The sequence below is a fragment of the Monodelphis domestica genome, chromosome 1 (assembly GCF_027887165.1).
Source record: "Monodelphis domestica isolate mMonDom1 chromosome 1, mMonDom1.pri, whole genome shotgun sequence".
In the NCBI taxonomy this organism is placed as follows: Eukaryota; Metazoa; Chordata; class Mammalia; order Didelphimorphia; family Didelphidae; genus Monodelphis; species Monodelphis domestica.
Genome location: NC_077227.1, coordinates 404,652,273 through 404,776,074, shown reverse-complemented (window position 1 = coordinate 404,776,074; position 123,802 = coordinate 404,652,273). Strand labels below are relative to the sequence as shown.

The window sequence follows — 123,802 nt, the reverse complement described above, 5'->3', positions numbered from 1 at the left end:
TGCAGGGTAAAAGGACTCCAGCTTCTCCGTGTAGTTAGATATCATTGCCTCATCTGTCCCAACTGGTAGGCTTCTCCCTTCTGGGATTCTCATTTTTCTCCACGGTAGCTAAATAAAACCCAACCAAACAAGCCCAACAACTATATTTTTATTCATATGTACAAAAAATATAGCAACTTTCTGTCCAGATTTCTTAAAATTTTATTTTTATTGTCATGCAAAATATATTTCTTTATTGGCCATTGATGTAAGAGCAAAGTCATTGCTAACCCAAACCCCCAAATAAAACCAAAGAGACACTGATGTGAAAGACGACTCCAATAGTTCTCTCTCTGGAGGTGGAGACTGTTCCCCAACAGAAGTCCTTCAGGACTGTCCCAGATCAGTGCACTGCAGAGAGTAGCCAAATTCTTACAGGATAATCATCGGATAATATTGCTGTTCCTGTGTTCAGTGTTCTCCCCGTCTGCTTATTTCACTCTGCATCAGTTCATGCAGCTCTTTCCAGCTTTTCTGACATAGCAGCTCTTTTTGTAATAGCAGAACTGGACACCAAAGGGGTGGCATCACTTGGGAAGTGGCTGATCGAATGGTGTCATAGAAATGGAATGAAAAATGATTGTGCCAGAAGAAACCATAAAAGAGACAGTTTCCAGAAGCCTGGGAAGGCTTTTATGAAGTGAAGAGAAAAAGTGAGTGGAACTGGGAAAACTAAAATTTATAGAGTCATAAAGCTGTGAGGAGAAACAGCCTGGATGAGGTAAGAATTCTGTTCAATCTAGTGCCGGACCTGGATTCCCAAAGCTATCTGCCCACCTGGTGAGGTCCACACTCAAGGTATAGACTGGGACATCCATTTTCAGAAACGTTTTTCCTTGACCGTGTGTACTGGTTAAAACATTTTGTTTTTATGTTTGGTGTTTTTTATATCTTTGGGATGGGGAGGAGAGAGAGGAGAATAACAAACAGGATTCTACTCCCCCCTCAAAAAAAAGTTACTGAGCATTTAAAAAATGTACACTAGGGGGCAGCTGGGTGGCTCAGTGGACGGAAAGCCAGGCCCAGAGATGGGAAGTCCTGGGTTCAAATGCCAGACACTGCCCAGCTGTGTGACCCTGGACAAGTCACTTAACCCCCACTGCCCAGCCCTTACAGCTCTTCTGCCTTGGAACCAATACACAGTACTGGTTCTAAGGTGGAAGGTGAGGGTTAAAAAAAAAAGGAAACTTCTAAATATTTGTCACTGAATTTATTTAAAAAATTAAAAATATTTAAATTTTATTAATTTTATTATATTATACATTTATTATTTACTTTATTATATAAAGCATTTTTATTTAAAATGTATTCTTGGTATTCAAAATGCTAAGTTTTTAAATGACTTCCTAATTGTGATGGCTGCCTGTCCTTGGTTAAGTGAAGTTCATTGGTAAATAATAATGGATACAAATCCATATTTCAGATAATCTTGTGAAGTCTGAATCTTTTTTGTCAGATGTCATTAGGCCATCATCACTGTTCCCAAATAAGCAGGCTGATGAAGAGCTCTCACTGGGAAGAGGAAAACTATCAACTCTGCCATTTCCTTACTGTTACCTTGCCATCACAATTTTAGTATTCCTATCCAGAGCTTCTTTGCAAGAATGTATATTTTTTTAAGCCCTCGCCTTCTGTCAATACTGTGTATTGGCTTCAAGGCAGAAGAGTGGTAAGGGCTAGGCAATAGGGGTTAAGTGACTTGCTCAGGGTCACACAACTGGGAAGTGTCTGAGGCCAAATTTGAACCCAGGACCTCCTGTCTCTGGACCTGGCTCTCTATCCATTGAGCCACCCCAGTGCCCCCCCCCCCCAGCTATGCCTTTTTGAAAATATTTAGTACTAATCCAAGGCAGAAGGCAAGGGATACAAAAAAGGCACATCATTTATCTCTTTAAGACAAAGGAAACATTTTAAAAAATTAATGAGAAAGTCACCTTTTTTAAAAGAAAGTTGTGGTATAGAGAGAACATTTAAAAATTTTGTTGCTATTGTTGTTTAGTCAGGTCCAACTCTTCATGATCCCATGGACCAGGGGATTTTCTTGGCAAAAATACAAAAGTGGCAATTTCTTTGTTCATTGGCAAAGAGAGGTTAAGTGACTTGCTCAAGGTCTCACAACCAGGATGTTTTTGAGACTGAATATTTATTCAAATCTTCCTTACTCCAAGTCCAAAGCACCTACCTGCCCATTTTGAAAATAAATATTTGGAAATGCTTTTCTCTTTATATGATTTTATTACCAAAAATAACACCTTCAAAAACTCTTCATTGCATATATAAAAAACTTGGGAATAGGGGCATCTAGGTGGCTCAGTGGATTGAGAGCCAGGCCCAGAGACTGGAGATGTGGTCTGACCTGTGCTTTAGGAAGATTACTTTGAGAACATTTTGGGACAGAAAATGGATAATTTTGATAATATTAAATTAAAAGGCATTTGTATATACAAACCAAAGCAGCCAAGATTGTAAGGAAAGTAGAAAATTGGGGGAATTTTTTTTTTTTACAGCAAGTTTCTCTGATAAAGGCCTCATTTCTTAAACATATTAAGTCAAATTGATAAGAATACAAGACATTCCCCAATTGATAAAAGGCTATGAACAGATAGTTTTCAGAAGAAGAAATCAAAAGTCGCCTGAAAAAAATTCTCTAAATCACTTTTGATTAGAGATATTCAAGTTAAAACAACTCTGAGGTACCATCTCACATCTATCAGATTGGCTAATATGACAAAAGGAAGATGACAAATGTTGGGGGGATGTGGCAAAATTGGGACACTAATACATTGTTGGTGGATCTAACTCTTTTGGAGGGTAACTTGGAACTCTGCCTAAAGGGCTACAAAACCAGACATAACCTTTGGTCTAGTAATACCACTATGGGGTCTGTAATCCAGAGATAGAAAAAATGGGGAAAATACACAAAAATATTTATAGCAGCTCTTTTTGTGGTGACAAAGAATTGGAAATTGAGGAGATGCTCATCAATTGGAGAATGCCTGAACAAATCATGGTATATGATTGTAATGGAAAACTTGTGCTATAAGAAATGACAAAGTTCTTTCAGAGAGTCCTAGAAATATTTTATATAAACTGATGCAAAGTGAAGTGAGCAGAACCAGAAACACATTATACACAAATAACAGCAATATTGCATGATGATTAACTGTGCGATTGACTTAGTTATTCTTCGCAATACGATGATCCAAGACAATTCCAAAGGATTCGTGATGAAAAATGCCGTCTACCTCCGGAGAAAGAACTACTGGAGATCAAAGCATGCTTTTTAAAAACTTTGTTTTTCTTGGTTTGTTTTGGTCTGCTTTCTTTCACACTATGACTAATATGGTAATAAGTTTTGCATGACTGTACTGGTATAACATCAAATTGCTTGTGTTCTCAATGAGGAGGGAGTCGAAGGAGAGAAGAGAAGAATGGAATGAGAGAATTTGAAACTCAAAATTTAAGAGTGGATGTGGAATATTTTTACATATCATTGGGAAAAGATCAAATAATTTTTAAAAATTCAAAAAGGAAGATTACTTTGGAAGTTGTGTTGAGGAAGGACTGGCAAACTGAAGAGTTGGAGTAGGGAGATCCATTTGAGATTATTCCAAGAGTCCAAGTGGGAGGTTTGGAGGGATCAAACTAGGGAGGTTACTGTGTCTGGATGGAGAGGCAGAGACGGACCCAAGAAACATCCTGGAAGGAGATGCAGTTGTGTTTTGAGTGGAGGTAATGGGGGAAGTGAGGCCAATTGTCCCTTTAATAGTCCATTTCTGGTCATCTGCTCACACTTTCACTGGAATTTGTTGGGTGTTGAATCCACTCTCCCAACATCCCTGGACTCAAAATTGCTCTCAAGAGTACAGAAGGATCATCGCTCACTGAGGCCGGACAGGATTAGGAGCCGTGTGGGGCATTTGCTATTTTATTTCAATGTAAGGAAAAATCAAGAGCTGCCTCTGAATGTCCAGGATTGCTCTGTGAGGCAGCAGGCTCTACGTTATTGGATGTTTTCCAGGAGAGGTTGATTGCTTTTTGCTTTTTTTCTCCACCAGGGATCACTAGCAGAGCATGGGCTGACTTGGCTTCTCCTTTCAATTCAGACCCATCAGAGACAGAATGGACAAAGCCCAGAGAAAGCTGGGGGCTTGAGGGGACAAGCGTGGTAGGTGCCAGGCAACGGGCTGAGCACGTTACAGCTATCTCATGGAATCCCCACAACTGTGAGAGGGAGCTGCTATTGCTAGCCCCATTTTGTGGTTGAGCAAACTGAGGCAGGAAGAAGTTGAGAGGCTGACTGTGACACAGGCCCATCCCTCCCCAGGACTCGCCTTTCTGCTTGTGTAAAACGTCTGTGCCCCTCACAGTTTGGCAACTTGATTCTCAGGCTTACAAGGAATATCTTTCAATCAGATCTGTAAAGCGGGCTAGTAGTACTTGTAGGACCTGTTGGGTTGTATCACCTTATAGTGTCACGAGATCTGGGCCTGCCAGGCCTGGTTTTTATCCTTCCTTTCCATGCATAACAACGAAACTTGCATTCTTTGACCCAGAACCTCTGCCCTGCTGGCTTGGGGTGGGGGTGCCTCACAGGGATGTCATGGGGAAGGTGGCTCCTGCCCCTGCCTTGTTGTAGGACTCCCTTTAAAGCCTCCTCATCTTCCAGGGTTCAGCTTTGCCCTCCACTGAGAAACCTTTTCTAAAAGCTAGATTGTCAGCTCCCCCTTGGCTCAGGGACTGTCTCTTATTCTTCTTTGCATCTATCATTTTCTTAAACCCTTATCTTGTCTTAGTATCAGCTCTGTGACAAGGACTAGGCAACTGGGGTTGTGACTTGCCCAGGGTCACACAGCTAGGAAGTGGCCACATTGGAACCCAGGTCTCTCCAACTCAGACCTGGAGCTCTATCCACTGTGCTACCAAGCGACCCTTCCACATATTGTTCAAGGTCTTCCTCATTGTAGAAATTCAGTAAATACGTTTCTGGACCCCCAAGTTGCCCTCCATTGATTGAGTATATGGAATTGGAAACTTGTCAATGATCAATTAATAAACATTAAATTTTGCCAGGCAATGTGCTGAGTGCTAGGGACACACGGCCAGCCGCATCCTCAAGGAGGAAAGGAAACAGAGACAAAGCAAGCCGTCTACAGGCTAACTAGCAGATAAAAAACAGAGGGAAGACACTGGAATTAAGAAGTCTGGGGAAGCCTTCCAGAAAAAGAAGGGAGCTTTGTTGAGACTTGATTGAAACCAGGGAGGTCAGGAGGAGGAGCGGGCGGAGAGAATGCCAGGAGCTAGAAGATGGGGCATCTTGTTTGTGAAACTGCCTGAAGTCGAGCATCACCGGACTGAAGAGCACGTGGTGGGAACTAGGGTGTAAGAAGACTGGAAAGGTAGGAGGGGGATTAGGAGGGCTTTGAATGCCAAACAGCATTCTGTATTCCATGCTGGAGGGGACAGGCAGTCGGTGGAGTTTATCTGGTGGGGGTGGGATGTGACAGCCTTACACTTTTGAGAATATCACTTTAGTGACTCAGAACTGCTCTCTCCCTCTACCCAGACCTAAAATCAGTCCAACAGGCAATTTCCTATCCTAGAACTTAAATATAATCCAACCCAGTCCATCTAAACAAGTGGTTCTCACCTTTTTAGGACAAGACACTCAATGGTAGGTTGAATGATTATGTGACATGAATCCCTAAAATGCTATGGGGTTCATATTTTAAAAAATAAAGGTGAAATAAGGGGGAGGTGGCTCAGTGGATTGAGAGCCGGGCCTTGAGACAGGAGATCCTGGGTTCAATCTGGCCTCATTGATTCTAAAACAGAAGGCAATGGTTTTTTTTAAAAAAAGGTAAATTAAAGGTGAATTGTTTTGAGAACTCCATGATACTCTACTACGGATAGCACAAAATCCTGGCTGTGGAATTCCAGTTCTCCAAGGGGGTTGCCCACAAATCCCGCTCAAAGTGAACAAAAATGAGCTCAAAACACTTCTGTGCACACAGGGTCCAAGCAAGGAATGGAAAGAGTTCAGCGGGAAGGATCGAGCCTCTAACCAAAAGCACACAGGGCATTAGATAAGAATCTCCTTAAAATTTAATGGACTAAATGTGTTACATTCAATATTCCATGTGTTTCTTCTGGACAAAGAATCGGCATAAATACAAACAAGCTTCTGTGCCTTCTCTAACAAAGAGATAAAATACTAGAGAGGAGGGAACAGAGTTCACATCTTCATATTTACATGTTGTCTTTACTTTACAACTTAGTGCCAGAAATATTTACAGAAAATACAATAACAACAAAAAGATCATGTCTTGGCAACATACAGAAGTTCATACAAATTGTATTGTGATTTCAAGCAAATAATGGCTACTGCTCACTGCCAGCCACAACTACAAAGCCTGAGAAAGATGCCCTCCATTCACGTCTAGAGACAAGTCTTGAGATGTGGAATTTCAAACGACACCCTTTGTTAAAAACCATTTAATAAAGAAAATTAGTTTAGGGACACAATGTAAGAGAGCGAGTATTGTTGGTGAAGCAGATGTATCTGCTGAGAAACTCAGTTTGACTCATTGTTCTACAAATAGTATTTCCCAAGATTTGTCTTTGCAGCGACTCTCTAAAGACAGAAAGCACTTGAGATGGTTTAAATGCATAAGACAATACTTTCAGGAAGATATAATCCAGTGCTTAAATGGGACTGAAAATGGTTTTTTTTAATTTAAATGGAAAAATTTAATCACCAAATAAGTATGTAGTGTGAAAAATCACAAAATTATATATTCTGCCAGCCAGCTCAGCTGTACTCGCCATTCTGAGCAAAATGCAACTTTCCAATAATATTAAGTTCTACAGATGCTTTTGGGTAGTTGAAAAGCAGCAAAAACTTCCCAACAAGTGCGGAAGAGGTAACAGTTTGTGAAGGCCTCATAACCTGGCCAATCTATAGCCAACATTCATTATTTTCCATTACTAACCACCGTGCATTTCTTGAAAGGGGATTGGTGGAGGAGAGGGATGGAAACAACTCCTCAGAATTGAAAATACTAAAAGGGGAGAAGAAAAACATTGCATAATTATACTGTCTACATAGGAGAAACTGTAGGATAATGGAGTGAATGGTTAATGAAGGAAAGAGCAAATAAATACGAGGATAAGTAGTCAAGAGAGGCATTAACACATGAGAACACTGACCATCACTCATCCTTGTTCATTTTCAGAACTGCTACTAACAATGGAAGAAACATGGCAGTTTATTCCAGAAGACATCATAGCAGTAATTTACCTTCAGAAATATGTGTGTGTGCGTGTGTATGTATGATGTATGTTACAGAGGCTGCCTTAAGAACTGAATTCTGCAACTCTACCCTTTGTTCATGTAACACATTCATCCTCCAGTGTAAGCCAAACAGCCCATTAGTTACCTATAGCAAAGTCACTTATGGTGACTAAATATATTTTTGAGACAAATCTATTATAGATGAAGTAAACTAAAGTAGCTTTTGATGTTCAAAAGTGATTACTGAGCATATGCAGTTGTATGGAATAGTAAAGACTTCTTATGTGGCAGGTGATAACATGCACTGGCCATGCCATTTAATCAGTGGACTAAATATTCTGGTCACAGGCCAAATTAACCAAAATGGTCTTTATATAGTAGAGATGGTGGGCAAGAGCAGTGATCATGCACTCAACCCGACACTGTGCAAACATCTAGGAATTCAGATCGACACTTCCTCTGTGGCTGTGAGCAGTTACTTTGACCCCACCTCTAGGTCATGTAATGTGATCCAACATGGAGAGCCCCTGGGGACTAAGGCAGAATTTACTTCCATTTTTGCTTAAGACATAGATTTGGGGTTTTTGATTTTCAGGGTTTAAAGGTCACTGAGCCCCACTGTTTTTCTTCCACTAACAACATACAAAACTCCTGTTTCACAAACATGGCGCCCTTCATGGCTTATTTGTTAGAGAGGAAACATTACACAGAAATGCCAGAAATGTTAGCAAAAGGGAAGTCAGGTCAGGAACATTTTCTTTTTTTTTTATAAATACAGATTTTCCTGACAGCAACACTTTTGCTAAAATTAAGTTTTATTTGAAGAATACTGGATAAGCATGACATCGGGCAATGACTTTAAAATGTTAGGATTTCAAAAGATGTCAGTCCTACAGTCTTCTTGACTGATTAAACTAAAAGGTAAGATCAGTTTTTCCTTGCAGTGTGCAAACCCTGATGCCCTATATGGTTTCACAGAAACAGTCACTTTATTTTCATGATGGAACAAACGGATCATCTGTTTCCCCCATTACATTAGTAATTTGAAAATGTCTAATTCTGATTCAGCTTGAAAGGAAAGAAACAGTCATTAGAATTTTATTGTATTAGTGGGGGGAAACAAGGTGAGTAGGAAGAAATGACCTGGATGTTAAAGACAAAAAAAAAAAGGTCCTGCAGGGCAAACTTAGAACAAAAGCTGTCTACTTCACATCTCTGCCTGCAGAGGGCAAATCACATACCTTATTGAATAAGATGATCTGGACCTGAGCAGAGGAAGGTAGGTGGGGAAAGCTAAACTAAACATAAAACCAAACAGAACACAATATCTAATGACAGTGTTTTGTGTAAAGGTGAAAAATATCAGTGGAAAGAAGTATGATCAATATTCTCTGACTCTAAATTGGTCACTTAAATACCCGAAAATAAAATAATCTTCAATAATGATAAGGGGAAGAAAAGAGAAAGAATACTGTCTTCCAGTGCTATGGGAATCACAACAAGAATACTTTAGATCTTCCAAAAAACCCTTCATTGTGGGAAGAAAAGTAGAAGTCCAGCAGAGGGGGAATGCCTAAAATCATAGTAGGTATTTTAATTTGTAGCAAATCTTTAGATTAGCAAAGCCTAGAACACAGAACGAATGACAAACAGAAATACTTTTTTTAGGAACCCAGAAATGTGGTTACTAATGCCGGTACATTCCTGGGTCACAGGCAATCACTTTTTGCACTATAGTTGCATCACTGCGATTTAGTTCAAACTCTCAAAATTTCTAATCACATGTTCTCAGTATACATTTTTCTGTTGGGTCCTGATATAAAGATAGATCTGAAGCCAAATCATTTTCAACAGTAGTTGTGAGCTGAAATTTATTGAAACCAACAAGTAATTTTGTAACATTTCAATTCTCCTTTCCCAGTGTTTTTATAAACACCTTTCTTCTTTCTGCTACACTGAACTGGGCACAGGTTGAGTGACTACTTCATTGATTTTATGTAAATTTTCACTTGGTGTTTTTCTACACTGCCAGGAATGTAGAAAGTAGGACCCTACTCTGGATATGCTACTGACGGCTTCCTTCTGTGGTAACCAGTGGTTGTTCTTAGACAGATGTTCTGTAAAAACGAGTAGAATGATGGTGACATGGACATATTTGTTGTCTTTTTGATACATAAAGATGAATATTTGAAAGTCGGACTTAAAAAAAAATCTGCACGAGAGATATGTATGGATTTTTCTTTCTGTAAAGCTGATGGTAAGTAGAATAAGAGGTCAGAATTCTTCTTGCTTTTCTCCCCAGCACAAGAAACTCTGGATTTGGGGAATCAGTCTTTGGAGATTCTAGGAGAGGAACCAATTTTGTACTGAACCTCCTGGAAAAGTGAGCTGTGTGAAACTATCTCCAAACACTAGTTTATAACCCATGTTATGCTATTCCCGTCTCTCGATGAACACGTTTTATCAGAGCCGTTTACAGTTTCTCCCAAAATGTACTATTTAAGTAAAACTGTCACTTTAAAAAAAGAAAGTCATATTGGATAAAATTTATACCACCCTGCTGCGGGGTTTATGATTGTGTTTGGGAGACCTCCTCTCACCAGAAAGCAGAAAATCTTCTTAAGTAAAGTTGTACTTATAATGGTGTCTCTTCTGTTTCGGTGATTGAAAGATAAGCTTTTCTTCTTCTTTTTTTTGGTGGTGATATTTTTTCTTCCAGTCAATACTAGTAACATTTCCATGGTTCCCTCTGGTAGCCACCAAACTCTGATCTAATCATTGTCTTTGGAGGACTGGTTTAAGAATTACAGTTCTTGAGTCCAACCTCCTGGAAAAGTGAAGTATAAAATTCTGGCTCCAGCTGCTTATTTCTGTATTTATTCACAATGTCTGCAATTTTCTGTTTTCGTCGCACATGGGGAGGATTGTAGGAATCACTTTCTAGCCTCTTTCTTCTACAAATGTTTATTACCGTCTGCCTCACTAAGAAACCTTAAAAACAAAAAGAATTTTTAAACAAATGTTAAGTCAGTCATCTGTGTGTGCAATCGGTATTGAGTGAAAACATTACTTTTATTTTGTAAGCACCTTTGCAGGATTTAATTTTGTCTGTGCCATTTTCACCCCTCTTAAGGTCAAACAAAGCACTTGAGACAAAACTCACTGAACAGAGAAACTAAAAGGGCTGTAAGGAAATCAATATATCTCCTCATTTTCTGGATGAAGATCAAGGTGTGGGGTATAGCTACTCATCAAAGAGTTATATTTCTGGAGTTAAATTTTACTTTACTTTCACTCAGTTTAAAAGTAAAGTTTAAACCTTCTCTTTCACTTTACCTTTTCATTATCAATGGTAAAAAAATAATTACAGCTGTCAGCCCAGCATGCTCACTTTCTACTTTACAGTCTATCAAAAGGCAGCGAAAAGAACAATGAATGGGGGGGGCGGGGGATGTCAGAAGATCTAAGACCATGTTCTGGCTTTAACTTTACCAAGCAACTAACTTTTGGAACCCTGAACAAGTCCCTTTCAAACTTCACAGCATCTTGGCTTGTTTTTTTCTTTGTAAGATATGGAGGGAAATGGGGAGGCTAGGAATAGTCTGAATTGGTATTTCTGAGGCCCATAAGAACTTTAAAATGCTTTGGGATCCTATGGTAAAACAACTCATCATTTCTTATCAAAGGCCTTACCAAGTGCTCTCCTGCTGACAATCATCCCATCTACCAGTGGGATGACCATGTTAAACTTTCCAGTAGCTCCTTGAATTTTTATTCTGAATAATCCAGTTTTTAGAGGGTGGATGAAAATGACAGGAACTTCTTTTTCAATGGTGGTTGTTCTTAAAAAGGGAGAGAGGGAAAACAAACAAACAGACTTCTTAAACTGGAGAAAACATAGGGTGTTACTGGTAAGCTTAAAGAAAGGAGTTGATACCTTTCCATAATTATGGTAGCTGCTTACAGGCAGTGATTGGGAGGGGATCAGAAGGCCCTGGCCTGCTGGAAACAACCTTCCATGACTTGCTGCCATTTCCAGTTTTTCCAGCTGGTCAAAAAAGAACTGAGAGAATTGGGGGTGGGGGTTCACATGGAATAAAGGAGGTTAGTTTTAAGGTTCTTCTATTAACACCATAAGGCAAAGGAATGAAGCAAATGGATAATTAAGTTTCAATAAACAACTATAGGTTTAACTCCCCAACTGCTCAAGGGGGAAGTGAAGCACCCAATATTGGGGAAACACAAAAGAAGCAAAATGGCAGGGAAGGTGCTCTCACTCTCAAGTGATCAAGTATCTTGAGGGAAAACTAGAAGGTGCTAAACACAAACTTCATGACATTCTTTGGGGAGCATCTCCATATATTAGATTCCCCAAGAAAGAGTTTTGACTGTCAAAGTGGTCAGATATGTGCCTAATTATCAAGGGGAAAATGACATCTCAATCAAGGGGCACTTTTCTTGGAACAAAACCTGAAAAAATGTGAACTCTAAAGAGAAACGAGGGACAGTTATTTGTGGGACAAAGGGGATCACTTTGTAGGGTTTCTGTAAACTCCTCTAAGTTTAAAATAATGTGATTCACATTTAATTTATAGCAACATTTTCAAGATCATACCTATTAAATGTGATGATGTTACCAATATTAGGTTCAAGATTTTTCTTGGCAGGACAGTTTAATTTTCTTCTCTCAACAGGATGAGTCAAAATGATATGAAGTGAAGGGATTTGGACAAAACATACTTCCAAAGTAAAACCCCACCCCCCAAAAAGGATGACCTTTTACCCACATGAAATCCAGACTTTGCCATCAACACAATCAGTACTCTCCCCTGAAAAGCAGTGCAATACTGGAGTGTTGGGAGGCACAAGAAAGGAATGGTGCTCTGGGAAGAAGCAGGACCTACCTCAGAGAAGTGCTACTGTTTAAGGTCGTTTCTACACCAGTGCTGATCTCTGACATCAGGTCAGAAAGGGGAAAGTTTTCTAGGAAAAAATCACCATTTGAGTACAATTATAATTTTGCTACATCTGTTTGCTTACTTGAAAGTGAATAAAAATCAGCATGTTTTACTTAGTTTCCTAAACAACAGACAGTAACAAAATGTGTACCAGCAAGAAAAACCTCAAACCAAATAATAAACCCTCTTATGATTCTCCGAAAGCAAAGTCAAGATAGGCTTTGGTTAATTAATTCATGGCTCCAAATGGGTTATTCAAGGCAGGAATATTGATGGGATAGTCTAATCTTTTGGGATCTCAAAGAGCAAGGAGCAAGAGCAGCAAGGTCTAGGCAATCACAATTAAGTGACTTGGCCAGGGTCACACAATTAGGAAGTATTTGGGATCAATTGAACCCAGATTCTCTTGACTCTGAGCCTACTGCTCTATCCACTGTGCTACTACCTAGCTGCCCCTTCAAAGAACACCTTTTAAAATATTCCTTGGTGCCACGGTCTGAAAAAGAGCACTGAGTTCAAGGGACCCTCTGACCCAACATACATCTATTTAAATTCTTATGTGGTTTATATAAATGTAAAGAGAAAATCATCTACAGCTACAAATGAAAAAGGAAAAAATTCCCTAAACTCTTAAACTCTACCATGACTACTTGTTACAGTAAAATTGTGGCTTGTCTCCTAGCCATTATAAGGAGAAAGATTCATAAAAAGAGATTCCAGGAAAGGCATATATATATATACATATATATGCAGATACAGAGTGAGGTAAGTAGAACCAAGAGAACGATGTACACACTGAGGACGATGTAAATGGAAAGAACACAACGAAACCAAACACTGTGTAATTATAATTACCAAGCTTGGCCCCAGAGAAGAGTTGAGAAAGTGAACCTGCCTCCCTTCACTGAAGAAGCTGGAGGGGCAGGGGAACAAAAAGGGTGTAGTCAGTCTTCCATACATTGTCGGATGGGGTGGCTGCTGCTTGGTTCTGCTGAATATCTTTTTTCTTTTTTAATCTTTATTTCAAGGGAAAGTTCACTGGGGAGGGGAGGGAACAAAAGGGATATATCTGAAAATGAAGGTGATGTAAAAACAAAAGACATCAGTTATTTTTTAAAAGGTTCCAGGAAATAAAGGTGGAAAAATTTTCCCCTTCTTTCTCTTTTATAGGGGTATGAAGAACCAAGGAAGTTAGAGCAGCAGTTTTAGCTAAAGCATCATTTGTGGCAAGATGATCTTTAAAAAATGAAAAAGTTTGGTTCTCACATCACCTTAACTTCCCAATATAACCTCCTCCTATCCAGAGGGTCATCCCTTACAATGAAGAAAAAAAGAGAAAAAAGAAGTTCAATAAAACTTACCAACACATTAACCAAACATGTCAGAGTAAGTAACTTAAGACACCCTAAAACTTTTCACCTATACAAAGAAAGGGAAAAGGATATTTTCTCATCTCTACCTGAGGGGCAAGCTTGATTGTTATCAATTACAAAGTATTCAGTTTTGATCTTTTCCTCCCCTTTCATTTTACATGAATATACTACATAAAATATATTGTTTTCCTGGTTCTGCTTACTTCACTTTGATCAGTTCAAATAAAATAATCTTCCCAAGCTTCTTTGAATTCTTCATATACATATATTTTTTTATGGCAGCATAATAATACTATTACGTTCAGATTAATAGCTAACAGTATAACGAGCACTTTAAGTTTGGTCAGGTATCTTGTATGTATTCACTATTTGAACTCACAACTCCTGTGCAGCAGGTATTATTATCCTCATTTAACAGATGAGGAATAGAGTCACAGAGGTCAAATAACTTGTCTGAGAGAGGGGTTGAAGTCAGGTCTTCTTGACTAAGACCAACACTCTAGCCTCTACACTACCTAGTTGGCACTAGTGATGAATCATAATTTGTTCCGTCATCCCCTACTCAATTGGTTCATTTGAGTTCTTTGTTGCTATATGAGGTGTTTCTACAAGTACTTTGATGTCTATGAGATTTTTCTTTCTAATGTTGACTTCCTTGGAAGGAATGTCTCAGAGGGGCATCTCTGAGTGAAAGGGTGTGCGTGGACACTTTAGGGACTTTATTAGCATAATTCTGAATTACTTTCCAGAAAGATTAGATCATTTGACAAGCTCCACCAACAATGTATTGGTTTACTTGTCTTTCCTATAATCACTCTAACATGATTTTCTGTCATTTTTTTTTTAAACCCTTACCTTCCCTCTTGGAATCAATACTGCGTATTGGTTCCAAGGCAGAAGGTAAAGGCTAGGCAATGGGGGTCAAGTGACTTGCCCAGAGTCACACAGCTAGGAAGTGTTTGAGGCCAGACTTGAACCCAGGGCCTTCATCTCTAGGCCTGGTTCTCAATTCACTGAGCTACCCAGCTGCCCCCGATTTTCTATCTTTTGATATTTTTATGGCATATGCCTTTAAATCTTCTGACTTTAAGGAAAAATCTATATTGGCTCTCCACCACACACACCCCTGTGCAGTTTTAGTAGACAATTTGGTATACTGCTCCAAATCCGTTGACATCAACTATTGGAGGACTGGCCCACCCTGCTCTGAGCCTCTCCTAGCTGGCACATCATCAGGAAGCAGTGGAGGAGTGCTTTAACTGAAGCTTTTGAAGCATATAACCAAAAAAACTCCCTAAGTCATTATTACTGACATTATGTTGTCACATTTAGAAGTACAAAGAAAAATCTCACACGTACCTATATCATCATAACGTTCAACCCAGACAACAGAGACCTTGGTCTCTGGTCCCAGTGGTGGAAGAGTCCGGCCCTGAGGCAACTTCTTTAGGCGGGAAGTGGGGCTTAACTTTAAGTGGAAGAGAAAAGAAAATGAATTACAAAGGAATTTACCTTTGATTAAATGGTAAAGTATAATCACACAGTTATCCGTTTATTAACAAGACCTATTCATGTCAATATTCATTCTTTATGCAGAAGACTGTGTTGAATGCTTAGGATTTAGATAAGATGTAGTCCCTACTGTTATGAAACCTATAGTCTATTAAGGAGAGGTGACATAAATACAGATATCAACTCTATAATGAAGTAATACATAAATATATTAGAGATTTAAATATGAAGGCTCCCACTCAAGGCATAATTAGGAGAGGGCCGAATGTACTGATAAGCAAATATATGATTACTCTTATGCATAAAATACTTATAGAGGGCAGCTGGGTGGCTCAGTGGATTGAGACTCAGGACTAGTGAGGGGAGGTCCTGGGTTCAAATCTGGCCTCAGACACTTCCCAGCTGTGTGACCCTGGACAAGTCACTTGATCCCCATTCCCTAGCCCTTACTGCTCTTCTGCCTTGGAACCAATACAGAGCATTGACTCCAAGATGGAAGGTAAGGGTTTAAAAACAAAACACTTATAATGCTGTAAACCATGAAGGAAAATGTATGCTATAGAATGAAGAGAGGGAAAGTATGAGGGATGATAAAAAGGATAGTGCCACCACATTAATTATAATTCCACAACTGCCTATGCTCCCCTAAAAGTATTTGAAAATATATTATTACATTACTTTACCTTCTGTGAGGAATTAAGATTGTCTGTATGATTAGGGAAAAGTTCAAGTGTAAGTGCTGGCTGTTTGAGTATTCCAGGTAGAAGGTCCATATTTGAATCACTTTCTGGGTCTGAGATGTTGCTCTCCAGGGAATCAGCTGTGAAATATAACAATAACAATAATAATGATAAATCTGCTCATTTCTTGAAAGAAAAGTTAAAAATTACCTTTACCAATAACTGCATGAACTTAACCTTCCCCAAGACAATATTTTTTAAAATGCCCATTTATTCATTATTTTTGGAAAATATTTCCAATGGGTCTGTAGAAGAAGTAGTTCAGAATTTCAATAAAAAGCAAGCCTCTCAAAAGCTGGGACTGCTTAGTTTTTACGTCCTTTTCTCCTCAGTGCGTAGCACAGTTTCCTGCACATTACTAGCAGGCATTTAGTCAAGTATTGAAAAGAAAACCCAAAATCTTATTTCAGATTTTACTGTTTAAATGTTGACTATAAAATAGCAGATGTATTCAGAAATGCTAGCTAAAATATTGATTATCCATATAATTCTACAATATGTGAATACGAATTCAATAAATTCACATTTAATGTGGAGCTCCATTATGCTAGGTAACTGTGCTAGGAGAGGAACACAAAAGAATATGACCCAGAATTAGTAGTTGGAAGGACTCATTGTCATTTTGTCTTCAAGGAATAATCTGATGGGACAATGAGGCTAACATAGGAAATGATCAGGTAACTGTAAGACAAAAATCTAACAATTATAATAATGGTTACATAATGGTTTAACTTTATAAAATCCTTTATACATCATCTCATTTAAGTCTCACAACAACTCTGTGACGTAGGCCAGGAAGACACTTCCATTTTAAGGGGAGAAAACTAAGGCACACAGGGCAGATGACTTGCCCAAGGGCACCTTGTTTAGTAAGTGGCAGAGGGTAGATTTTGAATCCCAGGCTTCTGACCCCAAATCCAGTGTTCTTTTCTCCCTCTACACTCTCACTTGATGATTTCATCAGTTCCTATGTAGTCAATTTTCAATGCTGATATAGTTCTGACCATGTCACCTTTTTCCTCCCTTAAATTCTAGTGCTGCCTTATTATCTCTAGGATCAAATATAAAATCTTCTGGCATCTAAAACCCTTCAAAATGCAGCGTCTACTATTTTTATACCTCATAAAACCCTTCTCCCACATTCTCTTCAATCCAGTGACATAGGCTTGCTTCTTTGTGGTTCTCCTAACAAGGTCCATCATCTTCCAACATGGGACATTTTTTCTGTCTGCCTCCCATGCCTGGAACGCTTTCCCTCTTCATCTCTATCTCCCAGCTCCCTGGATTGTTTTAGGTCTCAACTAAAATTCCACCTTCCACAAGAGGCCTTTTCTAATTTCCCTTAATCTTAGTGCCTTCTTCCAGTTGACTATTTCCAATCCATCCTATATATAGGTTTTTTTAATACATGATTATTTACATGCCCCCAGTTCAACTGTGAACTCCCTGAAGGAAGGGGCTGTGCCTTTTGCTTTTTTTATATCCTCAGTGCTTGGCACACTGTAGAAACCTACTATCAATCCAAAAGCATTTATTAAACATCTACTTAAGACAAAAAAATTAAAGTGCCCGCACTCAAGCAACCTAGTTAGATGAAACCAATATGTTATAAATATAGAACTACATATAAAATACCAGACACTGAGAGGTGGGGGAGACATTACTATATGCTAGAAGGATCAGAAAGGCAATACTTGGGCTGAACTTTGAAGGAAATCAGAGATCCTAAGGGATAGAGGCAAGGATGGAATGTGCTCCAGGCATGGAGTTCAGTCAGTATAAGGGCCAATATACTAGCTTGGAGAAGAAACAGCTTGGGGGTGATTTATAAAGTTGACCAGTCAAAGCACTCATTAAGCACTTGCTATGTGCTAGCTGCTAATAGTCCCTGCCCTCAAGGGGCTCACATTCTAAAAAAGGGAGACAAAATGGAAATATATGCAGAACAGAGGGAAGTTAAATTTACTGGGGGAAGGGAAAGGCTTCCAGCAGAAGGCAGGGTTTGAGGTAGTTCCTGAAGAAAGCCCAGAAGGCACAGGGGCTGAGGAGAGGTGAAAGAAGTATTGAGGAGATAGGAGAGAATATGGTCTGTGAAAAACAGGGAGTCAGCTGTGTAGTGGGACAGCAGAGGCCAGGCTGGAAAAAGATCTAATGAAGAAAAGGCAAAGAATTCAGCATCTCTTCTAAGGAAAAACCTGAGAAATAAACATGATCATATGAAGATGGGGATGGTAGCTAAATCCACCAAGCAGAGAATGGGGAATTTCTATTCCTAGAAATCATTAAAGACATTGTAGAAAACACCTTTCCTAAAGGCATAGGTTTTTCCAAGCAAAACAAGGGATTAGAACAAAAAACTTCTTGAGTTCTCTATTAACTTGAAGAAGAATGTATGTGGAAAATGTGTAATGGGCCCATCTTGAATCAAGTAAAATAATTAAAAAATTTAAAAACCAGTTATATAAGCAGTTATATAAAGATATTTAGTCTGAGATAGACAAGTGAAGGGTAAAAAACTTCTTTTTAGAAACACAGTAATTATAATGATGGTTAATAAAAAACAATTTGGTTAAGAAGAAATTAACAGGAAACACAACTCCTTTAGATGCTATACTTATAGCAATGTACAGAAGCCAGAGAATATAGAAAAAGTTCTTACTTAAAGATTCCACAGATGAAGGAACAACAAAAGCCACTTCTGTAAGGGCATCAGCATAATACAAAACCTTCCTCTGTCCATTGAAAATACTTGCTCCAGTATCTTCACATTGAACTATTTCCTCTAGGAACAAAAAACCAAGTGTAACTGTTATAAGGCATATACAAGTTCAGCAGAATGCCAATGATCTAGGGTCACAACATCTGATTTAGTTACTAAAACTAAATAAATAAGCATTATTGTGTAGTGGAGAACTTTTGTGTCAGAACACATTAGAAATACCATAGAAAAGGGTTTCTTTTGATCGTTTCAATTATAAAACCTAACTTATTACCTTCTATAACAACTTTCCCATTTGGTAACTAATCCCTAGTTAGTAGAGCCAACAGCAGGAGGGAGGTGAGGAGACAGAAGTATTAACTAAAAGATTTACCCATTGTCTTACTGTGGAGGAAGGAAGGAGAGAAAGGGAGGAAAAAGGGGGAAAGGACAGAAGGAGATAGCTTGGAAAGAAGGAAAGGAAAGGAGGAAGGAAGGAAAGAAAAGAAAGAGGGAAGAAGGAAAGGACCAGTCCTAGGGGCCAGGGTTACTATTTTGAAACATTGTGTGTACATGCTATATATTCTCTTGCTATTATCGTTTTCAATAGATAAGCAACTTTTCTCAGTTTCATTCCCCACCCCAACCCCAACCCCTCGCCACATATCTTGAAAATTTAGCAAAGTAAATGAAAATGATAATGCAATTCTTATTATAGAACTTAGGTAGAATACATGAAATATAAGATATTACTACTAAGTTTTAATTTAAAAAGGCAATTTGCCTCAAAATTTTAATATTTTTTAGTCAAACCATATGAAGTTTTTACCTTGTTCAGTTACATCTGTATCACTGTAACTATTAATAGGCCAACTTGTTGAAATATGTCCAGTCCAACCAGGGTGTTTGCCTATATCCACCGACCAGCCAAGAGACAATAAAAATTCTAAGAAATGTGGCTGAACATTTTTGGAAGACTCAGCATTCTTCAGAATCTGAAACACACACCAGGTACAGAAATAATAATGAAAGAAAGCAATTAAATAAGTCTAAATTTAAAAAAAATTGATGAATTTTAAAAAGTGTTCAGTAACTTACTAAACTTCTTACTAAATTCCCTTTCTTATTTTGAGGAGAACAATTGTGAAGTAGTAACGTGTGAAAAGCCTTTTCCATAATATTTATACTATGCAAATCAGAGGCAACCTTAAGTTTTTTCCCTCCCATTGTCTTTAGTTGCCCAATAAACCAAGGAGGTTAGATCTGATGATAAGACGGGTTAGTAAACTATCCTTGTGACTCACTTCAGGAATTCTGGTTGGTTTTACAAGAACCAGGGAATTTACTAATTCAGAACAAAAGGTAGGAAGAAAATATTCTGCATGAGTTGTGAGTTCATATTTATTAAAACAAAGACTTTTTACTTCTTAAGTATCCCACAGAATTTTTAAAATTCAAAAAAGCCTTGCTATACAATTTAAATTCCATAAGATGTGAGTCATTAGGGCCACATATATTAGTAAAAATGAGCAAATTAACTTTTAAAAAAATCTTTCATTTTATAATATGGAACTATGTTTTGCACAATAATACATGTACAACCTGGATTGAATTGCCTGCCAGCTCTGGGAGGGGGAAGGGAAGAAGGGAAGAAAGGAGGGAGACAATTTGGATCATATAACTTCGGAAAACTTATATGGAAATTTTGTTATTAAAATTTTTTAAATCTTTCATCTTGTTTATTTTCTATCAACAACTTAATTTCTGTGAATCCTATCCCTGTACTATTTATTCTCAGCAAAATTTTAACTTTTATGCTATTTTCCTCTTTAGGACACAATCTCTTCTTTCATCTATCTCTAAATTCTAACATCTAAAAAATGCTTCTATGTTCTCTTTGAGTTCTTTCTTCCAAACTTCATTGCATGTTTTGACCTCTATCACCTCTATTTCCTGAATCTGATCCCTCCAAACCTTCAATATCGCTTTATACTCCAGCTTGGTAATCTGGTTTATTTCCTGCCTTAAAAATAAATGACCAACTTAACCACCATCAACGTGACCTCCAAAAACAAATAAATATAAAACAAAGGATAAAATTTCATTCCCAATTCTTAGTCTCTCAACAAGGCAGAATAAACAAACTGAAACATTAACTAGCACAAGCCAAGCTAACCTTATTTCTTTTTTTTGAAAACAGGGTTACATAGTCTCCAGTAGCCAATGAATTTCTAGGTACTAGAGAAGGGGAAGTTCAGTTTCATCTTAAGTGTCTAAAGCCTTACTTCACTGTAAAGTTCCAGGGGTCCCCAAACTATGGTCCGTGGGCCACATGTGGCCCCCTGAGGCCATTTATCTGGCCCCCACTGTACTTCCAGAAGGGGCACCTCTTTCATTGGTGGTCAGTGAGAGGAGCACTGTATGTGACAGTGTCGCAAAGTGCAGCATCGTTCATGCACAGTACGACTTCCAATGATATAATCCTTTGTATGGTGCCTTGTTCTGAGAGTAACTGAATGAGAACGAGGTGCCATGCAAAGGATTATGTGGCTGCACAATGGAAGACGTCAGCCTGCTGAGCAGAGATCTGGGGGAGGGGATTCTGCATTGTGTATACTGCTGCCCAGTATAGTGGTGGCAGTGATGGGCCTGTGCAAGGTGTGACAGGCCCATTACAGCCAGTACTGCAGCCTCTGCTATCCCAGACAGCGTATACAGATTTGTTCATAGTTTTTTTTTATAGTCTGGCCTTCCAGTGGTCTGAGAGACAGTGAACTGGTCCCCTGTGTAAAAAGTTTGGGGACCCCTGCTGTAAACAAACTGACTTATTTGGAAATTCATCTCTTTATCCAAGCAACTTGGGCAGAAAAAATTAAATCTCCAAATATAAGAAATATATTCAAATCTTGATATTAAATAAATACATACACTCCAAGTTTGTTTGACTGGTAGTTCAGAGGAGGTCTGCAGATTCTATTTACCTAGATTTTAGCTAAGCATTTGACTAAAACTCTCATCTATTCTTCTGGACAAGTTGCAAGGATTGTGGGCTAGAAAATGATGCAGCTAGACAATGGTACAGTTCAAAAGATTCAGAATTGGTTTAGGATCTGCTAGTGGAGGACACCAAATGCCTGTCTTTTGGCCAAACTATTTAGCATTTTTATGACTAATAAGAATGCAGGCATTGAGAGCAGGCTTATTAAATTTGCAGATAAATCAAAGCTGGGAAACACAGGTAATGTGCCTAATGAAAAGACCCAAAAAGATCTTGGCAGGTGAGACACACTGAGTTGTATCTAAGAAGATTACATTTTAATTTAATTTAATAATTATATATGTATAGATACATACATATATAATGTACATGTATATATGGGTACATGTATATGTGTATATGCACATATATATATAAAAGACAGCATTATATAATGGAGAAAGTGCTGACACTTGCTGTGCCACCTTAAATCACTTAACCTCTACACAACTCAAGCAACTCTGGTTTATGTATTAAATTGTAAACAGGTTCGATTCTGTATAAGGAGGAAGAAAGGGAAGAGAGGAGTTTCTTAAGCTGACTAAATCAGAGATCCTTTGCAAATATGTAAAGTTTTATGTTTTAGTTCCAAAAAAATCAACTTCACAAGTATAAAACGAGAGAGACAAGGTCACATCATTGACATGTGAAAAAGATCTGAGAGGTTTTATGGACTATATGTGATAAGTACCCTAGTACCCTCTTGGGTTGCATTGGGAGGCAATGTTCAGAGCAAAGATGATGACAGTCCCTATGATATTTTGCTCTCAACAGACTGCATTTGAAGTACTTTGTTCGAGTTTGGTCATCATGTCTTAGGAAGGACAATGTAAGATGGAGAGTGCCCAGAGGAAGGGAAGACCAGGATGGTGAAGTGCTTCACCATCATGCCATTATGAATACTGGTTGAAGCCTGATGAGAAGGCAGTATGGACATGAAGGTTACTTTCATACCTGAATAACTGCCAATAGGGAAGTTGTTTTGACAGAGCTCAGAGAGCAAAGTAAGGATGGTGGGTAGAAATTTCAAAATGGGAAATAAGGGCTCACATTAAGCAAAATTCTTCTAATAAAAAATCAAATAGACTGCCTAAGGAGGTAGTAATTTAAAGCTCACTGAAAATTTTTAAGCAAAGTGAATGTTCACTTGTTGGGTAATTTGGAGAGGGAACTCATGCTCAGATGTGGGTTGGACTAGACGGATCCTTGAGGTCCTTTACAATTTAGATCTGATAATTCTTTAAGAAACTTATATCCCCATCCAAAACTGTCCAAAGTATTACCACTTTTGGCTTTTTCCACCTTCCTTTTGTTGGTCTGTTTGTTTCTCAAATTAGTGGTTAGCAGTGGAATTGCTTATCAGCTTTGGACTGGGGGAGAGGGAAGAGAAAGAATATGAATCATGTAATCATGGGGGAAATTTTTTAAAAAGTAAAAAAAACAAAAACAAATTAGTTGGTTAGGAAATGATTTAAGGAGACCACAGATGCCTACCAACTTTTTTGACTCAAAGTGCAAAATGAGATATATTTAGATGTGACCAATGTGAGGAATTTGTTTTGCTTGACTTTGCATATTTATTACAAAGGATTTACTTTTCTTCATGGGGAAGGGGAAGATGAGAAGGAGAGAAAATAAATGCTTGGTAACTGAAAAAAATTTATTTTAATGATCTACAAAAAATATAATTGGTCAATGTGTATATAGTTCTAATTTTGCTGATTTCACTCCATTTCCCCTCCTACAAATCTTTCCCTATTTCTTCATATGGTGCAAATCAATTTTTAAAAGCCCAATATTATTCCATTACAATTATATATCATTATTTATTTGATCATTTCCCAATTATTATATATGTAGTTGGCTTCTCACTTTTTGCTATTGAAAATAGGGAAGTCAGATCCTTTATGAAAGATAGATCCTTTTTTCCATTTCAAGATTTCTTGGGATAAAGTCATAACAATGGACTCAGGAGGCAAAAACTTTGATCAGTTTTGTGAGTCATGGCATATTGTTCTCCAAATGTTTGCATCAGAATTCAAAATCTCACCAACAACATATCTACCACAGTTTGACCAACACAGGATTTTTATTATTAAAAATTTTTTTTAACAATTTTTGTCATCCTAGTCAATTTATATTGCAATTGTATGGATTTTCATTTCTCTGATGATTAGGGAGTTTGAGGATTTTGTTAACAGTTTCTATTTCTTCTGTCATAAACTGTTTATACCCCTTGATTTCTAGTTTAATGGCTTCTTTTCCGATATTTGCATCTGGATTTCTTTGCTTCAAATATGCAGGAAGAAATGCTGCAGAATTTTAGTGCTAGAAAGGGTATTTCTGATTATTTAGTAGAACCCCCTCATTTTTAGAGATTAAGAAGAGATGAAACACTAAAATGTTAAAGGACTTAAAAGAAAGTCACATAACAAATGGTAAAATCAGGCCACTTACTCCATCATTTTCTCCCCCCATCTCCATCAACCTTTCTTCTGCTTTAAAAAACAAAAAAAAACATTTACTGTCTGTCTTAGAATTGATACTAGGTATTACTTCCAAGGCAAAAGAGTAGCAAAGGTTAGGCATTTGGGTTTAAGTGACTTGCTCAGAGTTGCACAGCAAAGAAGTTCCTGAGGAGAGATTCAACCCTTTTTTCTTATAGCATATTTGGCTATGCTAAGTGTGTAAGGAAGGCTATTTTTCAAGGAATCAGTTTTTTACTCAGGTATGAAGACTGGCTCCATTTTTTTAAGCCTTTAAAGAATATTAATGAGGGAAGAAATGACAAAGGTTTATTCGATTTTCACTTGTGAGTAATTATGAAGTCAGTCTTATGCATCACTTAATTTTTGTCAAATATATAGTATTTTAAGACTACAAAATGGTGAATGAACTGACTGAACTGCTCCATTTAATACAAAATGTATAAATCTGATGATAAATATACTATAATTTCAGAAATATTTTATCTTCATATATGATTGACTTTTAATTGACACTGGACTTTGAGTGCTTACTCTATACACAACATTGATCTATGTGCTAGGAAAGAAACAAAGTTTAGATAACAATGTCCCAGTCCTAATGGACTTTAAAGTATTTCTGTCTTGTCTATGTCAATTGTTGTTGTTCAGCTGTACCCGACTCTTTGTGAGCCCATTTTGGGGTTTTCTTGGCAAAGATACTGGAGTGACTTGCCATTTGCCCCCAGCTTATTTTACAGAAGAAGAAAGTGAGTGATGTGAGTTACCCATATTAAGTGTCTGACTCTGGGCCTAGCACTCTATCTACTGCCTCACCCAGTTGCCCCTCTCTATGAGTTAATAATCTATAAACATACATTGATAGTTTTAGAAGAGCTGCTATTTAAAAGAAATATTCATGAACCATTTCTAATTTGAATAACCTCCCAATTTACCTGCAAGGTCAAGTTTTCATTACAACATTTCATTTGTATCCAGTACTTCTAGGAGCCAGACTCATGACAAAGAAGATCATAAGCAATGTCTCCCCAACTTAGAATACATTTTTCTCCTCACCTCTTCCTCTTGAAATCGTTAGCTTCCAAGCCCAGGTGTTTTGCTTGATCCCTCCAGTTGTTTCTTTTATATTTACTTAAGTCACAGTGCTTAGCCCAAAGTAAGAGCTTAATGTCTGCTGAATTGAATGTCAAAACTTAGAATGTGTAAAGATATTCTGTCTCACTACTGGAGTCTTGTAGATGAACTGTTCCTATTGATGTCATTAGCACTATCCTACAGAGCAATAACAAAATACCCAAGAAGGACAGGCAATCAATTTATTTGGTTCCATGAAGGCTATTTTAATTGTAAATTTAATTTTAACTGAGTGGAAAAAAATGGAAGAAAAAAGCCCAAACCTAGCTTAAAAAAAAAAATCAAAACCATCTCATTAAAATGAATGGAGGTGAAATGTGCCTAACATTTATTAAGTACCTACCATGTGGAAAGCACTTTATTTTCTCAATTAAAAAAAAAAATCAAACATCTACTTTAAGACTATTTCATTTTATTTGCATTCCTAGCATCTAGTACAGTGACTAGTACATAGTGGTTGATTAAAAAATGCTTGTTGATTTATAAAATGGATAAAAGGAGCTTATGCATATTAATTGTAAATAATCCTCCTTTAACTATCATGTACAAATCTCATATGATAAAAAAATAAATACAGATGACTTTCTGTATTCCATTAAAAAAACAAGGTCAGCATTTCCCAATAGGATTTCATAAGCATTTCTTATGGGATCATACCATGTGGCAGGGAACATGTTGCAATATATTCAGAATTCTTACCTCTTGACTTGTTTTCTGGAATGCTTTCATGTAGAAAATAAAAACTGTATCAAAGGGGCGACATGGCAAGAGATCCAAGTAGCCAAGATCATCAAAAAATCCAGATATGGTTGAGTCAAGTGCAATAAGATGAGGAGGTAGACGACTATTTGCAGGTTCCTTTCCATGCAAACAGAACAAAACACAACTATTTTAAATTTCTATTAGTAGTTAAAGAATTAGTATGAATAATGAAATCTAACATATATTTTAAAATAAACCTCCTTTTTGTTATCTGGGCAGAATAAATGAAAAAGGAGTTCCATTAAAAGATAATAATACCTAGTATTTATATAGCACTTCAAGATTTGCAAAGTGCTTTAAGAATATCTCATTTTATCCACACAACTCTGGGATGTAAGCACTATTATTTTATTATTGTTGTATATTATGCTATTCCTCATCTGTACAGATTAGGAAACTGAGGCAAAGCTTGTGACTTTGCCCACAGTCAAATAAATACTAAGTTTCTGACGTAGGATCTGAATTCATATTCTCCTGACTCCAGGTCTGACACTCCATCCACTGTAACATCTAATTGCCTTAAAAATGATATGCCTATCTTTAAATGATATACTTATTTATGTTGTGGCACTAGATCAATAAAGGTCACCTAATAGTCAGAGTAAAGAAGGAAGGCATAGTTGGTGCACTCATGCAAATACACTTCCATTAAGGCTTTTACTCTACAGGAACTTTTGCTTTAAGGCTGTGAATCTGAACTCTTGCCTGATGCTAAAATGTTCTGTATTTTATATAGCCTACACATCACAACAGGGACCAAGTATAACAGTCATGAGCTAATGGTTCTGGCTCAAGTAAATTAGCATTTGAAATTATAAGGCCAATGATACACATTCATGTACCGCTTAGGTTTTTAAGGCACTGTTTTCTCTCATTCAATGCTCTGAGGTAAACAGTGTGTGATTCCCACTTAATAGATGAAGGCCTCACAGAAGCTTAGGGAGTGTAAGCATATTTGTCTGTGGTCACATAGGCAAACCTGGTCTCCAGCTTACAAGCCAGGCCTATGTCCTTTATACCACTTGACTTTCTAGGCTGAGGAGAAACAGTATTGTATTTTGCTGTATATATAGCTGGAATTCAGTCTTTGGAAAAAACAAAACATCAAACTTACTTGGGGTATTTTTTGTTTTGATATTATTTTTATTTCCAAATACATCCCTCTCTGGTCTCTTACCTATTAAACTATCCCTTGTAACAAAGATTTTGAAAAACAGAAAAAGAGGAATTCAGAAAAATCATCCAAAATATATCCAACCATGTCTGACAGCATTTACTATATGTAATTCAATCTTTAGTTTTGAAAAAATGATATATTCTCGTGGTAAGGTATAATCTCTCTCTTGCCATTTCAGAATATCAATGGAACTACTGAAACTGATCTATCAGAAGAGCTTGTTTATCAATTTTTAAACTGAGGAAAATAAAGGGCAAAGGAGGAAGATAAAAGGGGGATAATAATGCTACAACATAATTCTTCCCCTTTATCTAACTCTCAAAGCCATTTCAGGATAGATGGAAAGGAAGGGGATGGTTTCCAATAAACCAATGTTTTGACCCAGATCTGCACCCTCTGACCCATAATCTTCAAAGTAGGTACAAAATATCACCTATTTCTGGATATTTCAACAGAGTAGCAATCTCCAAAGCATAGCAAAACATCCATGGTTTGTGAATGAATAAATGAGATAATCTTGTGAAGTGCTTAGCACAGTGCTTGGGCACATTGTGGGTACTTAATAAATGCCTATTCCTTTCCCTTCCCCTATTATCATGGAATATAAATGACACAGAATGCATAAAAAGGATTCCCTGTGGATGGTCATGTTCACATATGACAACATACTAATTATACTGATCCCTGCTATTCAGTCATTCCAGTCATGCCTGATTCTTCATGGCTCTATTTGGGGGATTCTTGGTAAAGATACTAGAGTGGTTTGCCCTTTCCTTCTCCGGCTAATTTTAAAGATGAGGAACGGAGGCAAACAGGGTTAAATGACTTGCTCAGTTACACAGCTAGAAAGTATCTGAGATTGAATTTGAATTCAATCAAGATGACTCTTCCTGACAACAGGACCAGCACTTTATTTACTGTACCACCTTACTGCCCATTTGATCACTGGAATATTATAAATCTTCCTCTATGAAATTCAAAGAAACATAAAAAAGAGTATATATACTGTCCAAACTATGACTTACAATGAGCTCATTAACTGGGCCCAGGACTAGAGAAGGCAGAGGAGATTTGGATAGATTAAATTTGAAAACTGTGTACTGTTTTCAAAGCTATGGTTTTTCCACTAGCAATATATGGCTGTACAAGTTGGAATATAAGGAAAGCTGAGAACTTCAGAATGGATGCTTTAAAATTGTGGTGCTGAAGACTTTTGAGAGTCCACTAAATATCAAGGTGATCAAATCAGTCAAAACTGTAATGGATAATTTTAGCATTGTGACCTAAACTATATTAATTATTTGATCACCATGGATATCCCAAATTTAAAAAAATACCCAAGTCAGCTGGAAATTTATGGTGATTTAATTAATATAGTGGAAAGAAATTAAGAAGGGAGAAGGAAAGGGTATAGGATTTCTCCTGCCTGGCTTGTGCCAGGGGGAAGATTAGAGACTCTAGGAAGGTAAGGCTTTGGAGAGCAAAGGAGGAAGGAATCATCCTGAACTCTAAGAGGGCTCAGCCAAAATGACTAAACCTGAATCAGCTCAAGGGCAAACTTAACACCAAAACCCAGACAAATAGCTGCCACCACGCCAAAATGCCGGAACACTTAGCACACTGCCAGCCAGAGCCACCTCTCCGGGGAAAGAGGGTGAAGAGAGGAAGTGAAGTGCCCTATATAGACAGTTTTATTACATCACTTTCCTGCATCTCATCTGTACCAATGATAGCTCAGCTTGACTTAGGACAGCCCCAGGGGTCTGTCAGCTGTTTCTGCACATGTCTGTTGAAGGCCATCTTCTTAGATACTTAATCCTTGAGTATGGGTACAGACATTCCTGACCTTGTTAAACTAAGTAGGGTGGAACAATTCAGAGTTCCCAAGACCTGATTCTATTAGAACAAGTATCTCCATTGTTACAAATCAGGAAATAGCTAAATCAAATCTTCTAAAGTGCAGTCTGAGTAAGGTGGAATAGTTTTAAAATTCACAATACTTAGAGAAACTGACTCAGACTATTGACTGGAAGGTTAAATACTGAAGCTTAAATTCTTTAGCAACATGAGAAGATAAGACTCACTGGAAAAGATCCCAATGTGGGAAGAATGAAGGCAAAATAACTAGGAAACAGCAGAAGATGAGATGAATAGTGTGGTGGAAGCAATGACCATGAGTTTGGATAGACTTTGAGAGATAGCAGAAGGACAAAAGAGCCTGGCATGCTAAGGTCCATGGGGTCACAAAGAGTCAGACATGACTGAACAATATAATTTGCCTTTGTTCTGTTGTGTCAAATGGTAAACATAAAGGTAATATATGTAGATATATTTTTGGTAATGTCTACAATAGATGTGTCACTTGGACCCCAAGTGGTGCACAACACTCGTAAGGGTGGTCTGAAGCAAATTAAAATGCGATTGGAAAATATTTAGTAATATAAATGAAAATACAAGAAAACATGGATAATGTCACATTTTAAAAATTAAGTCAATATGTGGCCTGCAGGGATCTTTACAATGGATTAGTGGCTCCTGTTTCTATTTAAGTTTAATGCCATCAAATTGTACATCTTAACACTATATTAAAAATATATATATATTTTAAACCTTTACCTTCTGTCTTGGAGTCAATACTATGTATTGGCTCCAAGGCAGAAGAGTGGTAAGGGCTAGGCAATGGGGGTCAAGTGACTTGCCCAGGGTCACACACCTGGGAAGTGTCTGAGTTCAGATTTGAACCTAGGACCTCTCGTCTCTAGGCCTGACTCTCAATCCACCAAGCTACCTAGCTGCCCCCTTATTTTTTAATTAAAAAAAGAAAACTCTTACCTTCTATCAGGCAGAAGGGTGGCAAGGGGCAGGCAATCAGGGTTAAGTGACTTGCCCAGGGTTGCACAGCTAGTAAGGATTTGAGGCTAGATTTGAACCCAGGTCCTCCTCTTTCCAGGCCTGATGCTCTATCCTAGCTGCCCTACCTAAGACCATCTTGTATGGTTTATTTGTAATAGTTGCAGATACTTAATAAAAAGAGATTTTGTGCGGGCAGAAACTAGACTACTTAAAAAAAATTCTGGATTTCAATTATTCCAGTGGTATCTATCATTCATTCTTAGGCATACTTGAGGGCTGAAGGTATTGGAGTACCTAAGGAAATATATTAGAATATATGCAAAAAAATCATGCATGAACATATGCAGGAAAGCACCTAGAGAATAAGTCACTTCAGGGTTTCCACGTATGGAATAAATCTTATGTAGAGATAAGAAAAACTCCAATAGCATGCAAATTTTCCCATTTTACACTAGACCATTTGAATGGAATCCTATGACTATGAAGAAAAAAATTGTTTTATCATGCCATTTGTAAACAATGAAGTGCATTTGTGTGTTGAACTACTTAACATTTCTTATGTCTAACATAATTGTACAAGATTACTTCACATAAAATGTATCAAGATTACCTTTAATGCCTCTAATGACAAAAACCCGAAGTGTGAAAGAAAAAGGCGTGCTGTTTGGAATTCCTGGGCAGGAGATGGGGGTTTACAGTCAGTAATAGGGTCAGGGAAGCTTTTCTTTCGCCACTCCTCTTCACTTTGCTGCTCAATGGATATTTCATAAGAGATCTGCTGGGCCATGCCATTCCTCAATTTTTCATGTGTCTCTTCTAACTGAAATGCATCAAAGGCATTATATTTGTATGACATGTCTTGAAAAGTAATGTGAAGTCAGTGTCCAATATGAAATTTAAAATATTTATTAATTCTGTAATTAAAATTAGGTAAAAAAAATTCAAGCACTAAGTGAAATTCAATATGAAGCATAAAACTGTATAAGTATTCTAGGACACTGATATACAAAAGAAATAAACAATGGTTAGGAAATAGTGTCTTACTTCCTCATTTACAATTTCATGTAAGTCAGGAATGCTCAGATCTGCTTTGACAAAAGGAATTTTGTCCACTTCTTCAGGAAATGGTCGATGCTTCACTGTGTATTTAATTCCAACATCATTTTTAGGAAGAGGACGAGATTCTGGCACAAAAAGCTGTTCAAATGAAGCAAAGCAATTTATATGGTCCAAGTAATCAGTTATAATGCAATATAGAAGCTAAGGTCTTACCTTCTACGAGAAGACTTTCCTGATCCCCCTTAATTCTACCTTCCCTCTAATAATGATTCCCAATTTATCCTGCATATAGTTTGTTTATTCATAATTATTTGCATGCTTATTCTTCCTTTAGACTATGAGTTTCTTGAGAGCAGGGAGTGCTTATCCTTTTCAGCCTTGCCCATCATCAAACTCTTGTAGAAAGAATTACAGAATGACGATAAGACATTAGGGAAAAGGAGGCAAAGTAAAGAAGGCCTTTTATCCCTTAATTCCTTTCTCCTTTCTATAAGAGGTGAAGTATTTTTGTTTCTCCTACCATTGTTTTGCTTGGGTGGTTTAAAAAAATAGCTAAGGTTTACATTATCTTATTTGAGCCTCAGAGCAACACTTTGAAATAGGTAGTACAAGTATTACTATTCTAATTTTACATATGAGCAAATGAAGCATCAGAAATTAATAAATATATGATAAATATATATACCCCTATTTTCTAGATGAAACCTAGGTTTGAATTATTGAGGGTAATTGGCCAAAACATATTAATAAGTCAAAAAGACTTTGATTTTATATACCTTTTGTTTTGCTAGAAAATTCTGAAAAGCAGGATTAACATTAGGGACAACTTCAGTGTTGAGCTGTTAAAAGTTTTTAATAAATAAAATTTGGCCCTAAAGCAACAATGACTGACAATGGTATAAAGTGTTCTACCCTGGAGGTATACATGTATTTTTTTTATTTTATTTAGTCAATTTAGAACATTATTCCTTGGTTACAAGAATTATATTCTATCCCTCCCTCCCCTCTCCTTCCCCTCCCGTAGCCCAACTGCAATTCCACTGGGTTTTACATGTGTCCTCAATCAAAACCTATTTCCATGTTGTTGATGTTTGCACTAGGATGTTCATTTAGAGTCTACATTCCCAACCATATCCCCCTCAACCCATATACATGTATTTCAATAGAGGACAAAACTTAAAACCAAAATATGAAAATTTTGGCAACAGGTTAGAGGGATTTCTTACTATCCTTTGAGGCACACTAAACAGGCAGTTTTCTGTGGGTAAATCTGGCCTTTTGGAGAAGTTTTTAGGATATAAAAGGTAGCTGGAATGATGTAATATGTAAAATAACAATGGATGTGTTAACAATACAGAACCTGCTTTTCTGATGGTATAATCAATACCTGAAATATCAGAGGCATTTTTAGAAGGCGCATTAACAACAACAAAAAAAGATATAATTTAGTGGCTTGCTTCTTCAGTATTAAATTGTGATTTAGAAACACAAAAAAATGTTGCTACAAGAAAAAAATATGATGAGATTGTGGGTGGAATGTAAGGCCACCAAAGGAATAGAAGTAATGTATCCCATGTGATGGAAAACAAATTTGTTATTGAAAAAGAATGCAAAGTTCAAAGTGTTAAACTTTTTATATAAATACTACTTTTATAGTTTCCTTTCAATTTTAATGATGTCATAAATAAGCTCACAAGATATAGGCATTATCAACTCCAACCCTTCATTTGAGACAGCTGGTGATGCAGTATATTTAGTGCCATGTCTGGAGCCAAGAAGACCCGAGTTCCAATCTGGACTCTGATACTTCCTCGCTGTATGACATGGGCAAGTAACTTAAGTCTTGTTTTCCTCAACTCTAAAATGAAGATAATGATAGCACCTACACTTCATATGATTGCTGTGAGGACCAAATGAAATAATGTTTGTAAAGCACATAGTATATCCTGGTATATAATAAATGCTTGTTTCCCTTAATGAAAAATTTAAACTTAGATAGGAGAAATGATTTGCCCAAGGCCATATGGCTGATAAATAGCAAAAGTAGAATTTGAATGCAGGTCCATTGACTCCAAATTTCAAATTCTTTCCACTGGACCACACTCTTTCAACAATGCATTGCATATTACATCATATTACACAATGCTTATCCATTTTAAAAAGATAAAGTAACTTCATACTATAAGAGCACAAATTCTGTTATTTTTTTTGTATACTTAGAGCATATTCAATAAAACTTAAAAAAAGAAAAGAAAACAGGCTCTAAACATTTTTTTTGTAGTAGTTATTTTAGTCTATTAAAAAAAAAAAGCAACAACTCCTTCCCTATTATTTCCCTCTGAGTTTTGACAGCTACCTTCTGATTCGCTTTTGCCCCTCTTGGTAAAAGGGAAAGCTGTTGGATCCAAGCAAGCCTTCCAGACATTCCACGGACCAAAACAGTGACTGATGGGAAAGAATCATCTGTAAGGAGAAGGTTAGAAAAGACAAGTTAGAACTTAAACAAAATGGTTAACTCTTTAGAAGCTATCTTCCTGCAATTTATGATTCTCATAATTAGTCATGCCAAAGTAAATATTTACCAACTATCACTACTGTTCAATTTTTCTATCACTTCCAGAAAAAAATATTAATTCACCACTGGTCCATGGCCAAGTTGTTTTATTTCCATTCACTGCACACTTAATCTTTTCTAGCATGGCTATCCAGAGTTTTGGGATTCCAGTATATTTTTGTCTTTTTGCCATCTAAACCTTTTCTTAGCAAAGGAAAAGTTGGGTTTTTAACAATAAATTAACATGAAATAATTTATAATTTTTTGGTTAATTTAATTCATAGTGACTGATAATGACTAAATATGCCCTCCTATGCTCCTTTACCCTATGCTCAATGGCATCACTGATCTAACCTTTCCTCACCGATCTTCTAATATCCCATAAGGCTCTAGTCATCAATACAAAATAAGGAAGATACAGGTTTTCAGATATATATATGAAGAGAAGAGACTAAACAAATTTTTGAGGGAGCTGGCTCAAAACTAAATAAAATAGAGGAATTGCATGTTGGCTATTTATGAAATTTTAATTTTACTTAAAGATCAAGCTTTCATTTCCCAGGGGAAAATCATGAGAGTACAGTTTTAAAGGAAAAAGAGAACATGATCCAGCAGATTCATTGTATATCCTTTATTTCCTTTCAATATTATTCAGTATTCAGTTTCTGGAGGGGTTGCCAGCATGTCCTACAAAGATTCAAAGGAATCAAAAATGAATAGTCTACTTGCTAGTGGAATGATGCCTCTATCCACTATCTTCTCTTCATTGAACCATAAGTTTAGTTTTTTCTGCTATACCATATGCTATATAGCCCCAACCACTCTTTTAGTAAGTTGCTAGTGGCATCTGTTAAAAAACATGTCCAAAGTCCACACTTTATTGACTAACCCCTTTCTATTATATCAGGAGTCTTCTATAATATTTTAAAAAAAGAATTTTTTAAAGCCCTTTCCCTCTATAGAATCAATACCAAGTATTGTTTCCAAGGCAGAAGAGGAGTAATGTGTAGGCAATTGGGGTTAAGTGACTAGCCTAGGGTCACACAGCTAGGAAGTATCTGAGGTCAAATTGAATCCAGGACTTCCCATCTCTATTCCTAGTTCCTTGTTCACTGAACCACTTAATGGTCCCTCTTCTGTGATATCTTGAGGACCTATGCTCACATTTCCTAAATAATCCTTCCAAAGGCAGAATACTTTAAAAATCCCCATTAAGAAAGATTTATAAATTCAGAATGAAAGTCACTTACTCTGATCATTTCCTAGGGGTTGCTCCAGCATTGCAAGGATGACACTATTATCCAAGACAAAGTACCGGAAACTGTGTCTGTTTAGAGTAGGCAGCCTGGAGCAGTTGATCAAGGTAGTTTCATTCACCAGGCTACAGGGAGAGGCAGGACCACTGGGTGAAGGGAATGCACCAAGTAGCTGCATGATGCTGGAGGGTACAGAAGAGTTCAGTTAACAATTTCCAAAAGGATACAGTTTTCACTTACTTTAGTCATCAATGTTACCAGCTCCATGTCGATATTCTAAGATTCTACTTTAATTAGCTCCTCTTTGCTGTTTAACTTGAACTTCCAAAGTATTTGTTAGCACTTTCCATGATACTGCACCCTGAATTACAGTTATTTGTATATACATGCATCGTATTCTTTACTAGGTTGCAAACAACTTCAGGGAAGGAATCATGTTTTATTTTGTATTTCTTATAGCTTCTAGCAGTCATCTGTGCATACTATGGTTTCAGTAACTATGTTCAAATACAATTATCTATACCAAATAATTTGGCACTTGATTATTATATAGTTTTCCATTATTCTGTGTTTATTTTGTATAAGCCTTATTTCCCCAGACACTATAATCAGTTTTTGTTACCTCACTCAGTGCACAGTGCTAGCAGCATTAAGTTATAAAAAAACAAAATTTAGTAACTGATTTAAATTCCCAAGGTCATATCTAAGAGACTCATTAGGTAGGAAGAACAATGGACTAGAGAGACAGCAGGAGACCTGTTGTTTTTTTTTTAAACCCTTACCTTTGGTATTGGTTCTAAGGCAGAAGAATGGTAAGGGTTTGGCAATGGGGGTCAAGTGACTTGCCCAGGGTCACACAGCTAGGAAGTGTCTGAGGTCAAATTTGAACCCAGGATCTCTCGTCTCTGAGCCTGACTCTCAATTCACTGAGCCACCCAGCTACTCCCAGACCTGAGCTTTTGTCTCCATTCTACCACCAATTTAGCAAATTACTGTATTTCTCTTGGCCTTAGTTTTCTCATCTGTAAAATAAAAGGTTGGACTAAGTGGTCTCTAAGTCATCTAAAAAATCCATGATTCTAATAAACTTTCTTTTGTTAATAGGTTCCCAATAATTAATTCAATTACAACATTTATTCAGTTTGAAGATGTATTTTTGCTAAGCTTTCACCCAAGTTTATCTTTTATCCATTATAAAAGTCAATTTTAAGGAGTTTGATCTTATGTTACCCAGCAAAGAAATACAAAAGCAATGTAACTGTCACTCTTAATTTTTTATTTCTTAGCTTAGTGGCACATGGCATATACCATGCAGAAGGCAGAAATATACTATAAATTTTTCTCATTTTTAAATTGGGAGAGTAAAAAACATGCTATATCATATAGTATTTCACAATTAGTGAGAGGATCAGAGAACTTACTACTATTAAACTATTGGGTCATAATCCCTAACTAACAGCTTCCATACCATGTAAGAGTAGCGTCAGCTGCATCCTTTACCCTCATCGATGCAGGGTTTGGCTCCTTATCCCCTTTGTATTTGACCTCTTGTTCACTATTCCTGGACTTGCTTCCTGAGATACCCAATTCCACAATCTCTAGTACCTCTTTTAAGCAATCCTAAAGGTGAAGAAAAGATTTGTTAAATTCTTCATGGGGAAACAAATGTGAATGTTCATTTTTCTTAGATAGTCAGAGAATGGATGATGACTGAAAAGAAATTCAATTAAATTACGATGTTTGTGACTGTAAAGTTTAGGGTGAAGGTAGAGGATAAGCAAAGCCAGAAAATATTTTCCATAGATATATTTATAGCAATGCTATTATTGTCATAGAGACCCATTCTAACATTTCCTAACCAGGAAGCTGTGAAGAGAATACCAAAAATTCTGCTAGTCATGGTATAGTTAGGACTATGATAAGGTATTGAAAGAGAAGCTTAAATGATTACTTATATGTAGAAGTCATTTCTTGCATCTTTGCTTTGGAGAATGCATGGAAGATGGAAACATTTTCTATCATGTCACTTCTATCTATAAAATGCTTTGAAAATCTTTAATCAGAAAGAGTTCTAGAAGTTCTACTATTAAGCCAACATCTTTCCCCTTTTACACTATGACTGTATTAATAATAGGGTCATTGTTCTCTGCAAGGCTTTAGATTAGTTCTTCTTCCCTTAAAAAAAAAAAAGAGAATCATATCACCATACCAAAATGTTCAGCTGCTAGCTTAATACTTCTCTATTCATCTGTCATAATGTAGATGGTAATTTACCTACTGAGTTAAGTAGTTTGTCATTGATATAGACAGTTGGATAATATAAAATTGAGATTTCTATCTTTTTGAAAATGAACTTTAGAGCTTTTCATAAACCGAGTGCTAAGTTAACCAAGGTCTCATATAGGAATATAATAACATAGTATCATTAAATAATATATTTCTTTATCCTAACTAATTATAGACTACACTGTATTTGACAAGATATATTCAGCAGAATTAGAGTAACACTTCTAGCCAATAAATACATACTCAAGTACAGCAATTTTTAATATAAAGAAAATCATGTTTAAATTAAGGAATTTTTCCTGCCAAACATGTACCCAAACCAGATACTCTCTCTCACCTTTTCATCAAGCATGTCAGGATGCTCTGTCAGCCAGACACAAAGACACTGAAAAGCTGCAACAATCATGGAGTGAAGATCTCTGGAGTGAAATGGGGCTGGCCGACTACACTGGTACACAATGTAACTGCATATTGAACTAATGGCTCTTTTTTGGTCTGCTGAGTCGACTATCACCTTTACCTAAGGATATTTGTGAGGAAGGTAATAATTAGTTGATATCAATTTCATATCCATGACAAGTAGCTTGTAGTCAGCATTAATTAGTTATGTGAGGTGCTAGAGAATACCTTGCTTTTCTATATACATAAGATGGAGAAAATACTAAATATTACTAGAAAACATATACTAGAAGTGGTGGGAATACATTTCATGAATGTAAGGCTATAAGAGATCTTTCAGAACTGCTTTTCATGTTCCTAAATGTTATCCATTTCTTTATTTTAAGATTCTCTCTTGTGGACTCCTGAAGTCTGTGGACACTGTTAAAACTGCTCTGGTGTGAATGCATTTATGTGCCAAGTCTCACTGCATAGCCATTCTATTGCATAAAGCAGAAATATCAAACTGGCGCTACTAATTAAATTAAAATACAAAATAAAAAATGCAATATAGCATAGATATGTGGTTTTCTAAGTCAACATATAGAGATCTGTTTCTATTTGAGTTTCACACCACTTTTGTAGAGAATAAAATTTCTTAGCCTGGAATTCAAAGTTCTGTGCAATTTGGCATAAGCAAACTTTTCCAGACTTCTTTCATTGTTCTTCTTCACATGCAATATGCTCCAATCAAACTAGTTTAGAATGTCCTTTTCCTTCTCTGTGTACTGAACTCTTTCTCTTCTTTCAAGGTCCTCCCAGAAGTGATCCCTCTTCCTTATAATTCCAATTCTACTGACCTTTCATATCTATGCAAATCATATTTTAATTTGCAATAAAAGTTGTCTTCTGATGCATTGTGGTGTGGAGGTGACTCTATACTCTCAAATGCTATACCAGCAAGGAGTAAACTGGAAGGACTACAATTTAGAAAGGTTAAGTGTGAGGGACAATTGCCAGAGCCCATATTTGTTGTCCTAGGGACCACCTAGCTAAACTTAGAGAGTTATATCATCCAATTTACTGATGGAAGACAATTTAATAATTTGTAGAGGGATTATCCTTTGTGATGGTTAGAATATCCACACTGATAAAATTATAGTCTTGAAGATTTTCAATGTCAGTTATTCAATGTCAGTTTTGTATAGTTCACACTTCCCACTGGATTATCAGCTCCTTAAAAACTTGGACCATTTTTCATCTTGCTATTCTCATATTCAACCATAGTATCTTATATACAACCAGACATATAAAAGGCATTGGTTGAATTAAATTTGCTTAGTGTTCTCCATATGTGTGTATGTGTATATATACATATACATATATATGTATGTGTGTGTGTTTATATAAATAATCAAATATATGCATGTATGTCATCTTATTGTTTTCACTGGTCCTAACATAAGAAATATATGATTATAGGTTTCCTTTTACATAGTTTTATCTTTAGGTTTGTTTTTATTTACTTTTAGTCATATTTATGCAAAAATAGTCAGCTCTCGATTATCCATATAAATGAGAGTAACATATATAAATGGTTCAAATGCTAATGGTTCCTATATACAGTCTTTCCTCACCTTTGCCAGTCCAGAAAGAAGTTCTAATGCAGCCAATGATATGCTCATGTCCTGACGCCACTGAGAATTGAGTCTTTGGGTTACAAGGTGAATGCTGCGAATCAGGAGTCCAGCAGCTGTATCTGTATTAAGAGCTAGGATATAACCCCAATGCCACATACCACAGGGAGGGAAAACAACTATGCATTAGTAACAATAAGCAAAGCATTCCCTTAGGCACAAACCAAAGCAGCAACAATAAGCACCTGTACAATGAATTTAGTGATTTACATGTAGGCTGATTAATCAGCACACCACACTAACATGTTATTTATTTGAATCTGAGCAGTTTCTAATGTCAAAGCAGAATGCTATCAAACTGATCTAACTGGAATTTTGATATTTAAGTAAATGTCCCTCAGAAAGACTTTGAATCTTAAAATATTATTTGCTAACAGGTCTTAGTTTCATTTTTAAAAAGCATAACAAAAACTGTTATAGACTTCTCAAGCAAATTGTGTGTGTGTTTGATATACTGAATTACGGAGTCTAGTTTTTCAGTGCATCCACATATGGTAGAAATATTTTTTGGCAGCTATTACCCATTGTCCTTAAGATTTAACCATTACAGAAAATATTACATGCAATACTCTTAGCTAATTAAAAAAATTTGACTATCCAGAACTCTATTCCTGAATGCAAGAAAATAAACATTCCCAACCTGCCATGTTTTATTTGACTGCCAATTCTAAAAGTAAAAGAAAACACTATTTTGGTAATGCAAAATCAGGAAAATATGAAACTGAATTCATAAATGAACTTTTGGGACATTATACCTGTCAATCCTATTGGGAAGAGGGCAGTGACAACAGAAAAAGGAATAGTCATTAAAGAGAGACATATATGCAGCGCACTAACACAGATTTGGATTTCTTAGCAAAACTTTTTGCAACATTACAAGCAGAACTTACTAACAGTTCATCAAAATGTTGAAACAGACTAGTCACTTCACACATGCCTATTGGGACACACATAGTAAAAGAAAAAACTGCTTCAATATCAAAATCATGTTTATATTCTCTTAAATATTACCTTATTGATCAGTAGGGTACCCAGAATCATGCATACATAATGAATAATGTTAAGACTTACTTTAAACAACACATATTAGTGAATTCAATGATTAATCAAATGCACATTTGAATAACACATAATAGAGGTTTTATGCATGACATACCCAAGGTTATTTTGCTGAGAACTTAATTTTATGAGTTTAGGTCAGAAATGCATTTAGTTTAATTCAATATAGATGCTAAACTCATAAATAAGTAATTCAACTTTGGATTAATGTTCATTTTGCAATTATGTCTCTCTACATAAAATATTTAAAAGCACTCCAAGTTACAAAACTCATCAAAAATAGTACACTTAAGTCAAGATATTCTATAAAATACTTTCCTGAGCAGGTGAGTGACAAGTGTCACATTTTACATTCATGAATAAAAAACTTCCCAACCTTATGCTGAAGTACATAGCAATTTTAAACATAAGGTGTTTTCAGAATGGTGCAGTAATTGTAAGATATATAAATGAATATAAAATATAGTAGAACTGAATTCAAAATACTTTGTCTTTTTTCACAGATTTAACATCTAGAGGACTAGTAATGTTCTTCCAATTATGTTCAAATATGTAAAAATTAGTAAAAAAAATTATTAAGTAAAATTTCTAAAATGAATGTAAATTTCAAAAAATTTTTTTGACTTACCATAATCCCTTAGAAGAGCCTGGGCAGGTCTTTCACTGTCTGGGGTTGTAGGTTCTGTGCTTCCTCCACTTGCTGAACTAATGCCGCTATTAGTACGACTATGACTTTTCAGGTTTTCTTCACCATTCTAGCCAAATTGAAGATGATTTAGGTATAGAAATGCCACAACCATTGATATTTGGGGGCAATAAAATAATAAATGTAATATGGGAATTAGCAGGTCAACTCATTAACAGATAAACATAATCTACATAGACAGACGCTTTACTGCCTAATTATTTATCTTATTTATAGTTCATATATTGGGCCCAAAGAATAGAGGGAGGAGAAAGCAGAGCAGGGTTGGTTCCTGGTAAAAGAATACAGTTCAAGTCCTTTCCTCTTTTCACTGAGGTGTGCCAAGAAAATTAAATCTGCTGCAGAGCTACAAAGATCCAGGGTTTCAAATTTGTTATTTATTAGCTGGTATGAAGTAAGTTGAGTCAGTTTCTCTGCACCTATTTTCCCCAACAGAATAATGATAGGACTGAACTCGAGGCCTTTGAGGTCCAGCTCTAAAAAAAAAAGATCTAGTTCAAGGCAAGTGTTTTTTACTAACACTACTAGTATTCCCAATAAAGCCCCCAAATAACAAATGAAGAGATGAATCACCAGTGATAAACAACAGAACACCAGTGTCTTCATGATCAATATAGCAACTCCTGGGCTGGAGATAGTGAAGGGATATTTTATGATTGCTATTTCATTTATAAAGCATTTACATGAGAAGAACCAGGAGAACATTGCACACAGTAACCGCAGTATTGTATGATGAATAATTATGAATGACTTAGCTATTCTCAGCAATACAGTGATCCAAGACAATTCCAAAGGAGTCATGATGAAAAATGCCACTGCCTTAAGAGAAAGAACTGATGGATTCTGAATGCAGACTGAAACATACTATATTTCATTTTCTTGGTGCTTTTTTTAAAATTCTCTTCTATAAAATAACTAGTATAGAAAAATATTTTACATGATTACACATGTAAAATCTGTATCAGAGTGCTTACTATCTTAGGGAGATGAGAGATGAAGGAGGAAAAGAAAGATAGAACATGGAACTCAAAAAAAATTTTTAGTGTTTAAAAAAAGCATTTATATACCCCCCAAATTTCCCAGAATGCTATGCCCACATTTTGATAGAATATAAGTTTGTTAAGAGCAAGCATTATTTATTTTTTTGACTTTATATCCGCAGCATCTGGCCCAGGGCCTGGCACATAGCAAGTGCTTAATAAATGCTTGTTGATTAATTTAAAAAACTTTTTTACAGTAATTAGCTCAGCAAAACAATGTTACTGTGAGCCATTAATTAGATCATAAAAATAACTTCCTTCTCAGATTTTATAATGTTCTATTTTAAAACCAAACAAACAAACAAGCAAACAAAAAAACAACCAAGTCTCTATTTAACCAATGAAAAGGAAATTCTGGAACGTTTTAAAATGAAATGTCTTAAAAATTACAACAGACTATATTTTATGAAGTAACTTATCACTTGACCCCCATTGCCCAGCCCTTACCACTCTTCTGCCTTGGAGCCAATACACAGTATTGACTCCAAGATGGAAGGTATGGGTTTAAAAAAAAGGGGGGGGGGGGGGGGCAGCTGGGTAGCTCAGTGGATTGAGAGCCAGGCCTAGAGACGGGAGGTTCTAGGTTCAAATCTGACCTCAGACACTTCCCAGGTGTGTGACCCTGGGCAAGTCACTTGACCCCCATTGCCTAGCCCTTACCACTCTTCTGCCTTGGAGCCAATACATAGTATTGACTCCAAGACGGAAGGTAAGGGCTCTTTGATAAAATACCAAGCACAAAGGTATTAATGCTTCTTACCATTTCCATCTGACAGCCAATGGCTTCCAAAAGTGCTGAATCTTGAACAATATTTAACATCGCACCTATAAGAAAGAAAGTATTTTATGTAGGATATATGGAAAGAGTTTTTTGATATTAAAATGGATAAAGCATCATTTAGGGCAAATGAACAGGCCTATTACAGACACATGAATTTTGTTTTTTGCAAAGGATTTCAAAGACAATTTCTTAAAAACTAAGAATTTAATTGATTGTTATTAGGGAGGGAAAAACATGTATCTAAAGAGCAAGAATAATATATGTATTTTGTAAGTTACTTAAAATAAATGAAATTTCATAGTTCTAACTTTCTTTTATATTAAGAAAATTAATAAAAATAAATATCAGATTCAGGAATATTAGGGTATTGTGTGATTTTTAGGATCAAATGCAATGAAGTTATTTTATTTATTTTTAAACCCTTACCTTCCATCTTAGAATCAATACTGTGTATTGGTTCTAAGGCAGAAAAGCTATAAGGGTTAAGCATGGGGTTAAGTGACTTGCCCAGTGTCACACAGCTAGGAAGTGTTTGAGGTCACATTTGAACCTAGGATCTCTTGTCTCTGGGCCTGGCTTTCAATCCACTGAGCCACCTAGCTGTCCCCCAAAGAAGTTATTTTCTAAAGAGAACTTGGCATTACTTTTAAATATTTCAACAGAGCAGCAAAAACTGGGAACAAAATACCATTAAAGACTCAATACTTTAAGAAATGATAAGTCACTGTATCTTATTTCTTCAGGGTTTGAAGCAAAGGTCTTCTTCAATCTTAGTATGGACTCCAAATCCAGCACCCTTTCTACCATACTACACTATCTCATAATATCTGAAGTGCTGTTAAAGAGAAAAGAGATTAGATTTATTGTCTATGGCTTAAGATAGCAAGCCTAGGACCAATGGGAAGAGATTACAGAAAGGTTGAATTTAGCCTAAAAGATCATTAGCTGATAAGTGGCCTCATAAAGTAGTGAATTCCTCATCAATGAAGGTATTCAAGGTAAGGCTGAGTAACTTTATCAAGGATAATGTAAGTGAAGGATGTGGGGGAGAAATGTTTCAACTAATTAATCTCTAAGGTTCCAATTCTAACAGTCCTATGTTTCCAAAAATTCCTAAATAACAGTGACAGCAAGACTAAAAGTAGCTTCTAAAGCTGAGATGAGGAGAAGAGTGGTGGTGGGGATGTGAAAGGAATTGAAACTCTAATCTCACTTTTCAAAACTCTATAGGAGAGGCCAGAAAGAAAACATCTCTTGATCAACTTTAAAACAGCTTCTGGAGACACATGTGCCCATCTCTATATAAGCAAAGGCCTAATGGTACACAAGTCTGAGAGTGAGTTGAATCCAGTTGAGATGAGGTACCCATCAATTTCAGCCCTAGGGCTAACTATTGGACTGTAGCAAGAGCAGTGAAGAAATGCTGTTAGATATAAGGGGGTAGAAACAACATTCTGATGCAATCTTTATATTAAAAAGGGTAAAAATAGCACAGAGGGAGAAAAAAAAAAGTTGACTGAGAAAATATTCCAAAGCATGCCAGAATGGATAGGAGTGTAGGGTCATATGAAGAGAAGTTTCCTCTACATCTTCTACATATCATTCCCTTTAAACCCCCTTATATATTTCTGTCAATGGCACCATCTAATTCTCCAATACTCTGAATCTTGGCACTCTCTGACTCTTACATTTATTCCCACCATATCCCCAAAGTCTCATCAATTGAACCTTGTTAGTATCTCTAAATTCTGTCTTCTTTTCTCTAGCTCCAATGCTACATTGTGCTAAAATCCTTTATTATTACCCACCTGGACTATTACCATAACCTCTTTATAGATCTTTCTATTTCCATTCACTCTCAAACTAATCCATCCCACGTATCACTGCCAGAATAATCTTTTTCTCATGACTCAATCTAGACATGTTACACTTTAGTTTAAAACCTTATTATCTACCAAGTAGAATTTTCAATTCCACAGCCTTGTACTTAAGGCTCTCTGCAATTTGCTATCATTCAATCCTTCCAGTCTTGTTCTCCAACCACACTTTTCTCCCCAGTTGCACTCTATGTTCCAGCCAGATTACAAAATTTGTCTCCTTGAATTTTCTGAACTGTGCCTTCATGCTTTATTCTCTCTGCCAGAATATCCTTCCCTTTCCTTCTTTGCCTATTGCTTTTAGAGTACAGATCAAATGTTACTTTCTCTATAAAATCTTCTTAATGACCTCTTTCCCACCATAAATGGGCTTCTCATCTTGGATCTAAACACTATTTGCCCCTCTCTACATTAAAAAAAAATATGGTAAGACAGTAAGTGTATATGCATATTTCCTCTACTAGACTGTAAGCTGTGGAGAGGGCAGACACATCTGTCTTTCCTAAAGTTTTTCTTTCTTCTGACACAGTACACTGAACATTTTTTTGGTAGTGCAGTACTATGACTTCAGTGTACAGTAGACCCAGTGTAGAAATTTGTTCTACCAATGCAGATTAGCAATTTCTCTTAAATTTACAGTCTTAAAAGAAGATATCCAGCAAGGTTAAGTGGCTTGCCTCCTGTCTCACAACTGATATTTGTCACAGGTTGGATTTAAAGTTAGTCTAACTCCAAGACCAACTCTCTAGACATGATGCAACCCTACCCTCACCCTTTGAATATAGTTAATGTTTAATACATTTTTGTAGAAATTAATATAAAAGTAAAAGTCTCCCAGTTTCCATCTTCACCTAATCCAAGTACAATGTCAGTGTAACTACTGCTGTTATTCAGTTTATATCACATCAGTCAGCCTTGCCTTGCCTTGATGACACACCCACAGTCAGTACTGCCTAAGATTTTAACTTATACAAGAAGTATGAACACAAACCTAATATCATCTGAGTGTTGTTGGGGTCCGTTTCAGTTTGCAAGGCACCTATTAGTATATTCACAAGCCTCAATTTCAGTGACAGAAAAGTTATTGGTTTATCATATGAAGAGCTGTCGTCATTACTAAACTTTCCTTCCAGAACCACCTAGGGAAAAAATAAATAACATTGAACATTAACTATCCTGAATAACGAACTCAAGCAAAAGAACTGCTCTAGAAAGAGAAGAAAGTATCTGCCTGCAACCATGGCTTCCAATCTTGTCACTTCTAGCTACTTTGCCCTCTGCTGGGCCATAAAAACATAAGTTATCTATATCTCATCTCAAGAACAAATGTTCAGTAAGCTATGATGGCAGACTGAGAAAAGGGAATAGCACCATTAAGCAAGACCTCAAATCATTAAGTCAATCACTCACACTTGGAATACAGAAAAAAAAAATTCTATTCTCATTTTTGAAAACTACTTCGACCTGAATTAGCACACAAGAATGGGGACTTAAGGAATTCTAAATAAAATATTACCTCTGATTTGACATTGCCAAAATGATGAGGGAGTGGCAACAAGGAAAGTAGGATATTAATAGAGGCTCTTCTCAGCTCTGTTGGGTTTACATAGGTTTTGAATTTTGAGAGTTCCCTGCAAATGGATAAAATAATAAACAGCTTAGAAAAGAACAGAGGGAAAATTCAGAAAGTGACATAAAGGAGCAAGTAGGATAGTATTGAAACTACCATGTTAAATGCAAAATACAGTTAAAAAAACAATGCATAGTATTGCAAATAGTAAAGATTTGTGACTTTATATAGTCTTCTTTTTCTGTTGTTTGTATAGGGAGATAGTCAAGTTAGTTGATATTTGTCAAATGATTAATAGTTTTAAAAAATTAAAAGAAAACAAACAAATGGCTCATAGTAATATTGAAATGAATAGTATCTACTAGGGGTATTATGAGGATTAAATGAAATAATATTTGTAAAGCACTTAGCACAATGCATATAATAGGTATCTATTAAATGCTGTTCCTTTCCTTTGCTTCACAAATATATTTTCTACCTTATAAATGATTACTTTTATCAAGAATGGTAGTATTATGTTTTGTGAATTCCTATGCTAAAGAGATAAAGCCTTTTCCCAAGTATGGCTTATCAAAACCCCAAGATTGAGAGTAAGAGTTGGAAGACACCTTAAAGATCCTCTATTCTAACTCCCAACATTTGTATAAATGAGAAAAATTGAGACTATAAGGCTCAATGTCATACCCACTATGATAAGACACAGAAGTCCTGGGACTTAAACTTAGGCCCCTTTGACTCCAAATTCAGTTTATTATCACACTGTTCTATCATTTGCAGTTCTGACCTAATCTTCTTGACCAATTTCAGGACAGGCCCAAGCTGACTTAAAAGGGTTGACTCATGACAGAGAATATGGATGTGTGGAATGGGTCACCATATACTGCCATTCTGCTGACATGCTGGTTTTGCGGAATATCCTTTTAAAATGTATTATAATTCATTATAGAGGATGACTTGCCAAGGAGAGAAAGAGGGGGAGGGAACACATTTAGAAATGAAAGTGATGTAAGAACAAAAAGGATACTAAAGAAACTAGCATAAAGAGACTTCAAGCACAGAATAGATCTAGGCACCTGACAACCTTCAGGTGGAGCTGAAGTCTTCAGTTACTGAGTGCTTTGGTAGGTGAGTCAGAACAGACGAAGAAGGACATGCAGTGGCAAAATCTAACTGAAAGCAAACCTCCTAGCTAAAACAATGTAAAAAAAAAGTATAACTTACCTATCAGGCAATATGGTTTCAAGAGCTGAAATAAAGTAAGGAACCACAACATCAATCCCTTTCAGGTCACAGCAGAACAAAGGAGGTGAGTTTAGAATAATGCTGGCCAAGACAGGGTGGCATACATAATCAGTTATCTGCAAACCTTGAATTAAAAGCATGTAAAATCTAGGAAAGTAAGAGAAAGATTTTAAATATATGGAGCTACAATGTTCTATTAATCATTATCAGATAATATTAATTTTTGGCAGTCAACTGGAAGTACATTCCTACCTTTTATTATATCTACCTTTAATAGATATTTATACTATAGCAAAAGCTGCCATTTAAAGGCACAAAGTGGCAAGCCAGTTAGTTATCTATTTTTAATGAATCTAAAATATTGGCTGACCCCTTCCGACAGGGCTTTTCTAAAGTTTTTTTTTTTTTAACTCTTACCTTCTGTCTTGGAGTCATTACTGTGTATTGGCTCCAAGGCAGAAGAGTGGTAAGGGCTAGGCAATGGGGGTTAAGTAACTTGCCCAGGGTCACACAGCTGGGAAGTGTCTGGGGCCAGATTTGAACCTAGGACCTCCCATCTCTAGGTCTGACTCTCAATCCACTGAGCCACCCAACTGCTTCCTAAAGTTAAGTTTTGCCAAAGTCCAAAGAATTAAAATTAATTCCAGTGCTTATAAAAAAATATAACCTATTTTTGACATATTGCAAAATTTTCAGCATTTTATAAGCATGTATCTTAGCATTATTTTAATAAAATATTTGCTTTTAAAAATTCATATTTAAAGGAAAATGGGAAAACATTTTCATTCAATCTTAGATCTCTGTGTCAAGGGGAAAAGGAAAAGTTAGGAGATATTATAGATGAGGATTTCTTAACCTGTAGGATCCACTGACCCCACAGGGGTCCATGAACATACCTCAAGATCTATGAATTTGGATGGGAAAAAAAATTGCATCTTTATTTTCACTATCCTACAATAGAAATTCAGCATTTCCTTTAATTATTTTAAAATATTCTGAGGGTCCACAAGGCTTCACCAAATTTTCAAAGGGGTGCATGACACAAAAATGGTTAAGAACCCTTCTTAGGGAGGAAACAAAGATGAAGTAGACTATTTAAACAGCTTCTTATTTGCATGTGAAACCTGCTACCAGACATGTGAGACTGTGCTGATCCCTAAGGGATGCTCATCTCATCAGTACCAGGGTTTCTTAGATTGTGCCTAAATGTAACTTCTCCTTTTACTTACCAAGCATTCCTTCTTCAATCTTTCAAATGCTAGTAATTAAAATTATATTTCCTCCATGAAAACATCTTTGGATGACTCAAAGGATTTCTTCCTTGCCTCACCATACTTTAGGAAAATTCACGTGACTTTACAATGAACATTTCACTTATGTCAATATTTCAAGATCTGTAACCTATCAGTGTCTACATTCCCTATACTAATTTATGATTCCATTAGCATCAGAAAATGGCCATGGAAGCATACGATCTCAGAGTCATATGGGACTTAAGGAATGATTTAGTTTAACTGTTACCTGAACCTGAATGCCTTCTGCCATAAAAACTGGCAAATAGTCCTTCAGACTTTGCTACTTTCTAAGCTAGTCCCATGTCCTTTGTAGAGAGCCTTAATTTTACAAAGGGCCAAAATTATGCTTTGTTGAAATGTCTATGCATTGCTCCCAATTCACCCCAAGCATTCCTCTTCTGTGACATCCCTTAAAATATTTAAAAGACAGCTATAGTACTCCCACCTACTACAAAATCTTTTCCAAGCAAAACAAATCTCTACTACTTTTGGCCAGACTAAAAATTCTAGTTCTTTTCATATGGTATAATCTCATAGTCTTTCATCATTCTAATGGCTACTCTCCTCTGGATGTTATTGTTTATCAATATCCTCTTAAAATGTGTCACCCAGAATTGAATATAATACTCTAGATGTAGTCAAAACAGGACAGAGTAATAGGACTATCACTTCTCTTGTTCTGGAGATCATACTTCTAGATTCAGCCCAAGATTACATTAGTTTTTGTTTTGTTTGTTTTTTTTCCCTGCCTACTATGTCACATTGACTTATACTTAGCTATGAGAGTTGCTGGGTAGGAAAATTAAAATCTCTCTAGTCTTTCCCATTAATCTAGGCTAGTCCTTAGATGACAGAGATACAATCCATCACTATACCCGTACATGAAATTTCTCAAGGTTGTAGTCTGTTAGTATGGCCTTTGAAAACCTAGGGTCAACTTTCATGCCAAAATCAGGCAATGGAAGACTTTAATAGATAAACTTTATCCTCTGCTATTATGGGATGAAAATGCAATGTATTTGTATAGTAACTTTCCTTATCTATCTCAGTTTATCTTATAAATTTTCCCTAGGCCATATTAGGCCATAAAATACTGACATTTAGTCCCTTTTTGGGGGGCCAAGGGGGAATTGAGGCAGGTTAGAATCCAGGAAACTATTAAGACTATAGGCTACCTGGGTACAAGAACTACATCTGATTTCTTTTTATATGTCCTCCACAACTTAGCAGAGTGAAAGACAGTGAGCTCTTAAATGTTGAAAGAATGAATAAGGGCTTTAGAAAATGTCATAAGTTTAGTTGGAAAGAGGACACAGTGGGTGGAGATAAAACATGCAGTGAGACCTGCTGGTAACAAGGAAAGGAAGATGGATCAAATGAAGGGCAAATAATAAGGGAATTATGCTGATCTAAGTCAAAATGGGGGAATGATGAGACCAGTTCAAAGCTTAAAAAAAAAAAAAAGCACAAATAGGGGGCAACTAAGTGGCTCTGTGGAATGGGAGCCAGGCCTAGAAATGGGAGGTCCTGGGTTCAAATCAGATATCAGACACTTCCTAGCTGTGTGATACTGGGCAAGTCACTTGACCTCCATTGCCTACCCCTTGCCACTCTTCTGCTTTGGAACCAATATACAGATATTGAATTCTAAGAAGGAAGGTAAGGGTTTAAAATTTTTTAATTAAAAAATTTTAAAGCACAATCACATAGCATATACTTAAAGTTAATTATAGTGTAAAGAAAAGATATGGAGACACTGGGGCTAGTGGTGTATATACATATTAGCTTCTGTAATACAGTATTAATATTTAGAAGACCATTTATTCAAGGACTTCTTGTAAAGTACAAAATAGTAGGTGCTCAAAAGGGAAATGGGTTTCTGTTCACCATCTCTAAAAAGGAGAATAATTTCCTCAAAGGCCCAGGTACCTCAATCTGGAAGGAACCATATATACTCTGTTGGATAGGTTCTTCTAAGGAATTCTGATGGGAAGAATAATTGTTGCCACCAAGGCTCAAGAAAGGAAATATCCCAATTATTTAGAAGCCTTTATAGATATTTCTTTTCTTTTTTTAAAAAACCCTTACCTTCTAGGAAGTGTCTAAGCTAAGATTTGAACCTAGGACCTCTCATCTCTAGGCCTGGCTCTCCATCTACTGAGCCACCCAGCTGCCCCCCTTTACAAGTATTTCAAATCACTGTCTACTTGTTTGTTCAATCTACTGAGCCATAACACATTTCTATTTTTTTATAACTCATACTATAATAATGGAAAAACTAGAATAAAGTCTTAGACCTGGATAAATAAGCTGGTAGAATCTCTTCTCCAGTCTTCTTGCTACAAAAAATCCTACACAGTGTCCCACAAGCCTCAGCTCTTCCTGCTTCATAGTTATCAGGAAATTCACTTGCATCCAACATGGTACTGGAAGTCACTGTTTCTGTGGACATTTGTGACCCTTTTCGACGAAACTCCACATTAGTTTGTGTTGTCATAGCTGAGGAGAGAAAAGGAAGGGCTTTACTGTATTAGTCAACATGCCAAATAGGCTCATGGGATCCTGGACACAAAGATCCAATTTGGTAATTTTTTAAAACTACTTAAATAGGATCCAATAATGCTTCTGTTTAGCAACTATTTGTAAATTTAAGAATAAAGGGCTATTTGAATTCTTTTCTAAGAATGGACAGCAGTTAAATCAGAGTGGCACTACAGATTTTAATAAACACTATACGAAGCATTTTTCAATTGGAACATATTTAGTCCACTTAAAATTATGCATATATCTATATGCAGGTATAGATATATGATGCAAAATAGGGCATTTTTATTTCTTAGTTTCCATTTCTTTTCCTACAGAAGCTTTTTTAAGCGACGAAGAAAATTAGTCATCAAAACTTGCTTTTTTTTTTCCTATTAGCAGTCTTCAATGTAAGAATCCATACAGGCAATATAGTAGGCCAGTATCAGTGATGGGAGAGGAATAAAATTCTCACCTAACTATAAAGCACAAACCAAATATTCTCCCAACCAAGCAAAATGAATATGAATTTCAACCATCACAGTTGAAAAACTAAATTGAAGTTAAGGCTGGGATATAAAAAGTAAGTTGGGATATGTAAAAAGACAAAGAGAAATATCATGCTCATTGTGGGAGGAAGGGAGGTCACTGAAACAGAAGCCCTTTGAAAGTTGCTTTTATTTTTAACAAAAAATATCTGATTTAATATTATATTAAAATCATCACAAAACATCTTTTTAGATCTTTACAAAATTATATAAATTATTTGGCATACGTAAAATATTTAATAGAATGTGTAAGCAAAGCATAAATCTTTATGCAACTTCCCATGAGCCATTTTGGTCCTGAATAAGCTATTTAGGATAATATACTTAGAAAACACTACATGCAGAATGCATACAAATCAAAACACTAGGTCTGTAAAAATAAGTTTAAAGCTTAAAAAAACAAAAAAGCCAAAACACAGTTAGTGCAAAGTCCTGGAATTCATGACATGACCAGACTAGTGTACAGAAATAATGGGATTGATTCAGGCAGATTAATTTTTGCTTTTGCCAACAATCTTCCCCATTCAAAACAGAAAAAAATTATTTTCCTTCCCAAATGCAAAAGCTACAAGAGACAATGACAATGACAATCAAATTAAAAATGGAATTATGAACAAAATAAAAAAACATGATTGCAATTAAGGAAAAGCTACTGGTTCCTACTTACAAGATTTATAAGAAAGAAGAATTTGGATAAAAGATGCTGCAAGATAATAGAAATAAATGGAAACAAATCAAAGGACAGCAGTAGTTATAAAATACTTTAAAGATGGTGAATTTTTATTATAGTTAAGAAGCTTTTAGCTTTTTAAAAAATTAGATTAAAAGCTTTATGATACAGCAAGCTAGTTCAAACACATAGGAAACTGGCATTCAGGTCCAAAATTATGATTTTGTATCATGCAAAACAATGAACGAAGAAAATTATACAATTACAAATAGTCAAGGCTTTGATCTGCTTGTATCAACGTGCATTAAAATTTGAATTCATTAACCCTTCCCAGCTCAGTGTCACTTTTATGAAGCAAGGTACACTGTAATTATAGTCTAAAACTATTAGGCTGAAGGAACAGGCATTTAAAGTTGAGGCGAGCTATATAGTAGAATCCTTCTGTGACTAGCCAGTACTTGCAAAATAGATGAAAACGGTAGTTCCTGGAGACCAATTTCCTATCCTATCTCCATAAACCCTGAGATTTCACATACAGTAGCCTTTGATTTCTTTTTCTTCTTATACACTATCTCAATTATTTTACAGTCTTACCTATACTCTGGCAATTTTATCTAAAGCATGTAAAAGGAAAAGTTCTTTAGTTCTTGAGTCAAATATGAAAACTGGTCTTATTCTGTTATGGAAAAAACCATGATTAGAAACAGGAAAAGTTGTGCTGAACATACCTAATTCTGGTTTCAGTATAAATGTTTTCTGGTGAAAAAGAAGGTATTATCTAAGATAGAGGAATAAGCTATTTAGAAACTAAAAAGCCTCACAAGAACCCTACATGACAGTAAAATGAAGTTGAAATCATCTGGGCTTATTGAGTCTAGGGCAAACAGTCAAATGCCTGAAACCAACTTTTGGAAAAAAAGAAAAAAACAAAAGTGTGCTTTGATAAAATTCCAAAAATAGTCTCTAAAGACATGTCCGACTACAAAGCAAATAATTATTTTAAATGTCAATGTGGCTTGGAGCAATTCTGAATCAAAAAGTATAAATGCACATTCTAGAAAATGTCACTAATAGATGTTAAGTTTTCTGTTCAAAATTGTTTCTAAACAGTTTCTACACACTTATTAGTAAATACTACTATAATATAAATAGTATATATATAACCTTCACATCCAAATTTGTTCTTATAAAAAAAAACATTATGAAATTAAAATGTCAGACTTCTTTTGAATTGAGATTACTGAAAATATTAATTTGAAGCCAAAGAGCAGAAACCAGAAATATTCATTGTAAGATCTATTTGTGTATTAGTAGGAATTGCTATTTTAAATGCTCTTAATTCTTTATCTATATTTATGAAGGCAGTTTTCTACATTTATACTTTTTCTAAACTTAAAAGAATTTGCTTTTTTGCTTGTTTACATTATTGGTTCTCATTCTGAAATAACTTAATGGTTAAATATTTATTATATTCTACTGGCATGTGATGAAAGCATGACCTCATGATAAAGTTAATAAAATAGAAAATCTCTTTTCTGAAATAAACAGTCTCTATAGAATTGTGAATACTGATTATTCTTCATTCATTTTACTATCCTTACTTGACTTTCATTCCCTAATACCAGAAAAAAAAGAAGTGCTTTCTTGTAAAGTAGTCAGTAAATTCTGGCTGATTCATGAATATAGTAACTACAAATATTCAAAATATTCTTAAAAACCCAACACTACCACCTCTGGGCAAGGTAGCAAACAGACTAGGACTTTGTCTCTAATCACATTAGATTTGTAATGGCAAATTTGGACAGTGATATCATGGCTAAATCCTTAATACTAATTTTAACAAAGAATATGATTAAAAAATTACCATTCCAGCAAGCTGTACTTTAAAATTATGTTATAAAAGAGGTCCACTTATATTTTTAAATTTCACCATGATCAGTCATGCTTTCATAGACTAAAGTCAAATTGCTACAGTTTCACAAAAGAGAAATTGCTATGCTATTTTCCAGTTTTTGTGTGTACAATTTTACTGACATTTTACCGCAGGCATACCCCACCTTGTGTGTCATTAATCGATCTACTATGTAATAACACAATATTAAGCAAAATACCCTGATAGAAGACACTGAGCAGAGCTCAAACAGCAAGGATGGGGAACGCTGATGTGACAGCATGGAAAAGGGCAGGAAGCGGAATTCTGAGCCACCTGTTTGGGCAGCAGCCATAACAATGCAATGGCATTTGAGTGGCTATGGCAAGGCATAAAAGTCTTAATGATGTTACCATGAAATGGTACTGGTTTAGGCAATGTTTTGTAGGGTACACCTGTTGCTAAGAAAAATACTTCACTTAAAACAGGTTCTTAAGTCAAAAAGCCATAATTCTTTGTGTTGGTGTTACATTCCTGGCTAATATAAAGGGGACTGCCAGGAAATAATTTGACATTAATTTTGAGTCAACCAAAATGAATATAATTTATGGCTCATTATAAAAAAAGAGAAAGAGTATTACCCAAACCCAACAAAACATACCTACAATGGGCTGGTGGCAAAAACTCCAATTTCGGTTGGTTGAATTCATAGGGTTTAAAGCTGGATGGGACCTTAGAGATCCTCTGGTCCAATCTCCTCATTTTATAGAGGAGGAAACTGAAGCCCAGAGAGGGAAAAGGGACTTGCCCAAGATCACACAGGCAGTAAGTGGCAGTTCAGCTGGAAGGGGTTAACCATAATACACTGCTTTGTTAGAAAGAATTTTTTTAGGTGTGTTAATCTTGCAGGTAGGAAATGTCAGAAAAGAAGAAAAGAAAAGTTTATGTATCTGTTGAGCAATATTTACCAGTCATGCTGCTGTCTCTGTTTAACCCATTGTGAAGCTTACAGTGAACAAATGCTGCATCAAATAACCACGATCCAAAGAGATTCAAGATGCTGTTCACTTTAGGCCTTCTTGGAGCAGGCAGCGGTCTAGGCTCTGAACTAGTCTGGTTGGGACTAGACAGTGGAGAAGTGGAAGACGTCTGGTGTGGGACTTTAGAGGCATGACCAACATTAGCCTAGTGGAAGGACAAGAGGACCCCCCACCCACAGGAAAAGTTTAAGACATAGGAGAAACCCAATTCAAGACCAGATGTTTAAAAAGTTAAGGTGAAAAATGAACTCTGATAATAATCAGAGATCTTACTGTGGTAGTCTTAATGGTTGCCTTATTCACAGTAACTGTTCTATGTCTTCGATTGTGGGGGGGAGTTGTGCTGCTGGCAGAGCTCTGGGGGAGGTTTAATCTGTTTACTGGTGTGGGTGGAGCACTGTCACATCTAGGCCGAGAAATACCTAAAGTAAAAAATACAATAAAGAGGAGAAATGGTCTTAGTTCAGAAATTGACATTACTCTTGACACCATGTTTTACATGATTATCATTATAAACCTCTCCCCCACCTAAAACTCACAGTTTTCATGCTAACAATATATTCATTCCTGACTGTTACCCTGACTTGCCATTTGGACCAGAAACTTGACCCTTTCACCCAATAGCTCCCTGGATCACTTCTATTTTTACTGGTGGCTGCCTCTTCAGGTACTTCACTTCTCTTCCCTCCCCATAACCCTAGCCAGTTCTGGATCCAATAAACTGATATTCTTCCTGGAAAGGGTACAACATTCTATACTTCTATAGCTCTATTCATCATCCCTCCTGAAACATGCCAAATCAAAATCCCAACCCTGCTCACCACTCCCCTACACTCACTGTGCTCCCTATTAGAATACAAATTCTTTTGAGAGTAGGGAATAGCTTAGCTTTTAGAGTTTGGCCCATAGTAAGTTCTGAATAAATGCTTTTTCAATCACTTATGGTAAATAGTTTAGACTCAAGGACCTAAAATAAGTTCAGAGATTTTTCTATGATGAGACTAAATATGAAAGAAAATAAATTCTTTGAAAATATCTGTTTAAAATTTAATTAATTTAGAATATTTTTCCATGGTTACATGATTCATGTTCTTTCCTTCCCCTTCTCCCTCCTCCCTCCCATAGCCAATAAGCAATTCCACTGGATTTTATATGTATTATTAATCAAGACCTATTTCCACATTATTAATATTTGCAATAGAGTGACTGTTTAGCATCTACAACCCCAATCATATCCCCATTGACCCATATGATCAAGCAAATGTTTTTCTTCTGTGCTTCTACTCCCACAGTTCTTTCTCTGGATGTGGATGGTGTTCTTTCTCATATGTACCTGAGTTTTGAACTTCTTGCTTATCTGACATTCTGTGATCCCCAAGAACAAATTCTAACAATTCAAATTGCACTGCTTGTGTTAAAGAATATCTATCTTACAGTTTTGAAAGGTACTATTTTAATTTGAAACAAAACCCTTAAATATAATTGGTGCAAAAAAAGAAAAAAGATGTCAACTCTATATGTGATCTTGATCCTATTTCCACCACACTACTTAAGGAGCCTTTCACTTTGGTTATTCTTTTGACTTTTTTCTAAAATTTTACTTATTTTTTTTAAAGCAACATTGATTTTTGTTTTTATTGTGAGTGCCTTTTCTCCTGGCTTCTGTGATGTGATACTAATTTATTTTTTAGTTTCTTTTGTTAACTCATTCTCTTCCCAAGTGTGGGCATCTGTCAAAGCTCTAGCCTAGGATCCCTTTTCTTCTCCTTCCTATTATTTCTCCTGATGATCTCATAAGCTTACTGGTTCAATGATCAGATTCTCTCTGAAGATGACTCCCAGAATTCTATATTTTGTCTTTGTACATATATCTCACAGTCCCTCATGAACTCTAGCCCTATATTACCATTGCCTGCTACTATGCATTTCCATCTGTCTGTCCTATAAGAATCTCAAACTCAAAACTCATACTTTCCCCCAAACCAAACTCTTTAATTTCTGTTAACTAAAACCATCATCTTGCTTGTCTAGTCCCTGAGGTTTACAACCTTGGACATAGCAGTTATTTAGGGCCTCCCTTCACAATATCTCATATCTGTCTTCCCTCTACTAATATAACTTCCATTCCAGTTCAGAAACGTATCACTCTTACCAGGACTACTACATTTGCTTCTTGATTGGTCTTCAATATTTTCTCTCCAACACATATTTATCACAACAACCCACCCTTCAAATCTTCCATGGCCCCCTATTCCCTCTAACATAAAATACAAAAAAGACTGGCATTTAAAGAGAGCCTTTTGCAATATGATTTCTACCTACTTTTGCATTTTTGCTTCATATTAGTTCCTTCCTACACTCTGTATTTCTGTCTACCTGGGCTGCCTAGTTATTCCCCACACTGAGCATTCCATTTCCAGTCTCCATGCTATGTATTTAGAATCTGCTCCCCAGGATTCTAAATCCCAGCATCCCACTTTTGTTCTCATGTGACATCCTTACATTTTGGAGGTAAAGTTCATGTGTAACCCCACCCCGCTCTCTTTTTCCCACTAGCACAGTTGAGAAAACTTTTCTTTACTCAAGTTTTTACTTTTGTTCTTTTTATTTCTTTTACTTCAAGTGATTATTAATAAATCTTATAAAACATAACACTTGGAGTTATTGGGTATTAATTTTAAATTTTACATTGTAATCTACCACAAATTGATTCAGATAGGGGAACTCATTTTACCAATTTGGTTTTGTCTCAGATATATTCTAGTTTGGGGAGGGCAGAGGGAAAGAAGGAGATCCTTGCTATCTCTTTCCTATGGCAACTTTTGAGGGCTTGACCAAGACTCTCTCCAAAGAATATGGCTCTGAATTTCCCTAAGGAAAAATATAGTCTCTATTCCAAGAGTTGTCTTCAATTGGGCAAGAAACTTCATTCAATTCAGTTCAGGCAAAAGGGTTTGAGAAGAGTATATCTCCTATCCAGCTCTCTGAGAGTCCTAGATAAGAAGACCAGAAATCTTTCTGGCTCCAACAGCTTTTTTGAATCTTCATGGAACTCTCCTATCCCCCACAGGTCCTGAATTAGAAGCATCTTCTTCAAATTTCAAATTTCCCTTGCACTTGGCCATTTCCTTGTTCACAGTACCATACCATCTCCAGAGCTCAGGACAAGTTGAGAGAATGAATAGAGATCTTAAAACTATGACTGGCAAACTGTGTTTGGAGACTCACTTAAAATGGCCTGAAATTCTCCATCTGGCCCTATTTTATCTTCATAGCAGGCCCAGGGGAGATCTACACATCTCTCCATTTGAAAGATACTTTTTGGACATCCCACTATGCAGGCTAAGTCTTTCTCTCCTGCATATACATCGTTACGGGGGGGGTGGGGGGGGTGGAGAGGGAACTTCCATTGCCTCATATATACAGGATTTACAAATTTACAAATCAAATTGTGAGAACTCCATGAATCTGGAGCTGCTGTACAAGCAGGACCTATAGACATCTTGCTCGTGACTTGTATCCAGGTGACAAGGTGTACATAAAGAACTTCCAGTGCACTGGAGCAACTTGGCCTGCCTGGGAAGGTCCATTTCAAGTCCTATTAACCACTCCAACAGCTATAAAAATTGGAGAAAAGGACTCATATGTAAAGAGAGCACCTTCTATATATAATGAGTGACTGTATTCTCTCATGCTTATTATATTTGCTGAATTGTTTGTTTTATGATTTAATTTTGTTTTTAGGTTTACATATTAATTTATCTATAATATTCTGTTACACTATGTCACTTTCTGTTACTATGTTTTGGCTATTAGCTATATTAGATATTAGATGCCTTCTGACTCCACATCCAGCATATACTACACTGCCTTTATGTGGGTTTAAAATAAAATACCTTCAATCGCTCAAGAACAAATAATTTTGGGGGCAGCTGGGTAGCTCAGTGGATTGAGAGCCAGGCCTAGAGACGGGAGGTCCTGGGTTCAAATCTGGCCTCAGACACTTCCCAGCTGTGTGACCCTGGGCAAGTCACTTGACCCCCATTGCCTAGCCCTTACCACCACTCTTCTGCCTTGAAGCCAATACACAGTATTGACTCCAAGACGGAAGGTAAGGGTTTAATAAAAAAAAAGAAAGAAAGAAAGAAAGAAAAGAAAAAGAACAAATAATTTTGTCCTAGTGAATAAACCTTCCACTGCTAAATATTTTAATTCCTCCATGCCTTAAAAGAGGGTTTCATGAATTATTATGCATGGAAAAAACTCTCTTAGTGGTCAACCTTCTGACAATGAGCCTCTCCAGAATCTACTCAGCCTGCTGCTCAGATAACACATCATTGAACACAAACACTGTACCTTAAGTCTTTCCAGCTTAGTAGGATTTGCTGGATCTTGTGCTTGGCTGGCATAAGTGTTTCAAAACTCTGACTGTAGAGGACTTGTGGGAAATAGGGTTTTCTTTCTGCCCTCTTTTCCTAAACAATATAGAATTCTATGCATATTTCCAATGCTTCTTTTCTTTCTTTGTTTCTTTTCTGAAACCATGTAAGAGGTATGAAGACCATAAGAGGCTTTAGGAATAGTCGTCAGAAAAAATTCCTTTAGGAACATTTAAGGATAAGATAGTATCAATTTCTGTTTGAGACTGTTCAAATTAGGCCATGTATACTCCTTGAGCCCATGACTGTTTTGTTTTTTATCTTTGTGTATATAGACACTATGGAACAGACAATAATCATTTTCTAAGGAAATTTAATCAACATAGATCAATTTCTACATGGACAATGAGAGCCTAAAAAAAATCTTGGCCAGCAAATGCTTAATTTCCTTTCCAAGTGAAGAGATAAAAGAACTGATGGCAACACTGGAATAGAATATATATTTATTTTAAAAATCTAATGGAGGAGGATTGCATAGGATTTTGAGAATCTCATTTCATAAAACAGAAGAAGCAGTAGGGGAGGTGGGGGTGACTTTACAGAAAATTTGGCAACAGATTCAACTAAACCTATATATCCAAAGGGCTTTTAAGTTCAAAACTATAAGGATGAGTAGGGACATTAAAAATAAAGGGGAAAGACTTGAAACCCTATTCTCCACATCAATGATAATGGAATAACATTTATTACTCACATTATTTATGTGAGTATGAATTTATGAAGTACAGAAAGAACTAAAAACAACACACTGTACTATATAAGTATATGAAGGACAAGTTAGGTTGCTCAGTGGCCTGAGAGTCAGATGCAGAGAAAAGAGGTCTTGGGTTCAAATCTGACCTCAAACACTTCCTAGTTGTTTGATCATGGGCAAGTCACTTGACTGAAACTGCCTTGCCCTTACTGTTCTTCTGCCTTGGAACCAATACATAGTATTGACTCAAAGATGGAAGGTAAGGGTTTTTTTTTTTAAGTATATAAGAGAGGGTCAACTGGAATTAGAATTAGAAAATGAAACCATATTCTAATCCATTAGGATGTCAGCTCATTGAAAGTAAGGACTATTTCATTCTTTGTATTTATATACCTAGTAGCTAGTCTTGTGCTTAGTACATAATAAAACACTTAATAAATATAAGTTGATTGTTTGGAAGCAACACAATTTTGAAAGACTGACTCTTAAGACATTTTAAAAACACATTAAAGTGTTAGAAAAAAATCTCAGATCTTATTATTACACAAAAAAGATGGAGATAAAAATAGAGGTAATTTCTACTTCATGTTTTTTACCTTTTCATCTTTACAAAGAGATGAAATTATTCTTTACAGGGACAATCCACATACTCCACTCACCCTCTGAGGACATCCTCAATGAGAGTTTAAGAAGGGAACAAACATTTTTGTAAAGGATACTTTACAACAGACTATATCTTTATAATCACTGAATTGATTAAGTAGTATAGAAGATACAAGGTCTAACTATGCTTATTTTTTGGTAGATGTTTCATAAAAGCTCCCTGAAAACAATATATCTACCACAAGTATATCAAAATCTTGCAATATTTCTTGAAAGATATAAGAGGTAATGAAAAAGGAAGTTTTTCTGATATACCACTTTGCAAATGTTTCGATTACAATAAAATCTGGAACACTGCAGTAGATCTTTAAAGAAATCCATAATCACTTAGGAATTTGACCTAACTATCCACACATACAAAAGAAGACCAAGGAAAAAACAGAATACTTATTGTCCAGACAATGATAAACAGTTGAAAGGAAAATCCATAGAGCTGGTCCAAAAACAGAGTAGGAAGAGAAAAAAGGGCTGTGTTGTCTATAGAAAATTGCATAGCACTTTAAAAAAGGTTTTATTTTTTCCAATTACACATAACATTTTTAAAATTAATTAAAAAATTTTTATGAGTTCCAAATTCTCTCTTTCCATCCCTCTTTTCCTCCTCATGAAAAAGCAAGCAATTTGATATAGGTTATATATGTGTAGTCATTGCTTAGCCCCTTAAATGATTATTTTTCTCTGAAACAAAGGCATTTTTTTTAACAGCAGAGTTCTTCTAATGATACTGTATGACATGTAAATCATGGAATAATAGTATCTGAAAAATTCAAATTATAAGTCACCAAAAAGGCAACAAAAAAGCACAAGGTAAATATGAATAAAATGCACCAGATTTGTCAATAAAGGTACTGAGCAGGAGAAGCAGGGTAAAAGATATTATCAAAAAGCAGTATGACCAGAAAAGAAGGCAAACTGGTGATGTATCAAGAGATAAACAATGGATAGACTGCCTGCTCTATTAGTATCCATATAATATTAAGAGATCTAGAAGAAGGCAACCAATGAAAGATTTATGGGAGGGAAAACAAGTTGCACAGGAAGAGAAGGTATGTATGGGCTGTAATCTGCACTCTTGAGGGGAGAACTAATAAGGGTGAGATCTTTGGGGATAAAGAAACAAAAAATGGAAGAAAATAGATGCTAACCTTCAAAAAACTTATATTGAACAGGGCAGTTTGAATAAAAAGAATGAATTAGATAACCTCAAGATTCTTTCTAGCCCTGTAGATTCTATGACTGAAAAATATTTCTTAATTTTGGTAAATTTATTCATAAACTACTTACCAACAAATATAAAACTCACCTAGGAATGCATCCACCAAGCAGCTGATTCCACGCATGGCACGAAAAAATATGTGAGGCAGTTGTTTAAGGCAGGGATATTGATTCAATTCTTGTGTCATTCCACTCACATTCAGGAACTGTTCCTGAAATTTGGGAGTAGAGCTTATAATGGCTGGATTACTCAAATCCACGGGATTACTATCAAAAAAGAGAAAAAGTTTTACTTTACTAAATTAACTATAGTCCCTTAGTAAGTAGAACTGTCAAAATAAAATGATATATAATTTAAGAAGTTGGCTTTAGGAGGCCATTATGTGTGTAATACCACATAAAACCAGTCTGATTTTTATGTTACTCAGTCAAATGTCACCTGTTTTCTCTAGACCTCAATTTCTTGGTCTCCAAGATCATTGGTTTAGACTTCATGGTTTCCAAGTTTCACTCAATTCAACTTAAACAGCTAGGCACTATGCTAGGGTTTAAGGTAAGGATGCTCAGGTTATAAAACCAAATTTAAAGTCCTAGCACTTGGAGAACTTAAATTCTACTGAAGGATATAATAATGCATAAATGAGAATATATAGTACAAAAAATTGAAGGATGAAGAAGGTATTAACAATAGCAATGGAAGGAGGGCAGAAATAAGGGAGTATTTACAAGGCATAAAGAACTGAGGAAGGAGCACATTCTAGACATAGGGGAGAGCCTGTGTGAAGGCCCTGAAACATGAAATAGATTGCTGTGGAATATAGCAAGTAGGCCAGTATGACTTGAAAGGAGAATCCATAAAGAAGAATAACATGAAATAAGTATGAAAAGGAAAGCTACAGAGTTTTTATGAAGGTCTTTAAATGCCTCACTGAAGTATTTCTATATTATTCCAGAGATAATGGGAAGCTACTGAAAATGTCTCAACAACTCTGCCATTCGATGATCCCATGACCAAGTCCCTTTACCTGTTCAGCATTCAGTTTTCTCATCTACAAAATGGCAAAGAGAAAAGGAATGGGAATGAACTAGTCTCTAACTCTTCTACCAGTTCTAACAATTCTGTCTGAGGCTTTCCTGGCTCTAATACCTGTCTATGCTGTTTAAAAGAAAACTAGTTCCCATCAAAAGTCTCCAGAACACAGGGAAGCCCAGGCTCCCCATCCATCCTCACTGACTGCTGAACTTTAAGCCAATCAAAAGCCTCCAGAGGACAGGAAAGCTCAAACCCCCAACAACCCTCCCTCAGAGATTACACCAAGAGATCCTCTGTTAAAGCTCCAAGAGGGGAGACTGATAGAAGTCCCTAAAAAACAAAAAAATGAGAGGAACAAGAGCACAGACAAATACAGGGAGGAAAGAAGGGGTGAATTTGAACAAACAACAGAAACAGAAGAAAGAAACTACAATAGACAGCTACTACTCACCAAATGGAACAGAGGGGGAGAGATCAGCAAACGATAAACCAGAAATCCCAGCGAATTGGATACAGGCTGTGGAAGAACTCAAAACACAGCTAAGAGAGGCTGAAGACAATTGGGAAAAGAACTTAAAAATTAAGATAAGTCATCTGGAAACAGAGGCACTTGAACTAAAACAAGAAAATAGTGTCCTGAAAGCCAAAATCATCCAGCTGGAAAATGAGGCAAAGGAGATGAAAGATGAAGCAAAGGAGATGAAAGACGAGATAAAGAGGATGAAAGACAATCTTCAAAGAAACTCAGACCAGAAGGAAAAAGACGACCAAAAAGCCAAAGATGAAATCCAATCTTTAAGAACCCGAGTAAAACAACTAGAATCAAGTGACCTCACAAGGCAGCAGGACACTATAAGACAAAACAAAAAGAATGAAAAAATTGAGGAAAACGTGAAGCATCTCATTCACAAAACAGACGATTTAGAAAATCGTTCAAGAAGAGACAATTTAAGAATAATTGGACTACCAGAAGACCACGACAAAAGAAAAAGCCTGGACATAATACTAGAGGAAATTATCCAGGAAAACTGTCCCGAAATCCTAGAACAAGAAGGGAAAGTGGAGATTGAAAGAATCCACAGATCACCCCCTGTTTTTAATCCCCAACTGACAACACCAAGAAATGTTATAGCCAAATTCAAAAACAATCAGATAAAAGAACAGGTATTACAAGCTGCCAAAAAGAAACCATTCAGATACCATGGAAACATGGTGAGGATAACACAGGATCTTTCTGCATCCACACTGAAGGACCGAAAGGCATGGAATATGATATTCCGGAAAGCAAGGGAACTAGGCCTACAGCCAAGAATAAAATACCCATCAAAACTGACTATATTCTTACAGGGGAAAGTATGGTCATTTAACACAACAGAGGAATTCCAAGCATTCATAAATAAAAGACCAGACCTGAACAGAAAATTTGAAGTCCAACCACAGAATTCAAGAGAATCATCAAAAGGTAATTAAAAAAGAGGGGAAAAACAACAACAACAACAAAGGTTTTTTTTAAGAGACTCAATAAGTTAAAATGATATGTATCCCTATAAGAAAAGAGGTCATTGGCAACTCTTAAAAACTGTTGCTATCACCTAAGCAGCTAGAAGAACTATACTCAGAGGAAAGGGACAAACTGTATAGGATGAAAGGACAAGACATAAATAGGTATATAGAGATATGCATGCATAAATACATATACATGTGTATGTATATATATATATATATATATATATATATATATATATATACATGACTAAAGCTAAAAAAGAAAAGAGGTTATGACTAAAAGAAATGGGAAAAGAAACAAATGGGGTAAATTTATATGTCACAAAGAAGCTCATGGCGGGAGGGGGGAGAACATCGATACACTGGAAGGGTAAAGAGGTCGGAGATAGGAAATATTCAACTCTTACGTACTTTGAAACTGACCCAAAGAGGGAAGAACAATCCAATCCATTGGGGAAGAGAATAGATTTGCGCCCTATAGAGGAGTAGAAGGGTAAAAAACAGACTGGTGGGGAGGGAAGCAGTACAAGGGAGGGAGAGGGTGGGGGGGGGGAATTTTTAAAAAGACCACAGGGGAAAATAAGGGAGGGAATTAGAAGGGAGGGGGGTAGAAAGGGAAATACAAGGGGGACTGATTTAAAGTAAATCACTGGACTAAAAGGTAGAGCTGAAGAAGAAAGGTTAGAATTAGGGAAGGATATCAAAATGCCAGGGAGTCCACAAGTGACAGTCATAACATTGAACGTGAATGGGATGAACTCACCCATAAAACGTAAACAAATAGAAGAATGGATTAGAATCCAAAACCCTACCATATGTTGTCTCCAAGAAACACACATGAGGCGGGTAGACACCCACAAGGTCAGAATTAAAGGATGGAGTAAGACCTTCTGGGCCTCAAGTGACAGAAAGAAGGCAGGAGTGGCAATCATGATATCTGATAAAGCCAAAGCAAAAATAGACCTGATCAAAAGGGATAGGGAAGGTTATTATATTTTGTTAAAAGGGACTTTAGATAATGAGGAAATATCACTAATCAACATATATGCACCAAATAATATAGCACCCAAATTTCTAATGGAGAAACTAGGAGAATTGAAGGAAGAAATAGACAGTAAAACCATATTAGTGGGAGACTTGAACCAACCATTATCAAATTTAGATAAATCAAATCAAAAAATAAATAAGAAAGAGGTAAAAGAAGTGAATGAAATCTTAGAAAAATTAGAATTAATAGACATATGGAGAAAAATAAATAGGGATAAAAAGGAATACACCTTCTTCTCAGCACCACATGGCACATTCACAAAGATTGACCATACATTAGGTCACAGAAACATGGCACACAAATGCAGAAAAGCAGAAATAATAAATGCAGCCTTTTCAGACCACAAGGCAATAAAAATAACGATCAGTAATGGTACATGGAAAACCAAATCAAAAACTAATTGGAAACTAAACAATATGATACTCCAAAATCGTTTAGTTAGAGAAGAAATCATAGAAACAATTAATAATTTCATCGAGGAAAATGACAATGGCGAGACATCCTTTCAAACCTTTTGGGATGCAGCCAAAGCAGTAATCAGAGGTAAATTCATATCCCTGAGTGCATATATTAACAAACTAGGGAGAGCAGAGATCAATCAATTGGAAATGCAAATAAAAAAACTCGAAAGTGACCAAATTAAAAACCCCCAGCAGAAAACCAAACTAGAAATCCTAAAAATTAAGGGAGAAATTAATAAAATTGAAAGTGATAGAACTATTGATTTAATAAATAAGACAAGAAGCTGGTACTTTGAAAAAACAAACAAAATAGACAAAATACTGGTCAATCTAATTAAAAAAAGGAAGGAAGAAAAGCAAATTAACAGCATCAAAGATGAAAAGGGGGACATCACCTCTGAGGAAGAGGAAATTAAGGCAATCATTAGAAATTACTTTGCCCAATTATATGGCAATCAATATACCAATTTAAGTGATATGGATGAATATATACAAAAATACAAACTGCCTAGACTAACAGAAGAGGAAATAGAATTCTTAAATAATCCCATATCAGAAAATGAAATCCACCAAGCCATCAAAGAACTTCCTAAGAAAAAATCCCCAGGGCCTGATGGATTCACCAGTGAATTCTATCAAACATTCAGAACAGTTAATCCCAATACTATACAAACTATTTGACATAATAAGCAAAGAGGGAGTTCTACCAAACTCCTTTTATGACACAAACATGGTACTGATTCCAAAACCAGGCAGGTCAAAAACAGAGAAAGAAAACTATAGACCAATCTCCCTAATGAATATAGATGCAAAAATCTTAAATAGGATACTAGCAAAAAGACTTCAGCAAGTGATCAGAAGGGTCATCCACCATGATCAAGTAGGATTTATACCAGGGATGCAGGGCTGGTTCAATATTAGGAAAACCATCCACATAATTGACCACATTAACAAGCAAACCAACAAGAACCACATGATTATCTCAATAGATGCAGAAAAAGCCTTTGATAAAATACAACACCCATTCCTATTAAAAACACTAGAAAGCATAGGAATAGAAGGGTCATTCCTAAAAATAATAAACAGTATATATCTAAAACCATCAGCTAATATCATTTGCAATGGGGATAAACTAGATGCATTCCCAATAAGATCAGGAGTGAAACAAGGATGCCCATTATCACCCCTATTATTTGACATCGTACTAGAAACACTAGCAGTAGCAATTAGAGAAGAAAAAGAAATTGAAGGCATCAAAATAGGCAAGGAGGAGACCAAGTTATCACTTTTTGCAGATGACATGATGGTCTACTTAAAGAATCCTAGAGATTCAACCAAAAAGCTAATTGAAATAATCAACAACTTTAGCAAAGTTGCAGGATACAAAATAAACCCACATAAGTCATCAGCTTTTCTATATATCTCCAACACAGCTCAGCAGCAAAAACTAGAAAGAGAAATCCCATTCAAAATCACCTTAGACAAAATAAAATACCTAGGAATCTACCTCCCAAGACAAACACAGGAACTATATGAACACAACTACAAAACACTCGCCACACAACTAAAACTAGACTTGAGCAATTGGAAAAACATTAACTGCTCATGGGTAGGACGAGCCAACATAATAAAAATGACTATCCTGCCCAAACTTATTTATCTATTTAGTGCCATACCCATGGAACTCCCCAAAAATTTCTTTACTGATTTGGAAAAAAGCATAACAAAGTTCATTTGGAATAACAAAAGATCAAGGATATCCAGGGAAATAATGAAAAAAAACACTAATGAGGGGGGCCTAGCAGTCCCAGACCTCAAACTATATTACAAAGCAGCAGTCATCAAAACAATTTGGTACTGGCTAAGAGACAGAAAGGAGGATCAGTGGAATAGACTGGGGGAAAGCGACCTCAGCCAGATAGTATACGATAAACCCAAAGATCCCAGGTCTTGGGACAAAAATTCACTATTTGATAAGAACTGCTGGGAAAATTGGAAGACAGTGTGGGAGAGATTAGGAATTGATCAACACCTCACACCCTACACCAAGATAAATTCAAAATGGGTGAAAGACTTAAACATAAAGAAGGAAACCATAAGTAAATTGGGTAAACACAGAATAGTATACATGTCAGACCTTTGGGAAGGGAAAGACTTTAAAACCAAGCAAGACATAGAGAGAATCACAAAATGTAAAATAAATAATTTCGACTACATCAAATTAAAAGGCTTTTGTACAAACAAAAGCAATGTAACTAAAATCAGAAGGAAAACAACAAGTTGGGAAAAAATCTTCATAAAAACCTCTGACAAAGGTTTAATTACTCAAATTTATAAAGAGCTAAATCAGTTGTACAAAAAATCAAGCCATTCCCCAATTGATAAATGGGCAAGGGACATGGATAGACAGTTTTCAGATAAAGAAATCAAAACTATTAATAAGCACATGAAGAAGTGCTCCACATCTCTTATAATCAGAGAGATGCAAATCAAAACAACTCTGAGGTATCACCTCACACCTAGCAGATTGGCTAACATGACAGTTATGGAAAGTAATGAATGCTGGAGGGGATGTGGCAAAGTAGGGACATTAATTCATTGCTGGTGGAGTTGTGAATTGATTCAGCCATTCTGGAGGGCAATTTGGAACTATGCACAAAGGGCAATAAAAGAATGTCTACCCTTTGATCCAGCCATAGCACTGCTGGGTTTGTACCCCAAAGAGATAATGGACAAAAAGACTTGTACAAAAATATTCATAGCTGCGCTCTTTGTGGTGGCCAAAAATTGGAAAATAAGGGGATGCCCATCAATTGGGGAATGGCTAAACAAATTGTGGTATATGTTGGTGATGGAATACTATTGTGCTCAAAGGAACAATAAAGTGGAGGAATTCCATGTGAACTGGAACAACCTCCAGGAAGTGATGCAGAGCGAGAGGAGCAGAACCAGGAGAACATTGTACACAGAGACAAACACACTGTGGTATCATCGAACGTAATGGACTTCTCCATTAGTGGTGGTGTAATGTCCCTGCACAATCTGCAGGGATCAAGGAGAAAAAAACACTATCCAAAAGCAGAGGACAAACTGAGGGAATAGAAACACCAAGGAAAAGCAACTGCCTGACTATAATGGCTGAGGGGACATGACAGAGGAAAGACTCGGAGCGAACACTCTGATGCAAATACTAACAACATGGCAATGGGTTCAAGTCAAGAACACATATGATACCAGTGGAATCACACGTCGGCCACGGGGGGTGGGAGGGAGGAAAAGAAAATGATCTTTGTCTTTAATGAAAAATGCATGGAAATGATCAAATAAAATACTATAAAATTAAAAAAAAAGAAAAAAAGAAAAAAAGAAAAGAAAACTAGTATCAGAGAAGGTGTCAGAGCCTGCTACTACTGCCACCAATCTTTGCAATAAAAGTTTATATAAGCTCTTCCTTTGACTCCTTTATAAGAGAATAAGATCACTACATACTAGAGGGATCAAAAAAAAATTTTTTATGGCCACCAAGCATGATTTTATTTTTAGCAATCAATCGCATAAAATAGTAACAAAGGAAAGGAAAGGATAAACCAGGCTACAATTACAGAGGAAAATATGTAATATAAAATATGAAAGGAAAATTCATAAATGGATTTGTACATGAATCCTTAGATTCAGAATATATTTGAAATATATAGTTCATAATGTCATAGATGATTAGCTATATAATTCCACAAAATTACATTTATATATAATTTGTTGGGAATCCAGTTTCCATTCTATAAATTTTGTCTTTAATATATAACAATTAAAAATCCTATCCTTAAGAAGAAAAACTGGTAATTAGTAGGCACATAGGTAAAACATAATATTTGTTTTCTTAAAAATTAATAAAGCACCATTTTCATTATAATGTTAACATTTTTGTTGAAAACCACTCCTTAACACCTAAAACAATGCTAAGAACATAGTGGGGAAATAATACATATCAAAGAGAATTTTTTACCATGCTGATTTCCTTTAAAGAGTTCAGTAAAATGTAAACACTCTTTTTTGAATGAATGAAATTGTGTTTTTTTTAATTTGGTTCAATTCAATAAATAATAAGCATCTACTACATATTTTAAAATAGAATTAGGTGCTATTAAGAAGATAAAAGAAGTATTAAAAAAAGCTTTCAATGTCACTGAAGAGATAATGCATAAAAACAAGTGAAACATTTAAACAATACCTTAACATATGTAAAAAGCGAAACCATGTCTGTGCAATGCATTCATTATCCATTTCAGGAGGGATAAGACTGGCATCTTCATCAGAAACTTTAAATGGAGGAAATGAAGGACCATATGTAAAACGTAGTAATCTAGGAGAAGAAATATTGATTCATGAAATTCACCTTTAAATAGGCATAGAAAAAACATAAAGTATCAAAATATGAAGAGAAGATATCCAATTCAAATGAAAGCCAAAAGGTAGTCAAAATTCAGATGGACTTGAAAGGAAACTGAGCAAATATATTTTTCTGATTCTACTTTCTTAAAATGTACAATATTAACATTTTAGGTAAAATTTCATTTATCATTTAGTACATCTGAGTACAAATGTCAATGGTTTTTAAGTTTCCAATAAAAAATTAAAGAAATAAATAGCACAGATATATATATATGTGTATATATATATATATATATATATACATATATATTAATTTACCAAGAATAAAAATTAAGGCATGATGATATTCAAAAAAGGATTTCACTATTTTTAAAAAAGATTCATTTCTGGTAAGAACCTTTAGGGAATTTTATTGATCAACCATTTAACAAATTAAAAAAAAATTTTTTTAATCTATTGAATAAAGCATTGAACTTGCTGAGGTATGACATCATCTATTCAACAAATATTTATTGAGTGCCTACTATAATAGACAAGGGTCTTGTACCAGTTATGAGAAAATCAGGCACAGTCTCTATCTTTAAAGAATTTCTAGCCTACTAAAAGCAGAATAATAAATCAGAATACACTAAATCCCATAAGAAAAGCAACGTGCTCTAAGAACTCAGTGGAGGGAGAGAGTTTACTTATTAGAAGTGAGTAGGAGTAGAAATCAGGATATTTTTATGAAAAGAAAGCACTTCGGCTGACTTGAAGGACAGGTAGATCTCTCATAAGTAGAGATAGGGCTGAAATATAAAGCATGAGTGCTAGCTTCATATATCTAAAGGACTGTCATGAGGAAGTGGGGCTTAGGTTTATCTTAAATGATCCTGGAGAAAAGAAATAGGATTAATTGGGAAGGGCTTATAGAAAGGCTTATTTCAGCCCAATATAAAGAAAAATTTCCCAATATTTAGATTTCTTCAGTGAATGGAATTGCCTTCCTCAGGACATACTTAATTTGTCACTAAGGGTCTTTAAGTAGGGGCTTGAACTGTTAAGTGTAGGAAACTTGGGGATTTATAGAAAAGTCATGATTCATATAGGAGAAGAGCTGGATTATAGACCTCTGAGGTTCTTTTCAACTCAAATACTAGAATTCTATCTTTAAATTCGGAGGCTATACTGTTGGAGAAAATCTGTTTTGTTCAATAGGACTTTCTCAGTATAGTTAGTATGACCAATTTAAGGAAGAAAATCACCTACCTAGAAGTGAGTGCACAAATTGCTTTGCTCCACTGCTCCACCACAGCTGGATGATGCCTCCAGTTGGCCACCATCTCCTTGGCAGTTTTCCAATAAGGTGGAGTGGGGAAACAACGCATACAAGCTAGTAACCAAACCTCAAAAAGAACACCAATCAACTTCTCTGCTAGATTCTCAGCAATGCCACCTTACCAAGAATGAAAGAAATACATATTTGGCATGTTTATTGTAATGTTAAGCTCAAACATTAATGTGGGGAGAAGTCATCAATGATTAAACATATCTCATAGCAGGTGTGTAGTCATGATAGCAACTAGAATATTAATTTGAAATTCTTTCTGATAATTATAGTCCTCAGTAAAAAAGCACACAAAACTTTTAAAAATGCACAAGCTAAGCTGTGACAGAAATTTTGAATAAATTTAAACATAATTTAAGTTTTCGGGTCAAACTGCCATCTGTTATGTACTAGAAGTCAGTAAGATTTTCAGTAAAGCTCTGAAACCTCTTTAATATCCCCCTGTACAATATCAACACCCAAAATACAAGGAGACTGATAAGTAAGGAATAACAGGCACACAGACACCAATCTATATTTATAAATATAGTTGAATCCCCTTGCTGCTGCTACATGAGGTTCTGAAGGGTAAGAATTAGAACCAATAAACAAAAATTATAGACGATCTCAGTCCAACAAAATAGGTAAGACTTTGTAATACTTAGGGCTGTTAAAAAATGGAAAAAGACTGCCTTGAGAAACAGTGAATTCCCTGTCACTGAAAATTTTCAAGATGAAACCGAGGACAAATATATAAAAGTGATTTCTATATTAGGTGAGAGATTGAACTCTATGACCTGTAGGGTTTCTTCCAGGTGTGAGATTCTGATTCCTTTTCTAAAAAAAATCCTCTAGGGAAAGTTTGGTGGCTCAGTGGATAGAACACTAGGCCTAGAGATGGGAGGTCTTGGGTTCAAATCAGACCTCAGACACTTCTTAGCTATATAACCTTGGGCAAGTCATTTAACCCCAATTGCCTAGCCCTCACTGCTCTTCTGCCTTGGAACTGATATTTAATATTAATTCTAAGATTGAAGGTAAGAGCTTAAAAAAGCAAACAAGTAAAAAGCATCCTCTGAATACTACAGAATGGACAAATAAGAGGATCTTCAGAGGACATAGGAATTGAATGGCAAATTAGAAGACTCTATATTGTTTTCTGGTACACTTAACAATCTGCTATTTGAGAGTATCTTCAAATCGGTTAGATGCAAGATATTATTCTTTCATATTTACATAAAATAGGGGGTTTTTGCAACAAAATAGTCAGAGTTACAAAGCCTGGACACCACAGTAAGTCTCATTTATGACACATAAACTGGCTCAGATTTTTAGCCTTTTCTTGAATTGGTAAAAAGATGACAACAGAGGAAAGAGTAAGATAGAAGGAGATCAGAAGACAAGTATGCAACAGGTACAGTGATACAGATCAAATCTGGGAAAGAAAAAGGGGCAGGAAAATACTAAGGAAACAGAAGAAGAAGATGGGTTTGTTAATGGAAGTTACAAGAGAATATATAAACATAGAAATAATACTGAGGACAGTATGGAAGGAGGTATGAGTGGATAATTTCACTTTCTTATTTCCTCATCACTCCCTTCAAAGAAAATTTGGTCCTTTATTTAGGGCATTTGGGGGGGGGGAATATCTTGGACCTCTCTCACAGTCTGATTAGGTCTATAGACCCCTTTCTCTGAATAATATTTTTAAATGCATAAAATATTAAAGATGGTAAAGGAAAACAAAATACATTGCAATACTATTACCAAAGTATTTTTTTAAAAACAAGTTCATGGACCCCAGGTTAAAAATCCATGATTTATATGTCATTCCATTAACATAAAATTATACTTCTAGCTTTTAAGAGCCTATCATAACCGGTTGTTTTTTTTAACTCTTACCTTCCATCTTAGAATCAATACTATATATTGATTCTAAGGGAGAAAAATAGAAAGGGCTAGGCAATGGAGGTTAGGTAACTTGCTAAGGGTCACACAGCTAGGAAGTGTCGGACAGGATTTGAACTCAGGAAACCCTGTCTCTTAGAGTCTGGCTCTCTATCCACTAAGCCATTTAGCTGCTCCTTCAAATTGTACATCTTAAGCTTATATTAGAAAAATATAATGTGTATGAGTGAATTATTGCTGAAGCATTATCAAGAGTTTGAATGTTCCTAATTCTATAGAAGTATTGAGTATCGATGTCTTTTGAGAAGAATTACATTCAATTCAAACAAACATTTATTAAGAACATACTATATATAAAGCTAAGTGCTATCTGATAGGGAAGAAACACCAGTAAGAGGCTACTCTCAATCATTGCATACTAACCTCTTTATCACTCTTGCTATCTCCCTCTGATTTTTATAAAACTTACGGATTACTGGCTCCATTAATGGCCACTTCTTTAGAAAGATACATAAATAGACATGAGATTTCAAATTTTGGCATGTTTATGTCACCTGTCCTAAGCAAAAAAAGGTATGTGAAACTACCTTAGCAGATGCTGTTCAGAAGTGTAGATAGAGAAATTTCCACTGCTAGTTACCCAAAGAGTTTTTCCCTGCCCAGTTAGAAGAATCACTAACTTAATAAGATGCATCTCTAGTACTAAGCTTGGATCTAGAAGGCTACTGGGATGGTGTCAGAAACATTAGAAATTCTATAGCTTGTGCACCTAAGGAATGACCCTCTTCCTGTGAGAGAAGAGATCTATGATGACATTCATTCACCAGTCTTTAGACCTCAAAAGAATGAAATTCACATACTTCCACAGTAGAATGGAAACAACCTGATATTTATTTAACTTTGTCCCTAAAGTAGGCACCCATTACCCTCTCCAATTTCTTTCACTTGTTCTGAATTCTACCCCATTCTCATTGTTATTGTTAGAATTGTGGACACTAAGTACAGGGCTATGGAAGTATCATTCTAGAATACAAGTCAAAGTCACAGGATACCAATGGCCAATAAAATGTATCCTAAAATAAAGCACTTCTCAAAGACATTTTTCCTGCTGATCATTTTAAAGTAGATAAGAAAATTCTAAATCTGATGTGCTCAAAGGTCATAATGTGGTTGAGGAACAGGGTCAGGCACAAGTTATCTTAAAACAGAACAAAAAGCCTTTCAAAACAACAAAGAAAAAACCCCCAAAACACATACCTTGAATAGTAGGCATTGCCAGAAGTATGTCATTAATCTGCAGGAGAAATAATAATAAAACTTCCCATGTTTCTCGTGCCATGATGGTTGATTCACGGGCTAGTTTCTGGATGGCTCGCAAAACTTGTAAGCACAGTCTAATCTGATTGGACCCCTGTTCCTGCCTATAGAGAAAACAGACAACAAAATGGAAAATAGACTTGTTACTAAATGTTTTCCCAGAAAAGAGTCAAATCAACCATTCAGAGTACTGGAAGCATACTGAAATATTTTTTTAATCATTTGGAAAATATTTACTATCTTGCTGAAATAGAAGATTGAACCACTGCAACATAAGCAAGTTCAGCTCTTAAGCTTCCATAAATAGAATGTCAATCTGGCCTCTTTTGGATTGAGTACTTTATATCTAACATAACAAAGTTATGGGTACTTGTTAAAGGATATATGATCATGAATGAGATATAGAAACAGTCCAGAATTACACATTACTGGCTCCATTAATGGCCACTTCTTTAGAAAGATACATAGACATGAGAGTTCAAAATTTGGCATATTTATGTCACTTGTCCTAAGCAAAAAAAGGTATGTAAAACTACCTTGGCAGATGCTGTTCAGAAGTGTAGATGGAGAAATTTCCACTGCTAGTTACCCAAGGAGTTTTTCTCATTTGAGAAAGATGGTCTAATGGGCACATTAACTGTATATGCCTCTAGATTCTTCAAGTTCTAACCTGTTTAACCTAACTCTGTTTGAGCACTGGAAAGCAAAAAAACTCCCACATTATTCCAACTCCTCACATAGGATGATTTAATGCTACATACTCTGCCTTAATAAGATGATAAAATCATTGGTTAAAGTGTTTCTTTATCTTTTATAAAACAGTTATTGAAGACATTGTCCATTATGTAACTCATCATCTTTTATATAAAGAACTGTACAAAATGTTCCTGCCTGTGATCTTCAGAGAATACACATCATAAAAACCTAATATTTATTGATTCTGTTGAGCAAATTAAATCTTGATTTCTTAAACAGAAGCAGCATGTGACACTGAAAAGAAAACTGCAATAGAAAGTAAGAGACCTGGCTTCTAGTCCTTGTTGTGTTACTAACCAAACTATATAATTTTGAATAAACTGTTTTGAATCTCAATTCCTTCTTTTGGAAAAATGAGAGGGTTGGTCAAGATGATTTCAAAGGTACCTCCCTAGCTCACTGTTCTATGAGTATAAGGATTAACTTGGTGGTCAAAAAGTTACATCATTCATCAAAAAGCATTTAAAAAGCTATCTATTATGTATAAGAAAATATGCTGGTGCTTAGAAGACATGACTAAGACACTATCCTCACTCTCCATGCCCTACTACAAGCTCATCGGAGAGAGAGACAGTTATCCATCTATGGTAAGAATCACATGAACAAAGGCAAGGAAAAGGAAAAAGAGAAAATAAGATTAGGGAATAGCAAACAGTCCAGTTTGGATGGAATCAAGAATGCATGAAGTCCCCTTATATAGGGTGTCCCAAAAGTCTTAGTGTAGTTTGAGCTTTAATAGCTTAAAATTGCACTAAAACTTTTGGGACAACCTGTATAAGGTTAAGAAGGTCAAGAGGGTTAAATTATAAAGGGCCTTGAATGGTAGGCTAAAGAAAGTTCCCTAGAAGTTAGCAAATGTTAACAATAAGAATCAGATGGACTAGATATCTATGAAATGTAGAGTGTAAAAGGAAATAAAAATAAGTAAATAAAAAGCATACAGTATACTGAGTCCTTTGGCAGGTGGAAGAATGGGAGAGGGTATAGTCATCACTGGAGAAGTGGTTTCCTCAAGAGAAATTCAGATACATTTAAGAGTATTCATATGGTTTAAGCTTATCTAGGAAAGAGGTTAAAAACTCAATTATCTAGGAATATGCTATTTGTTGTTATTGTTGGTGTTGTAAGAGAATAATACTGCAGGAAACCTGGAGAAACAGAGGCAATGAATGGAAGCTTGGAGATCCATCCATCAAGGAAGAATTCCAGGGGAGAATGTGACCTGGAGAAGGCAGTTAAACAGAGGGAAATAAACTGCTGCTGGACACTCTTTTTCCTGAGACCTTTGGGAGAAAGAGCTAAGGAGATTTCTCTGCCTTTTGGTTACTGATTTTCTCTCTGAAATATTTGGAATTTGTCTCTGAAGACCTCTGAAAACTGTTAACAATATCCCTTTTATAAGACCATATAATTCTATTTACTCATTTTAAGATTTATTATAGATCAGGGAAAATTCTAAACCCCTCTCTCCTATCCAAATTCCCTTGCCCCTCCTTCCTTAAAATAACCCCCCTTTTTAACAATTTAGAGAGTGAGTTATCTGTAAAGTTTTCAGTCAACTTACTCAGTCTGAATCACAGCTTGACTCCAACTGAAGAGGATAACAGAAGATGATGGAGTGGGAGGAGGGAGAAAGACTCTTGATTTCTCATTACCTCATTGCTCAGTGTGCTTGTCCAGCAAACCCACATTACCATAAATAACCTAACAAAAGAACCACCTAATACAGTTTGGCACCCTGGGAAAAGATCTTACCCTATCCCAAAAATAGTGAAAGATACACAGAAAGAAAAATGTTTCTGCAAGTAGCATGCAGCATGTGGTTTGCTGGTGCTTTCTGTCACAGCCTGCTATTGGATCTACAACATTATGTATAGTGTTGTGACTAACTTTGTAATGGATACAATAGGGCTTATATCCAATTCCACTTCCTTCATAATGAGCCTGCCTTTCACCAATGACACCGTGATATAGCAAATCCTTACACAGATGTATGTGTTCACCATGGCTGCCATACAGACCTTCACCTATCTAAGAAATATTTTCAAGTTCTTAACACCAAAGGAGGCAGCTCAGATTATGGTTACTGACACAAACCTGGGACAACTAGTGAAAAATATGTGTGAGGAGTTTCTGAAGAAACAGGGATTAGACCAGGCTAAGGTTGGAAGTGGGCAGGAAGATAATGGGTTTAAGGACAAGGATAACAAGAAAGCTAAGGGAAAAAAGAAGACAGGAGCACATGACAATGGCAAAGAAAAGGGCAAAGATAACAACAATGTGGCTGAGAAAATTTTTCCATTAAGAGATATTGCTAAGATATCAGACAATGCAGGAGTGCTTCATTCCAAAGTACATAAACAGTTTACAACACAGGAACTTAATTCCATACGCCGTAGATTCCCAAAGTTTGTCAGCGAACCTCACCAAGCTCATAAGGAATTGAAGAGGGCGTTTAAAATTTTTGAGCCTAATTTTGAGGATTCTCTCTGAATTATTTAGCCCCCATGAACATAGGCAATTCATTGAGAGGACTAGGACTGACAACACCCTAACTAGCTGGCCTACTGAGGAACAGAGGGAAGATTTTGATTTTTCAAATCCTGCATGCATGACATATCTACAAAAATGCAGGGAGGATCTTCTCCAGGCTATTAAATCATTCTGTTCAAAGCCCAATGCATGGGGAAAGTTTGATAAGCTAGTTCAAGAGAGCTCAGAACATCCTGCTAGCTTCATTGATCGCCTCTCAAAAACAGCTGAGTCCATCATGGGTATTGAGAAAGATTCAGAAGAGTCTGTGGCTCATATGAGGAGACAATTTCTTAGGGCTTGCACCTCACACTTAAAAAACTTTTTAAAAAATTATTTCCCTAAGTATGACACAGTAACACTTTCTGACCTTTGCAAATCTGCATCCTACTTATGGGAAAATCATAATGAGCAGAAAAAAGAAATGACAGAATTGAAACAAAAAATGCAAAACACAGAAGAATCATTAAAACAAAAAGAGATACAGGAAATTAAGAATTTGCATACAATTAAAACATACTCTAGACACTCATACCAACAGAGTAGGGGACAGAGAAAAACCAGAAAGTGTTTTTCATGCCACAAGGTTGAATACCTAATAAAGGATTGCTATTTAAAAAAGAAATATGAGGCAAATAACAAAAGCACACAGGGAAAACTAATACTCTGTGTGTGTGTGTGTGTGTGTGTGTGTGTGTGTGTGTGTGTGTGTGTGTGTGTATGTAACAATATTGTTAAAAAGAGTTAGATAACACCATTCAGTCATAATTAAAAAAACTATTTGTATAGTTTAATGCAGTGTCAAATATGACAGCGGGAAAGAGGTGATTCCAAACTCCAGCTATTTAGTACAATAAGTGATATACTCATCCAATAAAGCTCTACAGGACATAATTGGTCAGGCTCTTTTTAATATTAAGACATAACAATTTTTTTCCTTTCTTAGGATATCAAAGACAAGTTATAACTAATGGAAATATAGTTCTTAGAAAAAGCCTGATTGCAAAATAGCAACAAATATAGAAGAATGGAAAGAATGATAAAACAAAGTAGAAAGCCTGGGTTGGATTTCTGGTTCTGTCATTTTGTGACCTTGAACAAGTCACTTCAAGTTCTCTAAACCTCAATTTCCTTGTAAACAAAATGGGCATAATAATTCTGGTACCACCTACTTTATGTGGTATTTTGGCAATCAAATAGGGTAAAACAGATGTGAAAGAAATTTAAAATGATAAAGTATATATATATATATATATATATATATATATATATATACACATATGAAGTACTTTAAAGTAGGAGCCTTAGTTTTTTAAGTCATAATATCTTCTATACTTATTTTAACAAACATGTTGAAGGAGAAACTGAACATTCAAAATACAAACTCACATGTAATTAAAGAAAAAGACTAGTTGAGGAAATTTTGTACAAATTCCTACTCAATTCTCCTCTTTAACTTGAAGTATAGCATTAGTCTACAACCAGAAAGTCATCACCCAAAAGGCAGACAGTGAAATTACTCCTCATCATCAACTATTCATATTTAAACCTTATTTCTTTTTCTTTTTAAACCCTTACCTTCCATCTTGGAGTCAATACTGTGTATTGGCTCCAAGGCAGAAGAATGGTAAGGGCTAGGCAATGGGGGTGAGGTGACTTTCCCAGGGTCACACACCTGGGAAGTGTCTGAGGCCAGATTTGAACGTAGGACCTCCGGCCCTAAGCCTGGCTCTCAATCCACTGAGCTACCCAGCTGCCCCCTTAAACCTCATTTCTTGAGCATTCTAAAGCACTTTCACCTCATTTGATCCTCACAACAACCTTGTGAGGTAGGTAATACAGATATTATTACCTTACCAATACCCTACCCACTGATATACAGATGATGAAACTGAGATGGACTCGCCCATGGCCACACAGCAATTACAAACCCAATCTCCTAGGACCAGCACTTCTTCCATTATACCAATTATCTCTCAATTTCTAGAATTTTTTTAAAGAAGAAAATTCTGTAGTTAAAAAACAGTTGATGCTATTATGAAAGTTCAGATCTCTGCCTGTTCTTTCTTAAATTGTTTCTTACCTTGGTACAAAAAGATTTTGCAGGTGTTTTAAAATGTTTTGAACATATAGATTGGGCTCTTTGATGATTGGCAATGGAATGGAGTCTTTTGGTAATACTAGGGCCATAATCCAATCTGTATACACATCCACACAGTATTTTACAGTATCACCATCCAATGGAAGGGTTAGTCCATAGCAAATCACTTCCATGGTCCATTTTACCTAAGCAAAGTCAAATATCAACATTAGGTTATTATTCTATTTTAAGTACAATTTTAATTAAGTAACTTGGCTAATTAATCACTTTTTACTGCTATAACATCAGAAGGCACAGTATAGTCATTTTGATATATACTTAACTTGGGAAATAAAATTTCTAAATATCATGTGTTACTACATGTATTCCAAGCAGAAATCACATTTTTAAAATGCCAAACTTCCACAAAGCATAACATTTTGGGGGAAAAAAAGTCATGTCATTTTCACCTTCTAGTCTCTACATCTACATCCAAACATCACACAAAGCCATTAAGCACCTTTATGCTGTCACATATATTTTCCATTAAGTACTTAGCCCCTATCCATCTCTAGGTTTAAATAATAAGGATAAAAGTAGGATCTAAATATTGTATTCATATGAGATCATAATCTCTAGCATAATAGTACCTTACAATCTGACTTTCCATAGTTGAGCCCAAGGCTTCCCACTTTATATTCCAATTATGGAGGCTGCTTCTCTAACAGACATTGCCTCCTAAAACCCAATGAGTTTTTTCAGACTCCTTAACTAACAATAAAGAGTAGCCCTGAGCAAAGTAGTTCTAAGGACCTCACTTGCACTTCTAGCCATGGCATCTCTTCCTCTTACCAGTCTCATTAAACTCTTCACTGTTTTTCACAGTTAATCATTCTTTCTCCACACTTCCAAAAAGGTAGGAATGGTTCTAGTTTCAAACTATCCTGGAACTCAGTTCCTCTAATCTGGAACCCAATCCTAAAACCTCTGATCTTCTCTCTCTAGAGAAGCCTTCTGAGGATAGGAAAGTCCAGGAGATATTATAAAGACAATCAACTCACAATGACAGTTGCTTTTTTTTAATAATGAAAATACATGCTCAACCTTTTAACTAAGGATCTTCTAGAACTAAAATAGAAACTACAGTAAGCAGGAGTAGAGGGCATACCTTAACAAAGCTCCAAAATAAAACATTTGGAATCAGAACCTGGAAGTTTTAGTTTTAAAATGTAGCCAGTCTCCAAAGGGCTTTAAAAGACTGCCTGCCCTTTGATCCAGCCATACCACTGCTGGGTTTGTACCCCAAAGAGATCATAAGGACAAAGACTTGTACAAGAATATTCATAGCTGCACTCTTTGTGGTGGCCAAAAATTGGAAAATGAGGGGATGCCCTTCAATTGGGGAATGGCTGAACAAATTGTGTTATATGTTGGTGATGGAATACTATTGTGCTCAAAAGAATAATAAAAGTGGAGGAATTCCATGGGAACTGGAACAACCTCCAGGAAGTGATGCAGAGCGAAAGGAGCAGAACCAGGAGAACATTGTACACAGAGACTGATACACTGTGGTACAATCGAATGTAATGGACTTCTCCATTAGTGGCAATGCAGTGATCCTGAACAACTCGGAGGGATATAGGAGAAAAAACACTATACACATGCAGAGGAAAAACTGTGGGAGTAAAAACACCAAAGAAAAACAATTGCTTAATGACATGGGTCGAAGGGGATATGGTTGGGGATGCAGACTCTAAATGAACATCCTATTGCAAATACCAACAACATGAAAATAGGTTCTGATCAAGGTCACATGTAATACCCAGTGGAATTGCGCTTCGACTATGGGAGGGGTGGGGGAGAGGAGGAAGGAATAGAAAATGATTTTTGTAACCAAGGAATAATGTTTGAAATTTACCAAATAAAAAAAATAATGTCAAATTAAAAAAATGCAGCCCATCTCTGAATTGTGTGCCGAGCTCAGTAGGAATAGAGAAGCTTCTCATCAACAACAGGATCTTAGCCATTGGGGAATATAGATAATAAAATGATCCAAATCACTCCTGATTATACTCACACATTTCAGAAGTGGGGCACAAACTAGAGGGAGCTAACAGAAAAATCCATATGTTGTTAAGCAAGTAATCATACCAGTAGGATACATTATATTTTTTTAAAACTTGACATGCCTGCAACACTTACTGCCTTTTAATGATATGTTAGGCTGATGATAGTTACACATAGTAGAGACTAGCAGTTTCATATGTCATCCTCTTTTTCTATTCTTTATTTAGGGAAATGTTCACATTATTAATGTCTGTCCAAGTTCATTATCATCATAATAAAAAAAGAATACATCAAGTTTTTAAAAATTCAATCATACAAAGATACACTTACTTCTTTGTCTGTTTTTAACAAACTTTCACTTCCAGCCCCTGAAGAGGCAGTTAAGGCTTGTCCAAGAGGACGGACTACTGCATTTGCAACATCTCGTCCAACACTATCAGGGTAGCTGTGAAGTACACTAGTATGACCCTGATCATTCTGAATAACCAAATGGAGTGACCGCCACTCAGAGTACATTGTGCCACTAAAGTACTATCCAAATGGTACCTGAAAAAGCAAAAAAGAATTATATGCATACACATTTTTTTGTAAATAAAAATTTTAATCTATACATCATAGCAAGATAAAATAAGTCAAGAAAGTGGAATCAAGTCAATGAATTCTATCTAAATGGTCCAGGCATGTCCTCTGAATATTACCTAGATGAAATGTCAAAGGAGGAATAAGCAACTTTGGCTTTACAGATAAAGTCCAAGTATAAGACCACTCAGCAGGTTTCTTAATCTCTCAAGTCTCAGTTTTCCTCATAGTAAAATGTGCATGAAAATACTTTATTTACCCAAAAGAACTACTACAAGAATCAAATGCAATAGCAAATATATTTTTAAAAATACTATAAAATGAAGGAGTTCCTCTTTAACAAAAATTATTCAGAAAACTGAAAAGCAGTTTGACAGAAATCAGGCTTAACCAACATATAGTAAAAAAATATAAATAATAATAATAAATATAAAACATTATAACATAATCACATACCAAAATAAACTTCAACTGGATATATGATTTTAAAGAAGTCATTTCACCAACAAAATATTAAAGATCTGAAAGAAGCTATAGTTCTGGGAATAATTACCAACCAGTCAAGTTATATAATACATTACCCAAAAAAATGGCATTTAAGACTATAAAAATTTTAAGTTTTTTGCAGAAACAAAATCAATATAACTAAGAGAAACTACTGTTTGGGGGAAAAACTTTGGCTTAGATTTTTTAATATCTAAGCTAAAGAAGGAATGGATATATATATATATATATATATATATATATATATATATATATATATATATATATATGTAAAATAAGAACCATTCCCTAGAGGATGAAAGGTCAAAGGATGTGAACTGTTTGCAAAGGGGAAACAATGTAACCATATTTTTAAAAATGCTTCAAATCACTAATAAGAAATAGTTAAGTTGGAGAAGTTATGGTAAAGATATGGACAACAATATGCTGTTGGTGGAGCTGTGAATTAGCCCAATCAGTTGGAAAAACAATTTGGAACCTAGAAAAGTTACTAAACCCTTCAAATCCTGCAATCCTAACACTAGGGAAATACCTGAAGAGGGTCACAGGACAAAGGAAAGATTCCATAAACCGAAATGTGTACAGCAGCACTTTTGGTGTTAGGAAAAAAAGAGAAAACCGAATGTGTATTCATCAACCAGGCACTAATTATGGAATACCAATGTATTGAAATATTGTATTATTGTGCAGCAAATACTTGCTTAATTCAGAAAAAACTTAGTAAGTCTTAGATACTGCAACACAGTAGTGTAAACAAAATAATATATACAAAGACCACAACAACATAAAGGAAAACACATTTTAAAAAAAGAGAAGTCAAGTCAATGCAATGAAGAGTTTGACTCCAAGGGGCTGACTGGGGAGAGGTGGCTGACTATAAGTTTGGAATTATATATATATGTATATATACACACATACATACATACATATACACACATATTAACTAATATATATATTATACACATATATGACATATGCACCAGAATTAGTTAATGTATCAGTTTGTTTTGCTTAATGGTAAATACATTGCTTTTTGTTGGTAAATGAAAATGATAAAAGAAAAGCATCAACACAGCAAAGAAGAAACAAAGTAGATGATCACTGATTCCTGCCAAACATGTATTAGAATGTTACTGTTTTAAGATGGATTTTAAAAAAATAGTATGGTAGGAACAATATCTTAACTCCTCCTCCCACACAAGTAAGGCTAGTTTTCCCTTAAAATGTACTGAAATGTTCCTAGAGATTTAGTTGGCTCAGGGGGCAGTGGACACAGATGCAGGCCCCAGTAGCAGCTGATGACAGATCCCAGCAGAAATGACAAATTGGAGTCAGAATAGAAACAGCTATCATTTATGCAGTGCTTTAAAGTTTATGAAGTGTTTTACAAATAGGGAAGCAAGTGCCATTATTATCCCCATTTTATAAATGGGGAGACTGAAACTGAGACATTAAAGTGATTTGTCCCTGCCCATAGTCATAAAGCTATTAAGGGTCTGAGACAGGATTTGAACCAAGAACAATGCTTTTATCCATTGTACATTTACCTGCCGGAAGAGTAGCCATTGGCACGTGAAGTAAAAAAAGGTAGGCCCACTGCAGCATACTACTTAATGTAATGTAAAAAATGATTGGCCTTTTCACATTGCTGCCAGTATATCACTCAGAGAGGGCATGGGGGACTAAAGAAAATCACTGTTAGGGAGGGAGCTTGCTTTATAGCAACAAGAGGGAGGTAAAAATGTCTAACAAGCTCCAGAAGAACAGAGGCAGTCACTTAGAGGCCTTTCCTAAGATAAAGATTTTACATCCTACCCCACACCTCCTATTTCCCCTTCATGAAGCTCCCAGGGAGAATTTTGGAGGGAACATTAAGTGGGTGATGGAACATGGTGCAATTATTAATAATCTGTGGTAAGATTTGATGACTATTACAGAATATGTAATAATCTTTGGTATAGGACTAATATTCTCAATATCGTTCCTGGTCACTTTTTTGTATTGAAAGAGCCACTTTGAAATGTGAACTGAAAAGATGTGGCATCACTCATCAGATTTGACTGTTTAGAATTAGGACTTGATCATTCCTGAGACTCTCTTAGATTCAGTCACCACTTAGTAAACTGTTACTTGATTTTATATTTGTTATGTACACTTCAGTTTTTCTCTTCTTATTTTAATGCTGTCTATATCAGGCTTCTTAAATACTGGAGGACAAGGTTGAAACAGTACTAGCTTTAAAGTCATTTAAGTGGTAGAAGGTTCTCTAAAACAGTAATGTCAAATTCATAGAAACAGGAACCACAAAAATGGTACATAAGGCTACCTGTGGGCTACCCAATGACCCAGAAAATCTATGTGTTTACATATTTCTTTTTTTAAAAAATATGTCAACACATTAAAATCAGATGAAACTACATTTTAATCTAATTTGAGCTATGCTCAGAAGTGTTTTGGGCCATATGTTGCCCTCAGGTTATGTGTTTGACATCTCTGCTCTAGAAGATCATAAGGACTAGAAGACCTTACCACCAAGCAATAGTGTGGTAGGAGTGATATCTTAACCCATTATCCCATGTAGGTTAGGCCAGTTTTTCCTTAAAAAATATTGAGATACTCACCAAGATTTAGTTAGTTTAGAGGACTAATGGCTCAGACTATTAATGTCTTCCTTATCATCTGGGTACAAAGGAGCCATGAAAACTTAAGAAGGGCTTTCAGATACTTCAAGGGGTTATCAATGCTTATCTTTGCTTTATGTCCTTCTCTTACTGGTAAGTAAATCTCCTTTTCTCAACTGTTGAATAAACTTATTAATGTCTATTTTTGTTTCAATATCAAATCCAAATTATCAGAAGATATAACTGGAGTCAGGCCTAGCCCAGAAGCCAGGGGAAGCATAAAATCTCAGATTTGGGAGGAAGTATTGGTTAGTTTTGTTGAGCTATTCCCTCCCTTTCGCTTTTAATCCTTTATTATAAGAGATGGAGAGGATTGTGATAAAGGATGAAAAGGTCCTGAGGACCTGGGAAGATTCTATGGACCAACTGTTTGTCTTCTGAGGGTGTCTGCTCTCTTGGATTGATCGAGTCTGCTCTCCTAAAGACCTTAAGAGAAGTTTGCTTATGATCAAACTGTGGAAGGAGTTTTTCCTTTCCCTTCCCAGATAATAAAGCAGATTTATTTATCTGTTTCCCTCTTGTGTTTCCTTTACCCAAATCCTATCCTAACAGTGTGGAGGGAGAGATATATCAGGAAATGATAGATGATATAAATAAAATGAAAATGTTTTAAAAGTACAAATAAAACCTTTAAAATAGTGTTAAAACTGTAATGTACTACTATATATAAGGGTTTGGTTATTACTAATAGACCTAAGAAAGTAGCTTCCTAGTCACTCCACCCTTTCCCTATTCTAAGGAGTAGCTTGAAAGTCTTTAGAGTAGGTTTAGAGGATGACCATTCTGTGGGAGGTAGAATAATTATAAATTCAGAGCTAGGGTACAATCCATGGTAATGGACTTCTCTCCATTAGGGACAATGCAATGTCCCTCAACAATCTGCAGGGATCTAAGGAGGGGATATGACTGAGGAGAGACTCTAAATGAACACTCCAATGCAAATACCAACAACACGGAAATGGGTTCGAGTCAAGAACACATGTGATACCCAGTGGAATCACGCATCAGCTATGGGAGAGGTGGTGGGAGGGGGGGAGGAAAAAATGATTTTTGTTTCCAATGAATGTTTGGAAATGACCAAATAAAATAATGCTCATTAAAATAAATAAATAAATGAATGAATGAATGAATAAATAAATAAATTCAGAGCTAGGACAATGTATACTAGTATGCTGATACATCCCCAGGATAATATAAAGCTCTCTTCCTAAAATAAGAATACCCTAATAATTCAATATCCACTAGCAGAGAGATGACTGAAACTTGGTTCAGTTCCTCAGTTGTATAGGAGAGCCAGTTAAAGGAATAGCAGGGGAAAATATCTAAGAAAAGGGAGTCTGAGGACAAGATTCCCTAGACAGGATCATTAAGCAGGGGTTGCCTATCTTAGGTAAAAATGTCATTACCTTAGTAAAAGAATTTCACTCACTTTGTGACCTCATCTTACCCCTCTTATTACACACTCTACCCCACCCAATTCTTAGGGAAGTTCCTCTTACAAAAGTGCCATCTTATCTCAGATGAAACCCAGGGGGGAAATGCACCTATTTACAATTAGTCCAGGGAAAAGTCTTCTAGAAGGCAATTATTAGTTGAAATTCTCATTTCTTGGGATGTAGTTGGAGCTATTATTGAATTGAAAACATAAGCTACTAAGAGCCACAGGTCAACTGCATGTTGATACCTTCTCATCTAGAATTTTCCCTAACATAGCCCCTTCAAATATGGTCAGAGAGTTAAGATTTTCTTTCCTAGGGGGCAGCTGGGTGGCTCAGTGGATTGAGAGCCAGGCCTAGAGACAGGAGGTCCTAGGTTCAAATCTGGCCTCAGACACTTCCCAAGTGTGTGACCCTGGGCAAGTCACTTGACCACCATTGCCTAGCCTTTACCACTCTTCTGCCTTGGAGCCAACTCCAAGATGGAAGGTAAGGGTTAAAAAAAAAAAAAGATTCTCTTTCCTCAAGTCTCTTCCAAAATAACCATCCCTAATTCTTTCAACTGTTCTCTATGACAATTTACAAATCCATTAAGGCTCTGGGCTCCCCCTTGGCCAGTTGCCCCACGAGGGATTCCCCCGCCCCTGCCGCCTGTCTGTTCCCCGGGAGAGAAGGACCTGGTGTTTCTCATCTCTCTCCAAGAAGACTTGGCAGCGGAGGCAGGAGGCACCTGGGTCCCCCAGTCTCTCCTAGCTAGAGAACCCCTGCCTGTTTCCAAACAAACACCCACGAGTCTCGGTGAGAGGCTAGCCTCGGAAAGATGCGTCCCCTACCACCTCCACCAAAACTGACCCAGGCTGAAGTCAGTCCTTCTGAGTGTCGTCCCTGTGCCCCGGCAGCCACAGGCCCATTCGATCTGGCTCCCTGCCCACGAGGATCCCCAGCTCGGCCCCGAGGTGAGGATCCCCAGCTCGGCCCCGAGGTGAGGCTCCGAGGGGAAGACTCGCTTATTTTCTTTAAATATATCTACAATGAATGTAAAAAAAAAAAGACTCTGGGCTCATCTTGTAGACACAAAAAATAAAATCAGCATAGTTTAATTTTGATTCATCAGCTCCAACTTCACTGTCCTGCTGGTCTCTTCCTTTCTGTATGTCATAAAATTATTATCTGTTGCATGTTTTTGAAAAACAGTTAAAACAAAACCCACCCTTTTGTGATTCTCAGGAAAGTTTCTAGCAATAGGAACTTTATCCACAAATGGTTTATTATTAGAGCTTTATTGGTAAAAGTTTTAAATATACTAGTTAACTACATTTGTTTAAAATAAACAGTATACCTTCTTCTTTCACCGACTTCCTTGGAGATGACAGCAATGAAAGTTCTTAAGGCAGAGGATAGAAGCAACTTGTGGTTCTACTCTTTTTATCTTAGGGACTGCATGATTCCCAAAAAATCCCTAAGCACCTACCAGCCCTCTTGATAAAACTGAGAATAGATCAATCAAATGTAAGAAAATTTTGGCTAAAGCAATGTTATTACTTCTTTCCTTCTTCAGCATAAGGATTTTGTGGGCTAGAGTCTCATCACAGGTCATATTCTTCTTTTATCCTTGCCTTGGATCCTGACCCCTTTCTAAAGGGTCCTTCCCAAGTTGGTACAATAGTCACTGGAGCTGTCAATATCACTATTTGTAGGAGGTAAGTGGAACTATAGTATTGGATTTTGAAGTGTTGTATTTGTTTAGGGGTGGGAGGGGAAGTTTGGTCATAGTGAAGGTACTAGTTGGTAAAGCTAGATACAGTTTCACTATTAGATTACCAAGGGTTTCAGATCACTTCAAAGCACAGTATCCTGATTTCTATCTACTTTTAAAGGTTTTTTGCAAAACCTCCATTAATTAACACTCAGCTGAATCCAGAAGGTCAATTTAAGATACTATTTTACTATTTAATAATGCTGTTGAGAAATTCATTCATTACTTCAACCACCACTTCCTAAAATATCTACTATACTATATAAATAGGTCTGAATGCTGGTATAAAGCCAAAACCCAAATTAAAGAATAATTAACTACCCACTTCAAAGAGTTATGAAGATATTGTGAATTTTATTAATTTTTAAGCTTTTCATAAAGTAGGGTAACCATTGTAAAGTATAACTGTTAATACTAATTTGTTTAATAAAAAGTATTATTCACTGTACTGAAAATATAACATAACTCTTACCCTCTATAAACTAAAATTCTAAGATAGATTTCAAATTGAGAATACATTTGCTTTTTTCCAGGAAATTCTCCTCTATACTCCCCTAGTCTGCCTCTACTTCTAAATTAACAACAAATCACAATACTTTTACATGTTAGTTAACTTTACACATTACATGTCTATAAAAAAATTAGGTGACTTGCCCAAAATCTTACAACTAGCAAATGGCAACATAACCATAAAATGGGATTAGAAGTCTGCTCTCTGTCCCCTTTTACAGTAAATCATGATGCAATCATAAATTTTCACACCAATTAAGTCACTGTTTATACAATTTATAGGGTACTTTTCTTCTTAGAAGGTTCCAAGACCATGCCTTTCCCCCTTGTAAAAATACTGATTAAATCTTATGTTAACAAGGAATTGCATAGTAGTAAAAAAAAAAAGATAAAATTAAGTTAGCTTATTTAAAACAATATAATTCAGACTCAAATTTTCATAAATCCACCACTTGTGAAGATACTCATACATATTAAAATAGTGTAGTTTCTATATGCATTCTTGAATGTATGATCTTTAAGCTAGTATTCTGTTACATCCTAAATACCCATTAGTAGAATTTACTTATAATTTTATCAGAATGAAATGCTACCAAATTCAAACATTCTGCAATAGTTATTGCTTCTTACTCAATATGAATTACACCTAGGTCTGTCTTTCTAAAGTCTCTATTAATGAGATTTTTAGGAAGGAACTCATATCTAGAAACTAGCTTATAGATTTCCATTTTTCTAAATGAAGGAACTTTTGCCAATTTCATATTCAAATCAAGAGCTGACTAAAATATGGTTAAAGCAGAATTTTCAGCCCACATTTAACATGATGTAGCCATCTCCATTTCTATTTTTCAACAATGCAGTATAGCGAGAAGTGTTGAATCAGGAGATCGAGGGCTTCTAGTTCTAGCTCTGCCACTAATTAATTATATATCATTTGGGTATGTCACTTGCCACCTGAGGTCCTCAATTTCCTTTTCTGTAAAAAGGTCAATGGCCTATCGTGTCTCAAATTTAATAGTGTCTCATTTAAAATTCTAATGTAAAAAACTCAGCTCCAGGTAACTAGGTCCCATTCTTGCTCCAGGTTTTACCAATTTTTTCTCCTGCTTCCTATACCTCTAGAACAATCAAAAAATGCCTAACAAAGATTCTAGCTCACTCAAATTTCTAACAAGTTCACTATAATAAAACTCCTAATTCAGTGCATTTTCTACATTATGATACCTTCCCCCCCTAAATATTTCCTACCTATTTGAAAAGTTGGGGGAGGGGCACAAATCACATGCCCTACCCCTCTCTATATACCATTCCTGAAGAATTAAACTAGGAGGAAGCAGTAGTGGTTAGCTACAATCCAGCAGTTCTAAAATTTCAATATGCTGATAAAAGTTGTTGCTCATAGGCCACAAATATGCAACTTTAATAATTACTAGGGTTGTAAAAAAGGTAGGCCACTAAGTGATAGAGTGTGTGTGTCTGTGTGTGTGTGTGTGTGTGTGAGAGAGAGAGAGAGAGAGAGAGAGAGAGAGAGAGAGAGAGAGAGAGAGAGAGAGAGAGAGATATGAGTTCTTTTCTATTAAGGCATGGAAAACTTGCAACCTATATTGATGGTGGAAGATCCTACAACAATAAAATCATGGGTCTCAAAAATTGGCTGAAGTGAAGATATACTAAAGTGACAAATGCTCTGAAGTCTGTGGAAAGGAAGATAGATAGATAGATAGATAGATAGATAGATAGATAGATAGATAGATAGATAGATAGATATGAATGGATAGATGGATAGATAGATATACATATTTCCTGGAACAATGGGAAAGTTAGAGAAGATGAAACTGGAGTAAACTGAAACACATATAAACTTTCCTTTTAAAGTGCCTTTTACACACATATAAAGTCTATTTGTTAGTTTAGGAATATACAAATTACATGTATACCTAGTTTGCTCATGAAATATTTCATGTTTTAAAGGTAAGGACAATAATTACAAATCAAGTAACTTCAAAATGTTTGCATTTTTCTTAAAAACAGAGTTTTAAGGAAATGACATCTCTTAGCATTTGCCAATTTATGAGAAGGCAAAAAATAACAAGAAATAATGGACAATGCAGCATTACAAAGAAAGTTGGATTTGTTGGACTGGTGCTTTCCACAGTGTTAAGATACAGAAAAAAACTAATTTCCAGAAAAGGATTTGACCAAAGAAGGAGAATAAACCATTCAACACTTATTTAATAATTTTTCTGTATGGAATTTTGTCTCATTTCTTGAGTTGCAATCATATGTAGTTTCTGCTCCTCGGGATGCTACTTTTATCCACATTAAAAATTTCTGAGACTGCTGTTTAATTGAATTAAGATCTCTCTCTCTCATATTCCCAAACATAGAATAATGTACTTCATATGCTATAGAAGATGGAGGAATTTTAGGACGAGAAGCAAGGAGTCAAAAGATTTAAAGGACCTGCCATCATGCTGGATGGTAGGATATTTTTGGCCTAAAAAACTAAAGATTTTCTGTATTCTACAACATTTAAAAACACTTTTCCAAAAGTCCTAGTGAGCTGCTGTCTTTATAATCCAATCAAAACAATAAAAGCATAACCTTAATTTGTTTTAGCCTTAAGACTTTAACACCAAGATATAAGTAGCATGAAATAGTTAACAGAATTCTGTTTCTTAGAATTTCTTCTGTACTTGTAAAGAGAAATATGTTAAAGTCCTCAAGAGCAGTTGATTTTTCCTGAGCCATGTGAAATGACTGTCAGACAAAAAGTACATGGTTCGATTCATTCAGTGTTTACTGGGACTAATTTAATATAAAAATCCTTCCATTTGCATAGTTTTTAGAAATCATTGGGAGAAGATTGAATGCATGAAACATATCATCTTTGAAATACTTTATTAATCACTGAAATAAAAATCTTACAATATAATTTTTTTTCTAATTGGTTTGACAGCAGTGCAGAGAAGAAAAGTGAGATGGGGAAAAAATGCTCTCTTTATTTTTTCTCATTGGACTTTTATATCTGTACCAATTATAGGGCACTATGATATTTAATTTTATACTTAAAGGAACAACTATAAGGTAAAGAAGTTAAATCCTTCCTAGCTACTATTTCTATGGTTTACATCTTTACACCTAATAAAAACTTCCTGGTCTTTTCTCTTATTTCAATTAGGGCTTTGTATTTAGCTATAGACTATAGGGGAAGTTTACGTCATTAAAACTAAACATCCTTCTCCTTATGATATAATAAATATTAAATACATTAAGTAAATATAGTCTTTCTAGGTATTTATTCTTTAACAGATTACCAACCTCTTTTGAGATTGACAACAAAAAACCCCAAGATTTTTTAATAATCAATTCAGACAAAGACAAAGGTAGAAAAGATCTTGGAAATTTCCAATATTTCATTTTGTAAAAGAAATTGTGATTCGAGGAGGTTAAATTACAGTTTCCCTAGGATGTAAAATCAATTTTACATTTTCCCCCTCACTGAAAGGATTTTGTATATACAAAAGTTTTCTGGAAGAGAGATTAGTCTCAAATTCTAGGGGTGGGGGGAAGACAGAGAAGGGGTCCACTGTTAAAGAAGTTTTAAAGAAGACCTCATTTTAAGACTGTTTCATCTAATAAAGCGATCCCCTGGTATAAACCCTGAGAACCTATGTGAAAGCATATAAAGCTACATCTTTTTTTTTGGTTTTTTAAATCTTTACCTTCTGTCCTAGAATCAATACTAAGTACTGGTTCCAAAGCAGAAGAGCAGAAAGGGCTAGGCAATTGGGTCACATAGCTAGGAAGTGTCTGAGGCCACATTTGAACTCAGGATCTTGAATTTCCAGGCCTGGGTCTCCATCTACAGAGCCACCTACCTGCCCTGAAGCCATTAATTTTTTTGCAGTGTTTATGGGCCCTCTGGATTCTCCATGCCCCACCCCCTTCCTATGTTTTAGGTTAGTCTACTTATAGTTTATAAAAAGCAATCAGAGACCAATAGCACATTTAAAGGAAGCAAATTATTATGCCTAATACTGCCATACAAACTGAGGCATTTGGGAAGAGAATTGATATGAACGGTGAGTCACAAGGCAACATACTAGAATAGAAGGAACATTCGAATTTTAAACTGTGCTACAAAACAGTAATCATTAAAATAATTTAGTATTGGTTAAAAAATAGAGGTTGATCAGCAGAAAACATTATGTACACAACAACATACTGAAGCAAACAGAGTAGCATGGTATTTGATAAACCCAAAGATCCCAGTTATTGGGGAAGAATTCACTATTTAACAAAAATTCCTAAAAGACTGGTCAGGTCTGGCAGAAATTAGATTTAAATTAATATCTCACAGTATATACCAAGATAAGCTCCAAATGGATACATGAACTAGGTATAAAAGTTCATACAACAGGAGAGAGAGGAGCAAGAAATAGATTACCTTTCAAACTGATGGACAGGGAAACAGTTTATGACTAAACAAGTGATAGAGATGAACATACAAAAATAGGCAATTTAATTATGTAAAATTGCAAAGGTTTTGGACAAACAGATCTTCTATAGTAAAAATTAGAAAGGAAACAGAGGTGGGGCAGGGTTGTAGTAAGACAAATGTATAAAAGAGCCATTTCCTAAAAAATGAATAAACTAGAAGAAATTCAAATGATCAATAATCATATAAAATGTTCTAAATCACTGAGAAATACAAGTTAAAGTTGAAGTTGTACCCCACATACTTGCAAAGATGACAAAAGAGGGAAAAAAAGATAAGTATTGGAGAGGCAAGAAGAAAACAGGCACACAAATACACTTTTGGTAGTCTTTAGTCTAGCAAATGGAAAGAAATTTGGAGGTATGATCCAAAAGTTACAAAAATGTACATACCCTTTGACTGAGAGTCTATATTCCAAAGAGATCAAAGAAAGAGAAAAAGGATTTATATGTATAAAAAAATGTATACCTCTTCTTTACAATGTAGTCAAAACTTAGAAACTAACAGGCTAACATCTAGTGGATAAACAAATTATGGCATGTAAATGTAATGGAAATTATTGTGTGAAAATGGTTTCAAAGGAAGACTTTTATGAATTGATACAGAGCAAAGAAAGCTGAACTAGAAGAACAATTTGTAAAAGGATAACATTAGAAAGAAAAAACAACTTTGTAAAATTAGACCTGTTCAATATAATGACAAACTATAAGCCTAGATCACTGAAGGTAAAACATGCTATTCATCTACTGTTCAAAGAGGAGCTGAATTTAGAATGGAGAGACACACATTTTCAGGCATGGGCAATGAAAGAATTTGTTTTACTATACAGAGGGTTTTGGAGATTTTTTTTGATTGTTATTCAGTGAGGGGGGGCAGTGGGAGGGACATATATAAATACATTTAGAATATTGTTTTAATATATATTTTAAAAGAATATTGGACTATAAGTCAGGAAACATTGGTTCTAGTTCCAACTCTCTTTAGCCATGTATCATTGGGTAATCTCAATAAACTCTCCATGTTTTTAGTTTCTTTATAAATATAAAGTAAAATATGGGTATTCTATCTATCTAATAAAGTTGCTGTGAAAATCAGATAACAGGCTAGGATGGTTTAAGTTCAAAACATTATGTTAATATATTACTCCCTTTAAGTCTGGACACATGGTGAATTGACCTATCAAGCAATTCAATTCAACTCAGATATTTCTTATTTTAGTAAGTACAAGGCCCTGTGACAACTACATTAGTGGTGGCAAACTCAAATAGAAACAGGGCTACTAAACCATACATAAAAATCCCTGTGGGCAGTATATTGACTTAGAAAACCACATATTAACATTATCTATGTTCTTTTGTATTTTTATTTGTCAAATATTTTCCAATTATAAATGTTTTTAAAGACCATTACTTTCTGTCTTAGAACTAGTTCCAAGGCAGAAGAGCAATAAGGGCTGGGCAACTTGGGTTAAGTGTCTTGCCCAAGGTCTTACAGCCCAGGTAGCATCTGAGGTCATATTTGAACCCAGGACCTAGGCCTGGCTCTCTCTATTCATTGAGTCACTTGGTTCAGTCACTAAGGCAGGATGTTCAACACCTCTGGTGGAGGACATGATATAATTTGGAGAATATAAATTCATAATGTCCCCTAGTAAAGAAATTGAAACCTAAACTAACAGAATACAAATACCATAAGAGACTGCATTGATGTACAAATGCATGAATGTTCACAGACCAAGTGATCACTTTTAGCTGTGAGAGATAGAGATGAACTAAGTTTTTTTTTAAACCTTTACCTTCTGTTTTAGAAATTATACTAAATATAGAGTCTAAGCTAGAAGAGAAGCAAGTGCTAGGCAATTGGGGTTAAGTGACTTGCCCGGAGTCAGGTAGCTAGAAGTATCTGAGGCCATATTTGAACCCAGGACCTCTGGACTCCAAACCTGGCACTCTATCCATTTAGCCAACTAGCCACCCTGAACTAAATCTTAAACAATGGTAGAATGTGAAAGAAGGATAAAGAGAAGGAGTAAAAAAATGGAAGAATGGTAAAGGGGGAAGAAAAATATTCCAGGTATGGGTCAGTTTAATCTTGTACTTTTGCTCAACAAATCCATAGGACATGCTGAGGAATAGGTGAATAGAATGGTTTGGCTGACATATACTATAGGAGACATGAAGGACAGTAGTATAAGGCAGGAAAGGTAGACTCATTCATAGGAGCACAGATTTAGAATGGGCCTAAGAAATCAATTAAGTCAACATCCTGATTTTAGAATTGAATAAAATGAAACCCAGAAAGGTAAAGTAATTTGCCCAAGGTCAGATAGGTGTAGTAGGTAAACCACTGGGTTTTGAACCCAGGTATTGTCTCAAAATCTAATATTCTTTTCCTGGTACAAATTAGGGTTTAACCCAGATTACTGATCCTTCTGAACACTTCCTAACGTTTATACATCTCAACACAAACTAAAGCAAGCTAGACTTCATTCAGTAGGCAATGATCTTCAAAAGCTTTTTGAACAAGGTGATTTGTCTTAGGAAGATTTATCATGCCAGCTATTGTGGTAGCAGTCAATGTAAGAAAAATGAGGGTTTAAACTAAAGTGTTAGTAACAAGTATGGAGAGAGGAAGAGTCAGGTTTAAATGACAATTTGGAAGTAGAATCAACAAGACTTGGACACTGGCTGAATATAGGAGAGAGAAGGAAGGACAAGTAAACATTTCCAGACTCTAGATATTTAGGATATGTATATAATTACATTAAAGGTAACAATGTGTCTGGTACATGTTTATAATGTTACTGTGCCTCAGCAAGCTTCCCCCCCCCCCCCCAAACCTTACTTTCTGTCTTAGAATCGATACTAAGTATTGGTCTAGGTGGTTGGGGTTAAGTGACTTGCCCAGGGTCACATATATAGGAATATTTTAACCCAAGACCTCCCATCTCTAGGCTTGGCTCTCAATCCACTGAGCCCTTGCCTCAGTAAGCTATTAATAAACACTTTCTGTGATTTCCACATATTTTATTGGAGACTCAAAACAACTCTTTGAAGTAAATATTAGTTATTATTATCCCCATTTTATATATTAGGAAAGTAAGGCTTAGAGAACTTAAGGGACTTGCTTGAGTCTCGACCCTCCCCTCCATTCAATTATTAAACACCTACTATATATACTTGGCACTGTCCTAAGCACTAGGTACTATTGTCACAAGGTTAAAAATCTTCCAGAGGTGGATATTATTACTTTTCTGTTACAGACCTTTACCTCTAGAAACATGCATATTATGGAAAAACAACAGACAAATAAAAATTAGGGTATGAGTTTATTCACTGGCCTTTAATAGCCCAAAGTCCCTCTTTTTATCAAACTCTCACATTATAGGAAACACTAAGACACATATCCTCCTAAATCCTCACCACTAACCTCCTTGACCTACACATGAAGGTTTTTTGTTTTTCTTTTTTAAAAAACACAAGAAATTCTCCCTGAGTGTAGGTCCCCATTACTTTACCTTTTCTACACAGCCTCTTCATGTCTCTACCCTATAAAAGTAAATAAGAAACAATACTTAAGAGTCAAAGGACCTGCATTCTCTACTATTCACTATATGTGGCTTTGGCCAAATCATTTTCTCTTTCTGAGCATGATAATTTGAAGGTGCTGAACTAAATTAACTCTGAAGCCCCTTCCAATTCTAAATAAGATCAACTCTTTCCAGTTTTGACTTACTAATAACCTTTAAAAAGTAACCTGCAAGAGGCAGAGTGACAATGAGAAAGAAGATGATGAGTGAGAAATCCTATATTCTAGACTTGATTCTGTTACTAGCACTGTGACCTTGATCAGTATCCTCATAAGTAAAAAGTAGGAATAGATGAACTCGGTAAGTATACATGGAGTTTGTTTAAAAGGGCTCTTTCTCAGTTCCAGTACATTCTCAGTGGGGTCTGGGTCTGAGGTACAGGCATAAGTAGCTCTTAATCAATTACTGCCCAACACTTTTCATCTTCTCTAGGGAAGTAGAATAGGCAACTCCATGCTAATTGAAAAGGATTACTTGGATCAAGTGAGCAGGAATTACCTGGAGGAGTAACTTCATGTAACACTGTCTAAATCAGATGGGAAGAGACAAATCGGCTGAGTATTTGGATTTAATAGAAGCAATCCTACTTGCTCCTAGGTTGTTATAAAAACTGATTGGGTAACATGAAAAGTATATCCAAATAATCCTTAAACTCAGCAGAATTTCACTGTTAAATGTGACATTAAACCTTTGCATCTGATCTATATACATACAAACATGTATATACTGTAGATCTTTTAAGACTAACCCAGAGACTTGTTTACTCTCAAGAAAACCCACACCAAATCTTTTCACTGTGATCTATAAAAACAAACATTTGTAAACATTATTTTGTGTATTTCTGTTCTTAATTCTATAATCAAAACTCCAATGTTTCCATCTTTTAAATCTAGTAGCAATCTAGCAATTCCACTAAATACACGACAGAGTAAATTATTAAATACTTTCAATTTTACATTTAGTAAATAATCCTCTTTTTGACACTTCTAATCGAATTTCTCTAATATCACCTTTTATTAGGTGATCACAAGGAGGTAACATTTCATGACTCTGAAGCTTTCTTTGGATGACAGTGAGTTGGAGAATGAGAAAAGAGAGGTTATGGAAGCAAGGGAACTAAGAAGCACTCAGATTACATATTAAATATAACTTCCTTACAGAGCATACTAGACAACAGTAATAGCATATTCATGATTCACACCTAAAAAGATCACACAAAAGTAAGAGAAAAGGCTGTTTCTCTCCTTGTTAAGCCAAAAACAAACAGAAATGTTATGCAAACTCAGATTCACCACCAACTTTTTTAACTTCAAAAGGATCTTCACAAGAAGTTAAATGACATATATTATGATGTGTTATAAAATACTGGAGTCAAATTTACAATATCATATATGTTTATATATAGTTCTATAGAGCTTACAAAGCTCTCTCCTCAAAGTTCCTCACAACACCTCTATGGCATAGGCAATTATTTCCCTTTTACAGATGTGGAAACTGAGGCAAAATGACATTTCTTAGCTTCAAAGTTAGCATGAGTTGGAAAACTTGCTTATAGAATTTGCATGAGTGGAAGAAAGAATTGGAACCCATGTCTTTTCATTCCAAATTCAGTGCTCCTTTACAACACTTTACACCCTCTGTATTTCATAACTCTATGAAGTTGATAAACACATCCTTAAATACTTCTAACAAAAAAGAAAGGGAAACTACCTAGAGTACAAGAACTGCCAGGCAAACATATATCAGGCATTGGACAGGGCCCAGAAGGAAGCAAAATATACTTAACCTGAGAGCTGCTTTTAAGTACAGAGGTAAAAGCAGAAACTAGATGCAGGTTGGGGGGCGGCTAAAACACAATACTGTTTGTGTAGTTAAAGTAGTTAGACGTGGTATCGGTTTCTGAATCTGTTGTTTTTGTTTAATTTTTTGCTTAATTACTTGATTTGTTTTTGCTTAATTTTTTTTTTAACAGAAGGGATGATTCAACCGGGGTAGGGGGTGGGGGTGGAAAGGAGGAAATGACTGTTGCAAAGACAAAGGCATAGACAAAATCTGTTTTAAAAAACTTCCTGAGATATATGTCCTTCCTCAGATTAGCTTTATTGGAAAGTCACTAAATGACAAAGTGTCAGGCACAGTGAAAGTGAGGCTGCATAAATCCAGCCCATAATCAAGAGAGATACAAACCAAGTTCACTTTTATCTAGCTTTCTCTCCTGGGGAACAGGGACTGCTTTCCTTTCTTAGTATCTCCTGCTGGGCACAAATATGGCAAGCACTACATAAATGCTTGTTGCTGACTCGACTTAGACTTCTAGTTCCTAAGACTGAGCACAGTACACTACTTGTCTTGATTCACCTAACTTTCTACAATTAAATCATCCCCACAGCTCTCAGTCAACCACGAACCCGGCACGACCCTGCTCAAGCAGTAGTCCCACCAAAGTCAAGAGTCTAATTGAAAATAACGCCTTGTTGGGTACGACTTCGCAAACTGCGGCTCAAGAAGGTGACTTCCATCCAGGCACCGACCGGTTCCCGAGTCCTTCCTGCCCTCACGATCCCCGGGGAGGGAGGAGGAAGGTTCATCATTTCTTTAAGACCCAGTGCCCCATCTCCCGTAGCCCCCCTCCTCGTTCTCCTCCTCCTCCTCAGGGCACTGAAAGGAGGGTGCCCTCCATGCCGGGCACCAACAGAGAATCTCCCCTATCCCCGTCCTCCTTTGCCCGGCATCAAGCGGATTGTCTCACCAGCACCCTAGCCGGGCACCGAGCAGAGAGTCTCTCCACTCCCCCTCACCCCCCATCCTCCTCTCCGGGCAGCGAACAAGGGTTCCCCGCCCCCGTCCTGCTTGTCCTCCTCGCCGGGCCCTGCACCAAGCTTGGGCTAGGATCCTCCCGCCGCCCAGTCCCCGACGTCCGCGGACAGGCCGCGCTTCCCGGCCCGGAACTACGGCTGAGGCCGGGGGAAGGCCAGTCAGTCAGTCTAAAAGCGGCGGGCGGCTGCGAGACCCGGGCTAATCCCGCAGGCCTGGCCTGACGAGGCGCCGCCCTCGGGGTTACCTGCGCCGAGGGGCCCGGCCCGCATCGCTGGGCTGGGGCGGGGAGGAGAGGGCCACCGCCGCTGATCAGCCTTCCGCCTCAGGGGGCCGGCTCCATGGGAGCCCGTGGCGGCCCAGGACCTCTGTCCGTCAGGCCGTGGGAGAGAGAGAGAGAAGGAGGGAAGGGAGCGGCCCGAAAGGGCGAAGGAGGCTGGAGGGTCGGTCCCGAGGGCCGGCCGGCGGGCGGGCGGGCGGGCGACAGGTTTCAGCTCCCGCAACTTCCGACTGCGACTGCCGGGGGCGGTGGCGTCAAATAGCTCACCGCGAAAACCTCGCCACTGCGCATGTGCTGTGCATCCCAGACCTCCTCGCGAAAAAAGTCTCCCCTCCGCCCCTTCCTGGGGATAGGACCGAGTTACTAGAACGGGGCGGGGAGGAGGAGGGAGAAGGAAGAAGGGAAAGGAAGGGAAGGAAGGTGGAGCAGGGAATAATTTAGGAAGGAATAGGGAGAAGGAAAAAAAGAATAAGAGGGAGGCGGGAAAAGACTGGAGAAAGGGGAGGGGAGGTGGAAGGTGGGAGGTGAACTGAGTGAGGGGAAGGTAGGATCACCATAAATAAAAAAATAATTATAAATTATATTATAATGTTATATTTATTTTTATTCATGGCACTTTCATACAATACAAACATTTAAATTATAAAATAAACGTGATCTTTGCATATAATCTTATACAATATAAAGAATATAAATTCTTTTATATATAATATATAAATAATAATAAAAATAGTAAGGGCATTTTCAAGGCCCCTTTTGAATGGGGATGATTTCACCTATTAATATAAGATATGAGGGAGGGTCTCCCCATTCCAAAATATTTCTGAGTCTAAATGTTCAAAGTGCCTAAAATTCAACTGTAATGAGGTCCTTCCTTTGAAATATAGATATGGTAGGAAGAAATATATAGATTGGGTCACTCAAAGGGAAAGAGTTTATAAGGTCCTGGGAAGTCATCTTATGGACAAGGAGAAGTTCACAAAAAAAATGTTTATAACTTCCAAGCATAGGGAAACAGCCAGTGAAGATGAATATAGAGTTGGAAACAGAGTGACTTGATTAAGTTTTATTGATAAATGTTTTTACATCTTATGTTTCTTAATGCATCCCATTTCCCACCCAGTGAGCCATCTCTTGTAATTAAGTTCAGCAAAATCAACACATCCACAATTCCATACCAGTTGTCCCCTTTTGTTATTGTTCAGTCATATCTGACTATTGGTGACCCTAATTGAGGTTTTCTTGACAAAGATTACAGGAGTAGTCTGCCATTTCCTTCTCCAGCTCATTTTACAGATGAGGAAACGGAAGCAAACAAGGTTAAATGACTTGCCTAGGGTCTCACAGCTATTAAATATCTCGGGTCAGGTTTGAATTCAAGAAGAGTTTTCCTGATTCTAGGAACAGTGCCTTCTAGCTGCCCAGTTAGAGGAAATTGCATTTTTTCATCTCCTCTCTTAGTCTTTATAATTATTTTAATGGTTTTTTTTTTGCAACTGTTTATATTCATGTTTTAATTTTTAAACATTTCAAACATTATTTTACACATTATTTCACACATTATTTCATTGGAAACAAAGATAATTTTCTTTTTCTCCCATCACCCCTCCCATAGCTGACACAGGATTCCACTAGGTATCACATGTGTCCTTGATTCGAACCCATTTTCATGTTGTTGGTATTTGCATTAGGGTGTTCATTTAGAGTCTCTCCTCAGTCATGTCCCCTCAACCCCTGTAGTCAAGCAGTTGCTTTTCCTTGGTGTTTTTACTCCCATAGTTTGTCCTCTGCTTGTGGATAGTGTTTTTTCTTCTAGATCCCTGCAGAATGTTCAAGAACATTGTATTGACATTAATGGAGAAGTCCATTACTTTCGATTGTACCACAGTGTTTCAGTCTCTGTGTACAATGTTTTCCTGGTTCTGCTCCTTTCACTCTGTATCACTTCCTGGAGGTTGTTCCAGTCTCCATGGAATTCCTCCACTTTATTATTCCTTTTAGCACAGTAGTATTCCATCACCAACATATACCACAATTTGTTCAGCCATTCCCCAATTGAAGGGCATCCCCTCATTTTCCAATTTTTGGCCACCACAAAGAGTGCAGCTATGAATATTCTTGTACAAGTCTTTTTCCTTATTATCTTTTTGGGGTATAAACCCAGCAGTGCTATGGCTGGATCAAAGGGTAGACTTTCTTTTATCACCCTTTGGGCATAGTTCCAAATTGCCCTCCAGAATGGTTGGATCAATTCATAACCCCACCAGCAATGAATTAATGTCCCCACTTTGCCACATCCCCTCCAGCATTCACTGCTTTCCTCTGCTGTCATGTTAGCCAATTTGCTAGGTGTGAGGTGATACCTCAGAGTTGTTTTGATTTGCATCTCTCTGATTATAAGAGATGTAGAACACTTTTTCATGTGCTTATTAATAGTTTTGATTTCTTTGGCTGAAAACTGCCTGTTCATGTCCCTTGCCCATTTATCAATTGGAGAATGGCTTGATTTTTTGTACAATTGATTTAGCTCTTTATAAATTTGAGTAATTAGACCTTTGTCTGAGGTTTTTATTATGAAGATTGTTTCCCAATTTGTTGCTTCCCTTCTCAATTTGGTTACATTGGTTTTGTTTGTACAAAACCTTTTTAATTTGATGTAATCAAAATTGTTTACTTTACATTTTGTGACTCTTTCTTTGTCTTGCTTGGTTTTAAAGTCTTTCCCTTCCCACAGGTCTGACATGTATACTATTTATATATTCATGTTTTAATTGTGTGTGTTGTTTTCCTTGGTTTCATTTACTTTGCTCTGCATCAGTTGTCTTCTCATGTATCTCACAGTCAGACAATAAATATTTATTAAGTGTCCACAGTGTTCCAGTCTTCATGCTAAACTCATGATTTAAAAAAAAAAAAAGAAAGAAAGAAAGCTTCTGTTCTCCAGATGCTCACAGTCTAGTACAACCATTTATGTACTCATATTTGTTGTTTTGGGGAGGGCACAATAATATTCCATTATAACGGTATATCACAATTTATTTAGTCATTTCTGCCTTATCCATAAACACATCCCCTTTATTTACAGTTATTTGCTGGAACAAGAAGTACTGAAAGGCCATTCCCGTGGAGGAGAAATTTAGAGACTCACCTAATGACTTCTTGTATTTTCAAATCTCTCAATGGGGTGGTGGATACCCAGTCCCCCATCCGCTACCTGTTATCATCTGTCCCAGTCTTGCAGTGTGATGAAATGTGCTTTTACTCTACATAACAGCGTACTACGTGTGTGGGTATATTAATGCTAATGGCCGGTGGGATATTATTTTTCTGGTCTCCAGACCATTCTCTAACACCATTTAGAATTCTGAGCAGGTGAGGGACCTATAGCCAGGATAGATCAGAATCTTCAGAAGGACTGACCCTCCTGGGTGGATCCCATCTACCCTTGTAAGAAACTATGCTCTTTATCTGGCCTCTGTGTTGTTGTGGGGTTTTTTTTATGTTGATGTTGTTGTTTCTGCCCTCATGAAGTAATTTGTCTGTATTTCTAACTGAATGTATCCTCCCCCAAAAAATCCTTCAGTAAAAAACTCCTGTTTGATGAATTTTCTGTAACTTCTGTCTGTTCTTTTTTGAGGCTCAGGGAGAAACTGGCATTTTTCCCCAAAAACTACTTTTTGTCACTATGACAGTTGTAAATAAAGTTTGAAAATGCTTCCCCCCCCCCAAAAAAAATGTTGTCTTACATTCCTTTTTTTTTTTTTGGTGGGACAGCAAATCATTTAACCTCTGTTTGCCTTAGTCTACTGGAAAAGGTAGGATTAGTAGGATCATTTCAGGCTAGGGGATGACGGAGTTAGCTTTAGGAAAAGTAATTGTACTAAAGATTCACTTTTTAGATTTTGAAAACTGTATTTCAACTTAAATCACTTCTTTTGAAATACTATATACTTAAGAACATTATTTGAGAAGGGGTTCATGATAACAACCCCTATTTTAAGGCCAGTTTATCCCTCTTAACCTCTCTCTTTCATAGTTTTCAGGATGTTAATCAACCAATCAATAAATAATTTCAGGTATTTTCTAGGAACTGGAATGCAAAGACAAAAAAGGTGGGATTTCTTTGTGTTTTTTGGTCTTGTTTTGTCATAAATTCTTTCCTTCTCCATAGACCTCTCCTACTTTCTAACTTTCCTATTATTGTCAAGTGCAAAGCTATTCCCTTAGTCACTCTGGGTTATATCCTCATCTCCTCACTTCTTTTTCATGCTTCCAAATCTGAGGTGTTGTCAATTCCTGTCAACTCTATCTTCAAGTAAAAGTACCACCACATTGTGGTACTTTAGAATAGTATTAACTCTAATAATATATATATTATATATATATAACATAATATATATATAATAAACTCTAATTAACTCTTTAGAATAGTATTAACTCTAATTCTGTAGTCACAGACCACCTTAAGCAATTGCCACTTAGTGGGGGAAAAACTATTCTATCTATCTGTTCAAAGGTAAGGGCTAGTTGCTAATCTCTCTTGTGCTAATGCAGACAATTAGTCAAAAACATTTATTAAGTTCCTACTCAATGTCAGACATTGTGCTAAGTGACAATAAGTTTGTTGTTTTGATAGGACTCCATCTTTTAAAAAACCTCTAGATTGTGATTGAATAGTTGTAATATGGGGGCAGCCAGGTGTCTCAGTGGATAGAATACTTGACCTAGAAAGAGGCTATGTGTCTCCTTCTAACAAGATTGCCTGACAAGTCAACCAGCCAGTATTGACAAGTGGAGTCCTAGGGAATCAGGTTGATGGTTTGTTCCTAGTGGGGCTAATTTTTGTATTGCCGAATAAGTAATATAAAATAATGTTTGCATACATTTGATTAATAAAGTTTGCTAGAACTGAGAAATGTTAAGTCTAGTTTTTCTGTCACACTAGTTAGCATAGATAACAGTAAATTGGTTTTTGAGTACTTTACAGAAGGATACAAAGAAATACAAAAAAAACAGTCCCTATTCTCAAGGAGTTCAGTCTATTGGGGAAGACACTGTAAATAACTACATATGAATAAGATGTAAACAATAAGATGGAGATAATCAACAGAAATAAGGCACTAAACTTAAAGGTTTTTAGGAAAGGCTTCTAGTGGAAGGTGGGAATTTCTTAGGACTTGTAAGAACCCAAGAGGTGAAGATGAGGAGGGACAGGATTATAGAGATAAAGAGCAGTTAGTGAATATGCATGTAGAGTTTGATAATAGAATGACTTGTTAGAGAGTTGGCAGGGAGGCTAGTGTCCCTGCAGAGCATGTCAGAGGGAGAAAAGTATAAGAAGACTACAAAGTTAGAAACAAGCCGAGTTCTAAAGGTCACTGAATGCTCAAAAAAAGATTTTATATTTGTTTCTATAAGTGAGAGGGAGCCACAAACATCTGTTGAATAGGGAGGACATGGTCAGACCTGGGTTTAAGAAGGATTACTTTGATAGCATAGTAAAAGTTGGAGTGGAGTGGGGAGAGACAGGCTGGCCAACCCGGAAGACTATTGCAACAATACAGATGTGAGATTATGAGAATTTACATCAGGGTGATGACAGTGTCAGATAGAAGAAGGGAAGTACAGTACTTTTACTTGAAGATAGAGTTGACAGGAATTGACAACACCTCAGATTTGGAAGTTAGAAAGTAGGAGAGGTCTATGGAGAAGAAAAGAATTTATGACAAAACAAGAGACAGAAAACATTACAAGATATAAAATGAATAATTTTGATTACATTAAGTTAAAAAGGTTTTATACAAACAAAACCAATGTAACCAAGATTAGAAGGAAAACAACAAGCGGGGGTGGGGGGAGAGAATTGATAACAAATTTCTGGGATAAAGGTCTCATTTCTCAAATATACAAAAAACAAAGTCAAATTTATAAGAATACAAATCATCCCCCAATTGATAAATGGTAAACAATATGAATAGGCAGTTTTCAGACGAAGAAATCAAAGCTATCAATAATCATATGAAAAAATATTCTAAATTCCTCTTAATTAGAGAAATGCAAATTTAAAGCAACTCTGAGGTATACCATATACCCATCAGATTGGCCAAAACGACAGTAAAGGAAAATGATAAATGTTAGAGGGAATGTGGCAAAATTGGGACACTAATGCATTGCTGGTGGAGTTGTGAATTGATCCAACCATTCTGGAAGGCAGTTTGGAACTATGTGCAAAGGGCTATAAAAGAATGCCTACCTTTTGATCCCAGCAATCTGGTCTAGGTCTGTATCCCAAAGAGTTTTTTTTTTTTTTTTTTTTTTTTTTAATATATTTTATTTGATCATTTCCAAGCATTATTCGTTAAAGACATAGATCATTTTCTTTTCCTCCCCCCCACCCCCCATAGCCGACGCGTAAGTCCACTGGGCATTAGATGTTTTCTTGATTTGAACCCATTGCTTTGTTGATAGTATTTGCATTAGAGTGTTCATTTAAAGTCTATCCTCTGTCATGTCCCCTCAACCTCTGTATTCAGGCAGTTGCTTTTTCTCGGTGTTTCCACTCCCATAGTTTATCCTTTGCTTATGAATGGTGTTTTTTTTTTCTCCTGGATCCCTGAAAGTTGTTCAGGGACATTACACCGCCCCTAATGGAGAAGTCCATTACGTTCGATGATACCACAGTGTATTAGTCTCTGTGTACAATGTTCTCCTGGTTCTGCTCCTCTCGCTCTGCATCACTTCCTGGAGGTTGTTCCAGTCTCCATGGAACTTCTCCACTTTATTATTCCTTTGAGCACAATAGTATTCCATCACCAACATATACCACAGTTTGTTCAGCCATTCCCCAATTGATGGGCATCCCCTCGTTTTCCAGTTTTGGGCCACCACAAAGAGCGCAGCTATGAATATTTTTGTACAAGTCTTTGTGTCCATTATCTCTTTGGGGTACAGACCCAGCAGTGCTATGGCTGGGTCAAAGGGTAGATATTCTTTTGTCGCCCTTTGGGCATAGTTCCAAATTGCCCTCCAGAATGGTTGGATCAGTTCACAACTCCACCAGCAATGAATTAATGTCCCTACTTTGCCACATCCCCTCCAGCATTCATTACTTTCCTCTGCTGTTATGTTAGCCAATCTGCTAGGTGTGAGGTGATACCTCAGAGTTGTTTTGATTTGCATCTCTCTGATTATAAGAGATGTGGAACACTTCTTCATGTGCTTGTTAATAGTTTTGATTTCTTTATCTGAGAACTGCCTATCCATTTCCCTTGCCCATTTATCAATTGGAGAATGGCTTGATTTTTTGTACAATTGATTTAGCTCATTATAAATATGAGTAATTAAACCTTTGTCAGAGGTTTCTATGAAGATTTTTTCCCAATTTGTTGTTTCCCTTCTGATTTTAGTTATATTGGTTTTGTTTGTACAAAAGCTTTTTAGTTTGATGTAGTCAAAATTATTTATTTTACATTTTGTGATTCTTTCTATATCTTGCTTGGTTTTAAAGCCTTTCCCCTCCCAAAGGTCTGACATGTATACTATTCTGTGTTTACCCAATTTACTTATGGTTTCCTTCTTTATGTTTAAGTCACTCACCCATTTTGAATTTATCTTGGTGTAGGGTGTGAGGTGTTGATCTATTCCTAGTCTCTCCCACACTGTCTTCCAATTTTCCCAGCAGTTTTTATCGAATAGTGGATTTTTGTCCCAAAAGCTGGGATCTTTGGGTTTATCGTATACTGTCTTGCTGAGGTCGTTTTCCCCCAGTCTATTCCACTGATCTTCCTTTCTGTTTCTTAGCCAGTACCAAATTGTTTTGATGACTGCTGCTTTGTAATATAGTTTGAGGTCTGGGACTGCAAGGCCCCCATCATATGTGTTTTTTTTCATTATTTCCCTGGATATCCTTGATCTTTTGTTCTTCCAAATGAACTTTGTTATGGTTTTTTCTAAATCAGTGAAGAAGTATTTTGGTAGTTCAATGGGTATGGCACTAAATAGATAAATAAGTTTGGGTAGGATGGTCATTTTTATTATATTGGCACGTCCTATCCATGAGCAGTTAATGTTTTTCCAATTGTTCAAGTCTAGTTTTAGTTGTGTGGCGAGTGTTTTGTAGTTGTGTTCATATAGTTCCTGTGTTTGTCTTGGGAGATAGATTCCTAGGTATTTTATTTTGTCTAAGGTGATTTTGAATGGGATTTCTCTTTCTAGTTCTTGCTGCTGAGCTGTGTTGGAGATATATAGAAAAGCTGATGATTTATGTGGGTTTATTTTGTATCCTGCAACTTTGCTAAAGTTGTTGATTATTTCAATTAGCTTTTTGGTTGAATCTCTAGGATTCTTTAAATAGACCATCATGTCATCCGCAAAGAGTGATAACTTGGTCTCCTCCTTGCCTATTCCGATGCCTTCAATTTCTTTATCTTCTCTAATTGCTACTGCTAGTGTTTCTAGTACAATGTCAAATAGTAGAGGTGATAATGGGCATCCTTGTTTCACTCCTGATCTTATTGGGAATGCATCTAGTTTATCCCCATTGCAGATGATATTAGCTGTTGGTTTTAGATATATACTGTTTATTATTTTTAGGAATGACCCTTCTATTCCTATGCTTTCTAGTGTTTTTAATAGGAATGGGTGTTGTATTTTATCAAAGGCTTTTTCTGCATCTATTGAGATAATCATGTGGTTCTTGCTAGTTTGCTTGTTGATGTGGTCAATTATGTGGATGGTTTTCCTAATGTTGAACCAGCCCTGCATCCCTGGTATGAATCCTACTTGATCATGGTGAATGATCCTTCTGATCACTTGCTGGAGTCTTTTTGCTAGTATCCTATTTAAAATTTTTGCATCTATATTCATTAGGGAGATTGGTCTATAGTTTTCTTTCTCTGTTTTTGACCTGCCTGGTTTTGGAATCAGTACCATGTTTGTGTCGTAAAAGGAGTTTGGTAGAACTCCCTCTTTGCTTATTATGTCAAATAGTTTGTATAGTATTGGGGTTAATTGTTCTCTGAATGTTTGATAGAATTCACAGGTGAATCCATCAGGCCTTGGGGATTTTTTCTTAGGAAGTTCTTTGATGGCTTGATGGATTTCAATTTCTGATATGGGATTATTTAAGAATTCTATTTCCTCTTCTGTTAGTCTAGGCAGTTTGTATTTTTGTATATATTCATCCATTTCTCCTAAATTGGTGTATTTATTGCCATATAATTGGGCAAAGTAATTTCTAATGATTGCCTTAATTTCCTCCTCATTGGAGGTGCTGTCCCCCTTTTCATCTTTAATGCTGTGAATTTGCTTTTCTTCCTTCCTTTTTTTAATTAGATTGACCAGTACTTTGTCTATTTTGTTTGTTTTTTCAAAGTACCAGCTTCTTGTCTTATTTATTAAATCAATAGTTCTATCACTTTCGATTTTATTAATTTCTCCCTTAATTTTTAGGATTTCTAATTTGGTTTTCTGCTGGGGGTTTTTAATTTGATCGCTTTCGAGTTTTTTCAATTGCATTTCCAATTGATTGATCTCTGCTCTCCCTTGTTTGTTAATATGAGCTTTCAGGGATATGAATTTGCCTCTGATTACCGCTTTGGCTGCATCCCAAAAGGTTTGAAAGGATGTTTCGCCATTGTCATTTTCCTTGATGAAATTATTAATTGTTTCTATGATTTCTTCTTTAGCTAAACGGTTTTGGAGTATCATATTGTTTAATTTCCAATTGGTTTTAGATTTGGTTTTCCATGTACCATTACTAATCATTATTTTTATTGCCTTGTGATCTGAGAAGGCTGCATTCATTATTTCTGCTTTTTTGCATTTGTGTGCTATGTTTCTGTGACCTAATGTATGGTCAATTTTTGTGAATGTGCCATGTGGTGCTGAGAAGAAGGTGTATTCCTTTTTATCCCTATTTATTTTTCTCCATATGTCTATTAATTCTAATTTTTCTAAGATTTCATTCACTTCTTTTACCTCTTTCTTATTTATTTTTTGATTTGATTTATCTAAATTTGATAATGGTTGGTTTAAGTCTCCCACTAGTATGGTTTTATTGTCTATTTCTTCCTTCAATTCTCCTAGTTTCTCCATTAGAAATTTGGGTGCTATATTATTTGGTGCATACATGTTGATTAATGATATTTCCTCATTGTCTAGAGTCCCTTTTAACAAAATATAATTACCTTCCCTATCCCTTTTGATCAGGTCTATTTTTGCATTGGCTTTATCAGATATCATGATTACCACTCCTGCCTTCTTTCTATCAGTTGAGGCCCAGAAGGTCTTACTCCATCCTTTAATTCTGACCTTGTGGGTGTCAACCCGCCTCATGTGTGTTTCTTGAAGACAACATATGGTAGGGTTTTGGATTCTAATCCATTCAGCTATTCGTCTACGTTTTATGGGTGAGTTCATCCCATTGACGTTCAAAGTTATGATTGTCATTTGTGGACTCCCTGGCATTTTGATTGCCTTCCCTAATTCTAACCTTTTCTTCTTCGGCTCTACCTTTTAGTCCAGTGATTTACTTTCAATCAGTCCCCCTTGTCCCCTCCCTTGATGTTTCCCTTTTTAGTCCCTCCCTTTTTGTTCCCTCCCCCTCCCCCCTCTCTTTCCCTCCCTTTTTGTTCTCCCTCTCCCCCTCCCCCCCTTGGTTTTCCCTTCTCCTTACCCTTGTTGGGTAAGATAGAATTCAAGATCCCAATGGATCTGGATGTTTTTCCCTCTCAGAGTTGATTTCCCTGAGATTGAGGTTTAAGTAACCCCCCCCCCCTCTCTTCCTCTCCTTCTTATAGGAGTTTTCTTCCCCTCCCCTTCCCCTGTGAATCTTTGTGTGAGAACCATTATTCTATTTGGTCTTTCTTTACCCCCTATTTATACATTACATTTTCCCCACATATTAGTATACATAGGTTGATATAAATGTAGTCCTTATAGAAGAGAGTTTGAGTAAAAGAAGAAGATAACATTTTCCCCCTTTCCTTAATATTTACCTTTTCAGGTATTCCTTGCTCTTTGATTTTCGGTATCAAACTTTCCACAGAGCTCTGGTCTTTTCTTTGCAAAAAGTTGGAAGTCTTCTATTTTGTTGAATGCCCATACTCTCCCTTGGAAGTATATAGTCAGTTTTGCTGGGTAGCTGATTCTTGGTTGGAGACCCAGCTCTCTTGCCTTTCTGAAGATCATGTTCCATGCCTTACGATCATTCAGCGTAGAACTTGCAAGGTCTTGTGTGATCCTGATTGGCATTCCTTTATATCTAAATTGTCTTTTTCTGGCTTCCTGTAGGATTTTTTCTTTTGTTTGATAGCTTTGGAATTTGGCAATTACATTCCTGGGAGTTGTCTTTTGGGGGTTTAGTGTAGAAGGTGTTCTGTGAGCTCTGTCAGTGGATGTATTGCCCCCTTGTTCTAGAATCTCTGGGCAATTTTCTTTGATTATATCTTGTATCACCATGTCCAGTTTGGTGTTTATTTCTGGCTTTTCTGGGAGTCCAATTATTCTTAAATTTTCTCTTCTCCCCCTGTTTTCCAGATCTATCACCTTGTCGGTGAGATATTTTATGTTCTCTTCTAATTTCTTGGTGTTTTGGCTTTGCTTTATTAGTTCTTGCTTTAAAGCCTGGTTTTCTTTTACAGTTTGGTCAAACTGGTTTTGTAGATGCGTGAATTTCTTTTGCATCATTTCCCACTTTTCCTCCCAGAGGGCTTCCATCTTTTTGGTCCTTTCTGATTCAAATTCTTCATGGGTTTGTGGAGAGTTTCTATTTCCTTTGGAAGATTTTGGAGAATTTTCTTGTATATCTTCTTCTATCTGCTCTGTATTTTGTATTTTGGCTCCATAGAATGTGTCCAGAGTCGCCCCTTTCTTCTTATTTTTCTTGGTATTTTGGGGCTTCTGTGCTTCTGTGGAATTTGTCATCTCTGAACGTGGAGGATTGGCTTTTCTTGTCTTTGTCTGGTGATCAGTGGCTTTAGTCCTGGGCAGATGTTGGTTCTATGAGCGTTCCCTGGGTTAAACTGAATATGCCTCACTGGAACTGGAATGGAAGGGTCGGACCACAAGACCACACTCTCCCGCTGGCTCGATTTCCGGAAGTTGCCTTCAGAATCCCTGGCCGTGAGGCTGTTTCGTCGGCCTGCAGGGGGATGGGCTGCCGCTTCCCCAAGCTCCGAGAGCACAGACTTTCACTGAGACTTGGATAGCAAGATCCAGCCCGTGAGGCTGTCTTGCCCACCCTGAGGGTTGCTGTTGTTTTGACCAGCTCTCTGCAGTGGAGGCCCCAGGCAGTAACTTTCACCCGGACCGACCAGCTCTTTGCAGCGGAGGCCCCAGGCAGTAACTTTCACCGGGACCGACCAGCTCTTTGCAGCGGAGGCCCCAGGCAGTAACTTTCACCGGGACCGATGGGCTCTCTGCAGCGGAAGCCCCAGGCAGTAACTTTCACCCGGACTGGGACTTGGGTAGAAGACCCTGAGGGTTGTTGTTCCTCAGACCCTGCTCTCTGAGCCCGGCGCGGCTGCCGCTTCCGGGAGCCTTGGACTCTGCGCTCCTACCCCTGAGGTCCGAGGGATCTCGGGTTCTGGCTTTTAAGGGGAGCCGTACCTTTTGAACCGGGTCCAGGTCCAGGAGGAGGGTTCCCAGGGTCTGTGCTGTTGATCGTTTTGAATTTCGGCGCCTTAGGAGCTTCTAGTTTGAGATCGGTCGGGAAGGGTTTTCCGGAGATCTGAACTTCAGCTTTCTCTAAGCCGCCATCTTAACCGGAAGTCCCAAAGAGTTTTAAAAAATGGAAAAGGACCTATTTGCACAAAAATGTTTATAGCTGTACTTTTTTGTGGTGGTAAAGAATTGGTAACTAAAGAAAGGAATGTCCCTCAGTTGAGGAATGGTTGAACAAATTGTGGTATATGGTGGTGATGAAACACTATTGAATGGTGTAAGGATGATTTCAGAAAGAACTGGAAAGATCTATGTGAACTGATGCAAAGTGAAATAAGCAGAACCAGGAGAACATTATACACAGACCTAGTAGTGGTATTACAGGATCAAAGAGTATGCATTCTTTTATAACTCTTTGGGCATAGTTCCAATTTGCCCTCCAGAATCTTTGGATCAGTTTGCAACTCCACCAGAAATGCATTAGTGTCCCAGTTTTGCCACATCCACTCCTACATTTATCATTTTCCTTTATAGTCATATTGGCCAATCTGATAGATATATGGTGTACCTCAGAGTTGTTTCAATTCACATTTCTCTAATCAAGAAGGATTTAAAACATTTTTATGTGATTATTGATAGTTTTTATTTCTTCATCTGAAAACTGCCTATTCATATTCTTTGACATTTATCAATTGGGGAATTACTTGTATGCTTATAAATTTGACTGTTCTTTGAATATTTGAGAAATGAGACCTTTATCCCAGAAATTTGTTATCAATTCTCTCCCCCCACCCCCGTTTGTTGTTTTCCTTCTAATCTTGGTTACATTGGTTTTGTTTGTATAAAACCTTTTTAACTTAATGTAATCAAAATTATTCATTTTATACCTTATAATTTTCTTTATCTCATTTGATCAAAAATTCTTCCCTTCTCCATAGATCTGACAGGTAAACTATTCCATGTTCCCCTAATTTCTTATAATATTACTCTTTATGTTTAAATTATATATCCATTTTGACCTTATCTCAGTATTGAATGTGAGATGTTGATCTTAACCTAATTTTTTGCCATACTGTTTTCCAATTTTCCCAATGGTTTTTGTCAAATATTGAGTTCTTATCCCAAAAGCTGGGATCTTTGGGCTTATCAAACTAAAGGTCATTTATTGCTAAGGTCATTTATCCCTAATCTATTCAATTGATCCACCCTTCTATTTCTTAGTATCAGATTGTTTTGACAATTACTGCTTTATAGAACAGTTTAAGATCTGGTACCATACCCTTCATATTTCCTTCATTACTTCCCTTGATATTCTTGGTCTTTTGTTCTTCCAGATGAATTTTGTTATTATTCTTTCTAGTTCTATAAAATAGTTTTTTGGTAGTTTGATAGGTATGGCACTATATAAGTAAATTAATTTAGGTAGGACTGTCATTATATTAGCTTGGCCTACCCTGAGCAATTTAATGGTTTTCCAGTTGTTTAGATCTAACTTTGTGTGAAAAGTGTTTTGTAATTGTGTTCATATAATTCCTGCATTTGGCTTAGCAAATAGATTCTCAAGTATTCTATATTGCCTGGAGTGATTTTATTTTAATTTTTATTATTATTTTATTTATTTATTTATTTATAAAAACCCTTACTTTCCATCTTGGAGTCAATACTGTGTATTGGCTCCAAGGCAGAAGAGTGGTAAGGGCTAGGCAAGGGCGGTCAAGTGACTTACCCAGGATCACACAGCTGGGAAGTGTCTGAAGCCAGATTTGAACCTAGAACCTCCTTTCTCTAGGCCTGGCTCTCAATCCAGTGAGCCACCCTGCTGCCCCCTGGAGTGATTTTAAATGGCGTTTCTCTTTCTAACTCTTGCTGCTGAGCTTTTTTGGAAATATATAGAAATAGTGATGATTTATGTGGTAAACATCCAATTTTTTATTCTGTTTGTAGTTCCTTTGGGTGGAATTTCTGTCTATCTCTTTCTGGTGGTTTTTTTTTTTCAAAATATTCGGAATCGCTGATGATTTATTTGGGTTTGTTTTATATCTTTTATATTTATAATGTATTCTTTATCAACTTTGCTGAAATTAATCATTTCGTTTTTAGCTGACTCTCCAGAATTTCCAAGGAAACTTGTTATATCATCTGCAAAAAGTGATTGTTTTGTTTCCTCATTGCCTATGCTTTTTCCTTCAATATATTTTTATTGTAATAGCTAGCATTTCTAGTACAATATTGAATAGTAATGATGTTAATGGATATCCTTGTTTCAATCTAGATCTTATTTGAAGGATTTCTAATGTAGCTTTATCATAGAAATGTTTATTCTTGATTTTAGATAGACACTACTTATCATTTTAAGGAAAGCTCCATTTATTCCTATGCTTCATAGTATGTGTTTTTTTTAAACAGTCATGGGTTTCATATTTTGTCAAAGGCTTTTTTCTGAATCTATTGAAATAATTATATTATATTTCTTATTGTTGTTGTCAATTACATTTATAGTTTTCTGAATATTGAGTTAGCCTGGCATTCCTTGTCTAAATCCAACCTGTTCATAATATATGACCTCTTTGATAGATTTCTATAATCTCCTTGCTAGTATTATATTCTATTTTTTGCATCAATATTTATTGGAAATTGATCTAGAGTTTTTTTGTTTTGTTTGTTTCAACTCTCTCTAATGTAGGTAACAAGACCATAATTTTATTATAGGAGGAACTTAATAGGATTCTTTCTTTGCCCATTTTCCCAAATAGTTTATATAGTATCAGAATTTATATAGTATTAGAATAAATAGTTGTTCTTTAAATGTTTGGAAAAGTTCATTTGTAACTTAATTTGGTCCTAGGTTTGTTTATTTGTTTGTTTTTTCCCTTAGATTTTTATATTTATATAAAATTTATATTTATATACATTTATAGCTTGTTTGATTTCTTTTACTAAGTTATGGTTATTCTGGAATTCTGAGAGATTGTCTTCCCATATAATAATACATGTATCTCCATTTATAATAATAATGTAAACAGTTTAAAACTTTTTTATCTCCTTATGGTTTCTCACTCATGTTTACCATTAAAAAAAAAACATCATACTTCTCTCAACTATTTTTGAATGTTAAATTGTTTATTTTATTCTGGTCTTTTTTTATCAGGAATGTTTGAAAATCTTCTATTTCATTAAATATCCATTCCTCAATAGTGGTAGCTGCTAAATCTTATGTGATCCTGTCTATAGTTCCATGACACTTGGGTTCTTTCTTTTTGTCTATTTGTTCTGGATCTGGGAGTTCTAGATTTGGGGTATAATATTCCTGAGAGTTTTCATCTTTGAATTGAAAGTACATTCTTTCAATTTCTACCTTGCTCTCTATTTCTAAGGTATCTGGGAAATTTTCTTTTATAATTTCTTGAAATGTGATATCTTGGCTTTTACTCCTCCCCCCACCCCCACCCCATGACTTACAAATAGACCAATGATTCTTTTCTTTTTTCTTTTCATTTCTTTTTTTGAATCGAAAACTTTTATTTAATTAATTAATTTAGAATATTTTCCCATTGTTACATGATTCATGTTCTCTCCCCCCCACCCCCCATAGCCGATGCACAATTCCACAGGGTTTTACAGGTGTCATTGATAAAGACCTGTTTCCATATTATTAGTATTTGCATTAGGGTGATTTTTTAGAATCTATATCCCCAATCATATCCCCATTGAACCATGTGATTAAGCAGTTGTTTTTCTTCTGTGTTTCTACTCCCATAGTTCTTCCTTTGAATGTGAATAATGTTCTTTCTCATAAGTCCCTCAGGATTTTCCTGGATCTGAATCCTGAACTGGCATTGCTGCCAGTAGAGAAGTCTATTACATTTGATTGTACCACAGTGTATCAGTCTCTGTATAATGCTCTCGTGGTTCTGCTCCTCTCACTCTGCATCAATTCCTGGAGGTCGTTCTAGTTCCCATGGAATTCCTCCACTTTATTATTCCTTTGGGCACAATAGTATTCCATCACCAACAGATACCACAATTTGTTCAGTCATTCCTCAATTGAAGGGCATCCCCTCATTTTCCAATTTTTTGCCACCACAAAGACCGTGGATATAAATATTTTTTGTGAAGTCTTTTTTCTTATTATCTCTTTGGGGTACAAACCCAGCTGTACTATGGTTGAATCAAAGGGCAGACAGCCTTTTAAAACCTTTTGGGCATAGTTCCAAGTTGCCCTCCAGAATGGTTGGATTAATTCCCAACTCCACCAGCAATGCATTAATTAAACCAACAATTCTTAAATTATCTAATTATCTCTCCTTGATTTATTTTCCACTTTAAGCTGTACTTTTAGTGAAGTCAACATTATTTATGTTGTCTCCTCCATTAGAAAGCAAGTTCCTAGGAAATGGAGACTTTCTTTGTTTTTATTCCCAGGACTTAACACAGACGTGGCATAATAAGCATTTAAAATTTTAAAAATTTATTCTTTCTTTTATTCATTCAATCTGCTACTTACTACCTATATGATCTTGGACAACTAATTTACCTTAATAGGTCTTTAGTTATAGAAGAAAAAGGTTTGGGCTAAATGATCTGTATGGTCCCTTGTAGTCCTAAATTAGAGGAGTCTATGATCTACAATAGTTTGAAGGGGCAAATAAATGTGTGAATGAGTGATCATGGATTACCATAAGGAATAACTTTTGAAAAGTTTTACTCCCCACCACAACCAATAATCAAGAAATAGCTAAGTTAACCTTGGGGAAGGGGAGATCACTTGGTCATGGAAAGAGAAATAGCTAAAAATGAGTGTAATATACTTTGGAGCATTCTCAGGTCACCTAACATGGAAGCACCCCAAGGGACTTGTCATGAACATGCCTGGATCACCTAACATGGAGTCACTCTTCATTTAAGATGTATCTATAAAACTAGTCAGATTGAGACAGTCTTGCTCTTTCTGTGCAAGTTTTCCTACTGTGCCCAGAGGGCAAAGATCACAGTTTAACCACAGCAAAGATGCTGTGAAAGGATATCTTCTCTGTCCATTCCCTCTTTTAGACCCTGTGCCCAGGGTGTCTGTCTTGGATTTGTTCTCAGTTTCAAGTGCTGGCTGTTGTCCTCCCTGGACCTTGGAATTTAATCCCCAGTGACCTTGGAGGCAGGATTCCAGGCAGAATCTTGCAGCAGGCTGGATAGGGAAGCCCTCAGAAGCCAATGTGCCTGGGACTCCAGCCCCAGGAATGTTCGGACTTGGAACTAGGACTATTCTTCATAGGAACTAAACTAAATTTTAATCTAATCCCTTTCCTCTCACTAGGGTATGAGAGGTATTAATCTTCACATATTAGGGAGTAATTTTGTTTATTTGTAATTATACTTTCTGAAGTAAATATTCCTTTAAAAAAAAACTTCTGTCTTGGAATTGATACTAAATATCAGTTTCAAGGCAGAAGTGTGGAAAGGAGTAGGCAGTTGAGGTTAAGTGACTTGCCCAGGGTCACACAACTAGGAAATATCTGAGGCCAAATTTGAACCCAGAACCTTCCATCTTTAGGCTTGACTCTCTATCCATGGAATCACCTAGCTGCTCCTGACATATTCCTTTGAAAAAGCTAATCTGACTGTTAGCAGCTAAAAGGAACTGGGATTCAGGCTCCACGTCCTCACCCTAATACACACACTTGAGAATCCACAATTGGTGGAAACAGCAGAGAGTTTAGACACCTCAAACCCTCCTAAGGCTACCAGAGAATCCAGGGGGAGGGATGAGATACCTGGCTTTCAATCAGTGGAGAGCCAGGTACAGAGCATTAATGAGGAACTAGAAAGGCGTATTATAACTTTCTTAACAGTATGTTCTCTGCTACTATACAGAATCAGAGAGCAGTTCAACCACTTAAAACTAATTCACTCAGGCTAATTTTCATAAGTTAACAAGTATTTTTTATATAGTTACTATATGCTAAGTTCTGGAGAACCAATGAAAGGCAAAAACAATCCCTGTCTTCCAGGAGCTCATATTCTAATAAGTCAGTTCAATTCACTTAAAGGCAATTTTCCTGGACTAAGACTAGAATTCCATTTATTTCTCAGTCATGTTGACATATTCAGTTCAATTCAACAAACACTTATTAATCTCCTCTGGTATACAAGACACTGTGCTAGCTCTGGGGGCATAAAGATGGAAAATAATATAATTGTCTTCAAGGAGCCTGAGGCAGGTACCCGAGTCAGGTAGGTGGAGCAGTGTCCAGCATCAAGAAGACCTGAGTTAAAATCTGACCTCAAAAGCTCACTAGCTATGTAATATTGGACAAGGCACTTAACCTCTGCTTGCCTTAGTTTCCTCAAATGTTATAGTAGAGACCTCCTAGGTTTATTGTGAAGATCAAATGAAATAATATATATTAGCCAGCAGATAGTAGGTGCTTAATACATGTATGTTCTCTTTCTTTCCTCCTTTATTCCACTCAGAGAAAACAACATGTCCTTGTTGTTGTTGTTTAGTTATTTCAGTCGTTTCTGACCTCATTTGAAATTTTCTTGGCGAAAATACTGGAGTTGTTTGTATTTCCCTTCTCTAGCACATTGTTTTAGATGAGGAACAGAAGCAAACAGGATTAAATAACTTGCCCAGGGTCACATAGCCAGTGAGTGTCTGAGGCCAGACTTGAATTCAAATCTTCCCAACACTACATACTCTATCCACTAATACCTATATGCCCAGTACATGTATATAAGTAAGTAAATATAAGGTGATTTGAAAAGGGATCACTAATGTGGAAGAGAGAAATGCTAAAATGAATGCAATAACTGGATTTTGCAAGGTGATCTCATGAAAAGATGGGATGGATGCCAAAACTGTACTAGTGAGGAATCAAAAGGAACCAAAATTTTGACAGGCACTTGAGAGAGAGGGAACAGATAAAGAGTAACACCAATTCTCCTTCCTCCCTGGCAGAGCTGAAAAATATGGTTCTTAGGGAGATAATAACTGAGCTGAACTTTAAAAGAAGAAGATTCTGGAAGTCAGAAATGAAGAGGGAGTACTTTCCACATCTAGGGGTTAGCTTGTGTGAATGCAGAGTAAGGACAGGGGATATTGAATGTAAAGAACAGCTCACAGCTCACTTTTTTTTTTAAACCCTTACCTTCCATCTTAGAATCAATACTGGGTATTGGTTCCAAGGCAGAAGAGCAGTAAGGGCTAGGCAATGGGGGTCAAGTGACTTGCCCAGGGTCACACAGCTGGGAAGTGTCTGAGACCATATTTGAACCCAGAACCTCCTGTCTTTGGGCCTGGCTCTCAATCCACTGAACTACCCAGCTGCCCTCTCATAGTTCACTTTGGCTGGAACACAAAGTACTTCAAGGGAATAATTCATCAGTTTGTAAAGATAGACAAGATCCTGATTATGTAGGGCTATAGGCATAGAGGTAAAGAGTTTGTATTTTATCCTAGAAGCAACTGGGGAGTCACTGAAGGGTTTTGGAGCAAGGAGTGATATGATCAGACATGTATATAGCTTAAAAGGAGGACCTCATGATGGCCAGGTAAGTGGGGAAGGAAAGAGTCATATGTGAAATAATTTGTAGAGCTAGAATTGGTAGGACTTGGACATCAATTGGGTCTGGGAGATGAGAGGGAAGAACAAAAGATAATCTTGAGATTATGTACCTGAGTGACCAACCCTCCAGGGGTAATGGTCACACCCTGAACAGAAACAAGGAAGTTTGGAAGAAAGATAAAAGTGCACTTGAATGGAAAGAGTACTTGCCCTAGACTAAAGGGATCTGAGTTCAAAACCTACATTTCAATGCATACATACTACCTGTGTGACCTAGGGCAAGTTATTTAACCTCTTTGGTTATTTTCCTCCCCTATATAATGAAGGGGCCATTCTAGATGATCTCTTTCACTCTGTCCAGATCTAGATCTACAATTGGTTGTTTTGGACATTTTGAGAGCAGGACCTTGATGTAGAGATGTCCAACAGACTAGGTAACATAGGACAAAGTTCAGGAAAATTATGACTGACTATATAGATTTGGGAATTATCTCGATCTAGATGATAAAGTGGTTGGGGATACTGGCCTTTGAGCTAACTTCCAAACTTATTTTGAAAAGATTGGCTTTATTCTTATTTCTTGGGTAGAGAATTCATGGAGACATAAGAGATAGGCAAATTAAGAAGAGCTAAAGAGCAACTGAAACTGATTTATACCTACTCAGAAGGAGTAAAATGAAGTTAAAGCCCCCAATAAGGAATTGACCCTTCAGGTTGACTCGGCAGTCTGATTATTAGAAAATGTATATCTGGTTGGCCAACATGGGAATGAGGAGAATCAGTCCTTGGAGTCTCAAATTTCTCTGTCTGATCCATTTCCTCAGTTCTTTGCCACTCCCTATGTCTAAATAGCTCCCTAGGTTGTAATCCCTGCCAATCCCAAGTCTCCATGACCCTTTGTTACATCATCAATGAATCATAAGAGCCAGGGTAAAGATAAAGCCAAGCCTCAAGTTCACTAGCCCAGCCAAGACCATCCTCTGATAAACAAACATAAGAAATGAAGTACCCTCTAGTGCCACTGGTGAATGACCTCACATTTTCTTTCCTCTTTTTTTGGTTCTGCTTGCCATTTGGTCTGCTGCTATTGTTAATGGTCATCTGGTTTTTTTCCCTCCTCAGAGAAGGTAAGGGTGATCTCACCTTTCCCGAATGGGATGAGGGCAGAGAGGTATAGAGCTTTGGGACAAGAGAAGGACTGAATTTCTTAAAACTGCCATTGAGAAAGTTGTTCATATGTATCTATCTATATGTATGTATATATGTATATAAATATATTTTTTGCTAACAACTGAAATAGAAGTTTCTTTCAATAGGAGAAATGTAGTCACATTTTATTTTTATAAAACCCTCCTCTTACTCAAATTGACTTCTTTTTTTAACTTGGGGCTTAATAGACAAATATTACTAGCTATATTTTTATAGCTCTTTAAATACTACAAAGTGCTTTTCTCATCTATGAGAGATAGATAATGTAAGCATTAAAATCTTCATTTTACAAAAGGGGAAACTGGCTCAGATTGGTGAAATTATCTTGCCCTAGGTCACATAGTTTAATAAGGAATTGAGTTGGGATTTGAACCTAGGTCTTAGTCTATAAGTGAAAAGCTGATGCTTGCTGTTTTTCAGATATATTGTTCTCAATGGTGTACAGTATTGTTATTTTGAGGAATATAGGAAGAGAAGCCATCTCTAGGAGGAGCTCTCTGTATTCTCACTATGAAACTGCCTTAGGTGGTATCTAGCAGAGGCTGGAGGTCTCAGGTTCTCAGAGCTTTTGGATGAGTTAGCACAGAATTCAATACTATCATGTTTTACAGATGAGGAAATTGACTTCTAAAGGAGTGAAGTGACTTACTCAGATTCTGAGAGCTGGGATTAGAATTCAGATTTTCCGATCCTAATTCTTTCATCAGTAGCTGGGGGTGCAGTGGGGGTGGGTAAGGACAGTGATATAAAAAGATGAAAGGTGTACACATTGAGGCAGTTCAACACACCTGAG

At 36.4% G+C, this 123,802-nt stretch overlaps 1 protein-coding gene across 5 annotated transcripts; it reads right to left on the bottom strand.

Annotated features, from left to right (window-relative positions):
* Positions 1–6,121: 6,121 nt before the first annotated feature.
* RALGAPB (Ral GTPase activating protein non-catalytic subunit beta) lies at positions 6,122–101,680 on the bottom strand. Of its 5 annotated transcripts, XM_056811916.1 has the most exons (32): positions 101,546–101,679; positions 88,981–89,154; positions 83,259–83,474; positions 80,865–81,067; positions 75,434–75,597; positions 72,211–72,397; positions 70,802–70,933; positions 62,614–62,792; positions 55,788–55,936; positions 55,443–55,659; positions 52,602–52,637; positions 51,161–51,362; positions 47,548–47,715; positions 46,273–46,387; positions 45,748–45,895; positions 42,859–42,923; positions 40,981–41,107; positions 39,234–39,367; positions 37,556–37,738; positions 36,401–36,552; positions 34,927–35,114; positions 33,479–33,585; positions 31,108–31,260; positions 30,674–30,883; positions 25,971–26,129; positions 19,444–19,609; positions 18,576–18,698; positions 15,860–15,996; positions 15,024–15,132; positions 12,238–12,316; positions 11,027–11,175; positions 6,122–10,324 (listed from the first exon to the last, which is right to left on the bottom strand). In XM_056811916.1, the coding sequence occupies exons 3-32, from the start codon at positions 83,442–83,444 to the stop codon at positions 10,131–10,133; spliced, it is 4,521 nt and encodes a 1,506-aa protein (XP_056667894.1). In that variant the 5' UTR covers positions 83,445–83,474; positions 88,981–89,154; positions 101,546–101,679; the 3' UTR covers positions 6,122–10,130. The 5 variants fall into 5 exon arrangements, with proteins under 5 accessions (XP_056667894.1, XP_056667893.1, XP_056667895.1 ...); XM_056811915.1 differs by lacking the exon at positions 88,981–89,154 and having other exon boundaries at positions 101,546–101,680; XM_056811917.1 differs by lacking the exon at positions 88,981–89,154 and having other exon boundaries at positions 39,234–39,355; positions 101,546–101,680.
* Positions 101,681–123,802: the final 22,122 nt, after the last annotated feature.

Bases quoted from the DNA above. Each gene is read 5' to 3' on its own strand.
- RALGAPB (XM_056811915.1), bottom strand. From the start codon at position 83,444: ATGTACTCTGAGTGGCGGTCACTCCATTTGGTTATTCAGAATGATCAG. The intron at 47,716-51,160 runs GTCTAAGACTTT...TTACTTTCCTAG, and splicing joins CTACCAGCTTATTTATCCAG to ATTTTACATGCTTTTAATTC. The intron at 11,176-12,237 runs GTAGGTCCTGCT...TCCCTTTTTAAG, and splicing joins AACAGTAGCACTTCTCTGAG to AACAACCACCATTGAAAAAG.